General features: G+C 40.0%; 1 protein-coding gene across 1 annotated transcript; it reads right to left on the bottom strand.

Moving 5' to 3' along the window:
* Window positions 1-19,663: 19,663 nt before the first annotated feature.
* Window positions 19,664-100,082, bottom strand: LOC124789827 (aprataxin). The gene is made up of 5 exons (XM_047257313.1): window positions 99,990-100,082; window positions 97,643-97,827; window positions 32,919-33,058; window positions 24,310-24,443; window positions 19,664-19,974 (listed from the first exon to the last, which is right to left on the bottom strand). The coding sequence occupies exons 1-5, from the start codon at window positions 100,003-100,005 to the stop codon at window positions 19,811-19,813; spliced, it is 639 nt and encodes a 212-aa protein (XP_047113269.1). The 5' UTR covers window positions 100,006-100,082; the 3' UTR covers window positions 19,664-19,810.
* Between the last annotated feature and the right edge of the window lie 44,097 nt (window positions 100,083-144,179).

A 144,179-nucleotide genomic window follows, 5' to 3' on the forward strand; every position in this document is an offset into this window, starting at 1 on the left:
CCCTCCATCGGTAATGCTGAAATTCAATATGGTACTGACCCACCCTTAGCCTTGATGACAGCTTCCACTCTCGCAGGCATATGTTCAGTCAGGTGCTGGAAGGTTTCTTGGGGAATGGCAGCCCATTCTTCACGGAGTGTGGCACTGAGGAAAGGTATCGGTGTCAGTCGATGAGGCCTGGCACGAAGGCAGCATTCCAAAATATCCCAAAGGTGTTATATAGGATTCAGGTCAGGACTCTGTGCAGTCCAATCAATTACGGGGATGTTATTGTCATGTAACCACTATGCCACAGGTCGTGAATTATGAACAGGTGCTCAGTCATGTTGAATGATGCAGTCACCACCCCCAAATTGCTCTTCAACAGTTGGAAGCAAGAAGGTGCTTAAAACATCAATGTAGGCCTGTGATGTGTTAGTGCCACTCAAAACAACAAGGGGTTCAAGCCCCCTCCATGAAAAACACGACCACACTATAACACCACCACCTCCGAATTTTGCTGTTGGCACTACACATACTGGCAGATGATGTTCACCGGGCATTCGCCATACCCATACCCTGCCATTGGATCGCCACATTGTGTACCGTGATTCGTCACTCCGCACAATGTTTTTCCACTGTTCAACAGTCCATTGTTTACGCTCCTTACACCAAGCGAGGCATCATTTGGCATTTACCGGTGTGGCTTATGAGCAGCCGCTCGACCATGAAATCAAAGTTTTCTCACCTCCTGCCTAACTGTTGTAGTACTTGAAATGGATCCTGATGCAGTTAGGAATTCTTGTGTGATGGTATGGATAGATGTCTTCTTATTACACATTACGACCCTCTTCAACAGTCGGCGGTCTCTGTCAGTCAACAGACAAGGTCAACCTGTACACTTTTGTGCTGTACGTGTGCCTTCATGTTTCCACTTCACTATCACATCAGAAACGGTGGACCTAGGGATGTTTAAGAGTGTGAAAATCTCACGTACAGATGTATGACACAAGTGACACTCAATCACCTGACCATGTTCGAAGTCTGGGAGTTCCATGGAGCGCCCCATTCTGCTCTCTCACGATGTCTAATGACTACTGAGTTTGCCGATATGGAGTACCTGCCAGCAGCTGGCACCAAAATGCACCCAATATGAAAAACATATGTTTTTGGGGTGTCCGGATACTTTTAATCACATAGTGTATGTCCAAGTGAGCTCAATTTTGTAAAAGGCAGCCAGAAGGGGCATTGAGTGTAAAATTTATTAATAATTTATTTTGTGGAAAGAAAGTGCATTTTGTTTTCATTAAATTTTATTTAGTTTCAAAATATGAGATTTCGAGTCTAAATTACTTGCGGTAATCTGATTAACTGACGTTAGAAATACTGCGAGTATATAAGTGCTTGAGATGATCTGATTGGCTGCTTAGTATACTTGCCAATAGGAATTCAGCATTTTCTCATGTGTTTGAATAGGGCTTTGTGCCTCAGCTCTAAGAGTCGAGATAGTCATTCGGGAGCCGTCTTCTGGTAAACACCTATGTTAAACGTGATGCTCAAATTTGTACCAAAATGAAGAAATTCACATGTTTGATTCGTTCTTGTGTCGTTAGCAAAAAGTGACTACAGTGTTCAGTATTTTTTGAAAGTTTGAGCTTTGAAAGTGGTTTACGTAAGGAGATATTCACATGTGAACGTTTCATGTCAAACACAAACTCCGCATAACATGTTTCGTGCAGATTACGAGAAATTATGGCAAGCACTTCCTTATGAGAAGCCTACTGAATGTGTTAACTTACAAGTAGTCATGGATCAGTGACTGTTTAGGATGTTAAAAATGTCGTGTCTAACTAAATATCTTCTGGCTGATTTCATGGTGTGAACTTGTAACAGAGATATATTGCATAATAGACATCAGGATTTTAAAATGGGCTTGACACCCATTTTCTGTGTTTTAAGACAATAAATCAACTTACGGGAAATTTTTAGACATTTTTCAAATGAGTATTACAAGAATCCCAAATGCTCAATAGTTTAACAGACTTTAAGCCACTGCCTATGGATGTGGCTTTTGTGTGGTAGGTATTTAGTCAAATTTTTGTCAATGCTGGTTTTTTTTGTTTTCCCAACAGCATATTTTGATCTGCTAGATTACAGCCGAATGCTATAACAAAAAGACGGATTGCTACTCACCATGAAGATGACATTTTGTGTTGCAGAAAGGTACAACAAAAAGAGAGTTACACTACACATTTTGGGCAAAGCCTTCTTCAGAAAAGGAAAAAGAAAACACATACTCATTCATTCACATGAGTAAATACACCTCACGCATTTGACTACCACATCAGCAGCTTGGACCAAAATGTAGCTTTCGCATAGAATGGAAGCAGCAATCTGGAGGGGGCAGGGAAGGGGAAGGGATAGCAAGGTATTAGTGTGTGGAGAGAAGAACACTGGCTGGTGAAGCATGCAGGGACTAGATTGCCAACATGCACAGTGTCAGGAGGCTATGGGGCAAGGGGGTGGGAAGGGGTGAGGGGAAACCAGGAGTGGTGAAGGAGAGGAGTGGGGATGGGGAAAGATATGCAGGTGTGTTGGCAGAGGGTGGCACATTAAGAAGGTGAGGGGATGAGAGCAGAGGGATGTGATAAGGCAGAGGGGATGGAAACTATTGGGTGGAGTGTATGGGGACACTAGGTTATTGTAGGCCGAACCGGGATAATTTCGGGAGTGCAGAATGTGTTGTAAGCATAACTCCCATCTGGGCAGATCAGAAAGCTTCTGGTGGAGTTGAGGATCCGGATGGCTCAGGTAGTGAAGCACCCATTGAAATCAAATATCTTATATTCAGCTGCATGTTATGCCACAGGGTGGTCTACTTTGCTCTCAGTTAAGGTTTGGTGGTCAACAGCTGGTTGGTGATCATACTGATATAAAAAGCTGTGCAATGTTTGCATTGCAGCCTAGAGTTTTCATTTGTCAGATTACAGTCCCACTTTCAGTGCTTTACAAATTTCATAAATATGTGGCTGAATAATTGTTTTGAAGTTGAATTACTCTACATTTGTATTTTGTAGGCTGTCTTATACTAAAATCTGCCATTATCACCCCATCCCCACTCAATTTTCCGTATTTCATTGGCTAATGCTGCATGAGAAAAAATGTCTTTTTTAACTATGAGAATGCTTTCTGTATCTACATCTGTAGCTATACTCTGAAAACCACTGTGAAGCACATGGCAGAATGTACACCCCATTGTACCAATTATTAGGGTTTTTACCTGTTCTATTTACATATGGAGCACAGGAAGTATCTATACTACTAAATAGCTAACCCAGTTGTAGTGACTCATCTAACAGCTTCCAGATGTAACAAAAATTTTATTTTCAGTATTTCATATAATTACTGACTGAATTTAAAATTTTAATATACTGTCATATTCTGTTCATTAAGCGGTATAGTCTTGTGTTAAAGGTTTAACACAGTAAGACAAGTATTCAGATTCAGATTCAGATTCTTTATTAGTCATTCAGCATTGTTACATGCAATAGACTTCGTCAGTTCACTTAACCTATTAATTTTACAAAAAAAATTTTACATATTTAAGTTGATATTGGGCATTTCTAAAAATTCTTCTAATGAATAGAATGGATTAGTTAACAAGAAGTTATGAACATTGTCTTCAAATAATTTGTCAGGCTTGATTGACCCATTTTTAGACAATTTGTTATATATTTTAATTGCCATATACTTATGACTATTGTTAGTTTTAGCTAATCTATTTTGTGGCAACAGCAGAGAAGTACATGTTCTTGTATAGTAGCCATGTCTTTCATTTGTTACACTTAATTTAGGTAGTTCAGCAAGTATGTAGTTAACACTGTCAAGAATATATAAATTAATTACTGTTAAAATTCTATATTTAGTGAACAATGGTTTACAATGTGTTCTATTATCTACCTTAGCCATTACTCTGATTGCTTTCTTCTGGATCACCATAATTTCATTTATTTTTCTGCTGTTTCCCCAGAGTATTAACCCATACCTTAAAACAGATTGAAAAAAGGCAAAGTACGCTGTCCTCATGTACTCAAATGTCACACAACACATCAGTCTCTTCAACAAATATATAACTCTTGACAACCTAACCACTATGTGATCAACATGAGAGTTCCATGTTAGACTGTTGTCAAGAACAATACCTAAAAACTTTGCCTTTTGTTTTTCTATTTTGTAGTCTTTGATAGACTGAACCACATATTCTGGGTCTTTTCCTCATTTAATAGCAGACCACTGGCATTAAACCATGATGTCGCATTTTCTTTTGCCAATTTCATATCACTTACAAGGTTATTAAGTACATGGTTTACAGATAGAAAAGTTGTGTCATCTGCATACATATATGTCTTTACATCTATATTTCCTGGTAAGTCATTTATGTGTACAAGGAAAAGAAGTGGTCCCAATTTAGATCCCTGTGGCACTCCATGTTGAACCTCGAGTATGTTTGACAGATGACTTCCTGAACTCACCACCTGGTTCCTTTTATTGAGGTATGATTTGATGAGTTTTAAACTTTTATCACATATTCCATAGTACTCAAGTTTAGAGAGCAGAAGTGAGTGGTCAACACAGTCAAAAGCTTTGCTCAGATCACATAAGGTTACCTGTGCGTGTGCATGGTCCTCAAATGAACTAGATACTGTGTAAAAGTACCAGCATGCATCTGAGGCAGCATAACTCACTACATGCAGATTCCCAGATTATATTCTTTCAGTCTTTGAGAATGAGAGCACTGGGTGACTTGCAAAAAAACTTTCCACGTAACTGCAGGCCTTACTGAAACATTTTCTTGCTGACACCAACCATAAAATGATGAAAGGAAAAAAGTTTATTGCTTACTACATTTTTACTGTTCTAGCAGTAAAACGGCTGCAGTGGGGATGACATTTTCATTATTACTGACAATTTGCAATACATTTTTCAGACAATATTCACAAATACCACTGAATGTCTCTGCAAATTATACCAGTTATGAAACACAGTTCAGGAGATATGCTCTCACAAACATTGAAATGCATGAAAAACTAGCTTTTACTTAAAATGGAGGGCAAATTACACAACTATACTCTTCCAGTGTTTGATAATGAGTGCACATAGTGACTTCCAACAAAATTTAACCATAATTTCAAAATTTTTTAAATTACGTGCTTCATTTCAAACATTTAATATTTTAACTCACTTTAATACTATCAGAAGTTTGAAACTGTTGTATACAGGGCAGACTGGTTCTTTAAAGAATTGTGGGGTTTTCTGGTGATTGCTAAAATGTCTCTTTGCATGCCATAATTATTCTTGTCTTTGCAATCCCTGTCAGAGCGATGTGTAGGGGGTTGTAATATATTCTTTGTTTCATAACTTAAAGTTGGTTGTAAAAACTTTCAATGTAGGTTTTGTGTTATATTAATAAAAATAGAGAAATATAAGAAATACATATGAATGGAAAGAAAAAAATTTAAAGTATAGTGCAGTTGCATTATTTGAAATGTTCTGTGCCTGTACAATTTTTTAGACTATCAGACTACTTCTCTTATGTTTCAATTGTAGCCACAGCCAGTGGACTCCTAACTCAGTTTCACTTCACTTGAATAAAAAATACTTAACACTGTTATCAAATCTTTTTCTTATTTTGAAACATGTACAATAGAAAACACTTGTAACCCATCATCCTCTGAATGGCACTTCTTAACATTACTTCTACATACAAGAGAATGAGAAACAAAATCATGTACAAAAAATTGAATGACTGTTTTTTTTTCATTTGTCTGCGCCTTACTGTGCATTCATAATTAACGTCTTTGCCAATGCTTACGGTCAATCGGTGTTTCATTTTTTGTTTTTAATAAATATTAACTTTACAATATCCTTGGGGTCTTTTGTCATGTACCTACACAGTTTTCATGTGGCAGATTGCATCTATATTTAAGTGTCTAATAATTCAGTTCTTTCAATTGACCTCCCTACTCACTTCAAATAACAATATCTAAGCTTCAGTGTGATGCTATGAGTCATGCCATTTCTCAGTGATGGAATTTAAATAATTTTGACAAGCATTCCAGGATGGTAAAAAGCAATGTCATACCTCCCTTGAGGCAGTGGCCCATAGAAGTTCACTACTACTAAATCCCCTAACTCATTGAGTATTAGAGGTGAAGTAAGATGTGTAGTTTCCCAGACTGTATTTTCTCCTTCTGACATGTCTCACATTGTTGTTAATTTTTTTAACTCGTCAGTGCATGTTTTTAAAGTCATAATACTTTTTGCATGTTACATTTCTAACACCAAAGTGACCACATCCTAGATGTAAGTACTGTGTTATCAGTTCACCTAGATCTACATCTGCATCCATACTCTGCCAACCACAGTCATGTGCATGGCAGAGGATACATCCAACTGTACAAGTTATTAGGATTTCTTCTCGTTTCATACATGTATGGAGTGTGAGAAGGATGAGTGTTTGAATGCCTCTGTGCACGCGGTAATTATTCTAATATTATCTTCAAGATCCCTACATGACTGATATGCAGGGGTTGTAGTATATTCCTAGAATCATCATTTAAAGCCGGTTCTTGAAACTTTGTTACTTGACCTTTTCAGGATAGTTTACTTCTATCTTCATGAGTCTTCCACTTTGCTGCTTTCGAACATCTCAGTAACACTCTCCCACAGATCAAGCAAACCTGTGACCATTCATGCTGCCCTTCTCTGTATACATTCATTATCTCCTATTAGACCCATTTGTTATGGGTCGCACACATTGAGCAATATTCTAGAACCGGTTGCATGAGTGATTCGTAAGCAATCTCCTTTGGAGACTGATTGCACTTCCCCAGTATTCTACAATAAACCAAAGTCTACCACATGCTTTACCACCCGACTATGCCAATGTGATCATCCCATTTCATATCCCTACAAAGTGTGACCTCAGGTGTTTGTTTCAGTTGGCCAATTCCAACAATGACTCACTGACATTATAGCCACAGGATACTATGTTTTTTCATTTTGTAAAGTGCATAATTTTACATTTCTGAACATTTAAAGCAAGTTCCCAATCTTGGCACCACTTTGAAATCTTATCAAGATCTGACTGAATATTTATGCAGCTTCTTTCAGGTAGTACTTCACTATAGATAACTGCATCATCTGCAAAAAGTCTGAGGTTACTATTAATATTTCTGCAAGTTGGTTAATTTGCAACATGAACAGCAATGGTCCTAACACACTTCCCTGGGGCACACCTGAAGTTGCTTCTACATCTGACAATGACTCACTATTGAAGATAACATGCTGTGTCCTTAGTCCAGTCACAAATTTCACTTGATACCCCATATGATCATACTTTTGGTGATAAGCATAGGTGTGATACTGAGTCAAATGTTTTTTTGGAAATCAAGAAATACTGCATCTACCCAACTGCTTTGATCCAAAACTTTCATTTTGTCACGTGAGAAAAGTGAGAGTTGGGTTTCACATTATCGATGTTTTCAGAATATGTGATGGTTGGCATTGGGAAGGTCATTCTGTTCAAGATACCTCATTATGTTTGAGCACAGAATATGTTCTAAGATTCTACAACAAATTGATGTCATGGCTATTGGACAGTAGTTTTGTGGGTAACTTCTACAGCCTTTCTTGTAGATGTGTTTGACCTGTGCTTTTTTCCAAGAACAGGGCATGCTTTTTTGTTTGAGTGACCTATGATAGATTGCAGTTAGGAGAGGGGCAAACTCAGCTGCAAATTCAGTACAGAATATGACAGGAATTCCATCAGGCCATGCATATTTGTGCAGTTTTAAAGATTCAGCTGTTTCTCAATTCCACAGACACTAATTTTATTCGTCTTTATCATTTTATTTCATTCATCTTTTCAGTGGTACGAAGATTAAATTGGGGCAACTTTCCTGTTTATTTTTATTTTTATTTTTATTTATTTATTTATTTTTTTTTTGTTTAAAAAAAAAGGAACATTTAAAACAGAATTCAGCAGTTTAGCTTTTGCATTGCTAAGTTTTAGTTCCTGTCTCATTCGCTAGGGACTGGGGACAAACTTTGGTACCACTAAGAGCTTTTACATACAACCAGAATTTCCTTTTGTTTTGTGAAAGATCATTTGACAATATTCTGCTATGGTAGTTACTGGAGGCAGCATGCACTGCTCTCTTGACAGCCCAAAGTATTTCATTAAGCATCTCTGTATCTCTTGCCCTATGCTTTGTTTTACATCTATTGTGCAGTAGTCTCTATTTCTTTAGAAATTGCTTTACAGTGTCTGTATGCTATGAATGTTCCCTCCCATTGCAAACTGTTCTACTGTGTACATATCTAACCAGTGAGAGGTCAACTATTCATTTAAACTTGAGCCGAGGTTCCTCTACATACTTCTGACCTGTGCTGAGAGTTTCAAGTTCCTCATTGAGATAAACTACTGATTTTTTTATCTAATTTACTCTACCTCTCCCCCTCCCCCAACCTAGCCCACTCTCTCTATCTCTCTCTCTCTCTCTCTCTCTCTCTCTCTCTCTCTCTCTAATGAGATTACCAAAGTACAACTAAAGGAAGTGTGTGTGTGTGTGTGTATACACCAACCACACACACACACACACACACACACACACACACACACACACTTCTTTTAGTTGTCCTTTGTACTTAGGTAATCATTGTTGCAACAATCACATCATAGTGACCAATCACCAATACCAGTTATAATGTGTGAACATCCCCAAAATGGATAATGGAACACAATTTATGGCAAGACAAGTTAAAGAGTTCCTAGCATGGAGGAGGGGGGGGGGGGGGGGTAAAGGGTCATATCCTCGTATCCCAGTACCAAATATAAGCTAACCCCACCAAAAGCATGATGCGGAAATTAGGACTGTTATATTGAATGTATTGTGTCAGTAAGCCTTCCAACTGGATTGATATGGTGAATGATTTTGAAAGAATACTGAACGAACTCCCCATTCGGTCATCTGGGTAGCCCCTGTAGAGATTTTGGGTGAGCAAATTGAAGGTGAGCCTTCGATAAAGTACATCAACTGGCCTGAAAAGAATGTGTTGATTACTCCAGAATACAGTCAAATATCAAAATAGATGTTAATTAAAGCAGGCAATAGAGAAAAAAAGATGAGAAAGAAGTAATGCAATAGTGTATAAATTAGGCGAATGGTGTTAGTAAAGGAGCATAATAGACATTCAAAGAGTGAAGGACTAATATCCAAGTTTTAACATCTCTACAAAGGGCCATATACAGGGTGTTTCAAAAAGAAAGAGCAGATTTCAAACATTTATTTCTCAAAAACTACAAATGATAGAAACACAATTCCAACGGTCCTTCACTCAATATGAGTACCAAATGTTACACAACAAATATCAAAACTGTACCTCAATATGAGCACCATTTGTTACACGACAAATATCAAACCGGTATCTCATTTCTTGCCACACACGACGCAACTGGTCTTTAGTTACCGAATTCACGGCCGCAACAATTCGATGTCGTACCTCTTGAAGAGTAGCGGGCATAGGTGGGACATAAACACAGTCCTTTATGTACCCCCACAAATAAAAATCGCAGGGAGTAAGGTCTGGTGACCTGGGAGGCCACAGACGATGACATTGATCTTGTGCTCCTGCTCTTCCAATCCACCGTCCTGGAATGGTGTTATTTAGGTACCGTCGTACAGGTTCAGAGAAGTGTGGTGGGGCGCCATCTTGCATGAAGATGAAGTGATTTGAATCTTCCTGAAGTTGAGGAAATAGCCAGTTTTCTAACATGTCCAGGTAAATGGTTCCTGTGATAGTTTTCTCCATGAAAAAGAAAGGTCCATAAACTTTGTTTACCGAAATTGCACAAAAGACGTTAACCTTTGGTGAGTCTCTTTCATGTTGAATAACGTCCCTCGGAGTTTCACTCGCCCAAATTCGTACGTTATGCCGATTAACTTTACCAGAAATGTGAAACGTTGATTCATCTGAAAAAATTAATCGTTCGGCAAAATTGTCCTCTTCCATGTCCTGTAGAATTGCAGTTGAAAATTCGAACCTTTTGTTGTGGTCGTCAGGACGCAATGCTTGCAATAACTGCAGTTTGTACGGCTTCATGTGCAGACGGTTACTCAGAACGCGCCATACCGTTGTTTTAGACGTGTTTAGTTCGTGACTTGCCCGTGTCGTGGATTTTCTAGGGCTCCTTTCGTAAGCTGCACGGACACGCTCGACATTTTCATCCGATGTGCGTGGACGACCCGTGCTTTTTCGCTTGCAGATGCAACCATCTTCTACGAATCTGTGATGCCACTCATAAATTTGCTTATGACGAGGCGGCTGTTTGTTGAATTGACGGGGGAATGCACGTTGCACACCAACAATGGACTCTAACTTTGCAAATTGCAGCACACAAAATGATCGTTCCTGTGGTGTCGTCGCCATTTTCCTACAAACAAACGCCAGCGCCACTGCGGATTTGCATGGAACTTCTGCGCGGACCATTGAAAAACTTTGAACCTTTCTCTGACAAGAAACGTTTGAATTGTGTTTCTATCATTTGTAGTTTTTGAGAAATAAATGTTTGAAATCTGCTCTTTCTTTTTGAAACGCCCTGTATAACAACATATATACCTAACCCAAAAGCAACGGTGTTCACATACCCGATTACAAGGAAGTATTTTTGTTGAAAAGAAGTCAGTTTGGAATAAAAGATGTTTGTTTCCTGTCACTGTGAAACTAGGCTTCTTTGTTCATATGGTTGTGATGACTGATATAGTTACTATAGAAACTCATTTAGAAAAATTAGTTACAAAATTATTTAAAAAATTCAATGTAGTAACAACACTTTTCGAAACTTATTTTTGAATGAGTACACACACTATATTTTAGCAACTGGTATATAATTTCAGATCCATTCCGGTACCAACTATTATTTGAGAAATTCAAGTGAATCATCACAAAGAATGAACAAAGTCAAGAGAGTCCTTCAGTGTATTCTGGAAATTGGCATGAATGTCCTTTGCTTTCATACCTTTCTTTATGAAGTACTTAATCACTGCTTGAATCTCGATTCCCCCCCCGCCCATCTTTGCAAGGCACTACACGGGAACAACAACAGAGCCAATTCACCACCATAGCTCTCTTCCAAGAGCACTGACGTGGCACACATGAACAACTCATTGCGCTAGCGCTGACCTCTCGTGGTGATTACGAGAACTATTCAAACCACCCTCATATGAAATAGGTAAAGGAAAAAAAAGTTTTAATCATAAATTAGAAACAGATGGGGAAATGATTCCAAACTCCAGACATATACGTGAAGAATTCAATAGGTATTTTATAAATTATAACCTAATTTACGATCTCCCTCCTCCACACCCAAGTGCCAATATGATGCGGCACAGATCAGAATTCCAATTTACCCATGTATCCTGATATGAAGTGGCTAAGATTATAAAATCCCTAAAAAATCTCAAATCTGTGGGCTGGGATGAAGTTCCAACAAAAATAATAAAGGCAGGATGTGATAATATTGTACCCTAAGTCTGTAACATAATAAATCAATTGTTTGATGAGGGCTGCTTTCTGGACAGACTGTAGTATGCGGGAGTTCAACATAGGGCAGACAAGAGGAGATAGGAAATTTTTGCCCATTATCAATACTATCAATTATTTTTAAAATTTTGAGAGAGTAGTGTGTAACCAACTAGAAAGATATAACAAAAACATTACATTATTCTTCACATTAAGTATGGATTTAGGAAGGGTTAAAGCACTGTGTATGCTATTAATAACTAATCAATAAAATAAGCAAATGCCTCAATAACAAGGAGAGCGTATCCGGTATCTTCCGTGACCTCCGTAAGAGATTTGATATGGCAAACCATAAGCACCTGCTTCTCAAATTAGCTTCTTATGGCCTCCATGAAAATTCTTTAAGTTGGTTCATGTCTTATCTCAAAAACAGGAAACTGACGGTAATTATGCAATGTAAGGGCAAGAAATCTTTCTCTAGTGGAATAAAATACAAGCAGGTGTACCCCAGGGGTCCATACTAGGCCCATTACTATTTCTACATCATATAAATGATATGCCAGGTAAGGTAACTTCAGATACAGTTCTGTATGCAGATGACTAAGCAGCAGTAGTCTGCTGTAAAAACACTTAAGAGTTAACGCAGAAAACGAAAAAAACTCTTCGAGAATTAGAAAATTGGATAAATAATAATGCTATGAAGCTCAACCTAACAAAAACTAATTGTACACTTCAGGATCAAACAAACTGTTGAATATATAACACAGTTCAGTTATGAATGCATAGAACTGATCACTGCAGAATCTGTTAAATTTCTTGGAGTAACCAAAACCAAAACTTGACATGGACTGTTCGCATGGATTGCTTACTGAGGTGGTTAGATAGCTTTGCTTATGCAGTGAGGGTTCTAAATAAAGTAACTGACTTAACTGTTAGAAAATTGGGTATCATGCATATTTTACACCAGTTGCAAGATACTGTAATACCACAACCCTTTTTGGGATCCTGTATACTTCTCCAGTCTCATCCCCACTCTCCCAAAGAGGACATATATGCAATATCAGTCATTTATATCAGTTTAAACTGCCGCTTTGATTTTGTCTCCTCTGCTTATCTGGATTCGAATACAGTGAAGATTTTCTTTTGCAGCAAATTAGTAATTTGCACTAATTTAAGCTATTGTTTTGACACTGTTTATGTTGGGCCTCACCAACATGCAGAATGAAGGAAACATGTTGGATTAAAAGTTGATGTACCATAACAATTTGTACATTGTTCAAACTTCTGGCACATGGTAGGAATAATTGCTATTGTAATTATGAAGTAATTAACAATTAAAGTTCCGATATTTCTAGTCATCGAAAGACAGCTATTTTTATGTATTGAAGCCAAAAACAAATTGTATCCCTAATAAAAATATGACAAGACAATTTTTCAGTCAGAATTAAGCACTCATGTTTTAATTGGTGTTAGTTAATGGATTTGTAATTACATCTATACAGAAATGCAAAATTTTAATCATACAAAATTTGATTAATTGAATCTAGGCCTTTCAGTCAATAAAACTAATCCCTCTGTTCACCTGAAAATGATAGGGTGATTATCCTTTAAGTAAGTAAAATGATATATGCAAATTAATGAAATATATTGTTGCAATGATAAAACATGTAATTTATAGTCTTAATACAAACAGATTCTGTCCTGTCTTTGTATGCAATCATACACTTTTAACTATATAAATTTCTATGCAATTTGGGAAGATGTACATAAAAATTTTAATTGTATAAATCTAAAAATTTAATGCGTAACAATGTCAGTAATTGTTTAAAATATTGTGAAGAGGGGTGATTTGTACGCCACCATAAGTCAGTTTTGGTTCAGTTCAGGGCAGTCTGAGTTGTCGCCAAACATCTAGCGTGCAAAATAAAACTCTTGTGAACATGAATTCCTGGAGCTTATTTCTACCATTGCATGATCCCTGAGTGACGATGCAGTAATATCAAGATGAACCTATGAGAGCATTAAGAAGCAGCAACCCGGTTTACACAAGATATATATTATTTATTTGGTGGAAGATATCCATAATATGATGTGGTGTTCTGTTTTTCTTGTGTTAAGCAATGATACACATCCCAAACTTCACCACACAGAATCATTTTCACCATGTTATATTACAATATGGCATACTTTTTTGGGGAGTTGGAAAAGGAAGCCTACTCAGAGTGTTGAAGCTACAGAAAAAAATTATCAGAGTTACGATTGGAACAAACAATAGACAATCATGCAAACCTTTATTTGCAAGCATTGACTTACTGATGATTCCTTCTATGAATGAGATTTTCCCTCCGCAGTGGAGTGTGCGCTGATATGAAACTTCCTGGCAGATTAAAACTGCGTGCTGGACCGAGTTCAAGTCTCGGTCCGGCACACAGTTTTAATCTGCCAGGAAGTTTCGATTCCTTCTATGTTTATATATGAAACACTTTTCTTTGAGCTAAGAAAACCCACATCTTTTTGAGGGAAAGTCATTTACACATGCTTATGAAATAAGGCACAAACAAGATTACATGTTACCTTGCCACTGACTTAACATTACTTGAAAATACTCCATATTATGTGGCTTTTAAGCTTAGCAGTAAAATGCATTCAAAGTTAAAGGACTGCAAGCTAGAGCCCACAGGTGCAAATAGTAAAAAATATTTGAAAAGCAAATATTACTACAACATGGATGGTTTTATAAATGAGGAAGACAAGTAGGAGATATTACATTGTTTTTCTGTTATTTCTACATTACATTCTATGTGTATGCTTATGTTCTCTTTTAATGGAGGTATACATTCTTTTTATGTGTGTCCATATATATTACTTTAATGGAAGTATGTGCTCTTATGAAGTATGTCCATATTTATAAACTAGAGAAACAAACATGAAAAATATTTAAATAGAAAAATTTTAATTAAACCACTGTGGAAAATTTTAAGAAACAGAAAGGAATCCAACATGTAGTTATCTTCTTATGTTGTAATGTGCTTCTGGGAGCATCCATATGCTTTATTTTAATGTATCTTGTTTTAAGGTATAGTTAGACAGGCATAGAATTATTCACTGACGAGTAACCAATGTCTCGATCAAACGATTGTATATAATATGTCATGTGACAATACACATTACATTCTATTCTATTCTACACTTATACCCACAATATTCAGTCACTGGCACTATTGACACTTGCTGCATAACATGTACATAGTTATGACAGCATGTGCAAATCAGTGACACATATGTGTCACAAGCAATTCAGTGGTTAACGGAGAGGCATAATAAGAAGCAAGGTGGTTTCTGGAATACCACAAGATAGTACAGTACAGTTCAAAGATGTGGACACACCATTCTAAAACCAAAACACAGGTGGAAGAGATTTAAAGTGGTATTGGGCATTATAGCAAAGGGGAAACTTGAGACTATGTTACCAACATGGTAGTAATTCTGGAGGCTGCCATCTGAGAAGCAGCTCATAATTTTCAATTGACATGATGATCATGTGTCATATCAAACACACAGCAAATCGCACAAAAAAACCCATAATGTTTTTGACTTGAGCATATATTCATTTATTTTCAAGCTATGTTGGATGATTGCCTTTCCCTTATTTTGTGTATTTTACATATTACTGTTTTACAATGTGGTAGGCAGCAAGTACAAAAGCAGAGGACGACATTTGTCATGGAAGAAATCTAACAAGAAAATAGGGAAAACAAAGAAAAGCAAGAGGGTTTGGCAGGTTGCATCAATCAGGGACCTTCAGAACAGTAATTATGATCTACTTAGCTCCAAAGTATGAAGTAATTTGAAAATACACTCCCAACTGCAAAACAGTTATTGAAAATTATTATTATTATTATTATTATTATTAGAGCTCTCAAAGAAGCACATGGGAAACAATCTTCTACAGTCTTCTGGCATTTGAAAAGGAGAGAAGTAATTTAAACCCGAAGAAATTCTTGGGCTGCAGAAAGCACTCATATTAATATCTGCAGCTTCGTATAGTTTCATAGTGGTCTATTCAACTTGTGAGAGTGAATAATGAAAGGAGTAAAGGTAGTAGCTTGCTGAATGGTGTTTCACAAGATGTTATATCAGAAACTTTCTGCAATGCACAGCTAAATAATCAGTCTTCCAATTTTGCAAAAGAATTTCACATGACATACGAAGTACTGATTGCTTTAAGTACCAGGTGATCAAAAAGTCAGTATAAATTTGAAAACTTAATAAACCACGGAATAATGTAGATAGAGAGGTAAAAATTGACACACATGCTTGGAATGACATGGGGTTTTATTAGAACAAAAAAAAAAAAAAAGTTCACAAAATGTCGGACAGATGGCAGATGGCACTGGACACCAAAACGTCAGTGGCTGCGCATGACAGTTGTGTATAAAAGGAGCTGTAGTGAGAGAGAGAATCAGATGCACCAGCAGTCACAGCATGTTGACGATACCTGAAAAGGCGCTTTCAGTGAAGCTGTATTATCAGAATGGGGAATGTGCTAGTTCAGCATTACGATCCTATTGCCATAGGAAGGGGATTCGAATGGGTAAAGTTCCGTTGACAAATGCAGCTGTGGCGAGAATGATTTCGAAGTTCGAAGCCACGGGTTGTTTATACGATGGACCCCATAGTGGCCAACCGAGCACAAGGAGTAATGCTGCTGAGACAGTTCAGGAAGAAATGGTGACTGTAGTGGGTTCGTCTATACACAGGGAAGTCAGCGCTTGTGCAGTCACACGTCGCACCGGCATTCCATACACTACTGTTTGGTTGGCACTGAGCTGTACCCTCCGATGCTATCTGTACAAAATCCATCGGTATCATGAACTGTTACCCGGCGATTTAGTGAAGCAGAGGGTATTTGCGGTGTGGGCATTTCAAAAGATCGCGGAAGATGATGATTGGTTGAGTAACGTGTTGTGGACCGACGAAGCTCATTTCACGCTCCGAGGGTCTGTCAACGTCCACAAATGCAGAATTTGGGCTACCGAAAATCCTAGAACTGTCGTGGAAACTCCATTGCATGATGAGAAAGTCACGGTATGGATTGGATTTACCACATCTACGGTTATCGGGCCTTTTTTCTTCGAGGATATGCGTGATTCTAGTTTTGTAACTGCTACCATGATGGGTGAGAGATACGCTGATATGTTACAGAATCGCATCATCTCCAGCCTGGCTGATTAACACCTCCTGGAACATACAATGTTTATGCAGGATGGCGCTCCACCCCATAATGCTAGGCGCTTGAAAGATCTCTTGCGCGCGTCATTTGGTGATGATCATGTGCTCAGCCGCCACTTTCGTCATGCTTGGCCTACCAGGTGCCCAGACCTCAGTCCGTGCGATTATTGGCTTACCTGAAGTCGCAAGTGTATTGTGATCGACCGACATCTCTAGGGATGCTGAAAGACAACATCCGACGCCAATGCTTCACCATAACTCCAGACATGCTTTACAGTCCTGTTCTCAACATTATTCCTCGAGTACAGCTATTGCTGAGGAATGATGGTGGACATATTGAACATTTCCTGTAAAGATCATCATCTTTGCTTTGTCTTATTTTGTTATGCTAATTATCGCTATGCTGATCAGATGAAGCGCGATCTGTCGGACATTTTTTGAACTTTTTTTTTTTTTTTTTGTTCTAATAAAACCCCATGTCATTCCAAGCATGTGTGTCAATTTGTACCTCTCTATCTACATTATTTCATGATTTATTCAGTTTTCAAATTTATACTGACTTTTTGATCACCCGGTATATCGTTGTATGTGCCCTGTGGAACTACCAGTACTGTTCGATAGTTGCTGTCACTTGAAAATGAAAACAGATGAGAACAGAGTCTTGTGTCTCCTGATGGTTCTAAGTCATACATGAAATCATTTTCTCTCTCAGTAATGTAATGGTTTCATCAGTATTTTACAAGTTCTTGCATGTTCTCATTTTTTGTTACTTTTGTAGGTTGACCTGTGAGAGGAAATAGCAATGAGCAACAGATGCTTTCATAATGTACACCACAAGCCTGCAGGCAGTCGTATTGATGTGCTCACTGCATCCATCAAATACTGAACATGCTGCCGGCGTGCTGTCACTACCAGAATTTACAGAAATTATGGGGCAGTGTAGATAAGTATAGGACCTTATCATGTTACTTACTTTTATTAGTTTTTATTTTCTGAGTACATATAATATAGTTCCTTTCTTAATTCTTGTCAAGTTAATGTATAGGATGGTCCATTGATAATGACCGGGCCAAATATCTCTCAAAATAAGCATAAAATGAAAAAAACTACAAAGAACGAAACTTGTCTAGCTTGAAGGGGGAATCCAGATGGCACTATGGTTGTAATAGTCACAAACGTATAAGTATGTGATATCACGTAACATTCCACCAGTGCGGACGGTATTTGCTTCGTGATACATTACCCGTGTTAAAATGGACAGTTTACCAATTGCGGGAAAGGTCGATATCATGTTGATATATGGCTATTGTGATCAAAATGCCCAACAGGCATGTGCTATGTATGCTGCTCAGTATCCTGTATGACATCATCCAAGTGTCCGGACCATTCACCTGATAGTTACATTATTTAAGAAAACAGGAAATGTTCAGCCACATGTGAAATGCCAGCCACGACCTGCAACAAATGCTGATGCCCAAGTAGGTGTTTTAGCTGCTGTCGCGGCTAATCCACACATCAGTAGCAGACAAATTGCATGAGAATCGGGAATCTCAAAAACGTCGGTGTTGAGAATGCTACATCAACATCAATTGCACCCATACCATATTTCTATGCACCAGGAATTGCACGGCGATGACTCAGAACATCGTGTACAGTTCTGCAACTGGGCACAAGAGAAAATACGGTATGATGACAGATTTTTTGCACGTGTTCTATTTAGCAATGAAGTGTCGACCCCAACAGCGGTAACGTAACCCGGCATAATATGCACTACTGGACAATGTAAAATCCACAATGGCTGCGGCAAGTGGAACATCAGCGACCTTGGCGGGATAATGTATGGTGCGGCATTATGGGAGGAAGGATAATTGGCCCCGATTTTATCAATGGCAATCTAAATGATGCAATGTATGCTGATTTCCTACATAATGTTCTGCTGATGTTACTACAAGATGTTTCACTGCATGACAGAATGGCAATGTACTTCCAACATGATGGATGTCCGGCACACAGCTCGCATGCGGTTGAAGCAGTATTGAATAGCATATTTCATGACAGGTGGATTGGTCGTTGAAGCACCATACCATGGCCCGCATGTTCACCGGATCTGACATCCCCGGATTTCTTTCTGTGGGGAAAGTTGAAGGATATTTGCTATCGTGATCCACCGACAATGCCTGACAAAATGCGTCAGCGCATTGTCAATGCATGTGCGAACATTACGGAAGGCGAACAACTCGCTGTTGAGAGGAATGTCATTACACATATTGCCAAATGCATTGAGGTTGACGGACATCATTTTGAGCATTTATTGCATTAATGTGGTATTTACAGCTAATCACGCTGTAACAGCATGCATTCTCAGAAATGATAAGTTCACAAAGGTACATGTATCACATTGGAACAATTGAAATAAAATGTTCAAATGTACCTATCGTCTGTATTTTAATTTAAAAAACCTACCTGTTACCAACTGTTCATCTAAAATTGTAAGCCATATGTTTGTGACTATTACAGAGCCATCTATCACAAAGCAAAAAAAGTGGTCCAACTAAAACATTCATATTTCTTTACGTACTACACAAATACGTAATTAAAAATGGGGGTTCCTATTTAAAAAAACGCAGTTGATATCCATTTGACCTATGGCAGTGCCACCTAGCGTGCCAACCATAGCGCCATCTGGTTTCCTCCTTCAAGCTAGACGAGTTTTGTTCTTTGTAGTTTTTTCATTTGATGCTCATTTTGTGAGATATTTGGCCCGATCACGATCAATGGACCACCCTGTATACACATTAGCTAATGTTATTCAATAATAAAAGTAATATTTGCAGACCAAAACATAAGTGCATGCTGTTGCATAATAAATACAATTTATTTTATGCAAATAAAATCCATGACAAAAGTTCACATTTTCTATTCAAAATAAAATTTCAGTTTCAGTGGAAGTACCATAAAACAAAACAAAAAAAAATCACTGTAGGAACATTATTCCCAATTTGAAGTCCAGTTTGATTCATTTTTTCGTTATATGTGTAAGTAAATGTTGTTTTAACTTTGGAATAGTTGGTGACTGAAAGCTGCACTTATTACATTTCAGTGGTGTGTCCATCAACTTTTTTGCAACATCACTAGAAATGCGGTTAAATTTACCATGTTCTTCAACTTCTGCCAACACTTCTGAAACAACAAATAGCCCATGAAACCAAAATTAATAAATTATGCCGTCTCCACAGAGAGAAATGAAGATACACAAATTTATTGAAGAAAATAACTGTGTATATGACAATGTATCTATCATTCATTCATCAGTAGAATGTTATGGAAGCATACATTTGACAAAGAGCAGTTATCATAGCGGGGCAATGCAATTACACTCCACATGGTATGGAAGTGACTGACTGTCTTACTTACTTACTAACTAACCAACTAACTAACTAGCCTAAGAAAGGAAACTCCCGGTTGGAATATCAACAATGCACACATGACCACTATCTCCAGTAGCTCAGACTGGAATACAACTCTCACGTTGAATGAAAGTAGCTACCTGGGACAGCTATGGGGAAGGGATAGCAGGATACAATGGGGAGGGGGGGGGGGGGGGAGAGGGGTGACATGCAGGGGAGAAGAGCACTGTCTAGTGGAGAGTACAGAGCATGACATGCCTGCTAGGCATATGATTGGGAGGCTGTGAGGTAGGAAGGTGGCTGGTGGGTTGGGGGGGGGGGGGAGGGAGGAAAGGAGCAGGGAAGGGGAAAGGCAGGTGGGAGCATTGGCAGATAGCGGCACCCTATGAGGGTGAGGGGACATGAACAGAGAGGTGATTGGGCAGAGGGGACGGAAACTCTTGGGTGAACAGTGTGGAGACAATAGGTTTCTGCAAGTTGAGATCAGGATGATTTTGAGAGTGGAAAATGTGTTGCAAGGTTAGCTCCATCTGCGCAGTTCAGAAATGCTTGTAGAGGAAGGGAAGATCCAGTTCAGCTGCATGTTGTGCCTCAGGATGGTCTATTGTGCTATTGGCCATAGCTTGATGGAGGCTTTTCATCACTGGTTGGTAGTCATACAAATATAAAAAGCTATGCAATGACTGCAGCAGAGCTGGTATATCACATTACTTGTTTTACTGGTGGCCCTCCTCTGATTGGGAAGGATAAGCCTGTGGCAGGACTGGAACAGGAAATATTGGGCAGGTGGATTGGACAGGTCTTGCACCTGGGTCTTCTACGTGGATATGGGATTGGAAGTGACATGGACATGGACTAGGATGTTGTGGAGGTTGGGTGAGCTATAGAACACTATTTTTGGTGAGTAGGAAGGAACTTTGGTAGGATACCCCTTATTTCAGGGCATGATGATACGTAATAGAAGCCCTGACAAAGGATGTGGTTCAGCTGTTCCGGTCTGGGGTGGTAATGGGTGACAAAGGGGGAAGTCTCTCACAGCTGCTTCTTGGGGGTGGAAGGGGGTATGTGAAGGGAAATGGCTTAGGAGATCTGTTAGCAGACTAGGTCTGGGGGTTAAATGACCCTGTGAAAATTAAAGTGTGCCTTCGACATATGTTTCCAGTTGCTGGCCACGGGGAAGGCTACTTGCAAGCAGAATATAGGAATACAAGACATAAGAGAACTCAAACCATCATCTTTTTTTGGTCAGTTTTTGACCCCCTCTGTACCTGCACCTTTGTCAGGAACCTATCTCACCATGCCCTCAGCACTGCCCTGCATCTATGTATGTGAGGAGGAATTACAAGACATAAGGAATGGAATAAAATGATCAGTCCATTGAACACAGAATACAGATTGAGAATAAATCAAAGAAAGATGAAGGTATTTAAGGGCAGCAGAAATGAGATTAGAGACAAACTTTACATCAAAACGGGAAACAATGTAGCAGATGAAGTGAAGGAATCCTGCTATCTCATGAGCAAAATAATATATGATGGACAAAGCAAGGATTATGTAAGAAGGAATCTAGTACAGACAGAGACACATTTCTTGTCAAAAGAAGTCTACTCTGTGTGAATCAAAATAACAAAATGACACAGTTGGGCAAGGGGGTTTGGCCACTGTTATCAGTTCCCATTTGTTTGTACACACAACATGGCTGCAGGAGCAACAGCTGGCCATTTTTGTTATGGGTAGATTCACCTTCTATCCATTAATGTGCACTATTCAATTTGCTTAGCTGGGTGGTAGTAGTCTTATCACTTTTTTGCAAATTTTCCCAACTAATTTAAGACATTTCGGCACAGAAATAAATGCACCACACAGAGAAAAATGAACCACAATTCTTTACCCGGCAGCAGTATCGTCTTCAACTGACTGCAGAAATTGGCACTTCTTGAGGTAGCAGAGTGATATGACAACAGTGAAGAGGCAGAAGGCATGACCAAGCTCATTCGCTGATTTGGCTGTTGCTAAGGTAGATGCCCCATAAACAACTAGCTGTCAATCACTTTATTATTCCAACTGAGGTATAGCACCAAATGTAGGCCTCAATTTGAGAAATAAATTTCTGAGAAGGTACATCTGGAGACAAGCACTGTATGGAAGTGAATCAATGAGTACAAGAAAACTGGAAATGAAGAGAATCAAAATGTTTCAGACGTAATGTTATTGTAGGATGCTGAAAATTAAGTGTACTGAAAAAGTACGACACGAGGTGCTTCTCCACATAATCAGTGAGGAAAATAATACAGCTACGAGTAAAATACTAATTAGAAGAATGGACAAGGTGGTGGTACAAGGATTAATGACATTAGGGAAAGATTTCCATGGAGACAGAGGAGTAGAGAGAGATTAGAATATATACAAACAGTAATTGAGGATACCGAGTTTAAGTGCTAGTCCGAGGTGAGGAGCAGAAGTCACAGTTGACACAAAATCAGTCTCAAGACTGATGAAAAAAAGAAAAAAGAGAAAAGAAAAAAAAAGAGAAAAAAAGAAAAGAAAGAAAGAAAGAAATCCTTCCAAAACATAAATTCTTAAGGGAAACATTAACAGAAAATTTGTCAGAATAACAAGCTTTTTTTGTTGTGTTAGGTTACACCCTAGTCCTTCCTGAATCAGAATATGTATGGTTTTTGGATGTTTGGTGTATATTAATGGAAAAGAAAGAGTATTTTCTAAATGACGTGTCCCTTCTGCCTGCTATCAATTGAGCTAAGTTTGTCACAGCTGCAGCAGACTTCCTTTGGCTTCACTCTACTTATTCTTTGACCACTGGTTTGCAGGTTGGTCAGGATGGTGTTGAGCTGCTGTAGGTAATACGTGAACATCAGTTCAGCATTCTGTTTTCATTTTAGTGATTGTAATGATCTGAAATAGCACTTGCTTTTAGGAATTGTGTTGAAGTTAAATTTTATCTCTGCAGATAATAAATATGGGCAGAATAAGGAAGCTTAACGGTAGGAATGTTTAAACGTAACAGAGGAACCCTGTCATTCTCTCTGTTCAAAGGGATCTGACCCATAATATAAGCACCAAACAGCTAGTGTAACTGCTGATGAAAACAGACATGGCCATCAATGTCAATAGCAGATGATGTAAAACCTGTCTACAGACACATAGCTAACAAAAACCTGCTTGCTAAATGCACCCATGGGAGAGATCAAAATCCCAATGAAAGTTTCAATAACTGTGTGTTGGAGCACTTGCTTAAAACAATATTTTTGGGCTTCCAACCCTTACCAACTGGTGTCATGTTTCAATCACAGGTCAGCCAGTAGGCTGAAAGTTTTCAATGATGTGGATGTAGAACCCACAATGAACACAAGGAATGTGCTATTGTCAACTGACCAGTTCACTGCAGAAACCACTCAGCAGTTATACGAGTCAAAGGACATAAAAGTTGAAAAGAGAGTAAGACAGAGTTGTAGCCTATCCCTGATATTACTCAATCTGTACATTTTCACGAGCAGTAAAGAAACAAATGACAAACTGGCAGAAGCAATTAAAGTTCATGGAGAAGATATTAAAAACATCAAGGTTTGCTGACAACATTGTCATTCTCTCAGAGATAGCAAAAGATTTAGGAGAGCAGGTGAATGGAATGGACAGAGTCTTGAAAGGAGGCTATAAGATGAACATAAAGAAAAGATAATGGAATGTAGTCAAATTAAATCAGGCGATGCTGAGAGAATTAGATTATGAAACACGATACTAAAAAGAGGTAATTTTTTTTATTTTGGCAGCAAAATAACTGAGGTAAACAGGATAAAAATGTGGATTGGGGAAGGGGGGAAAAACGAGAAAAAAAGGATTTTTTTAAGCAGCAACATTTTCTCCTTCACAATTAAGTATCTGCTGGAATGTCTGTTTCATCTACATCCCTCTGTGTATCCTTAAAAATTCTATTACAATCCCATCTACTCTATTTCATTGCATAATATTGTTTCCACTAACTATAAAATGGCAGATCGGCTTAGCAGAGTATGGGAGGGGGGCATGTAGATGCTCTACTTTCATCTTTAAATTTCTTAAGGTCACAACAGATGATCCCTAAAGTACATACTTGCTGAGGGAACAAAGAAGTCAGTCGTAAAAGTGTTCCAGTGCTTTTTTGTTTTGAGAGAAGGTGAGTTGAAGTCATCGCTGATCACATGCAAATGTAGTCTTGCCATGCTTGCAACTGCGTGGTAACCAATCCTGCAAAATATTTAAAAAATATACATTTCACATTTTTTATTTGTACTTACTTAGCTACAAAACTATAACACAAATAATCTACAGTTGTGCCCAGCAAGTCTGTAGATTACTACTATCAATTTGCCAGACTGTTATGCTATTTAACCTTTCTTGTTCATTGTATGGAAGAAGAGTTATGAACTACTGTTTTCATGCACAAATTCAATGTAAGTATGAGTGTCAGAGAATAGCCATCTGCCATGGATGTTTTGGAAAATGCAGCATTTATTGTCTAATTGGATAGATAAAAAATCTACTCGCTAAGCGGCGGCAGAACACATACATAAAAGACGGTTGTAACTGGCAACCTTTTGGAGCCAGTGGCTCCTTCTTCAGGCAGAAGGGTTGAAGGAAAAGGAAGGAGGGTGAAGGAAAAGGACTGGAGAGGTCTAGGACAAGGGGTTGATTTCGGGAAAGTAACCCAGAACCACGGGTCGGGGGAGACATATTGTATGGGATGAGAAGGAAGTTTTTCCTTCTCATTCAAGTCAACAAGATTACGGGATTGCAGTTAGATGAGGTTGACTTCTTGCCACCTTCTTAAAGCAGAAAACTAGGCAGCAACCTACAGATTAATTTTAGGAGTGAAGATTATTAGCATGCTTTGCTATGTTTATACTAAAAATTGTCACAACAGTGCATGTGCACAGGTCTAAGTTAGACAACCACGTCTCTTGTCATGTTATGCTGCGTCTGAGATGCACATAGGCCACAGTGTTATTGTGTGCACAACCACAAAGTTAAAACTCAGTAATTAAATTGATAAGAATTTGAGAGAGAGACTATCGATAGTTTACAGGACACTATCTTCTTTATCTTCAAGGCCAGTTTCTTTGGACCAGTTTTGAGAGGGATGTTTCATTTCCCATTTGATGTAATTTGTTGTTGTGTCACACTGTATAATAAAGTTAAGTGGACATAAGCACAAATATGGGTACTCTTCCTTTTATGGAGTGAAAATTTCCCTACATAAGTGATGAGCCCAAAACTACAGTGGTGTGGCAGTGGACAATTTTTCTTTACACATACTCCGCATCATCCCATACCAGCATCTCATCCATGCAAAACTTCCTATTTGACATTTACGGCACCATCCAGAACATCAAGAAGCAACTCGACATGATACAGCAAACTCCACAGTTCACAGCGCCATGGGATCCTACTTCTCAAAGTGAAAGAATGGAATTGTTGCATACTCTCCCTCAATCTCAAAATTATCATGAACTCAGGCGATTCCTGAGAATGATACGCTTTTTATCGATGCCAACTCCCCAGAATGGCCGTCATTCAGACAGTGCTACACAATGCATTGGCTAGAGGTGACAAAAATGCCAAACACCTGCTTCCACAGATGCACAAGACAGAGTCAGTCTTCACAAAGCTGCAAAACAGTCTGCAGGATGCTCATGCAGCAGGAGCCCACACAGCTTGTGTAGTCAAAGCAAGCCAGCTCAAAATAGATGCAGCACTCCATCAGAAGGTGAACAGACATTGGCAACCACAAAGTTTTTTTTCTCTCAGAAGCTACATGCCGGCCAAACTCACTGCAGTGCATATGCCACAGAACTCCTTGAAATTTATGAGGGTGTCAAGCGTTTCCGCCCCTTCATTGAGGGCAGACCTGTCACAATATTTACCAACCACAAACCCATCGTATCAAGTTTCCACAAAATCAGCAGTTCATGTTCTCCTCAGCAGGCTTGCCAAATGGAGTACATATGACGATTTTCTACAGATGTGTGCCATAGCCATGGAACTGACACTATTGTGGAAGACTATTTTTTACACATCAATGGGCAAACTTCGATGTGGATTGTTCTGAACTTGCAAGTGCTCTAAATTTGGGAACACAACTACAATCTTTGTTGCAGACTCTTCCATCAGCCTGCATTCCCAACTTATGGACGTGCCCTGCGGCTTGTCTAAGTATGGTGCCACATTTCTACTGCTAGACCATGCCAGTACATTACTCCCCAATTCTGACGACAATTTGACAGCATTGACAACTCGGCGCACCCACACACTAACATCTCAGTGAGGTTGGTGACAGACTGTTTTGTGTAGCCATCAGTCAAGAAATATACATGGGACTGGGCCCGCTCCTGCCTTCAGTGCCAACACAGTAAAGTAAGACACCATGTGCACGCTCCAGTAGGACAATTCCCATTTTCTAGTGCATGTTTTGGGCATATCCACATTGATTTGGCTGCGCCCCTCCCACTTCTGAAGGCTACAGGTATTTGTTTATGGCAGTGGATTGTTGCACATGGTGGGCAGAGGCCATTCTGATCAGAGACATTCCCGCAAAGACTACCACGTGAGAATTCATGGAAACTTGGGTGCCCCGTTTTGGGTTTCCATTTCTCGTTCCCACTGAACAGGGACGCCAATTTTGAGTCCACAATGTTCTAGCAACATTTTGTGGTTTCTGACATAACTGAACAACCGGCTACCACCCAGCCAGCAGCAGCTTCGTAGAAACGTGGCACTGCACGTTAAAGGCCTACCTGATGTACTACAAAGACTCTTAGACTCAAGCATTGCCACTGGTTTTGTTGTGTTTACAGATTGTTTAAAAACTGATGTGGGCTGTTCATCGGCAGAGTTTGTGTATGGAGAACAATTACGCATCCCAGCAGAATTTCTTGCACCCATGCATCTCCCAAACAAGACACAGCTAACCTGTCTCTTGCAGCAAATCAGAAAACATGCAGAGACCTTCTGTGCAACTCTGACATCACAGCACACCACACACACCCAGTTTTTGCACACACCGTGCTTCCCATAGATCTGGTACGACATCCTCTGCAGCCACTGCGCATTGGCCTGTACTGAGTACTACGATGAGAAAAATACACAGTGACTGTCCTCCTCCACAGAAAGAGGACCAAAGTCTCCACAGTGTGGGTAAAAACTGCTTGGATGCTGCCAGCAACGCTCACCACCCCAAAGTCAACTTCATGCACACCTCACACCAGGTCAACAATCACGCCAGAGTCAGATAGTTGTAACCGGCCCAACTTTCACACCCTGGGACCAGTTATAAGAGCAGAACCATCCAACAGCACCCCTTACATCCACACTCGTGTGGACCGGGAAATGAAGTTTAAGTACCCTGGCCTACCTTGTACTCTGCACATTAGGGGTGAGGATAGGGGTTTGTGTGGGAGTGACAATCGACAGTCAACAGGACACCATGTGCATTATCTTTGGGGTCAGTTTCTTTGGACTAGTTTGGAGAACTGCGTTTCGTTTCCCACTTGATGTAATTTGTTGTTCTGTTACATTATATAATAAAGTTACAAACTTCTTTGTTACATTCCATCCTGGATTTTCCATTGTTTGATATAATGAAGTTAAGTGGTCATCAGCACAAATATGCATACATGTCCTTTTATGTAGTTTCTCTACACATTAAATGGCACTAGGCATATAATTTTGCTTTGTGAACAAATAACCAAACGACTGGGTCTCTCAACTCATGCAGCTGAAAGCCACCATCCCAATTAATAAAAACTTACATCAAACGTATTTCTGCAGATACTGTAATTTAATCCCACAAGGATCTTTTCATGGCCAAGAGTTTCATTCAGACCAACACTTCAACTTTTGTAATGAATGTAGTGATGTGCAACACTAATTTTCTAGTCATACAATTCATCTGAAAATGGCTGTCTGGTTGTCAAAACATCGATGTAATAAGTCAGTATCATGTGGCTGTAATCCCAAAATCTCATGAGGTGCTCATTGTGCTGGAGAAACTTCAAAATACACACTTATTACATTACTAAGTAACTGACTATAAATGCATCAAATCTCTCACAGTGAGGAAAAAATGTCAGTTGGGTTGCCCTTTGACAGTAGGGACAACAGAATTGCACACAGGCACTAAGTGATAAGGAGTTAGCTTAAAGCTCAGTCAGAGAGGTGACAGCATGTTGCCACAAAACACAGTCTGTAGTTAAGAGCCAAGGAGAGAACACAGTGTTGACACAGATACCCTATGTAAACAAAGACTTGCTTAAAGTGTAAATTATTACTCTTGTCAAATATACGGTACTTTGTGTCCTCTGAGTCTTTCGCAACGGCATACATGAATAAAACGTTTTTGGTTTTCAAGCCGCGTCACATTGAATAAAATCCTCAAGCTTTCAGTTTCCATCTCCTCCATCATCGTCAGGAGTTCACTGACTGCCAGGGCTGCTACGGTTTCTTGCCTATGTAGGCATGACGACATCAACAGCAGCCAATCAGATAGACCGAATGTGGCGAGTGCCGGTGAAGTCAGGTGGCGCCGGGGAAGGAAGCAGCTGATATTCGTTTAAACAACAACAATTTCAACAGAGACCAGGGGTACACACTCAGCAGAGCATGGGGGCGGGTGTTGGACATTGAAAGAAAGCAAAGACATGTGTGACGTGGGAGCGGCCGTTTCAAACGTGGCACCTCCCCCTGGCGCCACCTGATGTCACCGGTGTGGCCACGAGCAATAGCGCCGCTAGCTGCCCGGGTCGACATAATTGCACGCGTGCCACATTGGGTCTATCTGATTGGCTGCTGCTGATTTCATCATGCCTACATAAGCGAGAAACCGTAGCAGCCCTGGCAGTCAGTGAACTCCTGACAACGATAGCAGAGATGGCCATCAAAAGCTCGAGGATTTTATTCAATTTGCCGCGGCTTGAAAACCGAGAACATTTTATTCATACAGTACTTCGTCAAAACTTTTGGGTAGGAGAGAATTTTTTTGTTTTTGTTGTTTTGGATTGAGGGATGGAGGGGGGGGGGGGGGGGGAGCAGAAGTCATAGCAACAGAGTGACAGAAAAGTATCGGTTAATGAAAAAAGATAATCATTTTATAATGCTCTGTCTACATTTAAGCATAAATTTTTAATGCACTTAGTTATTTTGATGTTTCATTTTGTATCACTGGGTAAGTGATTAAAATTTTTGTTTGCAGCTTTGTGCACCTATATTTGTGCTGAAGACAACCTTAATACGGAGTAATGAATGTCATTTTTCCTTCTGGCATTGTAATTATGTACATCATTGTTCCTTTTAAACTGCTGTGGATTATTTAAAACAAATTTCATGAGGGAAGAAATATACTGGAAGCAGTAATAGAAGTGATTGTGGATGAGCACCACACATGGGTCAGCACCACATATTATTCTTACAGCACATTTTTGAGCAAAGAACACTTTCTCTCTTAAAATTTTATCCCACAACATTATTACATATGACATTATTGAATGAAAACATGTGAAATGTCTCGTCATACTGATTTCTCTATCCCCTAGATTTGCAATGATGTTAAGTGAAAATATGGCTGAAATAAGTTGTTTGGGGAGTTTCATAATGTGCTTTCTCCTATTTAAATTCTCATCAATGTGAACATCTGAGAATTTTGAAGTTTCTGCATTATGTACGAGGGTTGTTTTTTAAGTAAGGGCCATTTTTATTTTTAAAAAAAGATACAAATACTTTTGTAAAAAAACTTTTATTTTCTGATTCTACACACTTTTACCTATTTCATTACATAGTTGCCTTGTTTATTTAAGCACTTGTCATACCGTACAACTAAGTTTTTAATTCCCTCTTCAAAGAATTCGACCGCCTGCTCCGACAGCCAAGATTTCACAGCCGCTTTCACTTCATCGTCGTCATTGAAGCGCTGCACGCCAAGATGGTGTTTCAGGTACCGGAAAAGGTGAAAATCGTTAGGAGCAAGGTCGGAGCCGTATGGTGCATGGTCCAAAACTTCCCAGACAAAAGAATCAATCAAATCCCGAGTCTTTTGAGAGGTGTGAGCCCTAGCGTTATCGTGCAGAAGCAAAACTCCTTTTGTCAGCATGCCGCGCCTTTTGTTTTGAATTGCTCTGCAGAGCTTCTTTAGAGTTGCACAGTAGGCATCTGAGTTGATTGTCGTTCCTTGTGGCATATAAAGTTCACTAGCAAAACACCGCGCCGGTCCCAGAACACAGTTGCCATAATCTTGCACTTTGACAGCGTCTGTTTGGCTTTGACCTTGACGGGTGAGGTTGTGTGTCACCATTCCATCGATTGTCGCTTGCTTTCGGGAGTGATATGGGATACCCATCTTTCATCTCCAGTGACAATTTGACTCAACATGTCATCCCCTTCTTCCTCGTAAAGAATCAAAAAGTCCAATGAAGTGGCAAATCTCTTCCCTTTGTGGTCCTCTGTGAGGAGTCTGGGTACCCACCGAGAACACAGTTTCTTAAAGTTTAGGTTTTCAGACACAATTTTGTACAAAACCGATCTTGAAACTTGTGGAAATTCCAAAGAAAGAGTGGAAATTGTGAATCTTCTGTCCTCATGAATCTTTGTTTCGACTGCAGCCACCAAATCATCAGTGATCACAGAGGGCCGGCCTGAGCGTTCTTCGTCATGGACGTTTTGACGGCCATTTTTAAACTCTCTAACCCATTGACGCACTTTACCTTCACTCATTGCATTCAAGCCATAAACTTCTGTTAACTGACGATGAATTTCTGCAGCTGATAGGCTTCTCGCGGTCAAAAAACGTATCACTGAGCGTATCTCACACGTGGCGGGCGATTCAGTAATCGTAAACATTATAAAGTAGCACAGCAATGCGTACACGTCAGCTACAGAGCTGCAACTTGCATCAGTGTGAACGGGAAGGATGCCGGCAAGTGGCGCGGTGGCTTGTTGCAGCGTCCGCGCGAACTATGGGACTATATGCGCGAACGGCCCTTACTTAAAAAACAACCCTCGTATTATTCCTTCACCATGTATTATGCTTATCACTGATGTAGTACCATCAGATGTGCAAACTGAGTATTTGTGTCTTTTTAAAACTGAGAGTCAGCCCATTCACAGAAAACCAGTCAATGATGCTTTTAAGAGCAATAGTTATCATTTCTTCTGTTGTATATATGCCTGGATTAATTACAATATTAGTGTCATCCACAAAAAGAACTGATGTTGCTTGTTACATACTGCATGAAAGATTGTTTACATATACTGTGTGATCAAAAGTATCCGGTCACCTGGCAGAAAATGACTTACAAGTTCGTGGCGCCCTCCATCGGTAATGCTGGAATTCTATATGGTATTGGCCCACCCTTAGCCTTGATGACAGCTTCCACTCTTGCAAGCATACGTTCAAGCAGGTGCTGAAAGGTTTCTTGGGAATGGCAGCCCATTTTTCACGGAGTGTTGCAACAAGGAGAGGTATCGATGTTGGTCAGTGAGGCATGGCACCAAGTCGGCATTCCAAAACATCCCAACAGTGTTCTATAGCACTCAGGTCAGGACTCTGCACATGCCAGTCCATTACAGAGATGCTTTTGTTGTGTAACCACTCTGCCACAGGCTGTGCATTATGAACAGGTGCTTGATTGTGTTGAAAGATGCAATCACCATTCCCAAATAGCTCTTCAACAGTGGCAAACAAGAAGATGCTTAAAACATAAATGTAGGTCTGTGCTCTGATAGTGGCATGCAAAACAACAAGGGGTGCAAGCCGCCGCCCCCCCCCCCCCCCCCCCCCCCATGAAAAACACAACCACACCATAACAACACCGCCTCCGAATATTACTGTTGGCACTAAACACACTGGCAGATGGCGTTCACCGGGCATTCGTAATACACACACCCTGCCATCGGATCGCCACATGGTGTACCGTGATTTGTCACTCCACATAACATTTTTCCACTGTTCAATTGTCCAATGTTTATGCTCCTTACACTAAGCAAGGTATCGTTTGGCATTTACCGCCGTGATGTGTGGCTTATGAGCAGCCACTCAACCATGAAATCCAAGTTCCCACCTCCCACTTAACTGTCATAGTAGTTGCAGTGGATCCTGATGCAGTTTGGAATTGCTGTGTGATGGTCTGAATAGATGTCTGCCTATTACACATTACGACCCTCTTCAACTGTCGGCAGTCTCTGTCGGTCAACATACGAGGTCGGTCTGTACAATTTCATGCTGTACATGTCCCTTAATGTTTCCACTTCACTATCACATTGGAAAAAGTGGACCTAGGGATGTTTGGGAGTGTGGAAATCTCACGTACAGACATATGACACATGTGACACCCAATCACCTGACCTCATTCGAAGTCTGTGAGTTCCATGGAGCGCCCCATTCTGCTCTCTAACGATGTCTAATGACTACTGAGGTCACTGACATGGAGTACCTAGCAGTAGATGGCACCACAATGCACCTAATATTAAAAACGTATGTGTTTAGGGGTGTCCAGATACTTTTGATCACAAAGTGTATATGAGGAACAATAGCAGTCCTAGGGTTGAGCCTTGGCCAACCCAAACATTAAATTTCAGTATTATTCAACAGGCATATAACATTATTTTAAGACCAACTCATTTTCTATTACATTGTACTTCCTACATTCACCAGAAGCAGCAAAAATGTATACTAACTTGAACTGTCTTTCCTCATGGTTTCTTGATATTTCCTGAGCAATTTTATCCATGTGTTTAAGAAGTGGTAGATTAGCTCTAGTGACATTCGTCAAGGAATGTATATCTTCCTTTGGAAGTACAAGATAATGGAATTCAGCCTGGAATGAAAGGGTTTTTTGTTTATTTTAATAAGCATTCAGTACAAAACAGCAAGCAATCAAAATTTCAAAACTCACATCTTTTATAAAGAGACATTAACATCAGTTGTTAACTGGTTCCATTGCTGCTTCGTGGAACAACTTCATAACTGTAAATGTTCCACAGCATTTATTTATTTTGTTAACCAGTTTTCAGTATACAAGGCCATCGTCATGCTACAACTGACATTGTCACATACAACATTCAAAAAGTTCAAACAAATTTTGGTCTTGCACCCAGTGCCAGTTGTCATCTAACACATCCATGATATTTCATCTTCAGGTGAGCCATCACTGAGACTTTCTTTGATGGCTGACCTAAATAAGACTGGCAGGTGCCCAGTTGAAATACCATGGGATGTACAAAATGACGACTGGTTGCAAGCCCAAAATTTGTTTGAACATTCAATTCCTCGAGAAAATTTTAAAATTCACAACATCCAAAAAGATATTATGCATGGAGACTGAGGTACAAACACAGAGTAAATGTCATCTTTCATGGTGTAGTAGTAACATAATTGAAAGTGTCAAAGCTAAACAGTAAGCAAATTTAAAGGCAACAATCCAGAAAACATTAAGATTAAACATTGCTCACTCGAATGAGTGGGCCATGGGAGGGGCGCGGGGATGAGGTGGAAGAGGAAAGTGGACGACATGAGCTAAATATTACACTTACAAAAAGATATGCCTTACGTGAGAGCAGATGCATATATAACAGTTTAATTTAAATTAACAACCTCGATAAAAATAAATAAAAGACAAGAGGGAAAGCAAGCTTTTTCACAGAAAATCATTCCTGAAAACTTCTCATGTTATTAGCCAAGTCATAGCGTTGTGCTGTCACAGTGGTTATGTATTGTCACCTGCATGAAAGTGTCAAGTTCAAGTTTACGTCTAGTTCATTCTTTTATAATCACTGGACCGCTGACGCACCTGCCGCAGGCCCAAAAGGATGACCAATCAGATGCCTCTATAAGGTATCTCACGGCCAGTGGTGGGAAGGGCCTGAGCACAGGGAAGGGGGCTACTGGTGTCGAGAACTGGTGCTGCCTGCCTAACCCCCATGCGGTCTACGTCCCTTTCACATCACAGCATTCTTGATTTATTTTCCTAATGCCACATTTGGCTGGGTGTCAACAAGACATTCTAGTGTGATTGAAACGATGACACTGGTAGCAGTGCATCGGGTTCAGAACAATGAGCAACCTCTAAAGGAAACCAAGGAGAAATTTGGAAAGGGAATAAAAGTTCAGGGAGAAGAAGTAAAAACTTAAGAGTGTGAAATCATACTAACATTCTGTTAGAGATGGCAAAGGACCTGGAAAATAAGCTAAACTGAACACACAGTGTCTTCAGAATTGGGTATAAAATGAAAATCATTAAAAGTCAAACAATGGAAAATCCAGGAGGAAATATGGCAATGTTATGGAAAAGTACATTGCTAGTCACCATATGGTGGAAATGTTAAGTAGCAGAAAGGCACAACAAAAGACTACTAATTATGTAAGCTTTCAATCAAACAGCCCTCTTCTGATAAGAAAACACACACACACACACACACACACACACACACACACACACACACACACATATATATATTCATGCTGTGTGCAACATGACGTTTCTACTATATGGTGAGGAGTAGTTATCCTTTTCATATTGTCCTTATGTTAGTGTTGCAAGATTTAACTAAACGTTTTTATCTGGATTGTAGCCTTTTTTCCTCAGGAGTCCTCTGATAGGTCTGATGCAGCCCACAACAACCTCTTCTCCTGTGGCAAACTGTTTAATCTCCGAGTACTACTTGTACATTACACCCTCAATTATTTATTAGATACATTCCAATCTCTGTCATCCCCCACCATTTTACCCCCAACAGCTCCCTCTTATTCCCTGATGTCTTTACATGTTTCTTACCATCCTGTTCCTCATCTTTGTCAGTGTTTTCCATATCTTTCTTCCTTCTAGACTTACATAGAAGTGAAATGTAGATAATCAGTACCAACAAGAAAACAACAGAAGTCTTTGAAATTTGGTGTTATAGAAAAATTCTGGAGATTAAAAGAGTAGTTTGGGTAATTTAATAAGTTGTACAGAATGCAATTAGAAAGGAAAGAGTTTTATGGCACAAGTAAGAGAGAGACTGATAGGATGCATTCAGAGGCATCAAGAGATTGGTTCAAATGGCTCTGAGCACTATGCGACTTAACTTCCAAGGTCATCAGTCGCCTAGAACTTAGAACTAATTAAACCTAACTAACCTAAGGACATCACACACATCCATGCCCGAGGCAGGATTCGAACCTGTGACCTTAGCGGCCGCTCGGTTCCAGATTGTAGCGCCTAGAACTACACGGCCACTCCTGCCAGCGCATCAAAAGATTATTGTCAAATGTATGATCATATGGGGTATCAACTGAAATTTGTGACTGGATTGTGGACTTTTTGGTAGGGTCGCTGCAACATGTTATTTTGGTTGGAGAGCCATCATCGGATGTAGAAGTAACTTCGGGTGTGCCACAGGCAAGTGTGTTATGATTCTTGCTGTTCACGTTGTATATTAATGACCTTGCAGACTATTGTAATAGTAATCTCAGGTTTTTGCAGACAATGAAGATGTATATAATGTAGTACGATCTGGAAGAAGCTGCATAAATATTTAGTGAGATCTTGTCAAGATTTAGAGGTAATGCAAACATTGGCAACTTGCTCTAAAAGTTAAGAAACTTAAAATTTTGCATAACACAAAATGAAAAAAATGCAGTATCCTGTTACTATATATCAATGAGTCGTCATTGGAATTGGCCAACTCATACAAATACCTGGGTATAACATTTTGTAGGGATATGAAATGGAATGATAACATAGGTTCAGTCGTGGGTCAAGCAGGTGGAAGACTTTGGTTTATTGGTAGACTACTGGGCAAATGCAATCAGTCTACAAAGGAGATAGCTTAAAAATCACTCAGGTGACCAGTTCTAGAATATTGCTCAAGTATGTGGGACCCATACCAGAAAGGACTAACAGGGGATATTGAACATATACGGATAAGGGCAGCAGGTTTGTTTAATCCAATAGCGTGTGTCACAGAGATGCTGAAGGAACTGAACTGGAAGATTCTTGAAGATAGATGAAAACTATCCCAAGAAAGTCTATTAACAAAGTTCCAAGAACTGACTTTAAATGGTGACTCTAAGAATATACTATAATCCCCTATGTATCGCTCACATAGGAATCATCAGGATAAGATTAGAATAATTACTGCATGCCAGAGGCATTCAAACACTCATTCTTCCATGCTTTACATATGAATGGATCAGGAAGAAATCCTAATAACTGGTAGAATGGAACATACCCATGGTCCTCATGGTGGTTTGCAGAATATAGATGTAGATAATTAATTTGGAAATGGAAGGAAGTGTTGACAGTGAAAGCTGTAGGGGAAGACACCACAGACTGGACACAGTACAATAGTTCGAATGACTGTTAGGTTGCAGTAGTTGTTTAGACATGATAAGGTTCGCACAGGGTAAACTAGTGTGAAGAGTTGTGTTGATCGAATCTTTGAGATATGACCACAATGCTTACATCTATAAACTCCATTATCAGGGACCTGGAGACAGCAGAAGGTTTCAGATTGATTGCATAATGGCAACACAGAGATTTCAGACCCAGATTTTAAATTATACGACATTTACAGGGGCATATGTTGATTCTGACCATAATTTGTTGGTTATGAACTGCAGATTAAAACTGAAGAAATTACAAAACAGTAGGAAATTGAGGAGATGGGATCTGGATAAGTTGAAAGAACAAGAGTTATTGAGAGTTTCAGAGTGAACGTTAAGCAATAATGGGCTAGAACAGGGGAAAAGAATACAGAAGAAGAATAATGGGTAACTTTAAGAGATGAAATAGTGAAGGCAACAGAGGATCAACAGGAAAATGAAAGAGACTTTTGTGGGAAAGGTAAGCACCTATATGAATATCAAGAGCTCAGGTGGAAAACCAGTCCAAAGGAAAGAAGGGACACCTGGAATGTGGAAGGAGTGTATATAGGGTCTATACATGGAAGAAGAACTTGAAAACAATATTATAGAAAGGGAAGTGGATGCAGATGAAAATGAGATGACAGCTATGATACTGTGAGAGGAATTTGACAGAGCACTATAAGACCTAAGTTGAAACAAGATCCCAGGAATACACAGCATTCCGTCAAAACTACTGATAGCCTTGGGAGAGCCAGCCATGACAAAATCTTTGATCTGGTGTGCAGCATATATGAGGCAATCAAAATACACTCAGACCTCAAGAAGAATATAATAATTCAAATCCTAAAGAAAACAGTTGCTGCAAGGTTTGAAAATCGTCAAAACTATCAGTTTAATAAGTCATGGTTGCAAAAAACTAACATGAATTATTTAGGAAAGAGCAGAAAATTTTTTAGAATCAAACCTCTGCGAAGATCAGTTCAGAGTTTGGAGAAATGTAGGAACACGCAAGGAAATACTAACCCCATGAATTATCTTACAAGATAGGTTAAGAAAAGGCGTCACTACATTTATAGCATTTGTAGACTTACAGAAAGGTTTTGGCATTGTTGGATGGAACACTCTCTTTGGAATTCTGAAGGTACCAAGGGTAAAGGCTATTGACAACTTTTACAGACAGCAGAAGACAGTTATAAGAGCCAAGGGGCACGAAATGGAAGCGGTGGTTGAGGGAAGGAGACAGGATTGTAGCCTATCCTCAATGTTGTTATATATATACATTGAGCAAGCAGTAAAGGAAACAAAATAAGAATTTGGAGTGGGAATTAAAGTTCAGGGAGAAGAAATAAAAACTTTAAGATTTGTCGGTGACATTGTAATTCTGCCAGCGACAAGAAAGGGCTTGGAAGAGCAGTTGAACAGAATGGACAGCATCTTTAAAGCAAGACTAAGACAAACATCAACAAAAGCAAAATAAGGGTATTGAATGTAGTTGAAATAAACCAGACTATTCTGAGGGAGTTAGATTAGAAAATCAGACACTAAAAGTAGTAGATGAGTTTTGCTATTTGGGCAGTAAAATAACTGATGATGGCCAAAGCAGAGAGGATATAAAATGTAGACCGGCAGTGGCAAGAAGAGAAAGCTGTTAACACTGAGTATGAATTTAAATGTTAGGATATTTTTTCTCAAGGCATTTGTCAGGAGTGTAGCCTTGTATGGAATTCAAACATGGACAGTAAAACAGTTCAGACAAGAGAATAGAAGTCTTTGAAATGTTGTGCTATAGAAGAATGACAAAGATTAGCTGGGTAGATCATGAAAATAATGAGGAGGCACTGATCAGAATTGGGGAGACAAGAAAATTGTAGCGCACCTTGACTAAAATAAGAGATCATTTGATAGGAAAACGTTCAGAGAGATGAAAGGATCACCAGTTTAGTACTGGAGGGAAGTGTAGGTGTTAAAAAATTATAGAAGAAGACCACGAGATGAATGCAGCAAGCAAATCCAGAAGAATATTGGCTGCAATGGTTATTAGGAGATGAAGAGGCTCGCACAGGATAGAGTTGCATGCAGAGCTGCATCAGACCAGTCTTCATACTGAAAACCATAACAACAATAATTCACAGGGAATATTATTTTGAGAATTTTCAAAGAATTTAAAGTTAAAATTGATGTTAATAAGAAAAGGAGACAGAGCTTAATATCACCCATAAATGATCAATCATGTTTGACAAAATCACTCTTATTAGACACGGATTTGTCAAACCAAGCCCATACACATAGAAACAATGTCTGTCAATGTAACCTCACTTTATAAGCAGACGCTGCTCATGTTCGTGGGTAGTGAAAATGGTTATGAATGCCGACAAAGCATTTTTGGCTCTAACTTTGGCACTGTGCTGAAAAAATAAGAAGAAAACTAGATATTGGTGTAAGGAGTGGTTAAAACTGAGAGATAAATATATCCAAGTAAATCTCCTAAAAGAAATACTGCACTTCGAAATTGATGATGACATCAACTTTCTCAGAATGGACCATGAAACATTTAACAACTTGTTGGAACTACTTTGCCCTTGCGCAGAAAAAGAAGACACGATTATGCAAAAAATCTATCATCAGTTTTCCAACGATTATCAATAAATTTGAGATGCTTGGCAACTGAAGCAGGTTTTGAAGATTTGATGTTTGTGTCTTGCATTTTACCTCGCACATTGAGTCACATCATTACGGAAACATTGAAGCAATAAATGAAGTATTAAAAGCTAACATTCAGGTAAGTGTTCTTATTCATTTATTCCAACAATCTTACAGTTATCTTACATTTAAAAAATACAAAATACACAAACAAACACAAAATACAAGTGATTCCGTCATATAATGAATAACTGTCGTCCACCGCATCTATCTCAACTATTTGTTGTAAGTCATCCACAAAAAGCTCCATTGTTGGTGGAGAAAAAACTTTATGCACTCGAAGAAGTGCTTATGTCACTGTTCTGTACATTTTTGACATGTGTCCTGGGTACTTTATTGCCTACATTGATGGTAACAATTTCTGTGGAGATGCCCACTTTCTCCTTCAAATATGATGTCATTAATAAAATTTTTAGGCAGTCTTCTTTGGCCACTGTCCAGTCTTCTTTGGCCAATGTCCATACGTTCCAGTTTCATGGCCCAAGTTTTTGCTAACGAAGTTCTTTCTCTTTTTGGTTTTTTTTATGTGTTCCTTTGCCAACTGCATCAATTCTTGCTGCAGATTTTCTGTCTTCTTCTTCTTCTTCTTCTTCTTCTTCTTCTACAGGGTGGCGCACGAAATGTATTACCATTTTGTTTTTTAATATAAACTTTATTGTCACTACAATCTGAACAGAACATGCACTACAATGAAGCGCCATCCATGGAGATTTGTTCTAACTCAGCACATGCTCAATATATCCACCATTTCGTTTCCTAACTTCCTTCAAACGCACACTGAAGTTAGTGATTACCCTACGGTACACGTGTTCCGTAATTTCACTGCAAACTCGAAGAATAAGTCTTCTGAGCTGCATTAAATCACGTGGACGATTTGGGAAATTTTTTTCCTTTAGGTACCCCCAAAGAAAAAAGTCACATGGATTGAGGTCTGGACTATTGGGGGGGCCAATTTTGTCAGTCATTGAAGCGACCCGGAAACCTGAGTGAAATGATCCGCATGTCGAAACGCTCGTGTAGAAACTCCAACACAGTGTTTGTAGTATGTGGCCTTGCTCCATCTTGCATGAACCACTGCGTGTTGAAGGGCAAGGCAGTAGCAAGAAGCTGTCGAATGAAGCTATTGCGAAGCATGCTCAAATACCGCTCGCTGTTCACAGTTCCCTCAAAGAAAAAGGGTCCAATAAGTCCATGGCTGGAAATTGCTGCCCACGCTGTAAACCTCGGAGCATAATGTTCTCGTTCATGAAGCACTTGTGGGTTTTCAGTGGCCCAAAAGCATACATTTTGTTTGTTAACCACACCGTCTAAATGAAAATGCACCTTGTCTGAAAACCAAACGTTGTTGAGAGTTTCTTCCCTAGCCTCCGCCCACTGAGCAAACAGTAGTCTCTGCTGCTTGTGTTCTTCAGTGAGCTTCTGTGCACAGGTCATCTTGTATGGGTACATCTGGATGTCACTTTTAAGAATGCGTTGAACGGAGCGTCTGGATATTCCCAGTTGCTCTGCTGCCTTTCTACACGATTTCCCGGGACTCCTCTGTACAGCAACTCATACCGCTTCAATATTCTCCGGCGAACAAACAGGCTTAAGCCGAGGTCGCTTCGCTTCCAATACTGTTCCTTATCGTGCAACCTGTGGATGGTCTTCTTGCAAGAGACCCATTGTGTGTTAAACTGTTGTCGAAAAAGCCTCTGAGTCACAACAAGATTTTTTGTTTCATGAAAAAGTAACACAATTGTCAATTGTTGCTGTGTCATCAGTCCTCCATTGTCAGCCATTGCTGCTTACTAGTTTTCTAGCGGCAGTATAGCGAATTACACGTAATTTCGTAACTCATTTGTTTTTCCAAGCTCTGCTGGTACTGCTGTAGAGATCCCAGCAGGATAACTAATGTGCATTGTAAATTGTGAAAGAAACAATTGGTAACACATTTTGTGCGCCACCCTGTATCTGTGTTGGTGATTCCTGTAACAATGAATAAAGAAATTTATATGCAATGTATTCCTGTATCTGTTAATTTATCAATGGATGTATTTCTTTCAGCTCCCGAAAATGGAAGATAGTTGGAAGAATAAAATGAAAGAATTTTGAAGCTGTTAGAATTTCTTTAATTTCATTGGGTGCTACGGATGGAAAGCATGTCACTATTACGAAACCACAACATTCCAGCTCCTGTTACTGTAATTACAAAGGGACATACAGCATTGTGCTAACGGGTGTAGCCGACACAAAATATGAGTTTATTATGGTGGATATTGTTGCTAATGGTAGACTATCTTATAGAGGAGTAAAAAAGATACTAAATTTTGGAGTACTGGAAAACAGCCAATTGCAGATTCCACTCTCATAGGAACTGCCAAATAAAGAAAATAAGTTTCCATACATGTCTCTAGATGATGAAGCATTTCAGTTGCATACAAATCTTAAGAAACATACAACAAAAATGTGTTAAATGACAAGAGAAGGATTTTGAATTATCATTTGTCTCATGCCTGTTGGGTCACAGAAAAAGCTTTAGGCATCCTCACGGCAAAATTCAACGATACTTTTAGAAAACCAATTAATTTGTCACCAGAGAAAGCAAAAATATTTGTATTGGCTTGCTGCCATTTGCACAATTTATTAATCAAAAAATAGCAATTTATTCAGTGCGGTGAGATAGACATTGAACATTGTGCTTCAGGTACTGTTACACCTGGTGCCTGGAGGAATGATCACAGTGAGATGTTTCCAGTACAGTCATCCAAAGCAGGGAATTCCTTGTTGCTAGCAAGGCAAGTACAAGAAGACTATTGTGAATACTTCGTGATGGATGGAGCAGTTCCCTTGCAAACCAAAAGCTTGCAACAATAACATTTTTATAAGTGTTACTATCAGTTGTGTCATTATAGAAAATGTGACAAGATTTAATCCAAACAAAAATATAAATAAAAGATTAGTTACCTCATTTTAGATTGTGGTAATTTCAACCTCCTCTTCCATTTGGTCTTCTAAAAAAGACTGTTCATTACAGTACCAACTGTCAGCAGAAGTACCGAAGATCTTTGATTTCTTTAATTTTTTGCTCTCTCACCTGTATGATGTCCGAAGAATATTTTTTTCTTCGCGACGTCCTGCATGATGCTGGGTTGTGAAAGGCACAATACTTTTACCATTTTGTGCACACATAATATTCTTTTTATTTTTATCCATATAGTCACTCAACTTTACTATCCATAACTGTGGAAACTCTTGATACAGTGATATAAATTGCAGCACGAATTCTATCTCGGTCATATGACACAACGAACATCACTACCATGGTCTGTCATCTTCAAAACATGGCATGGAAATTCTATCATTTCTGTTTTTGTTGATGTTATTGCCTGATAAATATAGATATACATAATGACGGGCAAGCAGAGATGCACATATGGCCCATACATCTGATTTTTGAACCCTCACTATAACATGCAAATGACACACAATGGTGGAATGGTCACAGTTCATCACGTTCACCAGTTCTCAAGTACACTGACATGGACCACTGCAGATTAATGTGTTTAAATGTTCATCAAACCCCAAAAGTGTTCCTGAATGTGGAGGGTCACTAAAGTCAAAACGATCCTCCTTAAAATGAGAAAACCATTTTCTTGCTGTGCACTGTCAAATGGCATGGCGCAAATGTTCCTGTCTGCCTCTGTGGCTGTCACTCCTCTATTGAACTCAAACAGAAGGATTTGTTGGAAATGTTCCAATTTCCACACTTGGAACTATATTTTCTACAAATAAATTTTATATGACTTCATTACAAAGAAAATGGAACATGACGGTAAATTAATACACACATGTTAATAAAAGTGTTTCATCCATAGTAATAAAAATTTATAAGTATGGAAGCTTCTGTTGTTATAGATGGATAATCTGTTCTTTTTAAGCCTACTCTTCTAATCACTAGGCAGCAAATCTTTTTTCTATACAACAATGATTCAGTAGAAGTTTTACACTGGAGAAAGGCTATCATTTCAATATGCAAATTGTAATGAAAATGTTATGGGGTGAGAATATTTTCAGTTTTGGCTTAATATAAACATACCGGAGAAAGCTAAAAGTAAAGAGTGCTTACAGAGTAAAAGCATTATTTGAGTAGAATTTTTTTAAGTTCTGCTTTAAAGTTATTTTCTTCTTCTAACATTTTGATGTAAACTGACAGTCTGTTGTAAAGTTTATCACCAATATGACTGACACACCATCATGTGTTAACACTATATGTATGGAGTGTTACAGTATTTTGGTTGTTGCAGCTATGTATATCAGTATTAGTCTCAAAATCTCTGTGTAGTACCAAATGTATAAAACACATGTGTATATATTTTCAAGCCATAATCAGAATCGTGTCCAGATCTGAAAGCAGGGTCATCACTAAAGAACAACACTTAGTACTGAAAGCACGTTTATTACAAACACCAGAGAAGAGAACTGAACTGAACTGAAATCATGGATGGAGCGTTCTGCTGTTTACATAAACATCAAATATTCCAAAATATACAAGTATTACAATCATAATAACTGTTAAGAATCTTCTACATTCATGCTCATAAATTAAGGATAACACTGATACATGGTGAAACAATGCTCTGGTGGGTGGTTTGCAGGTTTAAATCACCTCAGGGTATGACCATGCGGCGCATCTGACCTGCGGTCATCGCACGGTGGCGCTGGCAGCAGTCCACATATGCAGACGTGTGTTGGTGCATGTCAGAGTACAGTGCAGTGAGTAAGTGTGCAGACGTTTTCATATGTGCTAATGGTGACTGTGTGTTGAAAATGGCTCACAGAACACATATTGATGACGTAATGAGGGGTAGAATACTAGGGCGACTGGAGGCTGGTCAAACACAGCAAGTCGTAGCGCTGGCCCTCCATGTGCCACAAAGTGTGATCTCAAGATTATGGCAACAATCCCAGCAGACAGGAAATGTGTCCAGGTACTACAGTACGGGACGTCCACAGTGTACACCACCACAAGAAGACCAATATCTCACCATCAGTGCCCGCAGACGGCCATGGAGTGCTGCAGGTAGCCTCACTCGGGACCTTACCACAGCCACTGGATCAGTTGTCTCCAGACACACAGTCTACAGATGACTGATCAGACATAGTTTATTCACCTGGAGACCTGCAAGGTGCATTCTACTGACCCCTGGTCACAGGAGAGCCCGTAATGCCTGGTGTGAAGAACACAGTACGAGGTCATTGGAACAGTGGTCCCAGGTTATGTTCACGGATGGGTCCAGGTAGAGTCTGAACAGTGATTCTCAAAGGGTTTTCATCTGGTGTGAACCAGGAACCAGATACCAACCCCTTAATGTCCTTGAAAGGGACCTGTATGGAGGTCGCGGTTTGACAGTGTGGGATGGGATGGGATTATCATTGGTGCACATACACCCCTGCATATCTTTGACAGAGGAACTGTAACAGGTCAGGTGTATCGGGATGTCATTTTGCACCAGTATGTCCACCTTTTCAGGGGTGCAGTGGGTCCCACCTTCCTCCTGATGGATGATAACGCACAGCCATCATGGGGGAGTACCTTGAACAAAAGATACCAGGTGAATGGAGTGGTCTGCCTGTTCTCCAGGCCTAAACCCCAACGAGCACATCTGGGATGCTCTCGGTCGATGTATCACTGCACGTCTTCGCACCCCTTTGGACACTTCAGGAGCTCCGACAGGCACTGGTACAAGAATGGGAGGCTATACCCCAGCAGCTGCTCGGCCACCTGATCCAGAGTATGCCAACCCGTTGTGCAGCATGTGCACGTGTGCATGGTGATCATATACCATACTGACATCAGGGTACATGCGCAGGAAACAGTGGCATTTTGTAGCACATGCGTTTCAGGATGGTTTTCTCAACTTGTCACCAATACCGTGGACTTACAGATCTGTGTCATGTGTGTTCCCTATGTGCTTATTCTATTAGTGCCAGTTTTGTGTAGTGCCACATCGTGTGGCACCACTTTCTGCAATCATCCTTAACTTATGAGCATGAGTGTAGAAATGATAGAAGCTAAATAATTTCTTGTGATGAGGTTTCAACTAGAGACTTGCACAACACCAGCCAGCGATGCTAAATGCTATGCCACATTGCACACAACACTGTTTGCGGCATTGCTCCCACTTCTGGAGAAACAACAGCCAACTCTTTCCGAAGTTCCCACTGGTCCTGACAACAGCATCCTTCATCTAGACCTGGTCAATGTTCCTCTGTACAGCAACATACAGCAACACTGGCGGCTCCTCACACTGTGGTCACACTGTCACATCCTCTTCAATATGATGAACAGAATAGGTAGTCTCTCCTATTGAAGCTTCACATTGTCAAGTATGTCTTCAGTTCCCTTGAACGAGACGCCCCCATTACTGATCTGCACCATAGAAGTGTGGTGGATTTTTATATGGAGAACATGGATGATGCCTCTGCACTTTTGTGTTCTTCATGAAGCATCATAATCTTTGACTTCATATGTGACGTCCAACATACAATGACGTATGCAATATGGCTCAAATGAGTGCTTTAGTGACTTTTTGAATAGTCCCATTTTCTGCTCATGCATAAAAATCCATACTAAGTCTCCCACACTCTATCCCACTCATCATGGTTTGGCGTTACAGCACACTCAATCTTTCTCCTAGGAGTCCAAGATCCGAATGTGAGGCAACCGTCTTACTTCTTTGGTCTGGTGATGTGGTGTTTCACATAGTCATTTATAACTACATACATACTCCGTAAGCCACTGTACAATACAATATACAGGTGGCAGAGGGTACATTGTACCAGTACTAGCCTTTTCCTTTCCTGTACACATGCAAATGGAGCAAGGACAAGACCATCTGTATGCCTTCATATGAGCCCTAATTGCTCTTATCTTCATAGTACTTATGTGAAATTTATATTGGCACTAGTAGAATCATTCTGCAGTCAGCCTCAAATGGCAGTTTTCTAAATGTTGAGTTCATGAAGCATTTCCACAATACTTGCATGCTGATCAAACTTACTGGTAATAACTATAGCAGTATGCCTCTGAACTGCTTCGATGTCTTCCTTTAATCCGACCTGGTGTAGATCCAAAGGACTTAAACACTACTGGAGAATGAGTTGCATTAGTGTTCCATACACTGTACCCTTTACTGGCAAGCTAAATTTTCCTAAAATTCTCCTAACAAACCCAAGCCGATCATTCATCTTCCACATTACTGTCCTCACGTGCTCATTCCATTTCATATAGCTCTGGAATGTTGTGGCTAGATATTTAATCAACATGACTGTGCACTGCTAATGCTGTATTTGAACATTAAAGGATTGTTTTTCCTATCCATCTGCAATAACATACATTTTGAGTATATCTAGTTGAAACAGGGTCAATGTAAAAGTTTTCATTTCAGCCTCACAACCATGAAGCAGAAAGAACAAAGTGAAACATGTGGTGTGTTGTAAGCAAATGCCACAATGGGCAGTACAGTATCTAAATTGCTCTATTCAACATCAACATCAACATACATAGAGAGCATACCTGCCAACATCTTATTAACACATTCTGCAAGACCATTCACTTGTGGATGGTAGGCAGTTGTCTTCCTGGGGGTGACACTGCAATGTGAAATTACCTATGATGCAAGTCTCTACTGGAAAACTTTTCCACAATCAGTGATTATCATTCAGAGTGATCAATGCTTCCAACTGATGTCTACAAGGAACCTTGCAATTTCCACATCTTTGGCTGTCAGCACAGTTTTAGTCACAGCATGACAGGTGAGGTAATCATTGCAGACTATAAAGCATCAATTTCTGTTTGTCAACTCTGGGAGCCTCCAGAACAGGTCAATGCCAGTTTGGTGGAATGTTGCTGCTGCAGGCATAAGTGCTAAAAGGTGCCCTGGAGGTAACTGCAGCATGAGCTCCCATTGCTGGCATTCCTTACAGTGTGCCACATGCTGTCTAACAGTTCAATAGAGACCTGGCCAGTGAAACCTGTGTCTAACTCTATCTACAGTCTCAATCAATCTTGGGTGTTCGGATGTTAGATCATGGAAATTATCCAGAATAGATGGCTGTAGATGAGCTTGGATCATGAACAACCATTTTTGCCCCACTGATCAGTCAACTGATGCAGACTTTTTTTTTTTTTTTTTTTTTTTTTTTTTTTTTTTTTTTTCCCAACCAGGCTGCAGGGGAATAGTAGCACAGCCATAGACAATATTCTTTTTCATCCTTCTTTACTAGATGGGCATTCTGTTAGTAAAAGGAAGAATGGCCTTTCAGACTATGCTGCACAAAATTTGGAAGGTTCTTGTACTCAAACAAATGTTATATATAATTACAGACTATGTACAAAAACTAATAGAGTTTTTTTAAATCCCATTAAGGAACAAGAGTTGCACAATGTTTATAGTACCAATAACATAGATGACAAATATAATGCTATCCTTAATACATTTCTCATGCTCTTTGTAAGTTCCTGTCCATCAGAATGTTCTAAACCAGGTACTAGCAGCAAAACGCAGTGTGGGTGGCTGACTAGTGGGATAAGGATGTCATGTAGAGCAAAGTGGGAATTATATCAAAATGTTAGAAGTAGTCACAATCACGGTACAGTAGCCCATTACAAGCAGTATTGTAAGATGCTTAAAAATTTTAATAGGAAGGCAAAGAGTGTGTGGTAGACAAACAGAATAGCTAATTCACAAAATAAAATTAAAACTGTATGTTCAGTTGAAAGGGAAGTGTCTGGTAAGCAGGACAAGGTCGACAATGCAAAGTCGTTTCGTAATAAAAATATTACTGTTACTGATAAGCCAGATATATGTACAATATTTAACAATCATTTTCTGAACATTGCGGGTGAATTAAATAAAAACTGTTTCTACAAGGAATCATACAACGCTCTTGGAAAATGCCTTTAAGAGATTGCTGTCTGAAATACTCCTCTGTGATACTGACATGGGGGAGACTGAGTCAATAATCAAATCACTGAAGACTAAGGACTCTCATGGATATGTTGGAGTGCCTAGCAAAATATTAAAGTACTGTGCTGCACTTGTTAGCCCTGTACTTAGCCGTATTTGTAATTTTTCCTTTAGGTATGGTCACTTTCGTGAACAATTAAATTATTCACAAGTAAAACTGCTTTATGAAAAGGAAGGGATAATGTAGACAATTTTAGACCTATTTCTGTGCCATCAGTTGAGTTGAATCATATTATTTTTCTGTTCTTTCCTTTTTATACATGTAAACCAATTGGTTACAGACCCTGACAAAGATAAATTAACGAGTTTTTTGTGGCAAGGATAATGTTTTGATGCTTCTGCATGAAACAAATGCTTCTGCATGAAACAAAAGAAGAAATAAGCTCTTCAGTTTATTAATCCCTCTATCTTCAACTGTTTGTTTTGGAAAATGGTAGGGTATAAACATATTCTCGGGTCTGTCATACCAGCATTGTAAAAAGAATCTCAATTGTACATTAAAAGTGTTATAAAAAATTATTACGAAGATAAAATTAAATCGCAGATTTGCAAAGTCCATCCCTGTCTGTTCATCATTTCACCCACTGCTGAGATCCTGCATCAGGAGAATAGAATGTAAAGCAGCTGCCAATCGAGGACTGTACAACTGGCAGTATAGCAATCTAGCCAAAAGTTTGTCAAGATTCCATTGTCTTGGATACAGTGAAAAGATAATATGTAATCTTTCTTATCTGTTATTCCTGTTACTCATTTATTTCCACTCTGGTAGTCTGAATCTATGGATTTTGCTAATAATTATAACAATGCTGATCATTCACACACCCAATCAACCACATAAACAGACAGCGATTGACATTCACCTGTTCGGGTTTATTCAGCTCAGCTCACAGACCCGTCCCCTTTTTTCTCAGGGAAAGTTTTTTTTTATTTCTTGATGTGACATGGATTCCCCTGGCCAAGACATCATGTACTCTGTGCACATATTCAAAAATCAACTTAGAATGCGTTCAATAATGTTTACTGAAGATTAGATGGGTAGATCACATAACTAATGAGGAGGTATTGAATAGAATTGGGGCGAAGAGAAATATGTGGCATAACTTGACTAGAAGAAGGGATCGGTTGGTAGGAAATATTCTGAGGCATCAAGGGATCACCAATTTAGTATTGGAGGGCAGCGCGGAGGGTAAAAATCGTAGAGGGAGACCAATAGATGAATACACTAAGCAGATTCAGAAGTATGTAGGCTGCAGTAGGTACTGGGAGATGAAGAAGCTTACACAGGATAGAGTAGCATGGAGAGCTGCTTCGAACCAGTCTCTGGACTGAAGACCACCACAACAACAACAACAATGTTTGAAAACCAACTGGGATGTTATGAAATCATACAAATATTAGATAGTATAATGTGTGCTGAATGCTAGGGACATCGTGAAACAAGGTTTTTTTTTCCTTCTTCTTCTTCTTCTTCTTCTTCTTCTTCTTCAAGAATATGAATTTGGTGCCCCCTGAAACTGCTGCCTGGGGCAGATGCCCCAGTTTGCACCTGCACCTCTGCCTCTCCCCCTCCCAGATCTGGGCCTGTCAATCTCGATTTACCACTAGCCCGGCTCCACGTCCATAGTTGAGAAATACTTTGCTCCTCCCAGACAGTTTATGGTGCCATCAATGTGCAGCAATGGGTAGACATCTATTTTCTTGATTTTGTTCAGTTGTCAGTATTCAATGGAGAATTGTAAGGTGCCTAATACACCTCCCTCACAAGGGGCACAGGAGAGCACCACGGACTCTGAGTTTCACTGATGGTACCTGTAACACCTACATCAATTAGAAGCAGGTTTATACTATGTAACTGTGTATCTGTGATTATGAAGTGTTCATTCTATGTTACTTAAAGTCATTGATTTGCGACAGGAAATTTAAAGTTTGTAATGTATGTATACAAAAAACTAAATAATGTTTAAAATAATGAAATTTTATAATATACACTCCTGGAAATGGAAATAAGAACACATTGACACCGGTGTGTCAGACCCACCATACTTGCTCCGGACACTGCGAGAGGGCTGTACAAGCAATGATCACACGCACGGCACAGCGGACACACCAGGAACCGCGGTGTTGGCCGTCGAATGGCGCTAGCTGCGCAGCATTTGTGCACCGCCGCCGTCAGTGTCAGCCAGTTTGCCGTGGCATACGGAGCTCCATCGCAGTCTTTAACACTGGTAGCATGCCGCGACAGCGTGGACGTGAACCGTATGTGCAGTTGACGGACTTTGAGCGAGGGCGTATAGTGGGCATGCGGGAGGCCGGGTGGACGTACCGCCGAATTGCTCAACACGTGGGGCGTGAGGTCTCCACAGTACATCAATGTTGTCGCCAATGGTCGGCGGAAGGTGCACGTGCCCGTCGACCTGGGACCGGACCGCAGCGACGCACGGATGCACGCCAAGACCGTAGGATCCTACGCAGTGCCGTAGGGGACCGCACCGCCACTTCCCAGCAAATTAGGGACACTGTTGCTCCTGGGGTATCGGCGAGGACCATTCGCAACCGTCTCCATGAAGCTGGGCTACGGTCCCGCACACCGTTAGGCCGTCTTCCGCTCACGCCCCAACATCGTGCAGCCCGCCTCCAGTGGTGTCGCGACAGGCGTGAATGGAGGGACGAATGGAGACGTGTCGTCTTCAGCGATGAGAGTCGCTTCTGCCTTGGTGCCAATGATGGTCGTATGCGTGTTTGGCGCCGTGCAGGTGAGCGCCACAATCAGGACTGCATACGACCGAGGCACACAGGGCCAACACCCGGCATCATGGTGTGGGGAGCGATCTCCTACACTGGCCGTACACCACTGTGATCGTCGAGGGGACACTGAATAGTGCACGGTACATCCAAACCGTCATCGAACCCATCGTTCTACCATTCCTAGACCGGCAAGGGAACTTGCTGTTCCAACAGGACAATGCACGTCCGCATGTATCCCGTGCTACCCAATGTGCTCTAGAAGGTGTAAGTCAACTACCCTGGCCAGCAAGATCTCCGGATCTGTCCCCCATTGAGCATGTTTGGGACTGGATGAAGCGTCGTCTCACGCGGTCTGCACGTCCAGCACGAACGCTGGTGCAACTGAGGCGCCAGGTGGAAATGGCATGGCAAGCCGTTCCACAGGACTATATCCAGCATCTCTACGATCGTCTCCATGGGAGAATAGCAGCCTGCATTACTGCGGAAGGTGGATATACACTGTACTAGTGCCGACATTGTGCATGCTCTTTTGCCTGTGTCTATGTGCCTGTGGTTCTGTCAGTGTGATCATGTGATGTATCTGACCCCAGGAATGTGTCAATAAAGTTTCCCCTTCCTGGGACAATGAATTCACGGTGTTCTTATTTCAATTTCCAGGAGTGTATTTATGTTTATAAAGAAAACGTTGTATATTGGAAACTGGTTCATGCTTAGGACACTTGTATTGTATAACGTAAAATATGTAGGGAAGTCCCTCTGCAACAGAAGTGGCTTGGAGTGATGTAAAAGGTGCTTTTGGCGGTCGAACTGGGCGGCTCCTTGGTGAGAACGGTACGCAATCAGTGGCTAGCTGTTGCACGGTACACATCGAAGGTGCCAAAGGAGGCAATTGGAAGCTGTTTTGCAAGGAATATTGCCTCGGATGTGGAATTGGCTGTTGCATGGTACTCTCGGCAACAAGGTATGGCTCTAACACATTAAAAATCCGTCACCAATAAGAAATTGTAAAGAGCATTCAAACATCAAGAGCCGTGAGTACAGTTAGCCAACACGTCGCTTGCTACCACTACTTCACCACTGCTCCATCAACTTCATACATACAGATATGCATCAGAGCATGAACCAGTTAATTTGGATGAGAGTTTTCAATAATAATCTAAGTGCTATAAACCTGTGTTTAGAACCATAACTTTTATCCTAATCATGAGCCTATACAGGATCCCCTCCTAAGTGTTTACGAAACCGAGTATCCGGTTTCTAACGAATTAGTGATTTACCTTTGTGTATTAAATGTGCTAGAATTCAGTGCCAGACTGTGTAAATGTTACTGTCTAGAATACCTGCCTCACAGGTGATGAAAAAGGCACACAAGTAAAACTTATCTGAAACATAATTTAGCCTTTGTTGCTATCATGAATGATTTTTTTGAGGTTAATTGAGCTCAGTGTTGAGTAATTTGCTTTGGAGGATGAAAACAAACTATTCCACATGGGGCTAAGAATTAAATTTAGTTGAATTGAATCTTACTACTGAAATGATCATAGAGTTTGACTAGTGATACAGTATCAGTTTATGGGTCCCCACCCTATTATTCTCATATTGGAAAGATAATTGGAATATTATCGCTACTAAAGAAATCTGATACATTTCTATAAATGGGAATATAAACAGTGTAATTGTAGTATTATTTAATCTTATTTGTGGTACTAATAAGTCAGTTAAATCAGAAAACTTTCCATGCCCAACTTTAGATCAGTGCTTCCTGCAGTAACATCTCAGTACCGAGTCACATAATGACCGCGATTGCAACTGTTATTACTATTATGAGTGGGGCACAATTTTGCTTTCCATGATTATTGGTTTGTGCAGTAATGTTAACTACTGCTTCTTCTGATGACTTTACTAGTCGATAAACGACAGCGTCATCTGCAAACAACTGAAGACTGCTACTCAGATTGTCTCCCAAATCGTTTATATAGATGAGGAACAGCAAACGGCCTATAACACTACCTTGGGGAACACCTGAAATCACTTCTGTATTACTCGATGACTTTCTGTCAGTTAATACGAACTGTGACCTCTCTGACAGGAAATCACAAATCCAGTCACATAACTGAGATGATATTTCATATGCACGCAATTTCACTACGAGCAGCTTGTATGGTACAGTGTCAAAAGCCTTCCGGAAATCCAGGAATACGGAATCGATCTGAAATCCCTTGTCAATAGCACTCAGCACTTCGTGTGAATAAAGAGCTAGTTGTGTTTCACAGGAACGATGTTTTCTAAACCCATGTTGACTGTGTGTCAATAGACTGTTTCCTTCGAGGTAATTCATAATGTTCGAACACAATATACAACTTAGATTGCCCTGTATTCGTGTGTATCCAGTGTGCTATTCAAAGGGAGTCTTAATGAAGATCACTACAGCAACTAATTATCAATTTTCTTGAACATAATATTTCAAATTAATGTGCCTAATTGGGCTGGCAACCATTCGATTTTTCATTCGTATATGAACTTTACTACTTTCATTATCCCCAAAGTAAAAGCCTGTTTAGTTCTTCTATCAATTACAATATATTCAAAATTACTGTCCGATACATTCATCCATTAGACACACGCATGGTCAAAACTCAAAATCCTCCCAGAGGGTAACATTATCTCGTGTCATGGCATGCTAGTGTTATACGTGGCTTTTACCGTGACATGACTTGAGGTTAGGTCGTTATGGAAGAGGGACGTACAATGAAGCTAGTGTTATACACCTTGTATCATCTTCACCACTTCCTCCATGATTATCCATTGTTCAGCAAGCTACAATGGCTAATTGGTGGATGATGCCCAGTGTTGATATGGTGTTTTACTATGTCCCACTAGGTCTGTCTTATCTCCACTGTGGATTTTAAAGCAATTACAATTGATGCAGAACAGCCAACACTCACAGATATTGTTTCTTGGTCACGTCAGATACCACTGGCAGTTCCATAGAAGCTTTCTCCTCTGCATTGTCTGTAGTGGTAGCAGAGCAAGATTCTTTGTCGATGGCACTGGGCTGCCCTTCCTGGACTGGTTCAGATGTTACTAGACACATACCAACAGGGATGAGTTGTGGCTGCTCATGACAATTAGTGATCCACAGTTCTCCTTGACCACCTACAATGTTTATGATTGTTGCTGGTATGTAGATTTCTTTTGTGAGACTGAGTAGCTTTTTGCAATCTGTGTTCTGTCATTGACAGCTATTCTTGTAATACATGTTCCTGTTAGCTGAACTATTTCCCATTTGCAACTCTCAGCATAACCACTTCTGCATAATGGAACATAGTCTTCTTCACCTGATTATGGTAAGCATTTAGCATTATAGAAAATGAAACTCTTCAGTCGACTAGTGCTGGGACACATTGGCTGTCAGCGATGACGTCAATTTGAATTCCTGACAATGTGGTGACTGTCGTCCATGTAGGCCTAGGCTTTTCTTCGGCGGCAGCCTCACCTCCATAAATGGTCACATCACTTAAGTTTTCCTGAATTCAACGACTAGGCAAGCGGTTGGTACTTCTGTTTGGCAACGAGGAATGGCTCTGACTGTGTTGAGGAGTAACCTCATCCAGGATAAGGCAACGGGCTTCATCCCACAAGTTGACCACAATCATCTGCTGTTGACTGCCGTGAACAGATCTGAAGGGACGGTTCATATCTGGCTGGTTACTAGTTGTCAAAAACTTTTCTTTCTCTGCAGCAGCATGCAAAGTATCCAGGGCATCCACAGTGGAAACATACTGGCGTGCTATCCTCTTGTCAGCTGTTTTGGGGTGTTTTATACTCGGCAGACAATTTGGTTGTACCTGCGTTGGTTAGGTGCTGGGTTGTCCCTTGACGGCCATGGCATGAGCCCGAAACCATTCTTCCTGCGTGTTTGACTGGCGGGGGGAATTGGGGCTAAAGATTGATACACTTCTTCTTCAACATTCTCTATTATCTCCTGATTTATGGGGTCAACATATGTGGTTGCTAAATCTTCCCTAATCAGCCCCTCAGTTCTGGCTGCTATAAAATGCTGAATCTCTTCTCTCACAACATGGTTTATAAGAAAGACCAAGTCATAGTGGTTTTCTGCAACTGCCACAAGTACCACATTTGGGAATTGGTCATACCTCCCATCTATTTTCTGCTCCATGTACTCAATGCACTGGCACACTTGATGAATTCTTGTTGTTGTGACATCCTTTACCAGATGCACCTGGTAAATGTCTTTTTTGACTCCTTTCATCAAATGTCAGATTTTGTCAGCTTACATCATATTTGGATTCACAACATGTCATTAGGCTAAAACATTCTGCACAGAGGACCGTGGTATCTTCCATGATATTGGACACTGTTCAACAATTCTCCCACAAAGCGAACTTGCTGTCGATTGTCGCCAAATGTTTTCTTGAATTCGACCTGGAATTTATCCCCGCTATTGCAGTTTCTCTTCATTGTAAAAGAACACATTGCCAAACACATCAAGTTAGCCCACCTCTTGTGTATGGCAACTCTGTCGAATATTTTCAGCCATTTTGTCATGTTCCAACCAGCATCTCCACAAACACTGATGGGTGCCTGCTGTTTTTGAATCCATTAATCTCCTGAATATGCAGACTGTGGGAATGATTCATTGTTTGTATTACTGTTCCTGTCCATGAAGCAATAGCTTTTACATTGCCTAATTGCAGCCAAAATCTTAATGATGATGCTTTGAAGCACCAACATACAGTCAGAACAGAACTGTGGTCAGGTCTGAATTCGCAATTCGCAGCACCCCAGCTAGCAACATTAACAACTGCACTAAACTGCATGCAGCTAAGCTTATGGCTATATAGTGTGGATATTGTTTGTTGGTATTTTAACTTTCTGAACATAGGTTTTCAGTGTGTCTGTGGTGGGTTTATGTTGTTATTTGGATTGACTTCTTCTGTAATGATAAAGTTTGCTTTAGACGGCAAGTGGTGGTAGCCCAAAACACCATTCCATATGTTGCAGGTGACTAGAAACAGCCAAATATGCCAACCTGGAACTTTCTGAGGTAAAAATGTTTGAGATATTTTTTAAAACAAAGCACGCAGAATTAAGTTTTATCAGCGTGTCATTAAAATTTAAGTTTTCATCAACAAGTATTCTCAGAAACTTTGTAGATGTTGTATTTACTTTATATTGTCAAATATAATGTTGTATAACATTTTTGCATTAAATCAAAGACGGACATATATTTGTCAATAGCTGGGCCAGAAATTGCTGTTCATTATGTAGATAGAGCAAGAAGTAAAGAAAGTGCAACTGAAATTCTGGAAGAAGAAATAAAAGCTCACTGAAACATTAAGCCATGTTTTCTTCCGCGTTTGCTTGAATCTCACTGGATTTCGTTTCACATGGAGCGGAAGTCAAGCTGTGGCCAGTACAGTCAAGTATGTTTTATGCTGGGTTACACGCACATAGACTGAGCGATAACGCGGAACAACAGCCTTACTGGCGCGTTAAACTTGGATAGCACTGTCCAGCCAGCTGGTCCAACTAACCTGCAATGATGTGAGCAATTACAGTTCAGACGTAAAACGAGACGAATAAAAAAAAAAAAAAAAAAAAAAAAACAAAAAAAACCAATATAGTTTCGAATGTCAATTATTTTATTAAAGAGAACGAAATAACATTCGGCAAAACTCCAGCCATAACCGCGCGCTTCTTAGGTGACCACACGGAAAGTGTAAAACGCTCTTTCTCACCTGCCACATTATTCTAATGACAAACAAGAGTGATGAAAATATCTACTAACGGTAATTTTTCTGAGCAAGCTATGTGTGATGCCAAAGTACAGTGCATGGATTTCGCTGTGCTGTTGAATCCTGAATCCACGGAAGGTATTAATTACAACAGTCGTCTGGTAATCTCTTAGCTCCTTCCTTATCCCAATCTGAGATACACTTTTCAGGTCTGGAACTGTCGTCTACTACGTTGATAACATTCAATCAATAATGGAATCTACGAAGCTAACCAGGCGTCGCATTTTCTTCTCATTTTATGACGTGCCGTTCTATATTCCCTACGTTCGGCAGTGACTTGTGAAAAAGCTGCATGCGTTAGTTCCAACATCTCTGGCAGCTTAACTGTCTTCTTATTTTTCGGGCCGAATCTCTTATCTTAGCTCCATATGAGTTCTTTAGGGTTCGTATTGTAATGGTACAGTGGCAAACGTAAAAAAAGCAGCATTTGTATGGTGTGCTCGATGCAGTGAAAATAATTGTTTTATGTTTCTACGACACTTAACTACATCGGTGGTATGAAACAATGGACACAGTTCAAATAAAGAAAAAATAAATTGTTATATTTTCTTAATTTAAACAACCTTTAATAACAGTTTTTCATATAATATCGACAATTAAGAATTTATATCTGAAATGAAAAGAGGACTTTCGCGTGTAATATGCAACTGAAAACAAGAAGACGGGCATTATTCATAAAAATGACGATGAATTTTACAAATACGAGATGCAGATATTTCAGATTAAACGAGAAAAAAAATGACTCGCACGACACAGCAACCAGCTACCGATAATCTGACGAAGTCGTCAGTCCATTACCCTACCGTCTGTGCTATATTCAACCCGTATTCTTTTGTTCATTTGTGTCTAATATAGTCCCTTGGAAAACGTCAAGGCCGATTATCTCTGTAAATGTAAGAAAAACGTTAAGAACAACCTATTTCTCGGCATTTTATAACCGCGTTCCAGATGCGTGTTTCACCACGGAACGGGGAGCAGCCTCAGCCATTTTCATACTGCGTATTTGAACATCATGACAACAGTGCAGAGGCTGTGACTACACACGTTTTTTGAAATAAAAACTACATAGCTAAAGCGTGATTAAGGAAAACGCTGACGGCTGTTAATACATTTGAATAACTTCGAATTTTATTTAACGTAGCTTAGTAATAATATAACACATAAGTAGGACCTACTTCCAGGAGCTTAACACCAGTGTACTTTATTGATTGGCGACTCCATGTTGTCTTGTGCACTACGACCAGATAACAGGTATACTTGAAAAAAGAGACAGCATTGGTCGTATATTTTTTACTATTGCAAAATCGATTTTCTGTCACTGAGTGACCATCTTCAGTGCTATATTGTATAACTTAAATTGGGATGCACTGTTGTCACTGACAACAGTGTCACTTGAAAAAAGAGACAGCATTGGTCGTATATTTTTTACTATTGCAAAATCGATTTTCTGTCACTGAGTGACCATCTTCAGTGCTATATTGTATAACTTAAATTGGGATGCACTGTTGTCACTGACAACAGTGCATCCCAATTTAAGTCACTCAGTGACAGAAAATCGATTTTGCAATAGTAAAAAATATACAACCAATGCTGTCTCTTTTTTCAAGTATACCAGTGTACTTGTGCTACGGCTTCTGACAAGTCATCGCATTTGTGTTTGTTAACGTCAGATTTATTCTTATGATGAACGCAGTATAGCCCAGTTGAATATGGCGCTTGGAAAACAGCTGGTACTCTTTATGATTTAGTCAGAACAATTACTATTTCTCTTCAATTAGACGAGGTGTAAACAGCTTCGGTCTACTATTTGTACTTATCCTTCAATGTACAAAAAGCCACTCCGTCCACATTAGTCGAAAATATTTAAAAATAAGACGAAAACTGACAACCCAAGCACTTTTCAAAACCGGTTGCGTTTACATGGGAAAGAAAATCGATCGCGAAACTGATAAACCGGAAACCAGAAGCGGATTTCCGAAACCAATTTTGAAGTGTTTGCATTAACACCCAGAAGTGGCACTGGGAAACCGATTTATGAAATCCGCTTTTGGGAGCCCCATGTAAATGAGTGATTGAGTAGCAAGAAATTCAGCCATTTCTAAAAGTGAGCACTGATCACAACATACATTGTGTGCCGCAAATTGACAACACCGCAAAACTGATAGGGGAATTCCCTAACGTTTACCGAGTTAGTTGTAATAACCCGATCGATTGGAGTAGGGTGTTATTGATCACCAATGAGAAGGTAGTTAACGGATTCCGTATTTATTTCTGTAAGTCTACTGTTACAGTCGTTCATTCCTTCTATAATGTATTTACATTACTTACAGCTACTTTTGATACATGCCAACTACAGTGAAGATTGCTTTCTTGCTGAAACTTACTGTTGTATCACGAGTAGTTTCGCGGTTTCTGCTCTCCTTTTGTGCTGATCACTGTACTAACAGGATTCAGTGTCACCGTTTACCAACATTAGAAGGCATTAAGGGTATGAAATATAATTTTGTCTAGTGAGTGCGAAATTTGGTGACAGGAAAACGAGAAACACTGAATAATAAGGCAAGCTTATTTGTTATATTTATACGCGTTACCAATCGAAGGAAAACAAATAGCTTCTACATGTGCAACGTTTATAACAATGTAGATATCTATTACCCGTATTTGATCAGATAGTACTCGTAAAATATTATTGTTGAATTCCTTAAATCATCTATACAGCGGTGTAGAATTGGTTGCAGGTTGCACACCGAGCAGGCATCCATCCTATCCTGGTGAAACCTTTGGAAAACATGAAGAACATAATTTCTCGTGAGACACTAAACCGTTAAAAAACAACTCAGCAGCTCCGTAGCACGCCTCATTTCAATCGTTGCATTAACTTGACTACCTTTGGAAAACGTGAAGAAAATAATTTCTCGTGAGACACCAAACCGTTAAAAAAACAACTCAGCAGCTCCGTTGCACGCCTCATTTCAATCGTTGCATTAACTTGACTGTTTTGTACAAATTTAATGAGGTGACTGTACAAAAAATGGTGATTGTTATAACGTTTATATTTTCTAATGGAAAAAATACACGGGTGCGCTCAAGTCCATGCAGTCCATATTTCTAGATATTTAAGAAAAAGTCAACGTGCTGACCCAGCTACAAATAATATAAGTAACTGATTTCACGACAGCGCAAGCGGAATACAAAGTATGAACCACCATTTCAGTGGCTCTCCTACACTCGATGAAGCTGGAGAAAATCAAACACCTAGGCAACATTTTAAAATTCACTTGTTTATTGTCATAAATGGTAATGTGTTGTCTGCATTAGCGAAACACATGGAAGTGTACCATAAAATGACCAGTGTCTTTGGAATATTTCTGAAATTTAATACTTGATCCGCAGGAAAGATCTTTAAAAGAACTCTGGTTATCGAGACGATTTGGAAGAAATTCTGGGAGACGAACTGGTGAAATTTTCTGAGTTGCTCAAAACAGATGTGGCTGCCGCTACTGATAACAGAAAATCACGAGCCCCTGGAACTGCGTTTTGTAAACTATTTAAAGAAACGCCAATAGAGTTGAGTCTTTCCCAAATGTAGAAATAGTGTTAGGCATTTACTTTTCTTTTGCAATGGGGACGTTCTTTTTTAACATTAAAGCGCATTAGAATGAGTTAAGGAACACCATGGTGCAAGGACGTGGAAGGTCCCCACCTTAGTGAACACAGAATGTAATTTGCTTAGAGACACGGTTTCACTTGTTTTATCTCTAAATTTCCCAAATTAAATCGAGAAAAGTTGCTTTGTAAAGCGCTGCTTTATTGTATATCCTAAACTTAGAGGCCTAAAGCAAACAGGCTTCTCCATGGCATTCGCTACTTTGATGACTTTCCCTATAGTCTTTGACCTAGTTGGAGGGGTGGAAATTTGCCGGTAATAGGTATTACAGTGTCCCCGCCCCCGTTCTTGAAAACACGAATTGCTTTCGTGACTACGAATACTTCAAGATGTTTAACTTCAGTTCCTCAAGTTGGTTATCATATTGTAAAGAGACACAACAACTTTTAGCGGAAATATTTTTATGTAATCACGAAATCATAAATGACATTTAAATTACAAGATTTGTAACTGCAACAGTATTCATTTGTAATAATCGTAGAGAAGACATATTCTACACTGTAGTTTTCATACTGGTGGCTTTGGATCAAGGCAATCAGGTAGACGCAGTGTTTCTTGATTTCTGAAAAGCATTTGACTCAGTACTGCACCTATGTTTATTGTCAAAAGTACAATCGCATGGAATATCCAGTGAAATTTATGACTGGATTGAGGACTTATTGGTAGGAAGGACACAGCATGTTATCTTGGATGGGGAGTCATTGTCGGATGTAGAACTCACTTCGGGTGTGCCCCAGGGAAGTGTGTTGGGACCCTTGCTGTTCACGTTATATATTAAGGACCTTGCAGACAATATTAATAGTAAAATCAAGCTTTTGGCAGATGATGCAGATATCTGTAATGAAGCAGCCTACTATCTGAGAGAATGTGGATAAATATGCAGTCATATCTTGAAAAGATTTCAATGTGGTGCAGAGATGGCTAACTTGCCGTAAATGTTCAGAAATGTAAAATTTTGCACTCAAAACGAAAAAATGTAGTAGGCTATCATTACAATAACAATGAGTCGCTGTTGCAATCAGCCAACTCATACAAATATCTGAGCATAATACTTTGTGGGGATATGAAATGGAATGATCACAAAGGCTCAGTCATGGGTAAACAGGTGGTAGAATACTGAGGAAGTGCACTCAGTCAACGAAAGAGATTGCTTACAAATCACTCATGTGACCGATTCTAGAATATTGCTCACATGTGTGGGACCTGTACCAAATAGGACTAACGAAGGACATTAAACGTATACGGAGAAGGGCAGCACAAATGGTCACGGGTTTGTTTAATCTGTGGGAGAGTGTCACAGAGATACTGAAGGAACTGAACTGGAAGACTTTTGAAGATATACGTAAACTATCCCAAGAAAGTCTATCAACAAAGTTTCTAGAACAAGCGTTAAAAGATGCCCAGGTGTTTGATTATCTTCATCTTCATCGAGTGTAGGAGAGCCACTGAAATGGTGGTTCATACTTTGTATTTCGCTTGTGCTGTCGTGAAATCTGTTATTCATATTATTCACAGCTGGGTCAGCACGTTGGCTTTTTCTTAAATATCTGAGACGTACTGCAACCCCCCTGTGTATCGCTCACATAGGGATCTTGAGGATAAGATTAGAATAATTACAACACACACAGAACATTCTATCAATCATTTTTCCCACTTCCCATACGGGAATGGACCAGGAAGAAACCCAAATAACTGGTACAAAGGTGAGATATTGCAATTACGATTCATAAGGCATGCAAATAATTAAAAGTACTAACTCCAGTTAAAAGGGTTTAGAAAAGGGATCACGTTGATGATTTGAGTAATGTCTTCACTCTCCTGGTGCCCTTGGCAAGACACTATCAGATATCAGACTATATGGTCAACACTGAAACAGCAAAACCATCAACATCATTGTAACAAACACTACAGTAGAACTGAAAAATCAGGTACTTTTTTTTAACATCTTGCCAGGATACTGCACACTCAAATTGGCAGAAAGTATGCTAACAACTGCAAGCAAGAAGAAATGGTTTCTGCTAATTGGATGTACTCGGGTACAGCAACCAAGCACCTGTGTGTCTGCAATAAAGGGAGGGCTGGACTAACAGATGCCAAAGAGGTTTGGCTGACATCCTTCAGAAGACAATTTGTCGACAGAAAGTGAAAAGTTAGCAAATGACTGATACAATTCATGAAAACATAGGAAGGAAGATTGTGTTTTAATGACCCGCCAACACTAAGGTCATTACCGACAGAGCACATAAGCTCGGATTGGTTCAAGGATGAGGAAGAAAGAAGCCAAGCACTCTCAAGGGAAGCAACCCAGAATTTGTGTGGAATGATTTAGGGAAAACCTAAATTTGACAATGGAAAATCCAGGATGGAATGCAACAGTATTATGAAAAGTATAGTTGCTACTATCCGTATAGCAGAGATGCTGAGTCGCGGATAGGCACAACAAAAAGACTGTCACAACAAGTTCTTTGTCAACACACACACACACACACACACACACACACACACACACGTGACTGCAGGATCTGACAGCTGAAGCCAGGCATGTTGCCCAAAAGCTCATTTTGTGACACTTTTTGTTGTGCCTATCTGCAATTCAGCATCTCTGCTCTATGGTGTGTAGCAGCTATCCTTTTCATGAAACCTAAATCTGGATGGCCAAATGCAGATTTGAACCGTCATCCTCCCAAATTACAGTGCGCTAACCACTGTGCCATCACACTTGCTACTTGAAAACAAGAAACAGAAGTGACGAAAGAGGTGAAATCCATGGACATCTGTTTAGAATGAATGAGACCCAGTTAACAAATCGGAATGTTTATGTGCAAAACAGCTGATTCAGTGTTTCAGGTAAATATTCCAAACAGCTAATGACATAGCCATAGGACAGTGGGCTGATTTCTGAAAAAAACCTGAAGCCCATAAAGTTTTCGAGTTGTTCAACAACTAGACTCCCGTGATGAACAAAGTCAGGACAGCAGCTGGACAGAAGTACAAAATCAAGGAATCAGAGGAAGGGTACAACAGAAATGACTCACGGCCAATTGATAAGCACTGTAATGCCTCAAAATGTGTGTTGCTAAAGTGCTATTTATATGTTGGTATTGAACATACATCAGGAAGTTGAATATGGGATTCTCAGTTCCATGACTTACTCAAAATGTTGATACAAACAAGCCGTTATAGGAAATGTGAACCCAAAACACACTAAGCAAAACTTTTCATCATAATAATTATGGGGTGCAAGTTTTCAAAGTTTTGAGCTGTTCGTTCTTTTCATTGTTTTAGGGTCACTCACAGGAAACACAATTACCATCTTAAAATTGGAATTATTACATACAATTCAACTAATTGTTTTCTTCTTCTTATCAGCACACAAGATAAAACGAGTTACTGTGAAAAGAAGAAAATTGTTATGTAAGTGTAAAGTCTAGAAAATCAAACTCTGGTTGAGAAGACAGATCAAAATTTCTCTCTCTCTCTCTCTCTCTCTCTCTCTCTCTCTCTCTCTCTCTCTCTCTCTCTCTCTCACACACACACACGCACACACGCGCGCGGGCACAGAGCAGTAGCTTTCTACTATAAAAGCAAACCCATGATTTTATGTGCATATTCAAATTCAGTTATGACCTATTCCTAAAAACAGTGAACAGGGCTGCATTGTTCATTTGCAGAAAAAGTTGGCAGGAAATTAGAAATGTTGTGTGCTCCATTTGTATTCATTATAGATCTTGTTCTGTTAATCTCTTTACAAATAAGAGCTTTTGGGGATGTGGAATAAGTCAGATAGGGAAAAAAAAGAAAGAAAAAAAAAAATCAGCCACTGCAGGCTACTTCTGTAAAGTATACCGGAATGAATTTTCAGACTGCAGCAGAGTGTGCACTGATTTGAGACATCCTGGCGGATTAAAACCCTGTGCCGGACCAGGTTCACTAAGAGAAGCATAAACTTCCAGGTTGTGCATCACCCAACCCATCACGAAACAAGAGAAAATCTAAATTTTAAAGACACTTCTAAAAACCAACATTCAAAAGGCTATACCTTCTGCAAAAATTCCTGCGGAAAGTGAAATAGTTACTACAGAGTAGTTAGACTGTGTCATTGTGTCACTTGAGTCAAGGTGTACAGGAAACTGTAATATACCTTACAAAGCAGTTTTCATTCATCCCAAAGATTGTGAAAAATACATGTGACACTATGTTGGTCAAAATTACGAAGTAACTGTCTGTGTTTTATGACAGAGTGTTGAAGAGGAAAGTAGAAGCTGGTATGCTTTAATAGGATAATAATGGCTCTGATTTAGAAGTGTTTTCCACAAACATGTTTCCCATCAATCAAATGGGCTCTGCTGAAGTATATAATTCCACCAAAAATGTGCGCCGTCGACAAATCACTTAGCACCTTCAGGCAATTGAAGACATGGCTCAGGAAAGTCTTTCGAGTATATGCCTGTTACATTTTTTATTTTCGCAGGGAGAAAGTAGGACAAATGAATTTGTAAGGCATAGAGGCAGATAATCATATGAGCGCACATGGTTTGAGGCAAATTTGGAATTTTCTTCTGAATACAGTGCTCAGTTTCCCAGAGTTCCATGCCATTTTTTACCCTCATAGTTATTTCTTTTGTTGTCCATGCACTTATTGTTTTCAGCAATTCCAAGTATACAAATTTGTCAGCTGTTCCCATAATTTTGACATTAATCCTAACTATTTTCCTACTGACAAACAGATGATGGACAGAAAATGAGAACACCAAAACTACAATACATTGTTGTGCCTAATATGGTGTAGGAAACCTGTTGGCATTCAAGACAGCTTCCAGTCATCTCCAAATGGATATAGGTCCTGTCTGTTTTTCAATGGAATCCCACACCATTCTTCTTGAAAAATAATGGCATGTTAAAAGATAACGACAGCAGAGGTGGATAGCAATCGTGCACCCTTCTCTCCAAATCAGACAGAGCTGGTGACTGTGGTTCCTCGTGCTCACAAAACCAGTCCTGAATGATGTGAGCTATGTGAACAGGGGCCCTGGCATTTTAGATCACAGCACCATTACTGAGGAACAAACATTGTACCAACGGATGATCCCAATCAGCCAAAATGGTCACATAATCCTTGGCAGTAATGTGACCTTCCAGAAGAACCCTGAGGCCTATTGAATGCCACAATACGGGCATCACCAAATCCCTTTCACATTTTCCTCTTAAGACATAAACTCGGCCAGAAGTTGGAAACACTGTGAAACAAGACTCATCCAACCAAACAACTTCCTTCTGGTGCTCCATAGTCCAGGTTTGATGGCTTTGACACCACATTTTCCTGTTACAGGCATTTGCATCACTGATGAGTGGTTTTGGAACTCCAATGTCGCCTGCTTATGGAGTCCCATTGTTATTGTTTCGGTTCTGACAGGTTTCACAAGAGTGACATTCAGTTCTGCAGTGACTTTTGCAGCTCTTGCCGCCTTATTTTTCGTCACAATCGTTTTTAATGACAGTGTACCATGATCGCTCAACACACACTTTCGTCTGCACTATGACTGAGTGGATGATATTTTTCTGCTTTCCCTGTGCGCAACATAAATCTTCGATATTGTGCATTTTGAAACACCAAACACTTTGTCTGCCTTGGTTACGGAAGCACCCACCATATGAGCACCAACAATCTGCCCATGCTCAAATTCAATCAGCTCTGACATAATGCACTCAAGGCTACACAGAGCACTGGTACTGACCATGCAATGTATTGAGGACAATGCACTGATGCCGTTCATGATCAAATACAACAGCTCAACCCACAGGCTTGACTAGCATCTGCATAATCTTCAAGCAACCATCTCTTGCAGTGTTTCCATTTTTTTGTCCAACACCTGTACTGATTATACATTATTTTGATCTTACTGTTATTAATCTTCAAATCTGCCACTATCCTTGCTCTTTTGTGTTTCATTCTCCATCCTTTGCTGAAGTTGTTCATGATCCAAAGCAGGTCTCTGCAAATCAATAGTGGTTTAGGTAAGAGGTGTTTGGGATTATTCTGTCTTCATCGTAAATAATTATTGGTTTGAAGACCTCAGCCAAGGCCGCAAAAAATGGTTTTAGTGAAATGGAAGCTGTAGCGTTATTTTGTATTTATTTTTTAACAAACTGATATAGGTAGATTGTATTCTTTGGTTCTCAAGTGCTGACAATACAGACTCTATAGGCTAACACTTTCTCATTGTCTATAAACTCCCCCCCCCCCCCCCCCCCCCCACACACACACACACACACACACACACAAACTAGAAACTAACAATCTTTGCTGTTTCTATATAACATTGCTCACAACCAGCAGTAGTATATTCTACTACACACAGATCTAAAAGCCTGAGGTTTTTTTTCTAAACAACAAGTAAAGATGTTTGTGAAAATTTCGTCTTGTATACCACTGACAAAAGACTAATGAATCTAAAGTTCTTTACATCATCTCCGCTTTCTTTCTTGTGGATTACAACAAATACAGCTTTGTTCCAACTAAGTGTATCTCTGTTGTGCTCTTACACAAGCATTCTGAGAATAACAGTGCAAATTTCACTTTCATAATCTTTTAGCTCCCCGCTTTTAGAATTTCTACTGTTATCTGATTATTACGAAGGTTACTTCCTGTTTCCATGCACCTAATAGCTTCCACTACTTCTGTTAGCAGTTCCACAATGCACTTAGTCTTACAGTCTATTTCTATCTACTATCTTAACAATGGAAGTCCACTATGGAATAACAACAATATGGAAAGGACAGATCAGTACTCACCCAACAGACGAGGCATTGATGTAGACTGACACAATGGAAAGATTGCTTAACTTTTAGATTTCAGACAAAAAAATTCCCCTTCAGGAGGAGGAGGAGGAGGAGGAGGAGGGTGAGTAGCAGTCTATCATTTTCATATTGTTATTCTAGTTACTACTCTGCAATTCATGGGTTCAGAATTTTTTTCTGTCCAAAAGTCTGGAATTTAGTCCACCCAGCTCAGAGAGACCAGATTCGAAGCTGCTAAATAAAGTAAGGTGTGACACTGATGCGTGAGCTACTGAAATGACATCTGACTGAAACACTTAACATCAGGCTGAGTCCTACAGGACTTATTTTTTATGAAATGCTATACCTTCAGTATGTATTTGTAGCATTGCTGTCCTACCTAATGTTAGTATCTCCAAAACCTGTGTTAATTCTGATACAACTTAGTACAGCAGATACAAGAATATGGTGACGAACATCCGGTGTCTGATATAAAGGAAGGTCTTAAACTCCCTATGGATGTGTTTAGAAGGCTAGAACTGACAAAAATAACAAGGCAGTGAAGTATTTTGCGATGTCGCTGTTCGGGACTGCTCTTCTGTCCACGTAATTTACCCTGTAAGGAACACACATCAAGGATTTACTGAATGATTAATTTGAGTCTGGGAAATGATGATGAGGAACCGGCTGCAGAAGAAGAAAATGTGCATGCTGAACTGCCACCAGTTGAAGGTGACAGTGAAGGTGCTAAATTGTGCTACTGCTAAAGACTCATTCTTTGAATGCTGTAATTTATGACTGCAATTATCTGTTACCTTATTTATGTCATTTTATTGTAGCCATTTTTGTTACTGTTTTTTGTGTGTGTGTGTGGGGGGGGGGCAGAAGAAGACAAAAAAAAACAGGAAACGGTTCAAGGCAAAATTTCTTTGATACCAAAAGTCCTATCTGCTTACTCTACTGGAAAGAACTCAGATGATTTATAAATAAAATGGTTACTAGCATTTTTTGACATTGTGTAGTTATACACGGTGTTCCACAATTTATGTTACATACTTCTAGAGGTTGTGGAGGGGACTTAGTAGATAAAGTTTTACGTAGGAACCCATGTCCAGAAACATCATCCGACAATGCTACAGAGCATAAAAGGTATGGGCACCAATGCCTGTTAATGTATGTATATACAGTGTGGTTCCATGATGATGGTACAAACTTTCAAGAAAGATGGAGAAGGTTAAATGCAACAATTTGAGGTAAGGGTCCCTGTACCAGAAATGAACAAGTTGAAAGTTATAGGTGAAAAGCATTCTGATACCTCTGACAGTGGAATACATGTATTAGTTCTGTTGTTCCTAAGGGTTGGCAACTTTTAGAGGTGGCAGTGTGGACCAAAACAAGATAAAATTTCTAGTGAGCTTGGACTCAAATATGCATACCTTTTAAGAGCTATGAGCACTTGTTCAATACAGGAGAAGTGCTTCACACTAGTGAAGATGAACAAGTGCTCGTAGCCCCTCAGGTATACATTTTACAGCCCATGTTTACTAGACTTTTTTTCTTGTCTTGATCCATAATACCAATTCTGAAAGTTTCTTACGTTACAATTTTGCAAAAACAGTACCGATATATGTACTCCACTGTCAGAGGTTCAGAAGTGTTTTTGCTTATAACTTTCAACTTGTTTGTTTCCGCTACAGGAACCCTTACCTCAAATGATACATTTACCTTCTCCATCTCCCTTGAATGTTTGTAACATCATCACGAAATCACCCTGAATATTCATACATTAGCAGGCACCATTGCCTATAATTTTGATGCTCTGTGTCATCATTGGATGATGTGTCCGGACAGGGGTTCCTATGTAAAACTTGATGTTATAAGTCCCCGGTAAAACCTCTAGAAGTTTGTAACATGAATTGTGAAACACCCACCCTGTATTTTTTTCACCAAAACAACACATCCATACAAAACTAACTTTATGGACTAGTGATTTTACAGAGCTAACAAGAAATTATGGCGTATACATACAATGAATATGGGGATGTGTGTGCTGTTTGAATGATGTTTTACCTGAAAGTTCATGCCTCCCTACACAGAAAGTAGCACCATAGAGGCAAGTGATTATACATCATCTCTTTCTGAATGAGATATCAGGACACAATTTGTTACCTATCCTTTCAGCTTCAAATCCACCAGTGAATCTCACCTACTTTCCAAACTCCCCAGAAGCTCTCCAGTATACCTTGTGTGTGTAACACACTCACAGAAGGAAGAATATCATGGAGATATGACCTATCCACAGGGTTGTTTCCAAATGACATTCACCCTAATGCTGAGTGTGTTCTATTCTGGAACTCCCTAACAGTATAAAACAATGAAGGATAAGGAGGAAAATGAACTAAATATGAAGGGTAGTGAAAGGATGCGTAGGGAGGAGAAAGTAATAGTGTAAATATGAAGAGATGGTACAGAAAGGAATAATTAGTGAGGAGGTGGGGGGGGGGGGGGGGGAGAGAGAGAGAGAGAGAGAGAGAGAGAGAGAGAGAGAGAGAGAGAGAGAGAGACTACAGGATTAGACAACATAAGAATAAAGTTCTGCTCAACAAGGCTAACAAGAATCTGATTAGAAACTACATGAGGAGACAACAACAAACACTGCATTTTTTGGAGCGGGTAATAATGCTAATATATTTTAGCCCATTTACTAGGAAAGTTTGGCTTTCAGATCAAGGGTTGAATCATTTCCAAAATGGTTAAGTCTGTAAGCTGTTCACATGCCACCCTGCTTAAAGTATATTGTGCATAGCAAAATGGTGCTATTCAAAACCGGAGCCAAGGCAAATGTGGTGCTTCACAGGCCATAGATGATAGGGTTGAATTACGGTTCCAGGGATGTGTATGGGCAAACAGATGACCAACAGTTTAACAGCTGGCCGCCCCAATGAGCCAAGATGCTACCCCAATAATATCTCCTCAACAACTGTTCAGCGAATGCTGCTGTGTATGGGCCTCCACCAGCAGGTGCCTGGTTCATGCAACAGTGCTGACAGCTTTTTATCGGCTATGAAGATGAGGACCTGCATGCCAATACTACAATTGGATGTCCACCGAGTGTCACGATGTGGCCTTTTTAGATGAATCAAGTTTTACTCTCCATTAGACAGGTGACCATTATTATGCACGCTATGAAACATTGGAAACAAATAAGGGCAGGAACATTATGGTCCATGGAATGTTTTCGTGTCTTTCCCTGGGTGATCTTCATTCTGGATGGATCAACATAAGTATGCCTCTATGGTGCCGGCATGGCTCCACATCTCCTCCATACCTTCCAGAACCTCATTGACACTGTTCTTACATATCTTGCAGCAGTACACGCTGCCAGAAGTGGTTATTCCGGCTTTTAACAGGTGGTCACATGTGACTGGACAGTGTAATTGGTGTGCCTGCATTACTGAATTCTAGTGGAAAAGAATAATCACAGCAGTTTACAATGACCTAAAAGTTGAAGAATGGACGATAAAATTCAAATTCTTTGTAGTGACACCACCTGGTTCCAACAAATGTCATTTCAGTGGAGCTGTTACTTTGTTGGAACAGTCACATGTATGAGCTACTGAGATGGAATGTGTTCAAAAATGTGATACCCAAGTGGCAGCTAGTCACAGTTCAACTTTTTTTTAAAAAAAAAAAATTAGATAAATATGAAACGGCATGGAAAAAAACAAGTTATGAAGACTGTGGATCACTTAACTTCTTCAAAAATTACTAAAAGGAGAGCAACTGAAAAATGATTACTGTACTGTGCACTCGCTGAACAGTGCATGTTTCTGGGAACAGCTGTGGACTTGAAGTGACACTGTCTGGAGCTTTGCATCATGCAAGCTCAATGGCCGAAGGAATATTCAGTGAAGATGTCCCTCTAGTCCAGTCAACAAAGGAAAATTAAGGGGGAATATTGCATAGTCTCACATTTTTTTGTACAGTGTTAAGAGGGGTTGTCATGACCAGCATACCACCAGTTGGGTGTGAGCATGGCGTTAGTGGAGTTTAAAGATCACTTTTTTGTGGTTTTCTTGAATAACTCGAAAAATGAAATCTTTTTCAAAAATATTTCCCAATACAAAATTAAATTAGATCAGATTCCCTATAAACAAAAAAAGGATGTATTCATTTTTTCTCTACGGCTAACAGTTTCCATGTTGCAGGGGAAGGGACAATCACGGATTATTAAAAATATTGTTTTAATTGAATAAAATTAACATTTATTTTAAATTAAGTGGGTTGAGAACAGATATTAAATGTGTATATTGCCTCTAAGTGCAGCAGAGCCTTCTTAAGGGATAAATTGTGTTTTGGGGAGGTAACATGGTGGAGACAAATGAAAGAAGGTAGGTCACCAGATTGTAGTCGTGCATTTCCTTTTACCAAAATCTTCGAAACATGACAGTGCACAGATATGGCAGAAGGGTGTCTTATTTTCCACACTGTGCAGAAATGCTACACGGAATCATGGTACTAGTTACCATCAATACTAATGCAAGAAATGGCTATGTACAGAATCTTTGTAAATCTCTCTACACAGTTCCACACTGCTAGACAGTACATTCATTCTTTGTCGTCGTGTACGGCAGCTTCCTGCCCTGTTCTGTTATGGGAGTAGACAAAATAACATCACTGAGTTCATGTTTTATACAATAGTATAGTTATTTTCAGTCTGTTACACGAGTGCTTATTTGCCATTGTTACATGAGTTTTTATTTAAAATATGTTCCTATACTTTGGGTACAGTACTAACCCCATGAACCATGGACCTTGCTGTTGGTGGGGAGGCTTGCGTGCCACAGCGATACAGATGGCCGTACTGTAGGTGCAACCACAACAGAGGGGTATCTGTTGAGAGGCCAGACAAATGTGTGGTTCTTGAAGAGGGGCACCAGCCTTTTCAGTAGTTGCAGGGGCAACAGTCTGGATGATTGACTGATCTGGCCTTGCAACACTAACCAAAACGGCCTTTCTGTGCTGGTACTGCGAACGGCTGAAAGCAAGGGGAAACTACAGCCGTAATTTTTCCCGAGGGCATGCAGCTTTACTGTATGGTTAAATGATGATGACATCCTCTTGGGTAAAATATTCCGGAGGTAAAATAGTCCCCCATTCGGATCTCCGGGCGGGGCCTACTCAGGAGGACGTCGTTATCAGGAGAAAGAAAACTGGCGTTCTACGGATCGGAGCGTGGAATGTCAGATCCCTTAATCGGGCAGGCAGGTTAGAAAATTTAAAAAGGGAAATGGATAGGTTGAAGTTAGATATAGTGGGAATTAGTGAAGTTCGGTGGCAGGAGGAACAAGACTTTTGGTCAGGTGATTACAGGGTTATAAATACAAAATCAAATAGGGGTAATGCAGGCGTAGGTTTAATAATGAATAAAAAAATAGGAGTGCGGGTAAGCTACTACCAACAGCATAGTGAACGCATTATTGTGGCCAAGATAGACACAAAGCCCATGCCTACTACAGTAGTACAAGTTTATATGCCAACTAGCTCTGCAGATGATGAAGAAACTGATGACATGAATGATGAGATAAAAGAAATTATTCAGGTAGTGAAGGGAGACGAAAATTTAATAGTCATGGGTGACTGGAATTCAAGAGTAGGAAAAGGGAGAGAAGGAAACATAGTGGGTGAATATGGATTGGGGGAGAGAAATGAAAGAGGAAGCCGTCTGGTAGAATTTTGCACAGAGCATAACTTAATCATAGCTAACACTTGGTTCAAGAATCATAAAAGAAGGCTGTATACATGGAAGAAGCCTGGAGATACTAGAAGGTATCATATAGATTATATAATGGTAAGACAGAGATTTAGGAACCAGGTTTTAAATTGTAAGACATTTCCAGGGGCAGATGTGGACTCTGATCACAATCTTTTGGTTATGAACTGTAGATTAAAACTGAAGAAACTGCAAAAAGGTGGGAATTTAAGGAGATGGGACCTGGATAAACTGACTAAACCAGAGGTTGTACAGAGTTTCAGGGAGAGCATAAGGGAACAATTGACAGGAATAGGGGAAAGAAATACAGTAGAAGAAGAATGGGTAGCACTGAGGGACAAAGTAGTGAAGGCAGCAGAGGATCAAGTAGGTAAAAAGACGAGGGCTAGTAGAAATCCTTGGGTAACAGAAGAAATATTGAATTTAATTGATGAAAGGAGAAAATACAAAAATGCAGTAAATGAAGCAGGTAAAAAGGAATACAAACGTCTCAAAAATGAGATCGACAGGAAGTGCAAAATGGCTAAGCAGGGATGGCTAGAAGACAAATGTAAGGATGTAGAGGCTTATCTCACTAGGGGTAAGATAGATACTGCCTACAGGAAAATTAAAGAGATCTTTGGAGAAAAGAGAGCCACTTGCTTGAATATCAAGAGCTTTGATGGAAACCCAGTTCTTAGCGAAGAAGGGAAAGCAGAAAGGTGGAAGGAGTATATAGAGGGTCTATACAAGGGCGGTGTATTTGAGGACAATATGGAAATGGAAGAGGATGTAGATGAAGATGAAATGGGAGATATGATGCTGCGTGAAGAGTTTGACAGAGCACTGAAAGACCTGAGTCAAAACAAGGCCCTGGGAGTAGATAACATTCCATTAGAACTACTGACGGCCATGGGAGAGCCAGTCCTGACAAAACTCTACCATCTGGTGAGCAAGATGTATGAGACAGGCGAAATACCCACAGACTTCAAGAAGAATATAATAATTCAAATCCCAAAGAAAGCAGGTGTTGGCAGATGTGAAAATTACCGAACTATCAGTTTAATAAGTCACAGCTGCAAAATACTAACGCGAATTCTTTACAGACGAATGGAAAAACTAGTAGAAGCGGACCTCGGCGAAGATCAGTTTGGATTCCGCAGAAATGTTGGAACACATGAGGCAGAACTGACCCTACGACTTATCTTAGAAAATAGATTAAGGAAAGGCAAACCTACGTTTCTAGCATTTGTTGAGTTAGATGAATCTTTTGACAATGTTGACTGGAATACTCTTTCAAATTCTAAAGGTGGCAGGGGTAAAATACAGGGAGCGAAAGGCTATTTTCAATTTGTACAGAAACCAGATGACAGTTATAAGAGTCAAGGGGCATGAAAGGGAAGCAGCGGTTGGGAAGGGAGTGAGACAGGGTTGTAGCCTGTCCCCGATGTTATTCAATCTGTATATTGAGCAAGCAGTAAAGGAAACAAAAGAAATATTCAGAGTAGGTATTAAAGTCCATGGAGAAGAAATAAAAACGTTGAAGTTCGCCGATAACATTGTAATTCTGTCAGAGACAGCAAAGGACTTGGAAGAGCAATTCAACGGAATGGACAGCGTCTTGAAAGGAGGATATAAGATGAACATCAACAAAAGCAAAACGAGGATAATGGAATTTAGTCAAATTAAGGTGGGTGATGCTGTGGGAATTAGATTAGGAAATGAGACACTTCAAGTAGTAAAGGGGTTTTGCTATTTGGGGAGCAAAATAACTGATGATGGGCGAAGTAGAGAGGATATAAAATGTAGTCTGGTAATGGCAAGGAAAGCGTTTCTGAAGAAGAGAAATTTGTTAACATCGAGTATAGATTTAAGTGTCAGGAGGTATGGAGTGTAGTCATGTATGGAAGTGAAACATGGACGATAAATAGTTTGGACAAGAAGAGAATTGAAGCTTTCAAAATGTGGTGCTACAGAAGAATGCTGAGGATTAGATGGGTAGATCACATAACTAATGAGGAGGTACTGAATAGAATTGGGGAGAAGAGGAGTTTGTGGCACAACTTGACAAGAAGAAGGGACCGATTGGTAGGACATGTTCTGAGGCATCAAGGGATCACAAATTTAGCATTGGAGGGCAGCGTGGAGGGTTAAAATCATAGAGGGAGACCAAGAGATGAATACACTAAGCAGATTCAGAAGGATGTAGGTTGCAGTAAGTACTGGAAGATGAAGGAGCTTGCACATGATAGAATAGCATGGAGAGCTGCATCAAACCAGTCTCAGGATTGAAGACAACAACAACAACATGTTCCTATAAACAATGGCTGTGAAGTGTATAATTTTTGTGTGTGATGCTGTCAGCGACCTTTGAAGTATTGGTTGGAAATGGATTGGATGGGCAAATGTTACACCTTGCTGCTTTCTACTGTCAACAACATATTGTAAAGCTGTGTAATTGTGTCATAGTCACTTGGCAATAAATTAATGAATGGTCATAAAGTTGTTGTACTTCCCACCATTAATTGTGTTACTGGTAGACTGCATAAATCTCTTCCATTCACGAATTGCTAACACCTCTGATGGAATAATCATGTTCAAGTCTAGAACAATAATCTGCTGTAATGCATTACTCAACTTATGTCGAAATACCTGAAGTTCCAGAACACTTAGGTGACCTACTTCTGTTGCAGAGAGAGTAAATTTAAGCCTCTGGGCGTCTTGAGATTTGGGGAGAGCTGAGGCTTGGATGATGCACTTGAAACCCTTCATACTGTATGTATTCCAGCCAGTGACAGGAAAGAATGAAATCAAAATTGTCAAATACATACTGACAGCATGTTACACTTGGGACAGGCTCTTTAGTGTGGTATGCAGTTGATAACTCCAGCTGTTTAACTTTTTTACATTATAGCTCACTTAACAATGGCAAATAAGTGCTCATTTAATAAACTGAAAGTAGCTGCAATATATAAACATGCACTCAGTGAAGTTATTTTGTATATTCACACAAGAGAACTAGACAGGAAGTGCTGGCGAAGTGTAGTTTGCAAAATGAAAAGCGAGCACACTCATGGTGGGGGATGTTGCCTTTCCCAGAAGAACACTACAGCCACCATAAGGGATGATAAGAATTAATTTCTCCTCTAACAATTAGAACAGTGTGCAGAGGTTTATGTAGATTCCTTCCATATGTATTTCTTGCTTTAGCAGTATCAGTATCTCACACCTGTGTGTCACGTTTGTGGAATACAGATATGAGTTACTGATGCAGTTTGTGGAAAATAGCCCCCATGTCCCCCCTCACCCCTACTTCCCCCTAGTGATATCTGTACGTTGCATAGTGCTGTGGAAGGTCGGTATAACTTATGAAACAACCTGTAGTTGTTTCTCGTGGCATAGTGGAGTAGACAGAGTGGAGATTCACTTGCTCGCTCTTCAGTTTGCAGACCTGTGAAGGAGGAAAGCTGATGAACACAGTCTGGCAACCAATCTTCATTCGCATTCTACCCTCCATCCTTTTACATAATTTACCCCTTAACCCCTAATGCCTGAATAAATTTCTAAATTAAAGAAAAAAATCAAGGGTCATAGTTCATTAGAGGTACCCAAAACACTCAGGAGAATGCAGCACTTGTCAGAGTGTTGGCAGCTTCATGAAGAATCAGCACCTAACAACACTTGCATTCACAAAAAGTTAATCTTCCAGTTATTAGCACAACACTGGTATGATGTGAATTTGTGACACTTGGCATTAAGGGGTTAATAAGGCTCTACTGCACTTTGACATAGTACACACATTTGATATTTGAGCTTACAAAGGGAGGCCGCCAATTGTGAAATTCAGATTCGATTCATACTGCGCATAATAAAAGCTCATGGCCAGAGGTATAATGGGGCAAAGCACCAAGATGCACTTCTCAGCCGTTGTCGAGAAAATCGTTGCGGTGAAATACTCTCTACGATTACTAATTTTCTACACCGTCGTGGTGCAGCGGTAAGCGGTCAGATTCGTAATCCGAAGGTCGCCGGATCGATTCTCGCGTCTTGCTACCTTTTTTTTAAGTATTTGATTTTTAATTCCCGGCAATCAGTTGCAACAATTATGCATATAATAAGTTGTTGAAAGTTGTTCGTCGTGGAAAAACTGGCGACTTCGAACATCATTATGTTTTCCGCAAACAAAGTTGTATTTCACAAATGTTATTAATTATCTTCATAATGTTAACCACGTATAGTTAACGGAAGACGTAGAAACGATATTCCGAAACAAATACGTATAGCGTAAGTCAAACGTTCGAATTAGAATAGAGGCCCCATGAACACAAACTTGCTGTGGCAGGTATGAAATATAAACTCCGTTACTCGCTCGTTACATTTGAAGGACAGATGTTGAATGGGCCGAAACGAGCAGCCGCATAACAGCGTAGTTGCCTGCTAACTTCGAAAGAAGGTAGATGCGGTCCCTAGCGCAACTTATAACATCGTCGAAAATCAGTGCGGACGGGAGAGCTTTGGTACACCCTGTTAACCAAACGGGAAAATGGAGGCGGTACAATTGGAGAGCGATCCGCCTTCACCAACATGCATAAGCAATTCATTAATAGTTTATATATAAAAAACTAATAATAAAAAAATTACATGGCGCGAGATTCGAACCGGCGACCTTCGAATTACTAACCCGAGCGCTTACCGCTGCACCACGGCGCTGTAGAAAATTATTAATCGTAGAGTGTATTTCACCACAACGGTTTCTTTTAACTGTCGATTTCCTCAACAACGGCTGAGAAGTGCATCTTGGTGCTTTGCCACATTACACCTCTGGCCATGAGCTTTTATTATGCACAGTATGAATCGAATCTGAATTTCACAATTGGCGGCCTCCCCTTGTTAATCCACTTCATTTAACAATAAACATTAATTTTAAGTCATTAAAACATTATTTTTTAATAATCCCTTATTTTTCCATGCCACAACGCTAGTCATAGAGAAAAAAAATAATATGACCTTTTTGTATGAAATTTAATCTAGTTTAATTTTATCCTGGGAAATATTTTCACTAGAAGCTGCAGTTTTTGAGTTATTCAAGAAAACCATAAAAAAACTAACCTTTGAAGCCCCCTCCCCCGCACCACTCCACACCTCAACACACAGCTAGCAGGGATTTTTAGTATGTTATTCATGGCACTATTTTCTACCACTGTACAAAAATTTGTGACCTTTTCTGGTCTCCACTGACCTGCTTATTCTATTGTTCTCAGCTGTGCCTCAGTGTTAGTGAAGTGGATAGCCTAAAGAATGCTTGTTTCTATGTTTTAAAATTATATGTAAAATGGCAGTTTCTGAGTTCCTCAACAATCACTGCACTTTACGATGATTTGTGCTTTTTACAAGAACTAAAACTGAACAAAAAAGTAAATGCAATAGTTTCTTCGAGCACTCTGAAGAAGTTTTGTCAGCACATGTGGTATTTAAATGAAGAGATATTTTTGTGTATTATCACTGTTTGATGACCTCATTAGCAATGACACTAAAACACATATAGTACAATGTTCTACCTGTTGAAGTTACAAAACTTTTTGGACATAATATAATTTTATAAATTTCCATTTAGCACTTTCACATACGCTATTCAGAGTGTATCAGAATATCACCAAACAGATTATGCTGTGAATCTATTACTACAGATAAAGAAATTGATGAGTTCATTTCAGTCAAGATTTTGGACGTGTTGAAGTCAACCATAGAATTAGATTTCTTAAATAAAATTGCTATTTCTTGAGATTCAAACAATTGCTACCTTAGTGCCAAAGAGACTTTGAAAAATCTTAAGATGAGAAATGATACAACAGAGAGAGGGGTGAAGGTAATGCAAAATTTCTGTGGATTATTAATGGCTGACAAAAAACAAAGAGAATTCATTTTTAATGTGAACAAGGTCACTGGAGACAATACTCCAACTGAAAAAAGAGACACCAAAATGTAAGTTGTGCTACACTATTATTGATTTATGCTACATTATGTGTGTTCTGTCACATTGTTATATTTAAATTTTTCCCATGTAATAATGTTTACACATATCTGCAAAATATATATAGGCCGATTTCAGATGTATAGGCCAATAGAAGAATACACACACTTATTTCAGTACTGAAGTCTTATTTAGCTATTTAAGCCATGGGTTGATATTAATTAATTGCAATGAAATGTGGCATTTTATCAAAGTGTGCCAAAAACAGAAAAATAAGGAGTTTTGTGCACAAATCACTTGACATTTTCATGTAATTCCCATATAAGGACCACCCTAACTGTGCCATGACCAACAATTTTTTGCATCTTTTCACACAGTTTACGAAAATATTAGTGTCAGTTATGAGTCTGTTCTGTCAGCTTTATACTATTATAAGGACATTTGATATTCTTCTGTGTAATGCTTGCAGAAGCATGCAATAAGAATAATGTTTACACTTGATAACTATACACCTTGCAGACGTCTGTTCAAGGACCTACAGATTCTTACATTTAGGTATCAATAAGTCATATATTTCTTATTTGTATTATTTGTTAATAAAAGGGGTGAATTTAGGATGAACTGTATAATTCACACCCACAGTAGCACAAGCAAAAATAATGTCCTGATAGAATATGAACCCCTAATCTAGAACTCAGAATGGAATTTTATATTCTGGTCCAAACAAAGTCTACACAAAGTTACTAACATACCAAACACGAAAGTGAAAATCCACAGATATTCAAAATCCAAGTAAAATAATATCTCATTAGACACTCCTACAGTTTAAGAGAAAATTTGAACTCCAGGCTGTAAATTCTGCTTAACTTTTAATGTTTAAGTCTCACAGATTGTACTTCACCAGCGTATAGTAAGCTGATTGTCGTGTATGTAATGCCACATAAACAGATTTTTGATGTATTGGATACAAACAGCAGCTGAGTAGTATAAGTGAATCAGTGGCTTTTCCAAAGTGACTTTTTCTCCTAATCTACATACACTGCTCATAATTGTCAGATTAGCACTATTCATTATTTGTGATTAGCATGAAACTTCCTAGCAGATTAAAACTTATGAGCTAGAGTGTGATTCAAATTTGCTTCTCTTAATGATGAAACACTTCATCAAGATAATTGTTTGATAAATTTGTGTACTGCCTTTCATCAATTTGCACGATGTACAGTGGTATCAACACGTGCATGGATTAGGTGTATTTTAATCTTATAGCTTCATTAAAAACTTGTAAATGCCAACATATTTGTGCATAAATCAGTGCAGATTTAGAAAGCATTGCTCGTGCGAAACTCAGCTGGGCCTTTTCTCTCACAATACCCTGCAAGGCATGGATGAAGGGTAACAGGCAGAGTCCGTATTCCTAGATTTCCGAAAATCATTTGAGACAGTGGCCCACTGCAGACTGTTAAAGAATCATTGGGATTAGGTTCCCAAATATGTGAGTATCTTGAAGACTTTGAACTCGGTATGCTGCCCTTGACAGTTAGTGTTCACCAGAGACGAGGATATCATCAGGAGTACGTGGAAGTATGAAAGGATTGCTTTTATCTTCTATATACATAAATGGTCTGATGGTCATGGGGTTAGCAGCAATCTGCAGCTGTTTACTGATGATGCTGTGGTGTGCGGAAAGATGTCAAGTGACTATAGGAGAATACGAGATGACTTTGACGAAATTTCTAGTTGGTGTGATGAATGACAGCTAGATCTAAATGTAGAAAAATGTAAATTAATGCAAATGAGTAGGAAAAACAATCCTGTAATGCTCAAATATAGTACTCATAATATGCTGCTTGACAGTGTCACGTTGATTAAATATCAAGATGTAACATTGCAAAGATATATGAAATGTAACTAGCCTGTAAGGACTGTCATAGGGAAAGTGAATGACTGACTTTGGTTTACTGGAGAATTTTAGGAAAGTGTGGGTCATCTGTAAAGATGATGATGTACAGAACGCACTAAAAGACTACAAGAGTGACATGGAGCTGTCACAGTGTCGAAGAATGATTCCTACCTCCAGCCCCCACCACTGCTCATGCCACAGCCTACAAGCTGCTTCCGGAAGACTCTTTCAGAAGAGACCTCACTTCCAGAGCTCATGTCACGTCATGTGGTGGGATCCCGTGACCTCCGATCTGCGCATCTACCACAAAAGACTCATTCTCTTTGTGTATTTGCTTGATGGAATGTTCACTTACAGGCCACTATCTGTTGATGACTTGCTTTTGTCTCGGACTATGTATGGACTTTAATATTGACTAGCTATGTTCCGTTCGTGTGACATCGACCTTCTACATTATCATGTTTACTGTATGTTTCTACTGGGTCAGTGTAATAAGCCAAATAAATTGTGCTCTTCACACCTAGACAAGATACTATAGTGTGACCCATTCCTGACTACTTCTCAAGTGTTTGGGATCCCTATCATGTCAGATTAAAAGGAGGAGACGTTCAGAGGCCGACTGCTAGATTTGTGACTGGTACGTTCAATCAACACACAATTATTGTGGAGGTGCTTTGGAAACTCAAATGGTGATCCCTGTAGGGAAGGCGATATCCTTTTTTGAGGAACAATGTTGAGAAATTTTAGAGAACCAGAATTTAAAGCTGACTGCGGAACAATTTTATTGCCACCAATGTAGATGAAATTAGGGACCATGCAGAGGCATATAGACCATCATTTTCCCTCACTCCATTTGCGAGCAGAACGTCAAAGGAGAGGGGGGGGGGGGGGGGGGATGACCGCACCTCCGTTATGTAGGATTTAGGCACCCAGGCTTGAACGAGAAGTCCATAATCAGTGTATTCTACCAGTATTGACTCACACATGTGAAATTTGGGCAAACATTAGATGTGAAGACAGTCAAAAATTGAAGGGTGTCCAACAACCAAAAGAAGGGTGCTTGCTGCACATAACAAGAATGTACAGAATAACAACAACATGTAATATAAAGAATAGGTGATGAGAACATAAAATGGGCAGACACTGATGCAAAATAATGGGAGATGGACAAAGGACATTCCGTTCTGGATTCCTCATGATAACAAGGGTCAGAAAGAAACAAGCAGGGCAAAAGTGAGTACAAAAAACTTGTAAAATGTGGATAAAAAAGGAGAAGATTCTAATGTACAGAAAAGTCTGAAAGAGGATTATATCCAGCAGTCAGTGAGAAATGAGGATTATGGACCAGCAGCACTAATAACTAGCTTGCTGATAAACTTATGTTTTACTTAGATCTTTATTACATCAGATGAATGAATAGCTCAAACAAAATAATTGAGAATGGCTGACCACTACTTACCTAAAGGAGGTGAAACTCCAGTACTGCCAACAGATTAAAAAAAAGTATTTTCCTTGTACATTGTATGTTGTTGCAGGATTTCAATCAACGTTGCATATGGTACTCATTGCAACACTTTCTGATTTAGACTGTTACTGCATTGGGCAAGATGTAGAGCATCTTTTCATTCTGTTCAGTTGCATAACTGTGCTGTAAGAGTTATGCTTAATTTTGCTTTTCCCAAGATGTTTTCTCTATAAGAATATATTCAGAATTCATCAACGTCCACCCTCACTTCCCACACCTGTACTGAATTGCCTTCTGTGCACTGTACTGTGCCAAGTGACTGGATTAACAAAGATGAATTTTGAGTACAGGTTTGTCTTCTGTGGTTGATTTTTAATGCACACAACAAACCACTAGCAAAGAATTTAGATGTGATGCCACTTCTAGGGGATACAGTTCTAATTTGTGTACATGCAGGATTTACTTCAACCAATTTTGATGTACTGGTAGGTTTCATCAGCTAAGACTGTTTCAGCTGATACATATATTACATGCTGCAGTGAAAACATTATACCAGGACCAACGGCAAGTTGATTTTTATCTTATTATTTTCCAGGAAATAAGTATTTTCCTAGTCAAAGAACAAGTACCTGTGATCATAGGAACTACTTAAGTATATCATTGTTTTTCCAGGAAGTTACAGGTGATGCAAAACAACAAATGATTAAAACATTACATTAGTATGGAGAACTTTTAATGAGGCACATACATATGTTGCATTCAGTAAGGCATTTGGGTGCCCTTGCATATAAATGGAATCAGATACACACAACAGTATGTTGTACAGACCTCTAATGGCATCTTGTGATAAATTATCTTATGTCATCTGCATAAGATATCACAGTCTTTTATATAAAACAAAACAGCATGGGATCTTATGACTAGATTATCAGTGACTCATGGTTGGAGCCTGTCAGCTGACTAATATCTAGGTGTAACTTAGTAGATATATGAAATGGAATGATCGCATAGGCTCAGTCATGGGTAAAGCAAATGGTAGAACTCACTTTATTAGCAGAATACCGAACACAATCAGCCCACAAAGGAGATTGCTTACAAATTGATGTGTCTTCTGCATCTACATTTACATCTATACTCTGCAAACCACCATGTATGGAGAGTGGGAAGAATGTTTGAATGTGTCTGTGCATGAAGTAATTATTATTATCTTTTCTTAGTGATCCCTATGTGAGCAATATGTAGAGCATTGTAACATATTCACGGCATCACCATTTAAAGCCAGCTCTTGAAACTTTGTTAATAGACTTTCTCAGGATAGTTTACATCTATCTTCAAGAGTCTGCCAGTTCAGTTCCTTCAGTATATCTGTGACACTCTCCCATGGACTTAAACCTGTGGCAATTTGTGCTGCCCCTCTTTTGACTGCATTTCCCCAGTATTCTACCAATAAACTGAAGTCTACCACCTGATTTACCTGGTATTTATGTGACTTTGCCAATTAAAACAGTAACTCACTGACAGTATAGTCAAATTAGGGACCATGCAGAGGCATATAGACCATCATTTTCCCTCACTCCATTTGCGAGCAGAACGTCAAAGGAGAGGGGGGGGGGGGGGGGGATGACCGCACCTCCGTTATGTAGGATTTAGGCACCCAGGCTTGAACGAGAAGTCCATAATCAGTGTATTCTACCAGTATTGACTCACACATGTGAAATTTGGGCAAACATTAGATGTGAAGACAGTCAAAAATTGAAGGGTGTCCAACAACCAAAAGAAGGGTGCTTGCTGCACATAACAAGAATGTACAGAATAACAACAACATGTAATATAAAGAATAGGTGATGAGAACATAAAATGGGCAGACACTGATGCAAAATAATGGGAGATGGACAAAGGACATTCCGTTCTGGATTCCTCATGATAACAAGGGTCAGAAAGAAACAAGCAGGGCAAAAGTGAGTACAAAAAACTTGTAAAATGTGGATAAAAAAGGAGAAGATTCTAATGTACAGAAAAGTCTGAAAGAGGATTATATCCAGCAGTCAGTGAGAAATGAGGATTATGGACCAGCAGCACTAATAACTAGCTTGCTGAGAAACTTATGTTTTACTTAGATCTTTATTACATCAGATGAATGAATAGCTCAAACAAAATAATTGAGAATGGCTGACCACTACTTACCTAAAGGAGGTGAAACTCCAGTACTGCCAACAGATTAAAAAAAAGTATTTTCCTTGTACATTGTATGTTGTTGCAGGATTTCAATCAACGTTGCATATGGTACTCATTGCAACACTTTCTGATTTAGACTGTTACTGCATTGGGCAAGATGTAGAGCATCTTTTCATTCTGTTCAGTTGCATAACTGTGCTGTAAGAGTTATGCTTAATTTTGCTTTTCCCAAGATGTTTTCTCTATAAGAATATATTCAGAATTCATCAACGTCCACCCTCACTTCCCACACCTGTACTGAATTGCCTTCTGTGCACTGTACTGTGCCAAGTGACTGGATTAACAAAGATGAATTTTGAGTACAGGTTTGTCTTCTGTGGTTGATTTTTAATGCACACAACAAACCACTAGCAAAGAATTTAGATGTGATGCCACTTCTAGGGGATACAGTTCTAATTTGTGTACATGCAGGATTTACTTCAACCAATTTTGATGTACTGGTAGGTTTCATCAGCTAAGACTGTTTCAGCTGATACATATATTACATGCTGCAGTGAAAACATTATACCAGGACCAACGGCAAGTTGATTTTTATCTTATTATTTTCCAGGAAATAAGTATTTTCCTAGTCAAAGAACAAGTACCTGTGATCATAGGAACTACTTAAGTATATCATTGTTTTTCCAGGAAGTTACAGGTGATGCAAAACAACAAATGATTAAAACATTACATTAGTATGGAGAACTTTTAATGAGGCACATACATATGTTGCATTCAGTAAGGCATTTGGGTGCCCTTGCATATAAATGGAATCAGATACACACAACAGTATGTTGTACAGACCTCTAATGGCATCTTGTGATAAATTATCTTATGTCATCTGCATAAGATATCACAGTCTTTTATATAAAACAAAACAGCATGGGATCTTATGACTAGATTATCAGTGACTCATGGTTGGAGCCTGTCAGCTGACTAATATCTAGGTGTAACTTAGTAGATATATGAAATGGAATGATCGCATAGGCTCAGTCATGGGTAAAGCAAATGGTAGAACTCACTTTATTAGCAGAATACCGAACACAATCAGCCCACAAAGGAGATTGCTTACAAATTGATGTGTCTTCTGCATCTACATTTACATCTATACTCTGCAAACCACCATGTATGGAGAGTGGGAAGAATGTTTGAATGTGTCTGTGCATGAAGTAATTATTATTATCTTTTCTTAGTGATCCCTATGTGAGCAATATGTAGAGCATTGTAACATATTCACGGCATCACCATTTAAAGCCAGCTCTTGAAACTTTGTTAATAGACTTTCTCAGGATAGTTTACATCTATCTTCAAGAGTCTGCCAGTTCAGTTCCTTCAGTATATCTGTGACACTCTCCCATGGACTTAAACCTGTGGCAATTTGTGCTGCCCCTCTTTTGACTGCATTTCCCCAGTATTCTACCAATAAACTGAAGTCTACCACCTGATTTACCTGGTATTTATGTGACTTTGCCAATTAAAACAGTAACTCACTGACAGTATAGTCAAATTAGGGACCATGCAGAGGCATATAGACCATCATTTTCCCTCACTCCATTTGCGAGCAGAACGTCAAAGGAGAGGGGGGGGGGGGGGGATGACCGCACCTCCGTTATGTAGGATTTAGGCACCCAGGCTTGAACGAGAAGTCCATAATCAGTGTATTCTACCAGTATTGACTCACACATGTGAAATTTGGGCAAACATTAGATGTGAAGACAGTCAAAAATTGAAGGGTGTCCAACAACCAAAAGAAGGGTGCTTGCTGCACATAACAAGAATGTACAGAATAACAACAACATGTAATATAAAGAATAGGTGATGAGAACATAAAATGGGCAGACACTGATGCAAAATAATGGGAGATGGACAAAGGACATTCCGTTCTGGATTCCTCATGATAACAAGGGTCAGAAAGAAACAAGCAGGGCAAAAGTGAGTACAAAAAACTTGTAAAATGTGGATAAAAAAGGAGAAGATTCTAATGTACAGAAAAGTCTGAAAGAGGATTATATCCAGCAGTCAGTGAGAAATGAGGATTATGGACCAGCAGCACTAATAACTAGCTTGCTGAGAAACTTATGTTTTACTTAGATCTTTATTACATCAGATGAATGAATAGCTCAAACAAAATAATTGAGAATGGCTGACCACTACTTACCTAAAGGAGGTGAAACTCCAGTACTGCCAACAGATTAAAAAAAAGTATTTTCCTTGTACATTGTATGTTGTTGCAGGATTTCAATCAACGTTGCATATGGTACTCATTGCAACACTTTCTGATTTAGACTGTTACTGCATTGGGCAAGATGTAGAGCATCTTTTCATTCTGTTCAGTTGCATAACTGTGCTGTAAGAGTTATGCTTAATTTTGCTTTTCCCAAGATGTTTTCTCTATAAGAATATATTCAGAATTCATCAACGTCCACCCTCACTTCCCACACCTGTACTGAATTGCCTTCTGTGCACTGTACTGTGCCAAGTGACTGGATTAACAAAGATGAATTTTGAGTACAGGTTTGTCTTCTGTGGTTGATTTTTAATGCACACAACAAACCACTAGCAAAGAATTTAGATGTGATGCCACTTCTAGGGGATACAGTTCTAATTTGTGTACATGCAGGATTTACTTCAACCAATTTTGATGTACTGGTAGGTTTCATCAGCTAAGACTGTTTCAGCTGATACATATATTACATGCTGCAGTGAAAACATTATACCAGGACCAACGGCAAGTTGATTTTTATCTTATTATTTTCCAGGAAATAAGTATTTTCCTAGTCAAAGAACAAGTACCTGTGATCATAGGAACTACTTAAGTATATCATTGTTTTTCCAGGAAGTTACAGGTGATGCAAAACAACAAATGATTAAAACATTACATTAGTATGGAGAACTTTTAATGAGGCACATACATATGTTGCATTCAGTAAGGCATTTGGGTGCCCTTGCATATAAATGGAATCAGATACACACAACAGTATGTTGTACAGACCTCTAATGGCATCTTGTGATAAATTATCTTATGTCATCTGCATAAGATATCACAGTCTTTTATATAAAACAAAACAGCATGGGATCTTATGACTAGATTATCAGTGACTCATGGTTGGAGCCTGTCAGCTGACTAATATCTAGGTGTAACTTAGTAGATATATGAAATGGAATGATCGCATAGGCTCAATCATGGGTAAAGCAAATGGTAGAACTCACTTTATTAGCAGAATACTGGTGAAACACAATCAGCCCACAAAGGAGATTGCTTACAAATTGATGTGTCTTCTGCATCTACATTTACATCTATACTCTGCAAACCACCATGTATGGAGAGTGGGAAGAATGTTTGAATGTGTCTGTGCATGAAGTAATTATTATTATCTTTTCTTAGTGATCCCTATGTGAGCAATATGTAGAGCATTGTAACATATTCACGGCATCACCATTTAAAGCCAGCTCTTGAAACTTTGTTAATAGACTTTCTCAGGATAGTTTACATCTATCTTCAAGAGTCTGCCAGTTCAGTTCCTTCAGTATATCTGTGACACTCTCCCATGGACTTAAACCTGTGGCAATTTGTGCTGCCCCTCTTTTGACTGCATTTCCCCAGTATTCTACCAATAAACTGAAGTCTACCACCTGATTTACCTGGTATTTATGTGACTTTGCCAATTAAAACAGTAACTCACTGACAGTATAGTCATAAGATACTGCGTTTTTGCATTTTGTGAAGTGCAAAATTTTACATTTTTGAACATTTAAAGCAAGATGTCAATCTCTGCACCATGTTGAAATCTTATCAAGATCACACTGAATACGTATGCAGATTCTTTCACATAGAGCTTCATTACACATAACTGCATCATCTGCCAAAATCCTGTTTATACTATTAATACTGTCTTCATGGTCATTAATATACAACATGAACGGCAAGGGTGGGTCCCAACACACTTATGTTTAGTACACCCAAAAGTTACCTCTACATCCAACAATGACTCCATTCACAATAATATGCTGGGTCCTCCCTACAAAAAAGTTCTCAATCCAGTCACAAATTTCACTTGATTCTAGGTTTTCCAGATGTATGGTGTTAGCCAGAACAATACGAAATTTCCCTGTTTTGTTCCGGGTACAGTGCACTTCTTTAACTGTGTGCCAAATGTTCCTATTTTGAACATGAGGTTTAATGACTTATATTTTTTAATCTTACTATGCAGATTATGTTTTTCACGCTAGGGCGTACATGTGATGTCAGCTGAGACAGAGTGGGACAAATGTGATGTGCAGTGTGTGCAGTCTATTAACAAAGAGATCAACGAGACCTGCCAAGTTCTGGCTCGGCAGAAGTCAGTCGACTTCGGCCTTCTCATGTTTTGTGTTGGTTGCTGCCAACCTCAGTGATCCAACACAGAACCTTGCATTACAACCATTGCAAAGTGACTGTTGTTGTGTGTTCTTTTTATTGCCAAAATGTAAGTTTTACTACTGGGTCTTTTTCAATTTCGAATTGTCTGTGATATGGAATTAGGAGCAAAAAAGCACCATCATTCAACATGAAACTTTCAATTTCGATTGGAGACTTGTTTTGGCATAAGTCGATATCGCTATGTAAGTGCGAGCGTGACGGGAGCGTGGCTTGTTCTCTTAGCACCACACCCCCATAGAATTTTTTTTCTTTTTGTGAACAAGCTGTACTTCGACTCCATGCAACACAGCACATTGTTTTGTTCATCTTGGGAGCAGGTTCAACACTTTATTGCAAGCCATCATACATTTCACGTTTTAGAACTTATTTCTTTGTGAAAGTAGTGTGTTCAAAATGGATGGGACTGCAAAAAATTCCACAAAACAAAAATAAGATATTCTAACCAGCACACACCAGAAAAGAAGACCGCAAGTGTATCATTCAGGAAAAAGAATTTCCAGAATTGTGGCAAAAAGCAGGGTATACCTTACGTGTTGAAAAAACTGGAGAGGGATTTTCGATTTCACATTGTGGCATAACCAATGTTGGGCATCATTTTAACAGTGTCAACCGCAAACACAGACGCTTGACATCGGTAGAAACCACACTGATGAAAACTCTAGTACAAGGTGAACTCTGTTGAAGCAACAAGGTACATAGTAGGTGCATGCTAATTTCAATATTTCAAATGTGAGGCATTAATTACTGGTGTTTTGGGACCAAATAGAATCAATAATTTAACTCAGAAGTTGAAGGACAACAAGTTTTTTTGGTGTGGGGTTTGACACTTCCAACAAAGGTAATCAAAAGTGTTATCGTATTTGTGTAAGATACTTTGATATGCAAGCAAGCACGTCCCACAGAATTCTAGATTTCTGTGGGGGTTATGGTGAGTCTGAGCAGCTCTTGAAAAGGATTCCAAAACACAAGCCGAATTTGTCCCAGATTTCAAGTTTTACTGCAGACTATACAAATGCAAACTATGGGAAGAAAAACTCTGTTTATGTTCACTTAAAAAAGAAAAATTGTGGTATAGTGGAATCAAACTGCTACGCACATATAGTGCATAATTGCTGTAAATCTGATATGAACACTATGTCAACTGTTAAAATGTTAGTAATTCTGACTTTCAACCATTCCTAAAATTCAGCTAAAAGGGTACCTCAGTTGAAAGATTTCTTTCAATTTGTTGACACAGAATACAATGCTTTGTTGAGACATGTACCTACATGTTGTTTATGCATAAAGCCTGCCACAGAAAGGTTGCTGAAAAATCTGCCTGCAATTATATCATACTTTCCTAGTGTAGATGATTGCCCCAGCTTCATTAAGAACAATTTGATAGGTGTGTCTGGTTCAGGAAAACAACTTACTTGAATGGAATTATATCTACAGTTTTCCTTGCAGTTGACTGACAGTTTTTCAAAGGGTGAACCCAACTTAGAAAAAAATTAACTGACAATTTGTGAAGTATATCATGTGTTGGAGAAAATAAAAATGGAGTTAGAACATAGGATAAACGATCTGTTTTTTGGCTATAAGATGCAACAGTTGCTAGATAAATTGGAATATCTGATCCCAGGTGAAAAACAAATGAAACTGGAAGAATGCAGACATATATATGAAGTTTGTCTGAAATATTTAAATACATGGTTTGATTTTGATGAGGGTAATGTTTTTTCCTTAATGGATTGCATATCACTTGGGGGGGGGGGGGGGGGAGAACCTTAGTTTCAAAATACTTTGAAATTAGCTGAATCACTTTGTATTGTTGATTTCCTTCATGCATAATATGTATTCATAGGTTGCTATAGTTACTGATTTGTTTTGGAGGGAAGGCAATGGGCATTTAAAAGCAAAGTTAGCCACTATGACAAGACCACAGAGATGGGTCTACATTATAAAAATGATTGGCACATCACAATTGTACAGTGTTTTAGATGTAGTTATATTGGTTTTGAGTATATTTCCTTCAAATGCATTCAAGGAGAGTGTTTTCTCCACTATGAACATTAAATGGAGGGATGAGCGTAACATGTTCAGTTGATCCAATAAAAAATGAATTGTACACTTATTTTAATTATGATGAAAGTTGCAGTGATTTTTATAAGACAGTACTGTCCAATAAAAAAATGTTGAGAATTGAAAAAAATGTTGAGAATTGCTTGCTAACTGAAAAGTACTCCATTGTATTGAGTATATTATGGAAAAAAGTGCGGTAAACATAATTATTCTAAAAAATGTCAGAGTTGATAAATGTATTCCTATTTTCCCTCACTGAAATCTGGCAACCCTACTTGATACCCCATATTATCATACTTTTGACAACAAAAGTAGGTGTGGTTTTGAGTGAAATGCTTTTTGCGTATCAAAAAAATACCGCCTCTACCTGATTGCTTTAATCCAAAGCTTTCAGTATGTCACATGAGAAAAATGCGAGTGGGTTTCACATGATTGATGGTCCAGACTGTACACCAATTAAGTTCCTTCCAGAATATGCTGACGCAATAGCTCCATACTTAATCATATACAACCATTCGTTTGACGAAAGATCCATACCCAAAGACTGGAAAGTTGCACAGGTCACACCAATATTCAAGAAGGGCAGTAGGAGTAATCCACTAAATTACGGGACCATATCATTAATGTCGATATGCAGCAGGATTTTAGAATGTACACTGTGTTCGAACATTATGAATTACCTCAAAGATCGGTGGAAGGTTTTTGACACTGTACCACAGAAGTGCAGCCTCTAGTGAAATTGCATGCTCATAATCACAGTTTTGTGACTGGATTTGTGATTTCCTGTCAGAGGAGTCACAGTTTGTAGTAAATGGCGTAAAGTCATCAAGTAAAACAGAAGGGATTTCTGGCATTCCCCATGGCAGTGTTACAGGCCTTTGCTGTTCCTTATTTATATAAATAATTTGGGAGACAATCTGAGCAGCAGTATTAAGTTATTTGCAGATGACGCTGTCATTTGTCGACTAGTAAAGTCATCAGAAAGTCAAAACAATTTAGAAAAGATATCTGTTAGGTGCGAAAATTGGCAATTGACCCTAAATAGTGAAAAGTGTGAGGTCATCCACATGAGTGGTAAAAGGAATTTCTTAAACTTCAGTTACACAATAAATCAGTCAAATCTAAAGGCCCTAAATTCAACTAAATAGCGAGGAATTATAATTATGAACAACTCAAATTGGAAGGAACACACAGAAAATGTTGTGGGGAGGGCTAACCAAAGACTGCATTTTATTGGCGGGACACTTAGAAAATGCAACTTATCTACTAAGGAGACTGCCTACACTATGCTTGTCTGTCCTCTTTTAGAATACTGCTGCTTGGTGTGGGATCCTTGCCAGATATGATTGACGGAGTACATCAAAAAAGTTCAAAGAAGGGCAGAGTAATTTTCTCAGAAATTCCAATCACCAACTTATTCCTCCAAATGCTAAAATATTTTGTTGATGCTGACCTACATATCACCGTGATAAAATAAGGGAAATCAGAGCTCGTACAGAAAGATATAGGTGTTCGTTCTTTCTGCGTACTATACGAGATTTGAATAATAGAGAATCATGAAGGTGGTTCGATGAACCCTCTGCCAAGCACTTAAATGTGATTTGCAGAGTATCTTTGTAGATGTTTTCAAAATCCATGATTGCTGGCACTGAGGAGGTCATTCTGTTCAAGATACCTAATTAAATGTTCACGATACCTCATTATGTTTGAACTTAGAATATGCTGTAAGATTCCACAACAAATTGACGTCAAGGATATTAAATGGTAGTTTTGTGAATCACTTCTACTACCGTCCTTGTAGACGCGTGTGACCTGTGCCTTTTTCCAAGAACTGGGCACAGTTTTATGTTCAAGTGATCTACGACAGATTATAGTTAAAGAAGGGGCTAATTCAGCGGCAGATTCAGTATAGAATCTGACGGGTTCCATCAGATCCTGGAGCTTTGTTCAGTTTCAACGAGTTCAGTTGCTTCTCAACAACACTGACATTAATGCTTATTCCATTCATCTTTTCTGTGGTACGAGGATTAAATTGGGGTAATTCTCCTGGGTTTTCCTTTGTAAAAGACATTTAAAAACAGAGTTAAGCATTTCAAGCTTTTGTTTTACTACCCTCAGTTTCAATTCCTGTCGCATTCACTAGGGACTGTACACTAACTTTAACACAGAAAGGGGTGAATTATGGTGCCACAGAAGTCTTTGGTCATTTGTCAAATAGCAATAAAAGTCTGACAGATAGCCAATCAACATTTAAAAACAAAAGAATCTCTGAATGACAATTAATTATATTATGTAAAGAAAAGTTATGTTAAACTTTCATGTTCCACATTAGTAGAATATGTTGTATTCATGACTTTGGAACAAGTATTAATGTAATGCGACTAACAGTCTACCAGAATCTCTTTGGGTCCTGTGAAAGACCACTTAACAGTATTCTGCTACGGCAGTCATTGTATGCATCATGCATTGCACTCTCGACAGCCAAAGGCAATTCATTCAGCTTCTCTCTATACAGCCATACACTTTGTTTTATGCCCATAATGCAGTAATCTCTGTTTCTTTAGAAGTTTCTTTACAGTGACTGTATAACTTGGAGATTCTCTCCAATTATGAACTGTTCTACTGTGTACATATCTATCCAGTACATGGTCAACTTTTCTTTTACATTTGAGCCAGAGTTCCTGTACATGTTCCTGCTCTGTGCTAAAAGTTTCAAGTTCCTCAGTGAGATACGACACTACTGATTTTTTATCTAGTTTACTGAACATATCTATATTTCTGCTTGTTTTGGTTGTCCTTTGTACTTTGGTAACCACTGTAGCCACAATCACATCACTGATGCCAGTTTTGATGTGCACATCGTCATAGAGGTCAGGTCTATTTGTTGCCATTAGATCCAATACACTTCCTTCATTAGTGGGATTCCTAACTATCACTTCTAGGCAGTTTTCAGAGATGGCATTTAGTACTCTTTCTCAGGAAGTCTCATCATGTCAACCACTAACAAAACTGTAATTTTTCCAATTATTTATTGGGTGATTAAAGTCCCCACCAATTGTTTACAGCATGATTGAGTAAATTACATACAAGTGAACTGCAGTTTTCTCTAAAGTTTATGCTTACATCAAGCGATAAGTCTGGCAGACAATACTGAGTCTTGCCCACACAATCTCACATGCAGCTTCAATTTTTACCTCAATGGATTTAAGTTTCTTGTTTACTATTACAAATATACCACCTCCATTTCCCATTTGCCTATCATTTCGATATACACTTATATTTCCTCCAAAAATCTCACTGCTATCAATTACAGGTTTCAACCAGCTTTCTGTACACAGTATTATGTGATCTTCACTGCTTTTCATGAGCTTGCGATTTCAGACATTGCACATCCATACAGTTCACACGTCTGCTTGTGGAGGCCAACTGTGTTGACTCCCTGGGGCATTATGGTAAGCCGCCAAAGAACTATTGTTATTTAAGCAACTGCAAATGAGTGCTTGATCTATTCTGTAACCCGTATTGCCATTGTCCTGTCAGTGTGTCAGTGCTACACCCAACCTGTACTTCATTGTATCTTACAAGTTGCTCTATGAAGTACTACCCTTCATAAATCATGTTTGTTCTCGCTACAGCAAACTTGGCAACGAAGTGTTACATTTTCTCCATGTGTTAGTGTCAGTGCTAAGTCACCCAATAAAAATCTCGATGGAAGAAATACTCCAATGCACCATTGCCCAGCACTTTCACGGAACAGCAGCAGGCTCTTGCCACCACTCTCAAGCAAGTGGCACCTGCTGGTTTGTGGCTGGTTACTCTCCCATCAGTGCAACTGTGGCCCTTTCCACCATATGCTGAATCGGCTGAAGATTGGGAATCCTATAAGACATGGTTACGCCAACATTTCAAGGTTTTTCACGTGGGAGATGCAAATCTGTATAAGGCTTTCTTTCTTTCCTGGTTTTCACTGTGTGTTTCTCATTTGTCGTGCCAACTTGCACCTTTGCAAGAACTGGACAGCAGTGGTGGTGGTGGTGGTTAGTGTTTAACGTCCCGTCGACAACGAGGTCATTAGAGACGGAGCGCAAGCTCGGGTTAGGGAAGGATTGGGAAGGAAATCGGCCGTGCCCTTTCAAAGGAACCATCCCGGCATTTGCCTGAAACGATTTAGGGAAATCACGGAAAACCTAAATCAGGATGGCTGGAGACGGGATTGAACCGTCGTCCTCCCGAATGCGAGTCCAGTGCGCTAACCACTGCGAACTGGACAGCATCTTTTGATGAAATATGCAAGCTTCTCTCAACGTATGCAAGTCACTGCGATGCACGTAGAATTTTACCATTGTCAGAAATGCCCAAACGAATCATGGAAAGCCTGGGCTGCAGAATTACACAGGTTGAGCCATCGTTATAAACTTGTCACTAGTACCCATCATGAATCCTACACTGGTCACATGGCACGTCATGTTATTGTTCATCTGGCCCTGGATAGGGAGATTTGTGAAAAAGCCCTTGAATGTGAGGATCTGACACTTATGGATGTGCTCAATATAGCACAGTCCTTTGAAGTGTCACGGGCCACAGGCGATCAGATTGCTGCATCGGGGGAGGTATTGGAAGTTGTTCAGCCAACCTTTTAGGCACACTGCTAGTGTTCATGATGATGAGGAAGTCATTGCAGCAGTAACCTTTAGATTCAGTGTCCCATGGAGCAGTGTCGGTTATGACCACAGCAGCAACAGGCCGCATCACAAAAGTGGCCGTGTGCCCATTTTCATCTCGCCTGTACTGCTTCATCCAATAGGAGTGTGCAGTGTACCCTAAGCATTGGGCCGTTTGCAACAAGTGTCACAAGAAAGGCCAAATTGTTTCAGTGTGTAACTCATCCTCAAACATTGCGGACACAGTGGGATGTACCCTGTGCCAATCATTTCTCAGTGGTTTGCAGGGTATAAGTGTAGACCCATTTTGTTGTATGGGTGAATGCTAAATAGTTCAGTTCATACAGCCACTTACATTTTCATTTGGGTATAGGTACAGTGTCAACAGGGGTGATTCTGAAGCTCCCCCTCCCCTAAGAGTAACACTGATCCAGGAGCCAATTTCACCCTTTTCTTTCCATTTCTGGATAAACTTATATATCATCTTGAAAACAAAAGTATCAAATAATACAATATAATTTGTTGATATAATTTCACACACTTTGTAGTTAAATTTTTTTAAAGCAAGCTCTAAATATTTGCTTATAAATTAAATTGAGGAAAACTTTCTTGGCCCAAAACGAATTCTTAACAGTTTTCTGTAGTGTGTTTTAAGGACGGACAGTTATATTCGCAGACATGTGTATTTCAACAATACCTAGCTTATCCAAATTTTACAAAACATCCAGTTTTCAATGGGAATCATTGAGATCCCTTTACAGGGGTCATTATCATAGTACGCTACAGTAGCATTTATCCCATGACCATTCTGCACGTTTACAATACAACAGATTTGAAATATTGATCCCTTTTGATTATTTTAGTTACTAACCAATGAAAAATATTAGTGGGCATTATGGGTGTTTGTATGGAAATAATGTACAATTATAAAACTTTTCATTTGGCCTAATAGAAATTGACATATTTGCAAGAGGTATTTTACAAAATCATGAAATAAGGGGTCAGTCTTATCCCGGATGGCAGTAATACAGTAAACAGTGCTGGTCAATAATGCTTGTAGGAGGGTAACATAACACTGAAAACATTTAATACTATTTTAAAACTTGAGTGATAAAACCACAAGCTCTGAGATGATTTCAATAAATTTCCATTAGTAAATACAATATTAGGCAACATGGAGAAGTAACAGCATGTGTTAGTGCCTACCCCGTAAATCTTGGCTGTGACAGACAGATCTGTAATATAGCTTGAGGTCTAGGGTAGACTGGAAAGTAACAAATTGGTTGTCATGTGGTGAAAAAGGTGGTAGTACTTGACAGATCTGCTTCATAGCCTGAGGTCAACATTCACTCCATATTTATCACTTTACATTGTGAATCATTCACACTGCAACAAACATTCAGGAAAGCTGCATTACATTGCTGTTGCGCATATGATGTACGTATTTCGTGTATCAACTACGAAAAATACAAAAGGAGTACCACTCCATAACTTCTAGCGAAAAATTGTATGAAATTAGCAGAATTATTCTTCGTGTCTATCCAATTTGACGATACCCAACATTAGACAAATTTCTGCACAAAAAGCGCACAGGGATTCAGAGATTATGAAACAATTTTTCTCATTTTTATAAATAATTACAAGATTTCGTAGTCTTCAGCGTAAACAAGTTGGACTTAGAAGTGGATGGAACATTCATACATGTGGGTATTTTGAATGAGTATGTATTACCACTGCCATTGGGATTTATAAATGTCAAAGCTTTTGACCCAGTTTCAACATGTGTACAGACAGCACTGGAAAACTAAAGCGTATATTTCGCTACTTCTTACTGCCTACTAGGCCCACTGAAAAGGAAACACTTTAATTGAATACGGAGAGCACAACTCACTTTTGGATATTTATCTTTTATAACCACAACTTTGCTGTCTTCCTTCACAATTAAAGTAGGGTCCTTCATAGCCGTTAAAAGGCCATTTGCCCAAAATCCAGGTGTTTTTTTCGACTGCGGTCCATCATCACTTGCTGATCTTTTGCTCATCTCAAATTCAGCACTCCAAACACCCGCCACACTCAAGGTACGTTTACACTGGGATACATGTATCGCGACATGTATGAGCGACATGTCAATTTGACATGTCGCGATACATCACCTCATACAAAAATTCACGGAACTTGTATGCGGACCCTCGAGCTCATACATGTCGCGTATACATTTTGTATATCGCTTTTTGGCCATATAGGTACGTTTACACTGGGATACATGTATCGCGACATGTATGAGCGACATGTCAATTTGACATATCGCGATACATCACCTCATACAAAAATTCACGGAACTTGTATGCGGACCCTCGAGCTCATACATGTCGCGTATACATTTTGTATATCGCTTTTTGGCCATATACGCGACATGTATGAGCGACATTTGAAGAACTCGCGCATGCGCAGTACCATAATTTCCTGTCGTCTTGTCGCCTGCCGCTTATTTTGACGATTAGCGCATGCGTAGTATCAGGCTCTTTGGCGGCTGTTTGAGTTTTGGAGGTGCCGACTATCGTTTCGACGTTAATGTATCTGCATAGAACATCAAAAAGTGCCATATGCAACATTATTCTTCGTGTTTGCGAGGCTACTGTGCAAGTTTTATTCCAAGAAGTGAAGGTAAAAGTTTTATATATATCAGAGTATGTAATACATTCTATAATTTTTTCATGCATCTGGCACGTATATCAATTTTTTGCTATTATTCCGGCGGCCTCGTGTGATAATGTTGACAGCGGATGCCGACAATCGTGTGTGAGACGTTGGCATTAGCAATCGCGCGACAATGCAAATGTTTTGTAATGAAATCTTCGTTTCAAGAGGAATCCCCAGTGGACAAAAAACGGAGTGTTACTGCCAACTGATCCTCTGGTGGAATCGCTTCCCGAAAGTTTGTGTTGGTTTTGGACACAAGAGGAGCCACAAGTGATAACAAACCGCGGAAATCCTCCATACTCATCCTAACATAATTTCTAAAATATGCGCCATCCTTTAGCGTTAATTCGCGAGAAACTCTCTCTGCCACCATCTACGCTTCCTCCGCCTTTTCTTCCTATCATCTTCCAAAAGAGCAAGTGTACCAACACATAAAAATGTGAAATCTTACAAATCGTCGTCGAAAGCTATCGCACAGTGATTCATATCAACCAGTGTAAACGCACGCTCATACATGTATGAGGTTGATACTTGTCAACTCATACAAGTCGCAATACATGTCGCAAAGTCGCATATACATGTATCTCATACATGTGCCGATACAAATGGCAGTGTAAACGCACCTTATACGCGACATGTATGAGCGACATTTGAAGAACTCGCGCATGCGCAGTACTATCATTTCCTGTCGTCTTGTCGCCTGCAGCTTATTTCGACGATTAGCGCATGCGTAGTACCAGGGTCTTTGGCGGCTGTTTGAGTTTTGAAGGTGCCGACTGTCGTTTCGACGTTAATGTATCTGCATAAAATATCAAAAAGTGCCATATGCAACATTATTCTTCGTGTTTGCGAGGCCATTGTGCAAGTTTTATCCCAAGAAGTGAAGGTAAAAGTTTTATATATATCAGAGTATGTCATACATTAAATAATTTTTTCATGCATCTGGCACGTATATCAATGTTTTGCTGTTATTCCGGCGGCCTCGCGTGATAATGTTGACAACGGATGCCGACAATCGTGTGTGAGACGTCGGCATTAGCAATCGCGCGACAATGCAAATGTTTTGTCATGAAATCTTCGTTTTACGAGGAATCCCCAGTGGCTAAAAAACGGAGTGTTACTGGCAACTGATCCTCTGGTGGAATCGCTTCCCGAAAGTTTGTGTTGGTTTTGGACACAAGAAGAGCCACAAGTGATAACAAACCGCGGAAATCCTCCATACTCATCCTAACATAATTTCTAAAATATGGCGTTAATTCGCGAGAAACTCTCTGTGCCACCATCTACGCTTCCTCCGCCTTTTCTTCCTATCATCTTCCAAAAGAGCAAGTGTATCAGCACATAAAAATGTGAAAACTTCCAAATCGTCGTCGGAAGCTATCGCACAGTGATACATATCAACCAGTGTAAACGCACGCTCATACATGTATGAGGTTGATACTTGTCAACTCATACAAGTCGCGATACATGTCGCAAAGTCGTATATACATGTATCTCATACATGTGCCGATACAAATCGCAGTGTAAACGCACCTTCAGACCAACACGTCGCATAACATGAGTTTGTTTTTGCTAGGACATCCAAAACTTTGCAATTAGGTATCGACTGTTGTGATATGATAGGTCGACGGTAAGGGCCCGTCCACACGCAACGATCTGTCTGCGCAATTTACTACGCACATCGCATCTGCGTAGACAGATCGTTGCGTGCGGACAGAAGATTTGCACCACCCTTAGGTGTGTGCAAACCTGGAAGTTCGAGGTTTGAGCGAAACCTCTCAAATCTGTGGGTTCAAACAACATCTGCGCAGACAAGTTGGAGCCTGTGGACAGGAGATCGCCGCAAATCTGGCGCGAAACAGCTGTTTGCTCAGTCTAGTGCTTGTATTTGTGCGCACAGGGCATTAAAATGGCTGATACTCGTCAGTGTTCTCGAGAGTTTGTTAGTGAATTCATTGAAATATATAGAAACTACCCATGTTTGTGGAAGATTAAAAGTAAAGAATGTAGTGACCGACACAAAAAGACAGCACCATACAATGCTCTAATTGACAAATTGCGGGCAGTTGACGCCTCGGCAAACAGAGAAATCCAGGTGTTTTTTTCGACTGTGGTCCATCATCACTTGCTGATCTTTTGCTCATCTCAAATTCAGCACTCCAAACACCCGTCACACTCAGACCAACAAGTCGCATAACATGAGTTTGTTTGCTAGGACATCCATCCAGAGTAATAAAAAAAAATTCGTTGCGAACTGTTTACCGAAAAGAGTTATCCAAAGTTCAGACATCTAGAAGAACTGGTGTAGGAGTAGATCAAGTATACCAGCCAGCGTTATGGTATTTTGATCTGCTTGGCTTTCTTAAGGTTCGCCCCGCAAATATCGCAGTAAATTTACGTGAGAAAACTGCTTTCGCTGTAGCAGCCACTGTGTACACCATTTTGCCCGCTTTCTCTGTTTCCTGCGGTTTGTCTGAATGTTTTTTGCAACACAAGTTGCGAACGCAGACCACAACAGAACTTCCTCCATTTCTATATTTCAAAATAACTGAATTAAATTTTTGACGTTTACGGGGAGCGTAGTCTCTTGCCACTGATATTTCTTTTTTACACCGATAGATGGCGGGCGAGTAGTAGATTGGGGTTTGTGTCGTGTGAACACACCACATTTGCAGCGATCTTTTGCATGTACAGTTATCTGCGCCGATGTCTCCGCAGACAGATCGTTGCGTGTGGAGCGGGCTTAAGCCTAACGTCAGAGATCATCAGTGTCAGCAACAGGTCCAGCCATTTGATATCCACTGTTGGATGTTATCTTCCTTCAGAGGCCTCCATGCGCTACGCTCTTCAAGCAACATATACTTGTTTATTGTTCACGTAAGTTTCCTAATGTCGTCCTCCCGCTTTCTATTAGTTTACTTCTTTATAATCGTTTTATTTCTCCACCATCTTCAGCTTTTTAAATTCAATTTAGAAAAAATATAGAAATTTTACAAATAAACTGGTGATATTATGTTATACAAGTGACCTTCAAATAGTGAATGATTCACATAGGAAATGTAGAGGTCTTAATGTTGTGCTGGTTAATACTGATAGTACATCAGTGAGTGGACTAGAAGATAATGACCGGAAACTTACAAATAGGTCCAGGAAATTGGAACAGGATCATAAAATAACAATGAGAATATGGAAGAGGGATAGAGTGCCTATAAACTAGTGTATCTAGGTGGAAAAAAGTAAGACGAATAGTTCTGGAAACATACGACAGTGACATTCAGATAATACATGCAATTAGCGACCAGTGTTGATCAACATGCGGCCACCCAAAGAATGGACATTTTGACAGAGTAGATGATATTTTCAAAGTTGGGAATAAAAGGTAAGGAATTATTGGCTGAAGGGGTTTGTTGACAGGGTGGATGCAGACAGCTACCCAAAGACTTGTAAATGGGAATTTTACCGTACATGTGTGGCGTCTGGTGCAGAGTGCCCTATCTTTGGCACCTCCTTTCTTTGAACTAATTGTTCTTGTGAACTTTCGGCGTACAGATGTGTAACAGCCATTCTTTGTTATATGTATGAGTGGCCAATAAATGTGTATTCGACATTTAAGTGTATTGTCTCTCAACTAATCTTCCGTGATAACCACAATGCTGACCCCAACATCGTCGACTTCTCATCCAGCGTTATTTGTGCTTGTTTTCGTCATTCACTATAGTATAATAAAATAATGAAATAGATGATAATAAAATGCGTGGCTTCTTAAAATGTATTGAATTAATGAGATTAATTTTTCGGCGTGAATGACAAGCACAATAAGCTGAGCTGTGCCTGGAAATAAGTCCGTATTAGTTCATATTATTTTGCAGGGCGGAGTAGTTTCTTTCTCCGCTGTAGATTTGTGCTTACCATTCTTTATAATACTATGTTTGGTCGCCGCGTTCACCTTTGAAGTCTTGACCGTGTTCCTATTAAGCTTATCGGATCTTCGTAATTTTCCAAAGTACACAGGTGGGCTTCAGTGGTTGTAATTATTGCACTATTTGAAATAACAACTCACACGACCTTTCTGTTAATAAAACAATACTGTATTTTTCTAAACGGTGCACATATAAAATCCACACTCCTCACTTATTCATAGCGACCCCAAAATGGCGGTCTACAATTACTCGCTAAAAAATTGACGTGCTTCTCACTCTTCCACTAGCTGAGCACGAATCCCTCCTTCCTCCTACCGGTACCAGAAAAAATCCTCTGTTTATTAACAACTGAAAGTCAAAAAATACATGACGGTAGGCATAGGCTCTATGATGGGCTACCGCTTCATCTTGTCTCTTTGCCTTTAAGGAAGACGAAAACATAAAGGAAATGCAAAAGGTTTATCACAAATGCCCCCCTACTGTATACTGTCGGAAATAAGTCTCTTTATTTAGGGAGGCAGTATACAGTAGCCTTATTAACCTTGGGGCTCATAGTTCAGTCACTTGGTGCACGTCAATGGAGTTTTAATACCCTTATGTTACTACAAATATATCTAAAAAGCTCATTTTCTTGGCCATTACAAATTCATACATATAAATACATTCACATATACTTATATCACGTAATTACATTCACATATATTCATATTACATATCGCACGTCCATGGCGTGCTAACGTCGTAGTCTCTTATTTCTCCTTACATTTATTAAGTAGTATTATCAGGAGGAAAATGTTACATTTCTTACATTGTCCTTTCACCATATTTTAATAATTGTTTTTCTCCTTGGTGTTTGGTTTATTAGCCATTCTGATAAGCTGCCCTTTCGACACACGTTATCTCATTGTTCGCTGCACTTACGGCCAGCAGCAGCTCATTGTTTAACGCGCCCTACTAAGTGACGCAAACGCCACGTGAGCAGCAGCACTGCCCGCGCCCACACTGTAATGTCGCTCCAGGCTCGTGAAGTCGGTGTTGTATTTGCCCTCCAGTCCGGATACTGGATACGACGGATTCAGCTCCAACGCTCAACCGAAGAACACCAATACCTCATCTCGCGCCTGGGCGAGGATTTCGGCCAGTGACATTGAAGGTAAGAGCCGCACTGCAGGATACGGCATTATCTTCCGTCGTGCATTATAGTTAGCGGTTCTCACACCTCAACTCGTGGTCATACTGATTTCCTCTGATATCTCCGTCGCACACGCATCACACTCTCTGTATTCACTTTGCTAGACTGCAGCGTTTACTCATATTACGGCCGAGCCGTTATTTTCAATATTATTACGCCTTAATATTTTTGTATCACTTCACACGTGCGAGTATTTTACTCGTCCGTCGCGTTGCACTTCACATACATACATAAGTTGTTCTTCTTCAAGTATAAAATCTCACATAAAATTGATAATAGTACATACATAGACATAAACATTGACAATAATAGAGTTGACACATAAATTTACAATTCACATCCACATTTCATATACGGACTCCATGACATGCACCCTCTTACACACTAATACGTAAATCAGGAAGTATCTTTCATTTATCCTGAACATTCGCATTTTCTATTCTTGTCTTGCAGGACCGACCTCCTGCGCGTTTTTACGTCCACAAATACACATAGAAAAGAAGAAAAGAGTACATACATACATTTTATATGGACATCGACATTAACAATTATATAGTTGGCAAATAAATGTCCAATTCACATTCACATTTCGTATATGGACTCTATGTTAAGCAGCATCTGACACAGCAATAAGTATATTAGAAGGAATCTTGCATTTGTTCTGAATGTTTGCTCTTTCTTGTTATTGTCTTGCAGGACCGACCTCCTGCGCGTTTTTACATCCAATACTACATACATATTTTCATAGACATCGACATTGACAATAGCAAAGTTGACACATAAATGTACAAGTCACCTTCACATTTCCTATATGGGTTCCATGTTAGGCATCATCCATCTTACACACTAATAAGTAAATTAGAAGGAATCTCTCATTTGTTCTGAATTTTTGTTTTTCTCTTGACTTGCAGGTCCAACCTCCTGCGTCTTTTTAGCATCAAAAATACACATAGAAAATACGTTCCAGCACTACTCACTACATGGAAAACAGGATTTGCTAAGGTCTGCTTCAGAGATCAAGCTACTTCTAGGATTGCTATTTGTAGTGTGTCGTTAGTGTACTTATTCTATCCTTGGCATTTGATAAATCTTCATACTATGTATAATATTTACAAATGCTCGTTTGTGAGCGAGTGTGGTGAATGTTTTATCCCTTGACAAACCTGACTTCATCACTGCTTGTTAATCGTCGTAATATTCCACATTCGTGAATATATATTTCAAGCCATATTTCTGCCTTATTGATTCGACGACATGTACATGTTTACCTTTGTGACGTGTGACCGATAATTTTACCGTATTTTTTTCATGTGTTGCTCCACTCATAATTCATTACCGATAGATAAGGACGCGCAAGTGCTAAAATGATGCTTTCGCTTCTGCGTGCAAGAACTCAGTGTAGAAAATATTGTTTCACTGCATTTTGTGTTCATTCCTCATACGAATTGTGTATCATATTTTCATTTATATTAACCTTATAGTTTCTCGAGCTGTAACAGTTAGTCGCTAAGGAAATATTTTTCATACTGGGTGGTTTTACATTCTGATGTCTGTCTAGCAAATCACTGTGCTGTGGTGTGTTTTAAATGTTTACCATGTACCATTGTTACTATCGACTTCACTGTTTCTCCTATACTACTCACTGCTTCTTCGTGATGTTCGTTTTCATAATTACTTACCGTACATGCATCATCATACTTTGCTTTCCCCACTCATACAACCATTCATTCTAAGACTTAAAACTATATAGTGTATTCTTTCTTACGTCAGCTTCGTGGCCCTTTCCTAGGTACCCTTGTAACATTAATCTTCATATTCGTCGCCGTATACCCATATAATTATTCATTAAAAATATTCCACATAAATCGCCATTTATACTCATGTACTACCTACCGGGTTCTCACACTAGAACCACCGCACTATTTATTTCTTTCCACAAATATAAATAAACTCGTATTACTCTAATACACTTTCATTCTCTTCCTAGATTCACTCCATGCACGGTAAGTCACCACAAACGTAGATTAACTAATTAATACCTTCAATCGAATCTAATAAAACCTTTCACTCTCTCTACTTCAAAATATTATCCAGCAGTGAAATTTCATTTATTTCTCCATATCGCTTTTGTAAACATACAGTACTTACCTCAGTTCTTTTGTTTTAAGTTCATACAATTACGTTGTGTGCGTATTGGTTGGTGTTTGTATTTACTTAGCTTATCTCCCGCGTGTTGTTCAATTCATGTTTACAGCTTTATTTTGCTGCTTATACTATAAGGTATCGTGTAATTAATAGCAACTAACATAGGTGAGCTCTATAATAACAAATTTGTGGATATGTATTCTCCCTGTACATTAAGCTCACTACTTCTAATGTTGTCTGTAAAGAAGTGTAGTTCTACGATATGTTATTTTATAGTTTATGCCTCAGTCACACGCACGTCTCAGTCACACGCATTTTTCTATGTTTATGTCTCATTCTACCTTTCACATCGTCGCTCGCGTATGTGTTGTATGTAAGTCGCTTAGTTCTTAAGTTATGTGCTAATCGCGTTCTTTCAAGTGTACATGTTGTTACTTCCTTTTTCAACTTGTCTTAGTCCTGTTGTATATAGTCGGATAGGTCATTTCCTGTATATATTCTCTTCTACTTCGAATACTTATACTTATTCCTAGCTATGTACATTCAATAGAATATGTTGAGTTCACAAATTTAGCGTATTCTACTCTCCTTATAGCTTACTTGCGTCCATGTGCTCATTTTCTTAAAGCTGCATATGCTTAAACTAATGATTTACTCTTAACATTAATGCTCTTTACAGTATAGTCACCGACTTAGGAATAAATGTCTCTGTTCGTTTAGTTTGAGTTGCTCACCTACGTCAGAGTAACTAGCTGATAGGTACTCTATTTCCTATTGCTCCTATTTTGTCCAGCTGGTTAGGCGGTGTGGATGCCGATTCGCTTAAATTCTAGAATGGTTTCCGTCGCGGTGCGCAGTGTGTCTTTGCGCATCGTACAGGGGACACTGAACTCAACCTTGCTTTTTGCCTACTTGGCCCCTACGATCAGCTGTTAAGCCGCTTCGTATATAATTGTTGAAGTACGCTCTGCTTTAAGCGTGGCAGCACGGCTCAGTATACCCCATCGCTCTTGCCTCTCGCTTAAAGCTCGCGCACTGTGAATTAAATCTTAAGAAAGTACAATATCAAAATACAAGAAAAGTTTATTTTCACTAGGCTGAATCTCACTCTCTGCATGTTAGATAGTAAAAGAAGATTGAACATTCCTTATTGATTAAGCAGGATAGTAGAAGAGGGAGAGGGCACCGGAAATATAAATATTGTACCCCATAGCTGGAGAGGAACCGAGCGCCAGTCGGTTTATTCGTCAAAGAGCGACAAACCTCCTACCTTCTTGCGTTTTACTGATGCAACAGATAAGGACAGAATGAGATTTGAATTTTCATTTAATAAATTTCCGCAAATCTTTATGTGGATACATGCCTTTTATTTTACCATTTTTTATATTTCCTATCAAGTAGCACCCCGGATGTGGCTTGTCAACAATGATATACGGACCAACATATAACAGTTGCCATTTTCTATTCAATGCCTTTAATTTCGATGATTTCGGATGCGTTCTTAGTAGTACCTCCTGTCCAATCTGGAATTCTGTTACGTTTTTCAATTTCCTGTTGTAAATTCCTTTCCTTATCTGAGCTTGCTCTTCCAATGTTATTAGCGCTCGCCGTACTTTCTCTTCTAAGATTACGTCTTTGTGCCTTAATTTAGGTATCGGTTTTGCCCATTCATCTAGCCCCATCTTTTCAAACATTAGTTCGGCCGGTGTGTGCCCTGTGGATGTGTGTGGTAGGTGATTTACTATGTGCTGAAACGGACCCAGGTATTCTATCCATTTCCTTTGGTTCTGTGGTATATATGTGCGGATAAACCTATTAAATTCACGGAAGCACCGTTCGACGGGACTTGCTTCCGGGTGGAACTTGGATACTAAAATATGACGTATGTTTTGTGATTTTAAAAATGATTTCCATTGGTCACATGTAAAATTTGAGGCGTTATCAGTTAGGACTGCCTGTGGTTTCCCGATGCGTGGTATGTAGTCTTCCAGAATTCGCCTTATAATTGGCCCTGACCTAACTGTTTTGACTGCGTACAGCTGGAGATACTTACTAAAAACATCATACAGGGCTACGATGTATTTAACTCCGCCGCGGGCTTGGGGATAAGGACCTGCGGCGTCAATAGATACAAGATCTCTTGGTTGCTTTGGTATTATTGGGTTTAGTGCGTTAAGACTGGTCCTATTCTGATGTTTGACCTTTTGACACACCGCACAGCGTCTGATTACTTGCTCTATACGTCGTCTCATATTAGGGAAATAACAATACGTGGAAATTTTGGCGGCACACTTCAGCACTCCATAGTGCCCCCATGTGCGGTGCGTGTGTTGAATTAAGTTTTCCACGTATTCCTGAGGTATGCACACACACCACTTATCCATTCGTCGATCTCTTCTGTGAAAGAGGACGCCATTATGTATAATGTAATACTGCTCTAAACGTTCGTGTGTTCTAGCTTGCAATTTTTTCCTTACCTTGCTCCATCTCGGGTCTTCTTCCTGTAAACGTTGCATGTTTTTGCACATTTTAATATAATATGGTTTAAAAGTTCCATCCTCTATTAAAAGGACCTTGAAGTCTGATGTTTGTTCCTCTAACTCGTGGAAATCGGTAAGACCTTGAGGTAACCGTGATAGTGCATCTGCCAAAACATTCTGTTCCCCTTTTATGTACACTATCTCAAAATCAAACTCTTGGACATACAGGCACCACCTCGCTATTCTCTTATGTAACAACTTGCACGTCAGAAGAAAAGACAAGGCTTGATGATCACAGTAAACTTTGGTATGTTTTCCCCAAAGGTAATATTGAAATTTACGAAACGCCCAAACTACTGCTAATGCTTCTAGCTCAGTTACGGAATAAGATCTTTCACATTCTGTGAGGGTTCTACTGGCAAAACTGATTACATTGACTTCTTCCTTACCATCCTTTGTTATTATTTGAAACAGGCACGCACCGAGCCCCTGATAACTAGCATCGGTGCTTAAACAAAAATCCAATTCCATATTTGGGTGTTTCAGGATAGGCGCGTTAATCAGCGCCTGCTTAATCTGCTGAAAATCATTTTCACATTCTTTAGTCCACAACCAACTGTGGTTTTTACGCAGTAAGTTTAATAGTGAACTACTGTTCAATAATTGTTGTGGCAGGAACTTCCTGAAAAACGAGGCCATACCTAGAAAACCTTTTAATTGTTTCTTAGTATAGGGTGTTGGGAAATTCCGTATCGCATCTAGTTTACTGGGGTCAGGTAGAATTCCTACTGGTGAAATAATATGCCCTAAGAATTTTACTTTTTCCTTTCCGAATTCAGACTTTTTAAAGTTAACTGTGACATTGTATTCATCAAATTTTTGCAAAATCCTTTCCAAAATACTTACATGTTCATCCCATGTTTGAGTTGCAATTAATAAATCATCAACGTAGAGTGTAACCTGGCTAAGCAGTTCCGGTCCAAGAACCCTGTCTAATGCTTCAATAAAGACACCAGCGCTCACATTTAATCCGAAAGGCAGCACCCTAAATTGGTAGCTCCTCCCGGCATTTATGAAAGCTGTATACTTTCTACTCTCTTCATGTAATAAAATTTGCCAGTACGAAGCTTTCAAATCAAGGGATGTTAAATACTTAACGCCATGGAACTTTAATAACTGCTCTTCTAGATTCTCTGGCCTTGTTCTTAGAGGAACGATGATTTTGTTTATTTCCCTCGCGTCTAACACCAACCGCACCGTTCCGTCAGTTTTACCAACTGCGAGAATCGGACTGCAGTAAGGTGAGTGCGATGTTTCAATAACCCTCCAACTAATCATGCGCTCTATTTCCTCTCTTACTGCCTCTTTCTTTGCCCAAGGGGTGCCATAAGACGTTCTACAATAAGTTTCATGCGGGTATACTTCCATTTTATATTCATATCCCTTAATAACACTAGGTTGTTTACGAAAAATGTTATGATATTTGAAGAGTAATTTTGTCAGTTCACTTCGCTGTTCATTGTTAAGACAAGAGGATTTATTTATTTTACTGTCTACTATTTGCTCATCGAGGATCTCCCTACCAGAGTCATCAAGTTCCATCTCCTTTACCACTATGGGTTGAGGGTAGACAAATTTAACATTAATGTCTGGTATCGGCCTAACCTGATTTGTCATTGTAGTTCTTATTAAGTCCATAGTCAGTGTGCGCTCCCCTACATGAAACTGGCATTCCCCGCTGCCAATATCTATTTTTATCCCATATCTTCTGAACACATCCATACCAAGCATACAGTTCACTATAAGTTTGTCTACCAACAAGAAAGTACACTGCAAAATTACGCCACATATGCTAATGGGTATGCTGGCCTGTAATTTTATAACTTTAGATTTACTTCCCGTCGCCGTTACGATCTTACAGTTCTCTACAGGTAGTGTGGGAACATTTACTTCCCTCGCTATCTCTTTGAACAAGCTAGTAGACATCAGGCTTGTCGACGCGCCAGTATCCAAAACAACTAGTACATCTATGTTTCCCACCTTTACCTTTATTATTGCTTGAATAATTTCACTTACTTTGCGTGTTGTTTCTTTCTCTTCGATAAACAAGTCTTCTTTCATTTCTGCGCCCTTATCATACCTTAAAAATAGATTCCGAATATGCTGTATGTGTAGGTTTGTTTCAGTGTCTGCTTCCTCCTTTCCGTTCCTGTTCGCTTTAGTGTTTAAGTCGCTCATATTAGTACTGTGGGACACTGACAGTTCATTACCTTCTTCCTCTAGTCACGCTCGATTATTATTTCCTGGGGCCGGTAAAGGTATTGTTTCATTTTCTGCCGTCACTTCTACTATGTTTACTGTATGTTCGCGTGCTCGCCAGTTCGTGTCCCGGTTGTTTCGATTTGACTGTACGGGCTGCCTGTTATCTCTCGGATCCCTGTGTTGCATATTCCGTTCCTGGTAATTTGCATTTCCTTGTCGCCCATTGTCGAAGTTTTCCCTCGAGTTTCTATTGTCTCTGCCATTACCGTACCTATACGGCTGATATTTAGTTTCGTACGACCCTCGGCCACTCTGTGGCTGGTAGGTAGACCGATTGTACGGATTTCCGTTGTGGCGCGGCGGTACATACGGATGCCATTCATTCATACGCACACGACCGTTATAATTTCCAAAGCCGTTGCCGTTACCGTAGTTCTTCCCGTTTGGGTTGTGCTCATTACCGTTACGATAACTAGGTGTGGCTTGCCCATCCTCATGAATCAGATCTATTGAGTCGAGCACTGAAAGAAAATACTCCAGATCATATTCGGGAACAGTTTTTAATTTTTCCCTAACATTTGCAGGTAACTTGTTCTTTAAGATTTTCAGTACATCGACATGAGATATCGGATTATTCCAGTAACGGGTCTTGTTTAGGTATTTTTCAAAATAGCTTCTTAGCCCCCCGAATTTTGAATGATATGGTACTGGGTTAAATACCTCTCGTCTTAACCTCTCCTGGATAGCTGTTGACCAGTATTTATCTAAAAATGCATTCTCAAACTGCTCATATGTCTCGCAAAGTTCTGACATCTCCGTAGCCCACAAAAGGGCATCACCCTCGGTGTGTCCTACTACATATTTAATTTTTTGAGCTTCTGTCCAAGTCCTGGGCAGTACGTTTCTAAAGGCTTGGACAAACACCACTGGGTGCGTTCGCTTTTTCTCATTTGAGAATACGGGAAACTGTCGATGTTTTATTAAGCTCTCATCCATTAACAACGCTGTCCAGCACGGCGGAACAGCATTTCCCTGCGGTGATGGTATGTTTGTTTCAGCAAAGTTTTGCCCGCTGCTCGCGTCGCGCGTCGACATGCGGCCGCGCGGCGTGGGTTGGGCATTGTTGTCCGCGCCACTGATTCCTCCCACTGGCGGATGGCTGTTTATCGCTCCGCTTACCGCCCCAGGCGATGATATTACCGTACTTTGTTTGTTAACTATTTCGTCTCTTAACCGTTGTTCTAACTGCCTGATATCATGTTCTACGCGTTTTAAGATTTCTTCTTCCTTATCCCCCATTACTTCCTTTACTGCTTCCACATAGGTACGCTGTTCACGTACGCATTTTTCTGCGAACGTTGTATTGTCGTCCTTTGCATTGCTCTTTACCGATTCATAAAGGTGCACAATGTCTGAGTTGATCCTCTTGTGTTCTAACTTAAGTAATCCTACCTCCAATGTGATTTTTTCTACATTTTCTGGCAAGTCGTTACAGAAAGAATGTAGTTTCGCTACATCTGATTGTACATTGTCTAAGTTGACCTGCGTATTCTTTTGCATTGCCTGTAAATTCTCTTGGGTTTCTCTAATTCCGGATAGCTCCTGTCGATACGTGTGTGTTAGTGTTTCAAATTTTTCGCCCACTATGCCTTTTAATTTCTCACCCATATCGTGAACCGAAATTTGTACTTGTTCATTAATTTTACTATCCACCTCCATGGAGATTTGTGAAATCTGCTGTGTGAACTTCGTGTCCAGACTATTGAGTTCTGTGCGCAAATTTTTTACGTCGTCTGAAATGTGTGTCATGTTTGTATTAACCTTCTCGATCTCGGACTTCACTGTGGTCATGTCTGCTTTCATGTTAGTCATGTCTGCTTGTATCGTTTGTAAACTTGACATTTTAGTCTCTAAGCCCGACATTTTTGAATTTATGTCTGCTTTCATTGCATTCATGCTTGTTTGTATGGATTCTGTTAAGGCTCGAAATAAGGCTTGCATATCTTCCATATTCACTTCCGGCCTACGCCTGTCAGTATCTGTGTCCGTACTACGCGTACTGCTCTCATTTAAAATATTCTCTGGCCTCGAGGTGCCATTAGTTACGTCTACCGTAATTAACGTATTGCTTGTAATTAAATGTTCTGTATTCACGGGCGTCGAATGCAACAATGGCATGTCGCACCCAGCATCCAAATAATCACCGTTAAACAGTTCCAAACCACTCATTGTTGCATTTTGCAAATGAACATCCACTACATTCGCATTATGATTTTCGAATGACATTTCCTTATTGTTTTGACCCTCCATTATAGAAATCCTTATACCACTGCAGTTATCAAAATAAAAATTTTCTTTTTTAAGATTTTACTTCCGCGCTACTTCTCACACGAAAAAAAATGCATATACAGTTGTATGTAATTATAGTCTGAGCTATTCTTTAGTCAATATACTTTCTATACTAATAAAGAAATGTCATTATCTCCACTCGACTACAATAGCGTTAATATCTGAAGCTTTAGGTTCTGGAATTTAGGAAATAGGTGGATGGATTTTCTAATAGGTCTACTGGGAACGCATTCTCTATATGCATTGCGCAGTCCTACCTGATTGTTGTCTTGTAAATCGTACTTCCTCTATTGTGCTTTGTTGTGTGCTCTCGGTACTGTCGCCTTTTTTCCTTCTAATTTATTTATTATTTCCTTTTTATAGCATTTCTTCAGTACCACATCATCGTCTCCGTCACATCATCAGCGTACATGGAACATAAAGAAATCGTTAACATACATGTATATTCATTTTCCTAACAATACTAGTACTCACAGTTTTGCCCACTGCGTATCGTGCCTGTCACCTGTCGCCACTTTATAGTATAATAAAATAATGAAATAGATGATAATAAAATGCGTGGCTTCTTAAAATGTATTGAATTAATGAGATTAATTTTTCGGCGTGAATGACAAGCACAATAAGCTGAGCTGTGCCTGGAAATAAGTCCGTATTAGTTCATATTATTTTGCAGGGCGGAGTAGTTTCTTTCTCCGCTGTAGATTTGTGCTTACCATTCTTTATAATACTATGTTTGGTCGCCGCGTTCACCTTTGAAGTCTTGACCGTGTTCCTATTAAGCTTATCGGATCTTCGTAATTTTCCAAAGTACACAGGTGGGCTTCAGTGGTTGTAATTATTGCACTATTTGAAATAACAACTCACACGACCTTTCTGTTAATAAAACAATACTGTATTTTTCTAAACGGTGCACATATAAAATCCACACTCCTCACTTATTCATAGCGACCCCAAAATGGCGGTCTACAATTACTCGCTAAAAAATTGACGTGCTTCTCACTCTTTCACTAGCTGAGCACGAATCCCTCCTTCCTCCTACCGGTACCAGAAAAAATCCTCTGTTTATTAACAACTGAAAGTCAAAAAATACATGACGGTAGGCATAGGCTCTATGATGGGCTACCGCTTCATCTTGTCTCTTTGCCTTTAAGGAAGACGAAAACATAAAGGAAATGCAAAAGGTTTATCACATCACTCACATCGCGTTCCGGACTCCATTGTTTACGCCACAATGGATCTACCTGTGACTTTTGGTGCTAGTGTAACGAACCCTATAAACTCTGTCGCTTGCGACCATGAGTGGACAAGTGTACCTCCTTCGAACTTGGTTAAAGGTGAACAGTTATTTACGCCCTGCCACCTAACCTTACCCGTTTCAGCATGGCCGCCGCCTAGCGTGGCAACACTACAACAGCCACAACATGGACTGTGCCCATCGCCTAACCATAACATGGAGGACCTTCCAGTTAAAGACTGTGGTTTATCCTTCATTTTTGTCGTTACCTTCGGGATGGCTTCATGTGCCAGTAAATTTACAGAACTGTGAATCATACATTTCTATGCATGGGGTAGCACATTCTCATTTACATAGTGTCACTGCATCCCCCATCCCCGTTTCAGCGACGCCTGTCGCCTTGGCTGTGCTGGTTTCTGCTACCTTCACACCGTTGTTGCACCACAAGTGCCTTCCACTCGCTTTAGTAATGGCGCTGGCCGTTCCACCCAAACTGGTTATCAGTTACACCGCCGTCGGCTGCACCATGACCGCCCCTTGCCCGCTGTTGCTACGCCACCTGCTGTTACACCTGCGTCGCGCTCCTCATCAGGCGTGCCGATTGGACACATCTCACCAGTTACATGCACGCCGCCTCCTCCGGCCACTTTGTTTCGTCCTGCTCTGCCCGCACCGATCTCCATTTGCCAGTGCTGCCTCAGCATGTGTTACCAGACAGATTCCCTAAGCTACCTGCATTGCACAAAGACAATCCAAAAACTTGGTTCGCCTTAGTGGACCATCTCCTGGACATTCACGGCATTTCCGACGATGGCGCCCGTCCTGTCTGCCTGGTGAGCCATCTCCATGCACATAAGGACCTCATCAGCAACTTGCTCCTCTCACCACCAAATATTTGACGACCAAATCACTGCTTATCGAGCGCCTTTCCCATCCTCCGGTGGAGGCGATCCATCACATGATTCACGAGGAGCATCTTGATGACCAGACACCTTCACAACTTTGGTGGCGTCTACGTACTTTAATCAATGACCAAGCATTGGACATTGTGGATGGTCAAAATGTCTTTGGACCTGCAGCTTCATCTACTGTCTCACGTCACTGATCCACTCGAGGTTCGGTTATGCATGGCGGATCAGGCGTACACCATCATTCATCACCGACACCACCTGTAATGAACGACATCTTCACCATCCTACTCAGCTGGCACACCTGCGCCTCTAGCTCCGCATCCTGTCGGCAGAGGCGAGCACGCTTGTTTTTGCGCCTCAGCTGCCTGTCAGGAGCAGTCACCTAGCGACCTACAGGATGTACTGCCAGCGGGCTCCCGACAGCCACCGACCTCGCCCAAGCAGCGGCCCGATCGGCCACCATCCAGCCACATCGCAGTCAGCTGCAACCGCTGCCCGAACCACGCCATCCCGCCAACTGGCCTACCCGCTGTGCTAGTTCTGCGCTACTTATGGGGATGCTACCCACAATTGCCACGCTCTCTGCGCCTACCCAACGAGACTGGTTGGCACGTTTAGGCGCCACGTCTCACCCGTACCTTCATGGCGCCTATCTTGTGACGCTGCACCACTCGCTTTAGTGACACGAGACCTCTATGCCACAGGTATCTCGACCAGCATTCGCTTTCTTGTCGACACTGGCGCCAACATTAGCATCATACCGGCCAAGCACGCTGTCAACGCACTATCCCCCACTACCTTCGCCTTGATCGCCACCAACCGTTCTCCCATTGCAGTCCACAGCTCCATCAAGATGTCGCTTCACCTCTCACCAGTTCACACCTTCCCTTGGACCTTCCACACTGCCGACATGGATGAACCTGCGGTCAGGTTGGATTTTCTTCACCTTTACTAATTTTCCCCAGACCTGCAGGATGCCACACTCTGCCACGCATCTGGCTCTACAGTTCCGTGCACACCCCAGTTCTGTATCACTTCGCTCTTCGCCTCCTTGGCTACACTTTCCATGTGTGCTACACTGGTTGAGTACATAACCACACGGCTCTCTGATCTGTCGTACGTGCACTCGCAGATCGACGAACTCACACCCAGAATGATGAGTTACATGCCCGCAACACCTCTACTTGTGCTGAATTGTCACACTCACGGTGTACCATACATAGCCTATCTGCAGCGAGGTGGCCCAGCACACGCCCCTACAGCCTTCTCACCAATCTACCCCAGTGTCGAGCATTACACCACCTGCTGTTTTTTGGCATCACCACGGCTGAATTTCCAAGCTGCACCTACATGCACCTCTTCTGATTCTACACGCCACTTCACTCCTGCATTGAGCCTTCCATCGCCGACTGCAGCCGATGCCCCCCACATACATCTTCCCAGTTCATCAAGGTCAGTGAACTGACATTGCCTGTGGAATACCTTCTTGACCCCTCATGCCGACTTCCGACATCCCTGTGCGATTATTGGCCATCAGTAATGGCACTTGCCATAAGATTCACAGCACTGACGGCCCACCTGTTCGTTGTAAGGCCAGGCGCCTTAACACTTCCAGATTTCTGCAGTCCAAGGATATTGTTCAGGATCTACTGGCTTCAGGCATCCTCTGCCCCTCCAATAGCTACAGGTCTTCCCCTATTCACCTTGTTCCCAAAAAGGATGGCACCTTACGCATGTTCGGGGACTAGAGCTCCCGCACCATTATTGGTAACTACCCCATTCGACATAGTCAAGATTTCACGCAGTTGCTTCATAGTTCTACTTTTTTCTCCGTATTAGATTGTTCCAAAGTGTATCACCAGATTCCTATGCATTCTGAAGACGGCTATCATCACACCCTTTGGCCTATTTGAATGCTGTTACATGCCTTACGGATTGAGAAATGCTGCACAGACATGGCAGTGGTTCATCGATTCCATTTTGCTCCCTCTGCCTTTTGCCTATGCTTACTTAGACGATATCCTTATCTTTTCTTCCTCTGCTGAGGAGCATATAGTTCACCACGATGCAGTCCATTCGGCCCTCACTGCCAATGGTGTGGTGATCAACCATGAGAAATCTCAACTGTGTTACACATCCGACAGCCTCCGACAGACGAGTTCTCATGTCAAAATCATACTTAAAGTTCCTCTACCCGAAGATTACGCTCAGCTCCATCATTTTCTGGGAATGGCAAACCTTTACCACCGCCATATTCCTCAAGCTGCCTCCTTCCAAATGGCCCTCACTGACACTCTCTCCAGCAGAACCACCGCTGGAAAACGGAAGTTGGAGTGGACTCAACCTATTGTCGACGCTTTTGTTAACCTTAAAACTGCCCTAGCCAAAGCCGTCACACCCTGATCCTGAGGCCCATGTCTCAATCATGACTGATGCCAGTGACTAATCTGTGGGCGCCGTTTTACAGCAGCACACCGGCAACTCCACCCAGCCCCTCTGCTTCTTTTCCAAGAAACTGACTGAGAGCAAGTGGTTGCCATTTGACTGTGAGCTACTAGCTGTGTAAGAGGCGATTAAACATTTTCGTAGTGACCTCGAGGGGCGACACTTCCTGATCTATACTGGTCACAAGCCACTTGTGGATGCTATTCGTAGTCCGGCTAAGGACCTTCCACCCAGGTGTTTCCACCATATGGACTACATCTGTCAGCACTCTTCTGGCACATGCTATATCCACGGCACGGAGAACGTTGTGGCAGACTACCATTCCTGCATCTGCATGCTAACCGCACTGCTGAATCTGGAGGAACTTGCTCGACTACAAGCTGATGATATACAGCAAATAAAATCAGACAACGGCTCATCGCTCTCTGTCCAGCCCCATATACTGCCTGGTTCAGCGATCTCTGTCCTTTGTGACAACTCTAAGGGCACACTTCGCCCCCTGGTCTCCGCTGCGCTTTGCCATAGGATCTTTCCCGCCTTGCATGGCTTAGCTCACCCTGGGATGCAAGTCACCACATAGCTCGTTATGGAGCACTTCGTGTGGCCTGGCAAGAATCACGACTGTCATACTTGGAGCAGTGTGTGCATTCTGTGCCAGTGCAGCAATGTCAGCAGGCATGCTCAGCCTCCACTGGGCAAGTTTGACATCCCGAAGGGGCGTTTCTGGCACATCCATTATTATGACCATTGTGCACATGTTCCAAAATTTAAAATTGGCAGACTGGTATTGATTTGCAATCACCAGTTAAGTTCAAATATCAAAAAGGAGACACTCAAATTTTACCCTTAATCTAGAGGACCATACACTGAGCAGCCAGAACATTATGACCACCAATCTGTTATCGATAAAAACCCATCCAGGCAATAGCAGCGTTACCTGGCAAGGAATGAGTGCTACACAGTGTATGTAGGACACAGGTCAGTGAGAGTGCTGACCATGTGTAGAATGGTGTAGGAACCCAATCCATCACAGTTTGACTGATGGTAGATTGTGATGGCCTGGAGGCTCGGCATGAGCATTATCGAAAATTCATGACTTGTCAGGTGTTTGAGGAGTGCTGTGGTGAGTGTCTTCAACCCTTGGCATAATGAAGATGAAACCATGTCCAGGCATCGTTGGGCAGCCACCCCTCATTACAGACATAAGACATTGTAGACTGGGCAGACTGGTAAAACAGGACAGGCAGCGAGCTGTGGTGGAACTAACATCAGACTTTAATTTGGGGCAGAGTAGAAGTGTGTCTCAACACACAGTGCTCTGAACACTCCTTACGATGACCCTCTGCAGCCGACGACCCACGCTTGTGCCAGTGATAACACTATGTAATCGGCAACTATGACTGCAATGGACACATGACCATGGATTGGATGTTGGTGCAGTGGCAGAGCGTTGTGTGATATGATGAATCCTGATACCTTCTTCATCATGCTGATAGGAGGGTGCGAATCTGTCGTCTTCCAGAGGAACAGCTCCTTGACACCTGTACTGCAGGAAGACAAGCTGATGGCGACTCCATTATGCTCTGGGGACATTCACATAGGCATCCATGGGTCCAGTGGAGCTCGTGCAAGGCATCATGACGGCCAAGGAGTATTGCATTCTGGTTGCAGACCACATACACCCCTTTATAACAACCATGTTTCCCAATGGCAGTATCATTTATCAACAAGATAATGCGCCATGTCACAAGGTCAGGAGTGTGATGGAGTGGTTCAAGGAGCACAGTGGCGAGTTCAAATTGATATACTGGCCCTCCAGGTCGCCAGGTCTGAACCTGATCAAACACATCTGGGATGTCATTGAATGTGGCGTCAGAGCTCATAGTCCTCTCCCCAGAATGTATGGGAATTAGGTGAGTTGTGTGTGCAGATGTGATGCCAACTCCCTCCAGCGACTTAACAAGGTCTCATTCCTTACACACCATAATATGTTGCCAATGTTATCAATGCCAATGGTGGATATACTGGCTATTAGATAGGTGGTCGTAATGTGCTGGTTCATCGGTGGATTCCACAACCAAAAGCTTTTTCCCTAATAGAACAAACTACAGTACAAGATAAAGGTTTATATACTGTGTAACAGGTAAAATGTTTCAAATATCCACCTTTATGGAATAATAACAGCAAACTGGGAATAGTTAGTTGTGAATTTTGTAAAAGCAAGAATACAGGACTCCCAAGTTCCTATACAGATAGCTGTAATTATTCTTTTTTCAGTATTAATAATGTGTAGATTGTTTCTTACTGAGAACGATACATATGTGTGATATCTACATATACTATTATGTATAATTGGGATTTTATATTTTTTGAGAGGAAAAATACAAAATGCTAAGCGTCTATGAGTTTTGTACGGGAGACTCTTTATGAGGAGTTGATAGAGATGACAACAGACTTTGTTGACGAAGATTTACTAATTTTTTTCACGTATTATTGTTCTTTCTCTCCACACCTGCAATAGATTTACTAAAGTCAATTTCTGAACTCTATGACAATGAAGTTGTGACTAATCTGTTCTGTAGGGAATGCCAATCACATTCTCCCTCCAGCACCACCATGAAGAACTAGCAGAAGTTGGATTGTCTTGGGGTGAGGGGTGATAAGGGATTTTGTCTTTTGTAGCTGTCTTCTTTCTTTCTTTGACCTTAGCAAATCTATTCTTTAATTTCTTTTCTTCCTTCTACACCTGAAGTACCACTTTCTGTCACTGAAACCCTTCTCTTTGCTGCATATTTGTATCACAACCTGTTGTCACAGGCTGGCTGAGGGAGCAACACATGTGTGACAATATGATTTGGACAAGTCGACATTATTTTCGTGACATACGCATATTGTGTATGACATCAGTACACTGCAACATAGGCTATCACACGTTGTGTGGGAAGATAATGGGAGAAAGCCTGTGCATGCAGTGCAACAGTATGAAATATGACATGCTAACATGAGGGTAACGTACTGAAGATAATAGTGCCATCTGGCAAGAAACCGATTAATCAACAACACAGATACGCAACAAGCAAAACAAGATCGTTTTAGTAGAGGACACGAAAATTGGGCTATTTTTAAGTAACATATTGTTTGATCAGTGTCAGAAGACATAAACGATATTTAATCACCCAGATAAATATAAATTACGATTTAAATGTTTTATGAAATTAGTGACTATGGAGATAAAGAAACAGATGACACACTACACTGGAATGCTAGGAAATACAGTTACATAAGTCGGGAGGTGGGAAGCGAATATGCCGTAGGGAAGTTAAAGTGACATAGAAAACCAAAAGAAAGGCACGAAAAAGGTGTGCAGCAAAGTGGGCAGGAAATCAAAAGATCTGTTATGGAGGCACCAGGGGGTGCGACAAGAAGGTTGAAGAGCTATAAAAGGGTTAGAATACTTCAGTACTCATAATGGTAGTTGTGTGATGTGATGCACCTCACGAAGAGAGAGACAAGGGTGATTTGTAGGGTAGGTTATATCACACATAGGAACCTATGTTACGTTAGGTTGGACCCAAAGGAGGGATGGCCCGAAAAAATTTTTTAGGATGGTGGGAGGAGGAGGCAACAGGTTTAATCACATCATGATTGTGTATGAGGAGGGATGACTAACTGTCCCTGGAAATGCTGTAGAGTGATGGAAGGTTAGTAAAAGACAAATTTTTTATTTGAAATGAAGACAGTATGATGTAACAGTAATAAAGGAATCATGAGACTTACTTTTTTCTGAGCTTCACTATGCTGGCTGTACTGCATCTTGAGGTGTGGCCCTAAAAAGTAAGATTGGCACATTTCTGAATTCGCCATATTTGAGTTACAATGTGATGTTTACCAGAACACGGTATTTCTATGTGAGAGGTATAAAAACTATTCAGAATCTTATCGGTTTTGGAACCGAGAGTTCCATTTGGCCAACAGATGCAATTTAATGAATAATTATAATTGAAAAGAAGAAGAAAAAATTTGATATTATGATTTATCATCTTAAATAAATATTAAATAGACACTTAAAGAAAACAAATGCAAAGTATTATTAAGGATTACAGAAAATGTACAGTGGCGAGTTTGTAGTAGTATCTAAGATTAAGAAATGTATAATTCAGTGGTATAAAGAAGTATAGGAATTATTAACATGATATCTTCCATTCAGAGTTGGGGAATGTGTGGTATTAGACAGCATTTCCATGGGAAAGGTTATGGGATGCTGTTAGGCTCTTCAATATATGCAGGATAGCCACACGAACGAAATATGAAAAACTATATATTGCTTAGATGGATGTTGTAAAAGTACTACATTGTCAAGAGGTCCCTCTCTGTACAAGTTAAGTGAGACAAGTCATTACCTGGGTGTGCAGCCTGAGTGGTCAGTGGGTGTCTACACTTGCTGATAGTGTGCACTGTTCCATGCAGCCACCAGCTGAAGGTGCTCTGGAGGGGCTATTATAGAATATACAAGGAGACCTCTCCTGGAGCATCAATACTAGTAAAGACACGAAAGAGACTAGTTGGTTTTGGGTGAAGGCCCAGATTAAAATGTACTCTTATATGTTTGCGAGTTGTAATTGTGTAAGTTTATGGAAGAAAATATGGTGTTTAAAGCAAAATCACTGTAGAAAATAATTCACACCGTTAAAGATAGCAGAAATTCCGCTGTCTTTCAGTGATGGACTCACATTTCGGAGAAGACGTACTGAGAACAGCAGGAAGTCAAGTTGGAACTGACTAGCTGGTCTAGCTCATAACTATTGTTAGAGATGACCTTCAATCCAATGTTAACATGTTGTACAGTCAACCAGCTAAAGAGAAAGTGACTTTACACCTGGTGTCAAGTACGATTAAGCACAGCAGTACCAGGGAGCATGACAAAAGCTGCTGTGTTAACTTAGTATGAGAGTTGACTGTATTTATATCTAATATACTGCTATCTTTACTAGATGCATTTATCAAAATTTATGACAAACTGCTCATCTCAAAACCGCTTTTATATTATTCCTTCTATTTTGAGGTCACTACTCACAATTTCGATTTTACTTAATAAAATTTTATTTCCAATATACGATAATAAATGGTTGATGCATTAATTTACTTCAGTTAACTATTCTATTTTGTTAGTTTTAATTTATAAATTCAGCCATGTTTCGCTGTTTTCGTAGACTGATAGGTTACAGATTAAAAATTCAACGATTCTACAGCCAAGACTGTTAAAGGTTGACAAATTGATTGATGTGTAACCATCCATTAGACATGACTTCGAGCCAAATTTTCTACTAGGTTACACACTTACTTAACCCTCTGCTATTTCCACCACAACATTCAAAACTGTTGTTGTTGTGGTCTTCAGTCCTGAGACTGGTTTGATGCAGCTCTCCATGCTACTCTATCCTGTACAAGCTTCTTCATCTCCCAGTACCTACTGCAGCCTACATCCTTCTGAATCTGCTTAGTGTATTCATCTCTTGGTCTCCCTCTATGATTTTTACCGCCCGCGCTGCCCTCCAATACTAAATTGGTGACCCCTTGATGCCTCAGAATATGCCCTATCAACTGATCCCTTCTTCTTGTCAAGTTGTACCACAAATGTCTCTTCTCTCCAATTCTGTTCAATACCTCCTCATTAGTTACGTGATCTACCCATCTAATCTTCAGCATTTTTCTGTAGCACCACATTTCGAAAGCTTCTATTCTCTTCTTGTCTAAACTATGTATTGTCCACGTTTCACTTCCATACATGGTTACACTCCATACAAATACTTTCAGAAACGACTTCTTGACATTTAAATCTATACTCGATGTTAACAAATTTTTCTTCTTCAGAAACGCTTTCCTTGCCATTGCCAGTCTACATTTTATATCCTCTCTGCTTCGACCATCATCAGATATTTTGCTCCCCAAATAGCAAAACTCCATTACTACTTTAAGTGTCTCATTTCCTAATCTAATTCCCTCAGCATCACCTAACTTAATTCGATTACATTCTATTGTCCTCGTTTTGCTTTTGTTGATGTTCATCTTAACACCCTCCTTTCAAGACACTGTCCATTCCGTTCAACTGCTCTTCCAAGTCCTTTACTGTCTCTGACAGAATTACAATGTCATCGGCGAACCTCAAAGTTTTTGTTTCTTCTCCATGGATTTTAATACCTACTCCGAAATTTTCTTTCGTTTCCTTTATTGCTTGCTCAATATACAGATTGAATAACATCGGGGATAGGCCACAACCCTGTCTCACTTCCTTCACAACCACTGCTTCCCTTTCATACCCAAGCTTTCTGTACAAATTGTAAATAGCCTTTTGCTCCCTGTATTTTACCCCTGCCACCTTTAGAATTTGAAAGAGAGTATTCCAATCAACATTGTCAAAAGCTTTCTCTAAGTCTACAAATGCTAGAAATGCAGGTTTGCCTTCCCTTAATCTTTTTCTAAGATAAGTCATAGGGTCAGTATTACCTCACATGTTCCAACATTTCTACGGAATCCAAACTGATCTTCCCCGAGGTCGGCTTCTATCAGTTTTTCCATTCGTCTGTAAAGAATTCGTATTAGTATTTTGCAGCTGTGACTTATTAAACTGATAGTTCGGTAATTTTCACATCTGTCAACACCTGCTTTCTTTGGATTGGAATTATTATATTCTTCTTGAAGTCTGAGGGAATTTCGCCTGTCTCATTCATCTTGCTCACCAGATGGTAGAGTTTTGTCAGGACTGGCTCTCCCAAATCTGTCAGTAGCTCTAATGGAATGTTGTCTACTCCGGGGGCCTTGTTTCGACTCAGGTCTTTCAGTGCTCTGTCAAACTCTTCACGCAGTATCATATCTCCCATTTCATCTTCATCTACATCCTCTTCCATTTCCATAATATTGTCCTCAAGTACATCGCCCCTGTATAGACCCTCTATATACTCCTTCCACCTTTCTGCTTTCCCTTCTTTGCTTAGAACTGGGTTGCCATCTGAGCTCTTGATATGCATTCAAGTGGTTCTCCTTTCTCCAAAGGTCTCTTTAATTTTCCTATAGGCAGTATCTATCTGACCCCTAGTGAGATAAGCCTCTACATCCTTACATTTGTCCTCTAGCCATCCCTGCTTAGCCATTTTGCACTTCCTGTCGATATCATTTTTGAGATGTTTGTATTCCTTTTTGCCTGCTTCATTTACTGCATTTTTGTATTTTCTCCTTTCATCAATTAAATTCAATATTTCTTCTGTTACCCAAGGGTTTCTACTACATCTCGTCTTTTTACCCATTTGATCCTCTGCTGCCTTCACTATTTCATCCCTCAAAGCTACCCATTCTTCTTCTACTGTATTTCTTTACCCCATTCCTGTCAATTGTTCCCTTATGCTCTCCCTGAAACTCTGTACAACCTCTGGTTTAGTCAGTTTAACCGCGTCCCACCTCCTTAAATTCCCACCTTTTCGCAGTTTCTTCAGTTTTAATCTACAGTTCATAACCAATAGATTGTGGTCAGAGTCCACATCTGCCCCTGGAAATGTCTTACAATTTAAAACCTGGTTCCTAAATCTCTGTCTCACCATTGTATAATCTATCTGATACCTTTTAGTATATCCAGGGTTCTTCCATGTATACAACCTTCTTTCATGATTCTTAAACCAAGTGTTAGCTATGATTAAGTTATGCTCTGTGCAAAATTCTACCAGACGGCTTCCTCTTTCATTTCTTAGCCCCAATCCATATTCTCCTACTACGTTTCATCCTCTCCCTTTTCCTACTACCGAATTCCAGTCACCCATGACTATTAAATTTTGGTCTCCCTTCACTATCTGAATAATTTCTTTTATTTCTTCGTACATTTCTTCAATTTCTTCATCATCTGCAGAGCTAGTTGGCATATAAACTTGTACTACTGTAGTAGGTGTGGGCTTCGTGTCTATCTTGGCCACAATAATGCATTCACTATGCTGTTTGTAGTAGCTTACTCGCACTCCTATTTTTTTATTCATTATTAAACCTACTCCTGCATTACCCCTATTTGATTTTGTATGTATAATCCTGAATTCACCTGACCAAAAGTCTTGTTCCTCCTGCCACCGAACTTCACTAATTCCCACTATATCTAACTTTAACCTATCCATTTCCCTTTTTACATTTTCTAACCTACCTGCCCGATTAAGGGATCTGACATTCCACGCTCCGATCCGTAGAACGCCAGTTTTCTTTCTGCTGATAACAACGTCCTCTTGAGTAGTCCCCGCCCGGAGATCCGAATGGGGAACTATTTTAGCTCCGGAATATTTTACCCAAGAGCACACCATCATCATTTAGTCATACAGTAAAATGCATGCCCTCGGGAAAAATTACGGCTGTAGTTTCCCCTTGCATTCAAAACTAATTTTATTAATAGGAAAAAAGAGGAAACCCACACAAAAGAGTAGTTAAAGCTAGCAAAGAGATCAGTTTGATTTTGTATTTAAAAAAAAAATAGTTTGCTCTTCCAAAGATAGTGATTAAGATTTTTAAAAGACAGATTAATATCTGAAATTAACAATTCAGATAGTTACATGAAACCTTTTCCTGTCAGGAAAGATGAGGATTTAGTTATTAAGTAAAACAGCAAGTGATAGATGAATTGTCACATATCCAACGTATTTAGGAACCATTCCCAGCAAATATTTCAAAAGAGTAGTGTGAACAAGTTAACAGATAATGCAATAGGATACATGCATGAAATGACACTATATGTATACAGCTAAACTACAGTCTCTCTGTTTATTTATTCATAGATTTATTTAACCTGGCAAGATTAGGGCCATCAGGCCCTCTCTTACATCTAACCAGGCATTCTACTTATTTTACATTCATATGTTTTAGTAGGCATGTTAAACTACATCTAGTACAAAAGTGAAATAAACAATTAGAAAGGTACTCCTGGAAAAATACATACATGTAGAGTTTATATTCGTAGATCATAAGTACTGTTATAATTAGACATTACTGAAGAGACAGATTTTAGATAGGAGTGCTGGCAGCAGGGAGTATGAGGGAGACTCATGGTGAAGGGAGGAGAAGAATAGAGAGACATGATGAAACATAATTAAGGAAATATAAAGGAAAAGAAGATTGCTGGGCTAATAGAGATAGATGAAGAGGAAAGCATCTCAGGAGCAAGTTAGGAGGCGCTAGCTTTGCAATTTGACTGATGAGAGGATTGGCCTTGTACATTAATTTTGTGGAGAACTTTATGAGGATGATAGTAGGAAATGCTTCAACTTTTTCTTAAAAGCAGCAGGAGATTGAATTTTGTGCAAGGTAAGGGGCAGTTTGTTCCAGAAGTGGACAGCGGCAACTGAGAAGGAATTTGCAAAAGTTTTTGTTTTGTGAGTGGGCACAGTTAGGATACCAAATAAGAGTGACCTCGTGTTTCGATTATGATGGCATGACAGGTTTTTAATCTCTGAAGCAAAGTACTGGGGTGCTTGCGCGACGAGGAGTCGGTGAAGCAGACATAGAGTGTGGTAGTCACTCAATTTGTCCGGCCGCAGCCACCCTAGCTCAGAGTATGAAGCACTAACATGATCATATCAGCGAATGTTGCAGGTGTAACGCACACAGGCATTCATGGTTAGCTCTAGCCGTCTTTTGTTTTCACTACTCATGCCTTGTTGAATCACATCACAATAGTGGAGGTTCGGTAGAACGAGTGCTTGCACGAGCTGGCGTTTCAAATCCTGTGGAAATATGTTCTGAGACTTTTTGAGAGCATAGAGACAAGCAGACGTCTTTCGGCACACTGCGACTGTATTCTCCGCCCAGTTGAGATGCTCATCCAAAGTTACACCCAAGTTCTTCACTGTTTTCTGATATGGTATTGGAGTACCATCGAGCAGAATAGGAGGTAGCCGTTCGCGGAAATCTGAACTTATTAATTTCTGATGGGCTATTAAGATTACTTGCGTCTTTTTTGCATTTAGTTTAAGCCCCAGGTTTTTCGCCCATGTCACTACTGAAGAAAGAACATCATTCATCTGAGCGATTGCAGTGTTTACATCTTCAGGTCTGACGCTTAGGTAGAGCTGGAGGTCGTCGGCATAGAAATGATATTTACAGGACAGAACCGACGAAATATCGTTGACATATAAAGAAAACAAAAGTGGTCCTAAGACTGATCCTTGTGGCACTCCCGAGGAAACATGTTTCCATGAAGATTTTTCATTTACGCAGGCAACACATTGCTGTCTGTCTTTTAAGTAGCTTTCAAACCACCTCATTGCACTATCAGAGAAATTAAGCTGTTGCATTTTTCTGAGCAATATGTCAAAGTTAACAGTGTCAAAAGCTTTGCTGAAGTCCAGTAGCGTCAATATTGTTGCCTTTCGATTGTCGATGGCATATTTCAGGTCATCAGTTACTTTAATTAGAGCAGTGTTTGTGCTGTGATGTTTACGGAAACTGGATTGAAATTTGTCATATAGGCTGAATTCATGAAGTGTTCAGTAATTTGGTTATGAACAATATATTCAAGTGCTTTGGAAACAGCAGGCAGTATGCTAATTGGTCGGTAATCACTAGGCAGGTGCGGGTTTTCGATCTTAGGGATGGGTCGAATTATGCTTCTTTTCCATGCAGTGGGGTATATTCCGTTCACGAGGGAAAAATTAAATATGTCAGTTAAGACAGGTACTAAGATATCGGCAACATTCTTAATTATGGTTATACCGATACTGTCGTTGCCTATTGTATCAGAAGAGATTCTCATTATTGCTTTTCTTACCGTATTTGTTGTTACATGTTTTAGATGGAAGGTATCGTTGTTAGTTATGCTGTTTGGGGATTCTTGTGGACACTAATTATCAGCCATGCAGGTATTCAGAGGTGCAGAGAAGAATTCATTTAATTCGTTAGCTGACACATGAAAAGTAGTTTCCGATTTTGCCTTTCCGACCCCAAGCTACGGAGATTCTTCCATAGAGTCGTGGGCGTCAGATCGCTGCATACAAGGGAGCGAGCGTGCCTGATTTTAGCATTGCGAATGCATTGTTTCACTCTGTTCCGTAGCTTTCTATATTCTTCGAAACGCTCGGGTTTCGAATCTGCCTTGAAACGCCTGTGGGCAGCATCCCTATTAGTCATCATTTGACGTAATTCAGCTGTCAGCCATGGAGCAGGAGATTTTCTTACACGGATTGTGCGCACAGGTGCATGTTTGTCATAGAGGGCAGTGAGTTTATCACCAAGTTCATTAATTTTGCCGTCGGTCGTAGGTTCTCTGATTATTTGATGCCATGAGATTTCTGAGCAATCGGCTGTTAGAGCGTCAAGGTCAATACGTTTTATGTTCCTACAAGTTATGTAACGCGATTTGATCCTTGGGGGCTGCACAGAGTAGGCCAGGAATATTACATCATGTGCTGAGAGGCCAGGGGCCAATGTTTGACCAACATCTCTTACTTTGTCAGTCTGTTTCGTTGCGATTACGTTTATAAGAGTATGACTGTGCGCCGTATGGTGTGTAGGTTGTAATGGAAGAATGTTCATGCTATTGCAACTAAACAGTCTTCTTAGGTTTATTGCGGAGGGAGTGTCTCTTAGCAGGTCTATGTTCAAGTCACCCATTACGATGACATGTTCGTATTGACACTGAAGTGAATGTCATTCCGACTGGAAGGAACTCATTGAGCTTATTTTTGGCGGCTTGTACACGACGCCAGTCAAGAATTTCCGACTTTGTATATTTATTTCAATAAACATGAATTCAGCCTCTTTTTCTTCAGCAGGATTTGACGTACATAAGACTTTTGCTTTGAGATCTGTTCGTATATACGTGCCGACCCCGCCACCTCGCTTTTTTCATCTGTCTGCCCTAAGAAATGTGTACCCTGGGAGATGAATACATGCAGAGGATATGTGTGGTTTCAACCACGTTTCGGATAAGAGGATTACGTGGTAGTTTAGTTGGTTGAAGAGGAGGCTAAGTTCTTCGTAATGTGCAGGTAAAGACTGGATGTTGCAGTGAGCTGCTAAAACTCTGACGCGTTCCGCTGAGCAGCTTGGAGTAGGGTGGCAGACTGGTTTGTCCCTTTGTTAGGCACTACCTGCCGCGAGGGGCACTGGCCGGTGCTTCCGCCAAGTGACATAACACAGGGGTGTCCAAGATTTTGCGCGCCCTGTTTGTGACTCCACGAGTGCCGAAAGAAAGGCGACTGCAAGAGATTTCCTGAGGTTGCGGGAGTATGGAAAATGGATTAGTGGTATTCGGTGCAAGGAGAATATGACCAAAATAGTGACGGCTGTGTGTCACTGTGTATCCTATGTCGTAAGAGAAGAAATGTAATTAGCGTATTTGAAACAGCTTAGGGTGGAAATAAGGGAAAGGGGAGTGATTTAAGAGGCCGATGCTGCCAGCAGAGAGAAGTAAGCTTAATAATTAATAGATTATCGTAGGAAGCTAGAATTAAATTGAAATTTACTAAAGTCATACTGGTAGTGATTATCGTAGGAAGCTACAATTAGATTGAAATTTGCTAAAGTGATACTGATAGTGGTTTTTGTTATGAACAGCTTAAACCGAAGAGATGGGTGATTAATGAACTAAAGGAGAGACTAATAATTGCAATAGAACTATTACAGAATGGAAGAGAATAAACTGAGAAAATGAAAAAAGTATTAGCAGTAACTATAATTAAGTAATAGTTAGAGCTACAGACACAAAAAAATAGTAAGAAGTTAATACAGTTACAAAAACAATTAGTTGAAGGTACGAATATGGGTATAATTAAAAAGTTAATACAATTACAAGACTATATCTGAGTATAGGGCTGTTACAATTTGCAAGTGGTGTTAAGTTTGCACTTTTGGCTCGAGTAGCTTCACTTAATACTATTCAGTTCTGTCATGTTTGTGACTGTCTTCTTTCCAGCTGCTGTCTTAATGATTACTCTGCCATCCTGAGTCCACACATTCTGAAGACCGAAATGGGATATGGCACTGTTTAAAATCTTTAGCCGTTTGTGTGTCAGATCTTCCCTTATTGTAAGCCCTGTTCTTGCTAACTTCTTCTTCTGGGTAAAGATCTCTGCCCTTTTTCGATATGAGACAAATTTAATTATTATAGGACGAGGTTTGGTAGCACCTGGTGGTTTTCGTCCCACCCGATGGCTCCTGTCAATGTCTGCCTTGGTCACTTCAACGCCTAATTTTTCACGCGCAACCTGTGTAAGCAGGTTGTCTGTGTCTTCTTCCTTATTCTCTGCTACTCCAAACAGTCGTAGACTATTTCGCCTTTGGTATTGTTCTAGCTCGTCTGTTGCGGCAGATAGTTTCACTTCAACTCTCGTGCTTTTTTCTCGTATTCAGACACAGACTTTTTTTAGTGCTGTAATTTCGGCAGTATTGGCCTCAACAGTTTCACGCATTTTGGCCAATACTGCTGCCGTTACAGTATCTGATATAGTGCCTGCTATCAGATCGAGATTGTTTTCATCGTGAAGCGCAGCGTTTACCTCAGAGAGGACCAGCTCCGCTATGCCGCGAGCCGCGGCCGCACCTTCGGGCAAGAGCAGACCCGCCACACCTGCTGCTTCCCCGCTGCTGGACGCGCTGCTGTTGACTCTTCTGTTTACCATTTTCTCGAAGATATTGGCGGAGCACAGAAAAAAATAGCACTACTGCACAGAACACTGTTGTTTACACGATTTCCACTTGTACTAGACAACACCACCTGCGAGAACACCTTCGAATTCAACTAAATTTCGCGAGCCGAACTTAACACGTGTTACACTGCAGCCGCCATGACACGATGTCCCCTTCTGTTCTCTACCAAAAGAATTAAGACTCCAATTAATTCTTTCAAAATCAAAATTCCCATACAGCTCATAATATTTCAAGCAAATCACTAAACTGTACTTCACATACACACAATATATTCAGAAACACACAGAATACACAACTACTTCGGGACGTATTTTTTAGAAATTCTGAAATATATTGTCACACTGCTTTACAAGAATGGTAATCACTGATACATTAGTAGCTATCAAGCAGCCTCACTGGAAAACATTATGTACACAGGAACAGTAACATGAGTATGCCAAAATGAGATTGTTTGTACTTCTTATTTCAGATTTCAAACAGGATTCTAAGGAGATCGGTCTTTGGTCCACTCTTATTTTATTATATATAAATTACCTGCCTTTGTTTGCCCAATAACCTGAAATAGTTATCTCTGATTATGATATAATATTGTAATCAAAACTGTTGCTGAAACATTAGTATGTCAAAATGAACATACGGATATCCTGAAAATTATTTAATAGTTTGAACGTTGAAGTTTTCTGGAGGTTTTTGTTTTGCAGACAGATGATTTCGACATCTTGTCACAATAATTCTGCTGACATTCATTCACCCATCTTCAGATGTGTTTTACACAGACCACTTTTGGTGCACATCGCTGACTTTATATCGAAAATGCATACACATAGGTATTTTTGCTGAATTACCGCCCTCAATTAAATTTAGCACCCTCTGTGCCCCCCATTGCGCAGGTGAATGCAGGACAGTGCTATTGCATGTTCGTCCTGTGTCAAACTGCGTGCCTGTGGAGTCGAAATTCAGTTGTCAGGGTAGGCGGGGAATTGGGCATCCAAGATGGTTGCGTTTGTAAATAAAAACAAAATTTAACCTGCTAAAAGCCTTGCCGTGTTTATTACATTGTAAGGGATACATATGGTGCACCTAGGGTAATCGCTGTACACTTGGAGGCGGTCATTATGGCCAAAGTCCCAAATGGAACATAGGAGAGGGACTGTTAATGGATGGGAAATCAGCAACCAAGAGAGCTAAGTGTCTTTGCGCTGGCTCTCACAGGATCGGAAATACCACATGGGCCTGCCTACTTTCCGATTGGTCAAAGACTGCTACCGAGACTTTACCAAGACGCCCAGCCACCAGAAATCTTCACTGTGGGAACCCGGCTGAGCCCAGCATCATGTGCTGCGTTGGTGGGCAGGCTGTGAGCGATTTCTCAACAGCAGAAAACTTAATTTCTGAAACCAATTCAGAAAATGAAAATTTTGAATAATTCGCTGCTTCTCCTTCCAAGCAGGTAGCCCACTGAACATTCCTTCTGCCTCCCTCAAGAGTAGAGCAACTAATTTACAAATGTAATGAATAAGGAATTCTCATCTGGACAGATGGTGATATCATTGGAATTTTCATTTGGAAAGATGATGATATCAGATGACCTTATAGGCTAAGGGAGGGTAGCTGTTGTTACATGATAATGAATTTTTCGGTGTGGGGTGCAGCATCACAGTATTTATATTCATTCGGTGTTTTTTTGGGGGGGGGGGATGCAGTTGGTTACAGGGGCATTTTTTCTGAAATGTTATTGCATTAAAATTTTCAAATAGATCGACAAGGGAGGTGATAGAGTGGTGCAGTGACTTGTGGCAGCGTGGTGATAAGGCCAGATGCAGCAGTAAGAGGGACTCATGGCTGCTGATGGTAGATGGTGCCTGCCAGGCTGCTCAAGCCTCAGGGAACTGTAACGCTCTAGCCAGTGAACATTAGAGGGAACTCAGGGCGTTTAAACAGTAAGAAATGGGTTCAGCTTAGAGTCGTTTCTTTCATTAAGTCTGCAAATGACTGAATTTTGGTCAATTATCCTAAAATAAGGAGTATGATGGAGTGAATTTTATAACTAATACAGTTTCTTTAACAGCCCTCTATTCGCCTAGTGCATCTCTACCTTTCGTATTCTAGTTGCTAATCGAGGCTTAAAGAAGAGACTAACTGCAATTGACGCTAAAATTCTAAGTCTATAACCTGGAGAAATATGTATGGTAGGCACAGTAAATGGGTTCTTTAAATTTTTGTTACTTCTTCAGGAAACGGCATCTACTGTTAGTCTCTTCTGTGGCATCACTTGTATTTTTACCCTTTATGGTAAAGAACAAGTTACACTCACAACAAAGGCAGCTACGCTACAGAATGCTCTTCGTTACTTATACGCAATACCACTCTTTTTATTTGTTCACAGTTCCACAGAGAAAAGTTCAAATTTCTTTTGGGTGACCATAATTGGACAGAAGGTATGCCATCGTTTCAATTGTTATGGGGCTTTGCTTCCTAAAACACGATAGTCGGACACCACGAGGCTAAATAATACACATCTTATACTTTGATTCTCTTTTGTACCGTGACGCTATGATTATAACATTTTCAGTATAAGTTTAATTGTGCAGAATGTCGAAGGGAGACATCAAACAAAGCAGCACTTCACCTGTGATAGCTCGTATACTGGCGACAAACGACAGTATTTGGTGTATGCGTTAGGCACTGTCATGCACAGTATCAAAATGTTCCAAAAAACTGGGCGCTAAAATGCGATTTATCAGGTCATATTGTGAGAACAGGGTTCAGTGCCGCGCATACTCCTGTGATACTAGTAAAATCTGAAACGTGATGTAATCAGTTAACAGATTGCCCCACCGGTGAAATCATGTTAAATTATTTAATGAAAACTCGCACAATGGCATCTACAGCAATCTGGATTGACAATAGGGAGAAAATGCTATTTTTCAATGGATCGCATTGTGAGACTACGATTGGGAGCTCTGCAGATCTCTGTTGTTGTGGCCAGGTGAAACTACTTTCGTCCAGCCACAACTGTGGGTTCCTTGTTTGCTCTGAGAGAAGGCTCGTCAAATTAGAACACATGAAATATTAGTTCACTTTATTATCTGAATGAATAAAACAATTACGTAACTTTGACACACTTCTTTACCACGGTAGTACTGGATAATTTACATCTGTCTTGCGCCAGCAAAGCATCACTTGATGCAGTAACTAACGAACTGTTATCTTCTGGTACAATATTCAACCCTGACAGAAGTATAAGTTCATCTGAATCTCCACGAACACTGTTATACTCGACGTTGTTGACTACTGAAACTGAAGTTTCGAACTGGGCGGACCTCTTCCTAGCTCGGCTCTATACTGATGCTACTGTGAGGGCACTGCTGTTGCTGAGAGGAGGCGTGGTCATATGGAGTGTCTCCCATACATCGTTGCAGATTGTCTTCACTAATGTCTTGTCTTGATTCACATTGCCGACTTCGTCATGCCCACACCTATGATGCTAGTAAGATCCGTAAATGGCGCCCTAATAAGTAAACAAATCGCCCCAGCCATGAAATCATGTGAAATCAATTAACAAATAGCCGCTCAACAGAAACTCAGCAATATGAGTGGCCATAACAAACATGACAACATGGGTCCATACCACACATAGGTATATTAAAGAAGGATTTCATCACCTTACAGAATGAAACTAAAGGTCACAACTGAGCTAAATTTATTGCAGAAAACATTCATTAAAAAACATGGACTGAATTTACTGTCAGCATGGAACGCACAGTGATTCTGTGAGATTCAGAAAGGACCATGTTAAGGCCTAGGCATGAGTGAGTCGAATTAGGATTGTGAATAAAATGATTCAAAGTTTGCACGTAAACACCAGTCATTGTGAATCGGACTACTCGGTAGAATTGTAGACCAACCCAGAAATAACAGAACCAGAACGTGATACACAAGCACCTGTTAGCTCGCCTAACTGAAATGTAAGTTAGCGAGCTGCCAGTGTGAATTCAGTTCAGTCAAATCAATCTGGAAATGCATTAAATGTCGTCGCAGTTGCGAATATGAACCACTTCCAGTTGTAGAATGGAATGGTGACAATGAAAATTTGTCCCAAACCAGCTCTCGAACCCGTATTTCCCAGACTGGCACAAATTTTCATTGTCATCATGCCATTACACAGCTCGATGTTGTTCATATTCACAACTGCAAATACATTTCATGTTTTCCATAGTAGCTGTAGCGCCTGTTCCATTTGGACAACTATGTACGTCCACAGGAATATTGCCTCTCACTTCTTCATTGCGATATCGTTATCTAGAAAGAAGCAGATTCACCATTCCCTTCGTAGGGCGCGCTCAGTTGCTGCACATACTCACCATATCCATATGTCGCACTGGATGACTGAAATGGCGGCTGCAGACTCTACACACGGCATTTGCGACCATTTTGCAACAGAGTTCCAATTCTGCAAGATGGAGGCGAAGATAGTCGCTGGGCTCTCACAGTCTAATAGTTGTCTGTGCCTGTCTAAAATGAAGTGTTATTTCTGTCTGCCCGAGAAGAAGTGCATATCCAGTCGCTATTATAGAAATTGTACTGGCTCTCCCAGCATTGGATACTCTTCGCCAGTTACAGAAAAGACTGTGAGCTCCAGCCAACGAAAAGTTCCGAGATATGTTACCAAAATCGCTTACATTACGTATTTCTACTTGATTAACCAATGAAGTTAACTGTTTGTAAAGTGGGGGCAAAGTTTTGAGTTCTTTGCCTCCAAAGGCGCGGAATTTCACCCTGGCAAACGATAGGGAAGGAACAGATACACACACACACACACACACACACACACACACACACACACACAAGCCCATGCTTCTGCTCCCAAATATTTTCATGAACCAGTCAGTGTTCGTTTTACAAGTTTGATTAAGGACACCTGTTTGCTTGCTCCTTACTTGCTACCGTGACGCTCTCTGCTATCACAGCATATCATGTCGTTTCCACACTATAGTTCTGCATCTGTCTAACAGCATTCGTGAGACTCCAGGCGGCTGCTGAAGTTTTAGTCTAGTAGTTTCTCCAGGACACTCCCAGAACATCAACAAAAACAAAACGAGGATAATGGAATGTAGTCGAATTAAGTCGGGTGATGCTGAGGGAATTATATTAGGAAATGAGACACATAAAGTAGTAGAGGAGTTTTGCTATTTGGGGAGAAAAATAACTGATGATGGTCGAAGTAGAGAGGATATCAAATGTAGACTGGCAATGGCAAGGAAAGCGTTTCTGAAGAAGAGAAATTTGTTAACATCGAGTATAGATTTAAGTGTCAGGAAGTCGTTTCTGAAAGTATTTGTATGGAGTGTAGCCATGTATGGAAGTGAAACATGGACGATAAATAGTTTGGACAAGAAGAGAATTGAAGCTTTCGAAATGTGGCGCTACAGAAGAATGCTGAAGATTAGATGGGTAGATCACGTAACTAATGAGGAGGTATTGAGTAGAATGGGGGAGAAGAGGAGTTTGTGGCACAACTTAACAAGAAGAAGGGACCGGTTGGTAGGGCATGTTCTGAGGCATCGAGGGATCACAAATTTAGCATTGGAGGGCAGTGTGGAGGGTAAAAATCGTAGAGGGAGACCAAGAGACGAATACACTAAGCAGATTCAAAAGGATGTAGGTTGCAGTAAGTACTGGGAGGTAAAGAAGCTTGCACAGGATAGAGTAGCATGGAGAGCTGCATCAAACCAGTCTCAGGACTGAAGACCACAACAACAACAACAACATTGCATTTGAGAGAATCTTATATGGAACAGATACTAATGAGATGCCCCTATAGTTACTGACTTTCTTTTTATCGCCTTTTTGTGTAGAAGATGGATTAAAGCTGACTGCCATTCAGTTGGTATCATCCCAGTTCTCCAGATCTCCTCAAAAAGTTGGACTAGTGCATCTAGAGTTTCATTATTTGCCAGCTTCAGTAGTTCCACCAGTACTGAATCCTCTCCTGCTGTCTTATTTTTCTTATGGTTGTTGATGATCTCTTTGATCTCCTCTTTACCAGATGGAGAAGAGTTGGGTATTTAGTGGATCGGGGCACATAAAGGGGCTTAGTATCCTTTCAAATTCAACTTGAATGTCTGATAGATCTATCTGGCATTGTTTTTCTGGAAATCTTGATCCGTATGTTCCAACTGCTGTTCCTTACCCCTCGTAAAGTTCTGGTTGCATATTTTTGAAGTTCATGGATTACATCAAAGTCTCCTGGTCGAGTTCCACTTTTTCCAGGCATTTGTTCTTTGGGCCACCACCTCATCACAAACCTCATTCCACCATCCATGCTTTCTATTTTTAGCAGTAAGGATTGTAGTATTTGCTGCTTGTTGGATCTTGAAGGCGATGTCTGTCTGTTTATGAGATTCAAATGTCAGTTCCAGGTGGTATTGTTCCAATACGTTTGGATTGATTTTGTGCTTCACAACGTCATATTCTATATATAAATGAATATTAGTGCTTAAGGGATTTGCATTTTGATGACGTTTGTCCAATTTATGGCGTATGTCAGTCAGGCGTTAAGTGATAACTGGATTCTTTCAAATTTGGGAGCCAGAAAAAGGCAGCATGGTCAGTTACAACTGTGAACTTCCTTTCATACAATAGCATTTAAAATAGTTGACTCCAAACATCAAGGCTGACAGTTCCTTCTCTGTGGTGCTGTAATTAATGACCATTAGACCCAGAAGAAGGCCGTTGCAACTGTGGCCAAAACGTTGGTTTTCTCCAGCAGTAGTAGTTTTTACATTATGATGCGGTACCATACCCAGAAAACTTTTATGTCAACTGCCTCTGGTCGTGGAAGCCTATGCAATTATAAATATGTGTGTATATAAATATATAAAATTCTGTTATAATAGTCTGTTTAAAGTTCATATAGCTATAAATCACTCCTGCTCAAGAATACCGTTATTACAAAAATGTTCTGTAAATGTTAAAATTTACTCATATGATGTGCATGTGACATATATTAAATTTCAGTTATCTATTTAAGTTTCATATAGTTATAAATAATTTCTTGTCCAATATGGAATCTGCTGTACTATAAATTTGAGATTTATTGGACCATATATATATAATACATGAATGCATTCAAGCAATTACCTATATGTCTAGTTTTACAAGTATTTATACATTATATACACTGGTCTTTGTATACAGTTTGAAACAATTTAGTTAACAATGCCATAACTCATGTTGCATTTAACAATTCCAATACTTCATTAGTTACTACACATACTGCACACATTGCCCTAATTGCATTCATATTGTTTCAGTTGATGTCAGGACCGTGACAATAGGTACCGCTCCATACCATTATATTACTGACGTTTTCCAAATTTGCTATCTGAAAAACTGAGGTTTTCATTTGCTTCCATTTTCATTTGTTCTGGTGTTTTAACTGTTGTTGTTGTGCTGCTATCACAAGATAAAATAAATCTCCCCTATGTCCATCGCAGTCTGGAAAGCCATTAATAGGCAGCAAGTGCAAAGATTCACACTTCTCAACAGACTCTTTTAATTTGGTTGTTGTTTCGTTTTTATTTCAGTGTGAATTTTTTTTAAATTTTGTAAGACTTATTCTTTCGTTACCCATTACCTATGAGCATACACATAAAATATGCAGGCAGTACAAAATTATTTTGAGTAATTTACAATGAAATAATGAATAACAGTATATACACTACTGTCTGTAAAAAGTGAAATGCTCAGAAGCAATGGTCTTCAACATGCCATGATAACAGAACGTGTAGAACAGTGGAACCATAATATATGATTTAAGTGGCACATAGGTGAACAGACATGTCAGTGTTACACAATGCTCATTCATTGTGGAGCCATCATATGAAGTGGAAACATGTAACCAAGTGCATTATGACTCATCAGCATCAGATGACCAAATATGTGAGTGTGTTCAAATGGGCAGAGTTATTGGTCTCCAATAAACAGGTCTGTCGTTCTTTAACATTACGGCCCATACAGGGCACACTGCTCGATCGGTAATGTATATGTGAATCATTGAAGAGAAGAGTGATGTACACAGCGCCGACAGGTTGCTGGACATTACAGTGTGGCCACATGAAAGATGACTACCATCTCGTCTGCTTGGCCATAACATACAGAACAGCTTTGCCTACAGTGTTGGAGCAATGTTGGTGCACTACTTTGGGGGTGGACATTTCTGCATCAACAGTTCCGTACCGCCGTTTTGGAGGCTAAACAGGTGGCATACATGCCATTGTGTCAGCTTCCATTGGCCAGAACCCACTAATGTTGCAGACTCCAATGAGCACATGAACGCTGACAATGAAGTGCTGAGTGGCAAAATGTAGTGTTTTCAGACAAATCCCACTTCAACTTATCCTACAGTGATGACAGCATGTGTATTTAATACCACAGTGGTGAACACAGCGGGGCAGACTGTATTATTGAGTGTCATAACAGACAAATGCCAAGTATTTGGGGTCTATTGCCTATAACATGCGGTCTCACCTAGTACGTCTTGAGCACAACATGATCAGCTACCACTACATCAAGGAGGTTTTACAGCCAGAGGCACTGTCTCTCCTGCAGGCTGTTCTACACGCCATAGTTCAGTAGAACAATGCATGGCCATATGTGATGAGGAATGTGCCAGCCTTCTTCAAAAAACGACAGGTACCACTACTTCTCTTCCCTACCTGATTACGTGACATGTTGCCCATTGAACATGTATGGCATATGATAGGTTGGCAGCTTGTTCATTCAGATCTTCCTGCAGCCACAGTTGATGCTTTGTGAATGTGCCTACAACCAACATGGCAGTTTATTCTCCAGCAGCATATTCAGGTGCTCATTGATTCCATGCAATAGTATGTAGTGGCTCTGACTGCAGCATGTGGTGGTGCTATTCTGTATTGAATTTCCACAGTCACAGTGCTTGTACAGGTCTGTAATGCTGACCATGTGTGTTGTGTACTGTCCCTAATCAGTGGAATAAAATTTCGTTGTGATTACATCTCTCATTCTTGGTGTTTCACTCCTTCCAAACAGAAGTGTAGGTCTACAACATGTCTGTGAGTTCTGTAGTATTGTTTGGCCTCATAGGAAGCCATGTCCTATATGATTTGATAAAATGGAAACTTAATAAATTTAAGAAAATGAAACGACCTGTAGGATATCACTATTGCGCACCAATGTCATCTGAGAATCTAGAAAAACAAAATTTTCAATTTGAGAACTTTGTGACACGCTCTGGCTAATGTTTGAGTGTAAAAGACTGAAATAACTACTAGAAAAGCATAACAACATTTTCCAGTAACCATTAACACTCGAAAGGTAGTTTGATCTTTCCATATTTAGGAAGGTCACTTGCGTTATGGAAATGTGTTTATTAAAAAAAAAAAAACTTCTTTCATTTTGTTAATCAAAGTCAGATAGAAAAAGCAAAACTATGACCTGTACACACCTGTCGACATTTTTTGTATGAGTACTGCAAGTATTACTGCAAAATGCTTGCCTCCATTTTTCTGGGAGTTCACTGTTTGGAGAGATGGAATGTTTTTGCCAGTTTCAATTGAACCCAAATTTTCCCATCCTTAAATTTACTATATCCTCACAACAGACACTCGTTAACTTTTACGCGTGGTACCGTATAAAACTTCCTGGCAGATTAAAACTGTGTGCCGGACCGAGACTCGAACTCGGGACCTTTGCCTTTCGCAGGCAAGCACTGTGAGGACGGGGCGTGAGTCGTGCTTGGGTAGCTCAGTTGGTAGAGCACTTGCCCGCGGAAGGCAAAGGTCCAAAGCTCGAGTCTCGGTCCAGCACACAGTTTTAATCTGCCAGAAAGTTTCATAACAGCGCACACTCCGTTGTAGAGTGACAAATTCATTCTAGTGGTACAGTATAATGTGACCTTCCTGTGAAATATAATAAATTCACGTTCGTTCCCAAGTTCTGGCTTATATGAATGTTCAGGCTCATTTATCTCTGTTAGTAGCTTGTCTGTGTTCACTCATGCAACCTTCCTTCACAATCGACACCTGATTCTGCCATCTACAGACTCATATCACTGTCCGTTAAAATGTGTCTCCCATCGACTTCCATCAATGGTCCAACATCAGCCTCATAAACGTTGTAGGTTTTGCTATAGCTGTTGCTGTGAATACCAGTATCCATCACTTTTAAGGACATTTCACACAGGCTGTCATGTCATGTCATGTTGGCCATCACATTATGTCACATGTCAGTGCCTTCATGTCAGGGTATATTCACACTATCCATCATGTCATGCCTTGTCAATTTCCTTAGCCCAGAACTGAACGGCGAAAGTGAGGTTATTAGTTCCCACCCATAACACAAAAAGTTGGAATATACTGGGTCGTATGAATAAAATGGAGAATATACTTTATACTCGAAATTTCGGAGAACAATGTCAAGTTCGCATGGATAAAGTGAGTAGGAGAATCTACTTCACGGGAAAACGTTCTGTGTGAGTAAAACGAGCAGAAAACTACTCAGGACAAGAACATTTTCCGATTTTGTATGAATAAAACTAGAGATGTTTCTCGCAATCTGAGAACTTTCTCCATCTATTAAGTGACCTCTGTAGCATACTTCGAGCTGAGTAAGTTCTGTTGAGGTCAAGTTTTACCAAGTCGTTTCAGTTAAAATGACAGAATTTATGTTGACTGGAAAGCAAAAAGGATGATATGTAACCCAAAGAAATATTGAAGAGAGAAACTGCAGAAGTTTATACAGGTTTAACAATAGCATCATTATTTGCCTGGCGGACTTCCTTCCCAAAAACCATTAAAGAATAGGGGGCGACCCTTCAAACGAAGCGAAAATGAAAACATTTTTGCACTGTTTGGCAGAACCAGGTTTTCAGACTGGTGTATGAGAACACTTACTAGATATAAACCAGACAACTCTGTCACTGATATTTTCAAATGTTCATTATCTTTTCTCACTGAATAAATCTTATATTTTAATGTCAGAAATAAGTAGGCGGATCGGAAAAATTAATACCATGTTTATTACAAACACAGCCATCTCTTTCTCATAACAAACATAACGGGCGACTGCTTATGTACCATAGAGTTCCAGTTTGGAGTAGATAAAAATGTCGAGTGATCTTAAGATTTCGTTCGCATAATGTGTTCACCTTCCCCCATGAACCATGGACCTTGCCGTTGGTGGGGAGGCTTGCGTGTCTCAGCGATACAGATAGCCGTACTGTAGGTGCAACCACAACGGAGGGGTATCTGTTGAGAGGCCAGACAAACATGTGGTTCCTGAACAGGGGCAGCAGCCTTTTCAGTAGTTGCAGGGGCAACAGTCTGGATGATTGACTGATCTGGCCTTGTAACATTAACCAAAACGGCCTTGCTGTGCTGGTACTGCGAACGGCTGAAAGCAAGGGGAAACTACAGCCGTAATTTTTCCCGAGGACATGCAGCTTTACTGTATGATTAAATGATGGTGGCGTCCTCTTGGGTAAAATATTCCGGAGGTAAAATAGTCCCCCATTCGGATCTCCGGGCGGGGACTACTCAAGAGGACGTCGTTATCAGGAGAAAGAAAACTGGCGTTCTACGGATCGGAGCGTGGAATGTCAGATCCCTTAATCGGGCAGGTCGGTTAGAAAATTTAAAAAGGGAAATGGATATAGTGGGAATTAGTGAAGTTCGGTGGCAGGAGGAACAAGACTTTTGGTCAGGTGATTACAGGGTTATAAATACAAAATCAAATAGGGGTAATGCAGGAGTAGGTTTAATAATGAATAAAAAAATAGGAGTGCGGGTTAGCTACTACAAACAGCATAGTGAACGCATTATTGTGGCCAAGATAGACACAAAGCCCATGCCTACTACAGTAGTACAAGTTTATATGCCAACTAGCTCTGCAGATGATGAAGAAATTGATGAAATGTATGACGAGATAAAAGAAATTATTCAGGTAGTGAAGGGAGACGAAAATTTAATAGTCATGGGTGACTGGAATTCGTCAGTAGGAAAAGGGAGAGAAGGAAACATAGTAGGTGAATATGGATTGGGGGGAAGAAATGAAAGAGGAAGCCGCCTTGTAGAATTTTGCACAGAGCATAACTTAATCATAGCTAACACTTGGTTCAAGAATCATAAAAGGTTGTATACCTGGAAGAATCCTGGAGATACTAATAGGTATCAGATAGATTATATAATGGTAAGACAGAGATTTAGGAACCAGGTTTTAAATTGTAAGACATTTCCAGGGGCAGATGTGGACTCTGACCACAATCTATTGGTTATGACCTGTAGATTGAAACTGAAGAAACTGCAGAAAGGTGGGAATTTAAGGAGATGGGACCTGGATAAACTGAAAGAACCAGAGGTTGTAGAGAGTTTCAGGGAGAGCATAAGGGAACAATTGACAGGAATGGGGGAAAGAAATACAGTAGAAGAAGAATGGGTAGCTCTGAGGGATGAAGTAGTGAAGGCAGCAGAGGATCAAGTAGGTAAAAAGACGAGGGCTAATAGAAATCCTTGGGTAACAGAAGAAATATTGAATTTAATTGATGAAAGGAGAAAATATAAAAATGCAGTAAGTGAAGCAGGCAAAAGGGAATACAAACGTCTCAAAAATGAGATCGACAGAAAGTGCAAAATGGCTAAGCAGGGATGGCTAGAGGACAAATGTAAGGATGTAGAGGCTTGTCTCACTAGGGGTAAGATAGATACTGCCTACAGGAAAATTAAAGAGACCTTTGGAGAGAAGAGAACCACTTGTATGAATATCAAGAGCTCAGATGGCAACCCAGTTCTAAGCAAAGAAGGGAAGGCAGAAAGGTGGAAGGAGTATATAGAGGGTTTATACATGGGCGATGTATTTGAGGACAATATTATGGAAATGGAAGAGGATGTAGATGAAGATGAAATGGGAGATAAGATACTGCGTGAAGAGTTTGACAGAGCACTGAAATACCTGAGTCGAAACAAGGCCCCCGGAGTAGACAACATTCCATTAGAACTACTGATGGCCTTGGGAGAGCCAGTCATGACAAAACTCTACCATCTGGTGAGCAAGATGTATGAGACAGGCGAAATACCCACAGACTTCAAG

The sequence above is a fragment of the Schistocerca piceifrons genome, chromosome 3, assembly GCF_021461385.2.
Source record: "Schistocerca piceifrons isolate TAMUIC-IGC-003096 chromosome 3, iqSchPice1.1, whole genome shotgun sequence".
Taxonomy (NCBI): Eukaryota; Metazoa; Arthropoda; class Insecta; order Orthoptera; family Acrididae; genus Schistocerca; species Schistocerca piceifrons.

Coding starts and splice junctions, on each gene's coding strand:
- LOC124789827 (XM_047257313.1), bottom strand. Junction 33,059..97,642: donor TAAAAGATAAATATCCAAAA/GTGAGTTGTGCT, acceptor CTTTCATTCCAG/GCTGAATTCCATTATCTTGT. Junction 24,444..32,918: donor CATGAGGAAAGACAGTTCAA/GTTAGTATACAT, acceptor AATATTTTGCAG/GATTGGTTACCACGCAGTTG.